Source organism: Notolepis coatsorum, assembly GCF_963971535.1.
Source record: "Notolepis coatsorum genome assembly, chromosome: 18".
Lineage (NCBI taxonomy): Eukaryota > Metazoa > Chordata > Actinopteri > Aulopiformes > Paralepididae > Notolepis > Notolepis coatsorum.
The window spans coordinates 31,033,773-31,177,951 of NC_140182.1; positions in this window are offsets into that span (position 1 = coordinate 31,033,773).

A 144,179-nucleotide genomic window follows, 5' to 3' on the forward strand; every position below is an offset into this window, starting at 1 on the left:
CTCTTTGACAATCAACGGTTTCCCAATACCATCTACAATCCTAGATTGTAAATTGGTGCAAGAAAGGCAAATGAATACAATTACAAGACAATCGAATATTTTGTGCCGCGATGCTTTAGTGAAACTCAGCCTCGGTTTGTCAGGTGTCCTCCTACCCGCTCAGGGACTCAATGCTCAGCCAATCAATGTCGCTGCTCTGAGTGATTGATTGATTGATTGAAAACTTTATTAACAGATTGCAGAATGGGTACAATACAGTACGGCTCAATACAAACAAGGACCTACAAAAGGCCTTTGACACGGTCAATCACTCCATTCTGATTGACAAGCTAAAAGCAATTGGTTTTGATAGTCTATCAGTGAGCTGGATGCAATCCTACCTTGAGGGGAGGGAACAGATGGTGGAGGTAAACGGTACCCTATCCCCCCCCCTCACAGTGAGCTGTGGTGTTCCACAAGGAAGCATACTAGGAACGCTACTGTTCCTAATTTATGCAAATGACATGTCGTCAGCTTGTGACTGCAACTTGTTCCTGTTTGCGGACGACTCAGCCCTGCTGGTCTCTGACAAGAACAAGTTACAGGTTGAAAAAACCCTCAGCTCGGAACTAGGCAAAATCTGCATATGGCTCTTCGGTTCAAATAACAGACTCAGCAAGACCGACGGCTTCTCAGTTACAGTGGGTGACAATATTGTCACAAGGAAAGATGAAATTACCTACCTGGGTTCCATCCTAGAGGCTAATCTCTCCTGTGACAAAATGGCATCCAATGTAATAAAAAAAGTCAACCAACGAACTCGATTCTTGTACCGGATCTCCTCTCTGGTAAACAAGAATACCCTGAAGACTCTGGCAGGAGCACTCATTCAGGGGTACTACGACTATGCTTGCACCTCATGGTACCAAAGCACCTCAAAGGCGCTAAAAACAAAATTACAAACATCTCAAAACAAACTGGTCAGACTACTGCTTGACCTTACTCCTAGAACCCACCTCACCCCTGCCCACTTTGACAACCTAGGATGGCTTAGAGTAGACGACAGAGTACAGCAACTTGCAATGGGCCTGGTCTACAAGATACACTACACGACCAAGGTACCCATGTACATGTCAAAATACTTCCCAAAGGTCAGTGAATACCACGATCACAACACCAGAGGGAGCTCCACAAATCATGTTAAACCCAGATTCGGCTCAAATAAGGGACTAAACACGTTTCGCAATTATGCCACATCAATGTGGAACGCCCTACCCAAAACTGTAAAGGAATGTGGATCACTACCCACTTTCAAAACCTCTCTCAAGGGACACCTACGGGAGACTGCAATTCAACACTGGCCCCTGTAAATATCCTAACCCAACCCCCTCCAATGTACAGTCATTTACCTAGTATGGTTTTGTCAATAGTCCAATGTACAATTTTGTTTGTTTGTACAGTGTCTCCCCCCCCCCCCCCCCCCCCCTCAATGTACAGTTTTACTTGTTTATACAGTGTGCCCCCCCCCCAACCACCTCCAATGTAAATTACCCAGTATGGTTGTCAATATCCCAATGTACCCAACCCCCCCCACCCAACCTCCTCCAATGTACAGTTTCTACGTCAAATGTATATACTCCCTTTTCTTGACTCCTTCTGTATCACAAACAGTACTGTATTTGCAAATCTGGTATGTCATAAATGTATAGATGTAGCAGTACTGACTATCTGTATGTCATGTATGTCATATATGTCCTGATGAATTGAAAATGGGGGACCCTGATGTAAACAAGACGAAAGTCTTTCTCTGGTCTGCATCCCCTTAACAATTGTGTGTATTGAGCTGTACTGTATTGTACCCATTCTGCAATCTGTTAATAAAGTTTTCAATCAATCAATCAATCAATGCAGACCAGAAAAAGATTTTTGTCTTGTTTACATCAGGGTCCCCCATTTTCAATTAATCAATACATTTATGACATACAGATATACAGTACTGTGTAAGAAAAAGAGATATAAAAAAAATATATACACCCGAAGGGGAAGAAACTGTACATTGGAGGGGGTCGGGGGGGGGGGGGGGGGGGGGATTTGGATAATGTGTTTTTTCCTTTATAAAATCACTGAATCTGTCCAAATGCAGTTTGCATTTCGATGATCGCATGCTGTAAGTTCTCACAATTGATGTGACTGTGTGCTTCTTTGAACTCTCTCATGGAGGGGAAGTGAGAGAATGAACCTTTCTGTACATCTCTGGCAAACATCGCCATGTTGCGCTCAAACGCCAAAACATTCTCCAGCATCTGAAAGGCCATGCTTCCTTTTCCCTGGATATTTTTGTTCAGCATGTTAGGCTCTTAAGGATCGGGCAAAAATGGGGCTAGTTTATTACATTTTCCCCCATTGCATACCCAAAGTAATTTGCGATGTATTATACTTTATATACTTTTCACTTTTGAAAGGTAACATTCTGAAGTTTCTTACACAATAAAGAAAGATCACTTTGAGTGCTAATGAAATAGAGTAACAGAGGTTTGAACACACTGAAGTAATCGTTTTGTGTACTCACATTTCTTTTTACTCGTTGCCAGATGCCTGTTTTTAAGTTCCAGCTGAGAGGTGGGAGACCCTGATGTAAACAAGACGAAAGTCTTTCTCTGGTCTGCATCCCCTTAACAATTGTATGTATTGAGCCGTACAGTAATGTACTGTACCCATTCTGCAATCTGTTAATAAACTTTTCAATCAATCAATCAATCAAACAAGGTAGGAGCTGGAAAACATAATGGTTCCATAGTCTGTAGTACAGGTCCAAAGCTTATAAAAATCTCATGGAAAATTTGTTTTTTGTAATGTGTGTACCGGTAAAAATGGCGCAAATTATGAGCGTCTGCTCCGAACGAGAAGGGGGCAGAAGAAGACTAACTGTTCTATGTTTTGACTCGTGCATCTGAATGATTGGAAGTGGACAGCCATTTTGAATAATCACGCTGAATTATTGCGGTACACACATTACAAAACCCTTTGTCAAACACTCATTTTCTGTGGGATTTTTATAAACTTGTACTACATAAGACTTCAGGCTATGGAACCATTATGTATTCCAGCTCCTACCTCTCAGCTGGAACCCAAAAACAGGCATCTGGCAGCAAGTCAACACAAAAGTAAGGAGAACATATTTTATTTCACTGTGTTCAAACCTCTGTTTCTCTAATACATAGCACTCAACGTGATTTTTCTTTATTGTGTAAGAAACTTCAGAATGTTACCTTTCAAAATAGACCATCTCATGCATGTGCCATAAGTATACAGTATAATATTTAGTTTTATGCAAAATGTGTGGTAAGCTTAAGGTTGATGTTAAGGTTATGGGATGTTATCATAACCCAGGAATACACTATTTGAGTTAGTCTAAGTCTCTAAGAGACACATGGTTGTGGTTAGTCTAAAAGAAACATTATGCTTTCAGTTTATGTGAAGAGAGATGTTACGATACCTCCAGCAGAGGGCGCTCTCAATAGTATAGAAGCAGACTGGCTAGCATTCATTATGCACGGAGCTCGACAGGATGCGAGTCTGAAATACTGAGTGTCATCATTGATAGCGAGCCCCAAACGCCAGGTAGGCAATGTTTTAAAATGTCTTACACCTTTTACAAGTGATGGTTTACTGCTTTTCTGCTGTATTGAGCTATAGACTACGTTTTGGTGGTGTTTAGGCTTTGGTGATATTCAAATGGCCATATGAACGGAAACAACGGTTGTTGTCGCTAGCTTGACACAGAATGAACGAATGAAAACTTTATTTAACAGATTGCAGAATGGGTACAATACAGTACAGCTCAATACACACAATTGTAAAGGGGATGCTTGCAGACCAGAGAAAGACGTTTGTCTTTTTTACATCAGGGTCCCCCATTTTCAATTCATAGTGACATTTATGACATACATGACATCATGACATTTATGGCATAGGGACATACATGACATACAGGTATATAGTACTGTTACATTTGTGACATACGATATGCAAATACAGTACTGTTATCCATAGATCCTGACAGAGTACATATGATGGGGAGGAGACTGTACATTAGGAGGGGGTGGGTGGGTGGGTGGGTCACCGTGGGTGGGAGAGAAATATACACGGTGGGGAGAGAAATATACATTTTTTTTTTTTTACCTTTACAGGGGCCAGTTTCTAATCGCAGCCTCTCGTAGGTGCTCTTTAAGAGCGGTTTTGAATGTGGGTAGGGATTCACATTCCTTTACAGCTTTGGGTAGGGCGTTCCACATTGATGTGGCATAATTGCGAAACGTGTTTAGTCCCTTGTTTGAGCCGAATCTGGGTTTAACATGATTTGTTGTGGTCGTGGTATTCACTGACCTTTGGGAAGTATTTTGACATGTACATGGGTACCTTAGTCGTATAGTAGTGTATCTTGTAGACCAGGCCCATTGCAAGTTGCTGTACTCTGTCGTCTACTCTACGCCATCCTAGGTAGTCAAAGTGGGCAGGGGTGAGGTCAAGTAGTAGTCTGACCAGTTTGTTTTGTGATGTTTGTAATCTTGTTTTTAGCGCCTTTGAGGTGCTTTGGTACAATGAGGTGCAAGCATAGTCGTAGTACCCTTGAATGAGTGCTCCTGCCGCCAGAGTATTCAGGGTATTCTTGTTTACCAGAGAGGAGATCCGGTACAATAATCTAGTTCGTTGATTGACTTTTTTTATTACCTTGGATGCCATTTTGTCACAGGTTTTTGTTACGAAGCTTGCGATACAATCTCTCGGAAGATTCAAGCATTTTGATTCCAGCTTCCAATCAAAATTGATAAAGTAAGCGACGATAGACATTTACGATACGTAAATTAACATAAGTACACCAAAAAAATATCATATATAGCTGTGATCAGTACATAACTACCCTAACAGTTACATGTCTGTGGTCAGTGCATAATATGATAGCTATCCTACATGTCTGTGATCAGTACTACATATAACTATCCTACATGTCTGTAATCAGTACATATAACTATCCTACATGTCTGTGATCACTGATCAGTACATAGAACTATCCTACATGTCTGTTATCAGTACATAGAACTATCCTACATGTCTGTGATCAGTACGCTATCCTACATGTCTGTGGTCAGTACATAGAATCCTACATATCTGTGGTCAGTACAAACAACTATCCTACATATCTGTGCTCAGTACACATAATTATCCACACCTGCCTTTTTCACATCTGGAACGGCGCAAAGTTATCTGCTCTTTGGTAAGTCATATTTTAACATGTCATATCCAATGTGTTCAGTTTGCTTAAACCTTGACTAAACCTTCTCAGTTTGTGATTGTTCTGTTCCATTAGTTAGAACAATCATATTTTACGATGCATGGTTTGGAGAGCTACCTTATAAGAGACTCTGAGTTTAGTGTGAAAGTAAGACAAACTAAGTAAACACGCTCTAGCCTAAAGCTAACATTTCCTTTTTTTTCCCGTTTCAAACCTTTATTTCAACTTGTTAGGAAGTGGAGGTTTTCTCATTTAGATTAGATTAGCTGTCATTATACATCACAAGTAACGTTACAGTACAACAAAAATAAGTTTGGTCGATTTAGGCTATTTTCGGTACATTAGGAACCATGACATGTAGGTATCTTTTTCTCTTAACCTGCTGTAATTTAGCCTTTTGTTTTTTGGCAAATAATCCACTGCATCCACCATGATGATTTTGTTTTGGGCATCTTTGTGTCAACGTCTAGAGAAAACCCTAATGGATTGTCCAGACGTCCACACACTTCCCATCACCTGTGGCAACAAGGATGGTCTGCTGGACATAGACAAGCTTGCCAGAGGTGATAATTTTACCACTTCATAACCCTCATGTTGTGTTAGGAATTGGCACCACTGACCATTGTTAGCGGGTCAATGTTGACCCGGGGTCTAACTCAGTCCTGACCACTAAAAAGAAAGGAGTATCACTTAATACTACATCCTAACTAACATTATATGCATTCATAACCATATAATCACATTGTAATTTGATTTTATGGCCCCCGAGACACATCATGTCCCTTATTTTTAAGATGAAAATGAGGTTGTTCAATCATAATATACTAAATGTGAAACCCATAGATAATAATGTTTTCTGACTATAATAGAACAATATTAGAATATAACTTCTGAAAAAAAGTTTAGTATATTTATTATTTTATTTATTTATATTTAGTATTTTTATAGTATAGTTTTACCTTGCCGGGTCGCGTCAGGTCGACAACCTGGCGCAGTGGAGTCAGCATTGCCAAAACCAAAAAGCTGGTTGTGGACTTCAGGAGGGGAAGGAAGACCTGAAATGGGACACCCATGTGGATCAGGTGGTGAAGAAGGCCCAACAATGCCTCTTCCACCTGAGAAGACTTAAAAAGTTTGACATGGGGCATAGCATCCTGCGTGCATTATTATTATTATTATTATTTTTTTTAAATCTTTTTCCCCCTCCTTTTTCCTCAGTTTTTCTCCCATCCCAATGTTAGTCGTTATGCCAATTCCCAATCCCCTTCCTGGTCGCTGCGCACCTACCCCCTACAGTTGGTCTGGGAGAGTGGAGGCTATCACATGCTTCCTCTGACACATGTGTAGCCAATCAACCGCTTCTTTTCACCTGGCAGCGCGGACTCTCACTGAGAGAGTGTAACGTGTGGAAGGATCACACTACCCGCCTTGGATCCTTTCCTCGCTGAGCAGGCGCCCCGACCGAACTGTAGGAGTTGCTGTTTACAACGACCAGGACCCACCCACCGGCTTTCCCACCCTCTAACACTGCCAATTGTGTTAGTACGAGGGCCGACCAAGCCGGAAGCAACGCAGAGAGCTGGGCTCGATACCACTATCTCCTGCGTTGGTGGCGAGCGCCTTGCCCACTGCGCCACCTGGCTGCCGTTCCTGCGTGCATTCTACAGGGGCACCACAGAGTGTCCTTACCGGCTGCATCACAGCTTGGTATGGGAACTGCACTGCTCACAGCCGCAAAGCAATACAGAGAGATGTTAAGACAGCTCAGAAAATCTGCGACTGAGAGCTCCCCTGCCTACAGGACATCTATAACAGCCGGTGCATCAGCAAGGCCCGGAAGATCATTAACACTTTCTGCGCCATGCAAGTATATATGCGTTTACTCGCCAACCGTTCAGCACCAAAAAACGTATATATGCGTTTTTGGATTGTTTTAGCTTTTTTCTGATTTTAATATTCTATTCAATGTCACGGACCTGTATGTTGCCGTTAACACATTGAGTGCCACGCCCCTTCCGGGAAGTGCATCTGGCCTTGCCGTCCATTAACCCCATGTAATCGCTCACCTTGTTTGTAGAGCTAAACCTATATTTTATATTATAGCTATGGGTCTAATAACGCCGTCGATTGTCAGTGAGTTGCTTCCAGTCAACGTGCAAAAAACAGATAATTTTTTCATCCGTACATTTCCGTTTTATACCGTTTTGAATATGAATAGTTTGGGTGCTTCTGAGTAATTCCAGGAAAAAGACACGATAATAGCGTAATTCACTTATCACGTTGTCATTTTTTGCCTGATTATCGAATCTTCCTGAAATCAACGCTAGATTATCATTATTATGTCTCCTCGTGCATACATGAAATGGGCCCTGGAGTGCGATGCTCCCCCCCTCCCCTCCTGCACCCAACGGTAAACAGCCACACACAGCACACACAGATAGCTTCAATCGTGGGAGAAAGAAATATCGGGTCAACGCAAGATTGGATATATAGAGTCCTTACCTTGTCTCTGATGTAATGCAAAAAAAATAATCCAATTATCTGATTGCCATTCCAGTTATCCACAGCGATCCTGTCTCCGACGTTATTGGGCATTGCACATGAGTGTTTAGGACCCGCCCCCACACCGCAGCTCGGTAGAGAAAAGAAACTACACCGTTTCTAATGGAGTGCAATAGCGGCCAAAAGCGTTAGAGGGAGGTATAAGACCGTCTGCCAGCTCAGACACATTCAGAACAGTATGCACAAGGTGCCCCGCTGAGTTATGAATGGCAATAGCGAATAAAATAAATACCATGAGAAATACGTAGAACTACGTTTCCGGCACTCAACCGTCTGGCGACAGAAACGTAGTTCTACGTGAACAGCACCCAAAGGGTTAAAAGGCATACTGGGACCCCGAGGGTGCAGTACCGGCCAGATACTGCTAGGTGGCAGTATCAAGAGTGCAGTAAACCCTGTTCGAGACCGTGTGTTACATTTAAACCCCACCGGGCAGAGATTTCTAATCCAGGGAAGCCTAGAGGTTCGATCACATTGAAACGTGTCCAGGACACTCGATGCATGTGTTGTGCCGGATTATGTCGTGGACCAGATGGACACCAATACTGGAAATCGCGACCACCAATCAAAGGTAAGGACTATCTGACGTCAATTCCAGCTTGATCGTACAATGTTTTCATATCGATCCAGCTGATCAGCGTGTGTGGTGTTCAAAACAAATGCTGTTACTGGCCATCAAAGCATAAAAAAACGACCCCCCCCCCCTTGCATTCATGATGAAACATAATACCTATACATTTGATTTGGAAATAGTAGCGTGTCCAGGCAAGAAACGCCAACACTTATAGTAGAATTCACATAGCGCTCTATAATTCAGCTTTTCAGGAATTATCCCGGATCACTCCTAAACGATACAATAATTCACCATGGGATAACGCACAAACGTATACATGAAAATATGATCTCTTTTTTGCATGTTCGACTGAATAAAGTCACTGTCAAATGACCATAGTATTGTCTCCATAGCTATAATATAGAATATAGATATAGCTCTACAAACAAGGTGATGCACCCCTATCTTTAACTCATTCTTGGCCATTGGAATAAACCTATCGCTAAGCCACGCCCCCTTTGAAAAGTCTGACAAACAAAGTTGACCGTGAATGACTGTTGACGATGGCCGCAGGTACCCCCTTTCCTGACTGTGATGCAAGCCTTGCTTCACAGTCACGAAAGGGGCTAGGCCGCGGGAGATTTACCACAGCAGGTAATAGACCTGTTTTTCATCTAAAAGCAGACAGAGAGGGTTACAATATGCAGTGGAAAAGTACATTCATGAGATACACATTTACCTTAGACCTCCATGGTGATGCAAGCATTAGCTATATATAACGTTAGCTAGCTACTCTCAAGCATTACTTACAGTTGACTTGATTGAAGATTACAAGAACTATGATGATAATCCATGATTACTACTATTGCTGATACATTTTAGTGGAGAGGGGAGCTATATTCAAGTAGCAGCTAGTACGAGCAGTGTTCTCAAACAGTAGCCTATTTCTTTTCTCCCCTTCTCATTTCTGTTGAAACCATAGGGCACCAGGGTACTGTGCACACATCATTGGGCTCATGTACAGTTTAGACATTTCTCGTAGCAGGCCAGCCTAGGGGTGGACGGTATGGTCTAAAATGTATATCACGGTATAATTTGAAGCATAGACTGTAACGGTATATATCACGGTATCATCGTTTTTGATTAAAAAAATTTTTATTTAATTTTATATTTTTTTTATTTTTTTTATAAAATATATATATTATATAATTAGACTTGTACTTGTATTATCTGCGAGACAACGCAACAAGCTCCACTGTCTGTGTGTACTCTAGTGCCTCCAGCTACGGCCAGGATTCTCCGGAGCTGCACCTGGACCTATACTCGAGTAGCCTCGAGCAGAGCTACGGCCAGGATTTACCGGCGCTGCACCTGGACCCTATTTGTATAACGTTACTTAACTGTGCTCAGCAAGCCCTCAGCTCGAATACGCATCGAATCAGTGTTATAAGACATTGATATCAGGAGCTATCTGTAGCTACTGCTAGCCGGATATATAACGTTAATACAACGCCTCAGTGAATTATTTAGTTCAATGGGACATTTCGTTTTGAACGGTGAACTAACTTGCGCTAACGTGAGCTAACAGGTAGCATACACGTCTCTACTAGACTTTGTGGAGCGTTTGTTGATGTCAGGAGCTATCGTAGCTGGCCGACTAGATACCGTTCGGTTAGACAATGCCTCATCATGTATTAAACTAAAAGTGAATAGTTGACTGGGTCATTTTGTAACGGTAGCTAAGCTAACGTTAGCTCAGGGAGACGCCGCCGTCCTCCCATGTCCCATCCCACTAGACTACTAGACCCATGTTTACATGCGTGCGGTAGGGGCTGGCACACCCACTGCGCGAAGCCTCCTAAATAACCTTTTCCAGTTCGCACATATCTATTATCTATGACTAATTCTATCTATTTTTAGGGGCAAATGCGAGTGAAATAGTCGCGCTGTGGTTACATGACGTCATTGCTATTTTAGAGCTGCGCTACCGGTTACACGGTATAGTCAAAATCCATACCGTAGAGCAAATTCATACCGTTTATACCGTATACCGTTTATACCGTCCACCCCTAGGCCAGCCTATAACCTCTGCAGTGGTGGCAAAAGTGATCCCCACCTACACTCCTAACAGGTAGTTTCAAAGCACAATAAAAACACAGATACATTTGGTAATAAAGGCAAAATGGTGCTCATTCACAGATTATTGGAGAAAGAAATATTGCACCGTTATGCAGTTTGATGTGAAAGAATAATAGCCCATTGGTTGTGGCTTGAGCTATCAGGTAATGGTATTCTTGGCTGGAAGTTAGACAGCATGCTCACAACATACCAGATCTGGTTGATGTTTGTCAACCTTATGTTGGGGATCCTCTCTGACACAATTTTGAATGTCTTTATCTTTGATATAGCACGTTCAACATGTGTCCTGTGTGCAGCCACTTTTTTGTCAGGCAGACATCTGTAGAGGGCATCTGCCTTTTTCCTCTGACGAAGGGTGGGATGTTTATTTCAAGTCGAATTTCTTGTAGGTCAGTTTCAATTAAAAATCGTTTATTTACCATAAGCCCATCCCCTTCCTCCAGATAGCCATTCATTAGCTTAATAAAGTTTCTCTGCCTAACTATTTCTTTGTCAGACATAGATCCAGTGAAAAGAGTTGAACAAAATATTACAGAACCTCGTGGATCACATGCTATGAGGGATTTCAATGTGTTTGCAGACTTGTAGGTTGAGTAGCTTTGGAAGTTGGGGTTTGAATTTTTAACTCTGTACAGTCTAATATTGCCATCGTTGTAGGAAATTCCTCTGTACTTTCCTGGTATTTGTGCCATTATTATGTCTCTATGAGGCCATGCGGGTAGTTCCCCTAGAACTGTGAACATGTAGTCCACCCATGCATTGAACAAAGTACCAACACTTCGTTCATAAATCTAAATGCCAAATCTTTTAAATCATGATTTTGTCTCAGTTTCATAAGAACAAGCAAGAGCTGCACACGCAGGGGCATTGTGTTAATTTGCCAATCACTTCTGCTATATGTCAATGGGACTGAAGTTTGCTGTGCTGTTTCACTGCTAGGTATACTAAATACAGTACATAGATTATTGAATTGATCATAAGTGAATCCAGTGGCATATTTGAAATAGGCTGGTACACGGCTGTTCTGCAAGACCTCTGGTGTTAATCTATTTGGTACTTGATTATGTCTCAGTTTTCTGCCAGCGAGGATTTTCGCTGTGATATGATTGGACAAATTCGATTTGGGGCGTGGTTTAGCGACCGGTCTATTCCCCAGCCTGTTTAGCCACGGCCAGCTTTTCATTGCACACTTTCACTGTGCGTCACGTTGTTTGTAGAGATAAATCTATATTTTATATTATAGCTATGGATACAATATCATGGTCATTTGACAGTAAGAACCTCCCGTTCAAGATGCAAAAAAAAAGAAATATTTCCATCCATACGTTCCCGTTTCATACCGTGGTGAATATGAGTGTTATTTCGGAATCATCGGGGGTAATTCCTGGGAGGCCGTTTATAAGCCGCAACGTGTATTATACCAAATCTATTGGCGTTTCGTCCGTACACACGCTACAATAAAAAAATCAAATGCATATGATAGGTATTATGTTTCATCATGAATGCATGAAAGGGGGGGGGGGGTCGTTTCTGATTAATTGATTGCCAATAACGGCATTCGTTATTACCACAACATACGCTGATCAGGGGGATGGCTATGAAAACATTGCACGATCAAGCTGAAATTGACGTTAAATTGTCCTTACCTGTGGCCGGTGGGATTCCAAAAAGAATATTCCAATTATTTGATTGCCATCTGGTAGATCATATGTCCATTTGGCCCACGACATAACCCACCATGTGGGTTATGTTCGGGGGTCCCGAAAACTATTCAATGTGATGAAGCCCTAGGTTCAGGTTAGTAGAAAAGAGCGCCCGGAGCGTTTAGCGTGTGGCACCGGGTCTGGAACAGGGGTTACTGGATTCTCGATACAGCGCTACTAGCAGGATCTGGCCGGTACTGCACCTTCGGAGTCCCAGTATGGCTTTTACAGGCAACATACAGCTCCCTGACATTGAATAGGGTATTAAAATCGAATAAAAGGGAAACGATCTAAAAATGTATATATACGTTTTTGTCCGTTAACCGCTGGCGCAGAATAATGTATATATATACGTGGTTGGCCGCGAAAGTGTTAAAGCGTGGCCTAGCTAGAATGGGATAAGGCTAATCCCTGGCGCTAAATGAGTTAGAGACCCCAGCCATCCCAACAACAGCTTGATCCAACTGCTGCCTTCTGGGAGGCGTTACCACAGCCTCAGAGCCAGGTCCAGCAGGCTCAAGGACTCATACTACCATCAAGCCATCAGAATCATGAACACTATCTAATAATTCAGATTTTATTGTATGTATTTATGTATTTATATTTTAAGTACTTTACGTTGATTTTATTCTACTGTTGCACTTTTTATATTTACCACTCAGCACTGTCGCTTTTTCATACATCATGATTATGCTGGTTTTTATTGTGTATTTATCTGTAATGTATTGTTCTATTGTGTATTTTATTGCCATGCTGTAGGTCGAGGGGACAAGGCCCAATAATCTTGCTCTTTTTTGTGTAAGAAATATGACAAAGATGCAACAATAAAGCTGAATATGAATCAGTCACCTCATGCTGTGTGTCTAGTGGAGAATGAACAGTCACCTCATGCTATGTGTCCAGTGGAGAATGAACAGTCACCTCATGCTATGTGTCCAGTGGAGAATGAACAGTCACCTCATGCTATGTGTCCAGTGGAGAATGAACAGTCACCTCTGTAATTTCACTGTAAGGCAGGGTTCCTCAGAAGGTCTTAAAGTATACATCTACACATAGCCTTAGACTGCCAGTTTACACACCTATCTCAGGGCTGTATGCTAAGCTTTTTCACTAGGGGCACACTTGCCCCTAAATGAGAAATTTAGGGGCAAAGAATATTTTTTAGGGGCACATTTTTAAATAACTATTTTACCATTATAGTAGGGCTGGGCGATATGGCCTCTAAATGATATCGCGATATTTTGACATTTCCTCTAAAGCACTTAAAAATGCTTGATTTAACCCTTTGATGCATACAGTCAGGCCAATATGATGATTATAATAAGTCCCTGCAACATATGTTTGCATTATTAAACCATGAAGATGCTTTAAAAAATAATTTAATGAAAATGTACTAAGAGTAGTCTACTGACACACTAATAAAAAAGATTATTTACATCTAAGACAATTTATATAAAAACTCTTGGGTGCCTTTTACACAGTACTGTGTTTTCTATCCACTTTAGCCAAACACACATATATATATATATATATATATATATATATATATATATATATATATACACACTACTGTGAGAAAATAATAATCACACAGACTTAATGATTTTAGAATATTTCAGATAATGAAATTAAATGTTTATATCATCAACTATCCAGTTAGTATTTATACTGTGTGTAACATTTGGCTACTTTAAATCATTGAATGTAGAGAGAGAGAGAGAGAGAGAGAGAGAGAGAGAGAGAGAGGGGGCGAGAACGAACAAGAGAGCCAGCCCCCCCCTTCGGGTTTTGTTCTAGGTTCGCGTTTTGATCGTCTAAGCTGCCGTAGGTGATGACGTCATACTCGAATGTAAACAGGAAGAGATGGAGATGGAGACACACGGAGATGGAAATTGAATGATATACAGAAATGAATAACCAATAAATATGAAGTTATGTTTAAACTTCTGTTGTCAAGCGTTGTCAATATAACCCACCCCCTTTCCTCACGAATGGAACTAGTCTTGTGGAGTCCGCTTTGACCGTTTTCCAGGGTTAGCAGAGATCGCTAGTTAGCTTAGCATAATCCTAATGGATACCTTGGTTAGCAGCTACCGTTAGCTCATTGCTCGTGTCAATTAAATTGCATGTTATTAAAGGTCCGCGCTGGTCTGTCTAATGAAATTACAACCGCAACATTATATTGCACTGTACAGCCCTGGTTGTAGGCTAATGTTTTACTACAATTTGTATGGATTAATTTAGGAGAGAAATGCGAATGAAGGGTTGAAATCACCACTCGCAAGCTTGCCCCCAGATATTATTTTAAACTCGCACGGACCAAATTAGGGGGCAATTTGCGATCATATCGCACTGTACAGCCCTGTATCTCTTCATTTGAATGTTTCTGTCTCTCTCTGTTCCCCAGATCCACCCCCTGCCCTGCTGCCCGGCAACCAATAGAGACATGGAGGAATTGAGACATCATTCCTGTGACCAGTGTGGGAAGAGCTTCAAGTTAAAGTTAGAACTTAGACAACACCACATGGTACACACAGGAAAGAAACCTTACTGCTGTGACCAGTGTGGGAAGAGCTTCAAGGTAAAGGCACATCTTAAACAACACCACATAGTACACACAGGAGAGAAACCTTACTGCTGTGACCAGTGTGGGGAGAGCTTCAAGAGAAAGTCTGAGCTTAAACAACACCACATGGTACACACAGGAGAGAAACCTTACTGCTGTGACCAGTGTGGTACGAGCTTCCAAACAAAGGGAACTCTTAAAAGACACCACATGGTACACACAGGAGAGAAATCTTACTGCTGTGACCAGTGTGGGAAGAGCTTCAAGAGAAAGGCACATCTTAAAAGTCACTACATGGTACACACAGGAGAGAAACCTTACTGCTGTGACCAGTGTGGGAAGAGCTTCAAGGTAAAGGCACATCTTAAACAACACCACATAGTACACACAGGAGAGAAACCTTACTGCTGTGACCAGTGTGGGGAGAGCTTCAAGAGAAAGTCTGAGCTTAAACAACACCACATGGTACACACAGGAGAGAAACCTTACTGCTGTGACCAGTGTGGTACGAGCTTCCAAACAAATAGAAGTCTTGAAACACACCACATGTTACACACAGGAGAGAAACCTTACTGCTGTGACCAGTGTGGGAAGAGCTTCAAGACAAAGGCAGAGCTTAAAAGTCACCACATGGTACACACAGGAGAGAAACCTTACTGCTGTGACCAGTGTGGGAAGAGCTTCAAGACGATGGGAGAACTTAAACGACACTACAGACGGCGGCGGCCACGATGCAAGATGCCAACCTACTTATCGAGAGCAGTTAGGGGTTATATGTCTAGTTCAAGGACACTTCGACACACTGCCCAGGATGAGCTGGAATCTAACCGGGAACCTTCTGATGACCAGACGACCGCTCTACCTCCTGAGCCACTGTTTATGCAGGTGGTTATATCACTGTAATGATGTGTTTCGATGTAAATCATGATCCGTGGTCCGAGGTATTAAGAATATAAATCGCAATACTAATATTGAAATTAATATCCGAATGATTAGGAGACCATTCCTGAAGTTCAATAAGATATAATTGTTATTATAATATGGATTAGGGCTGAACGATTAATAGATTTTATATCGAAATGGCGATTTGAAACGACACGATTAGCAAATCGCAAAGCCTGCGATTTGGGATATGTTATACAGCAAGATAGATGGATACTTTATTAATCCCCTTGGGGAAATTCAGTGACATACACATACAGCTCATAATCTCATTAAACAATCATTTCACAATCATAAAATTTTTACAGTAATAATGGTACAACATAAATTCAAACAGGCATGTACATTTGTTGACACATGTCGACTACAGTATATCTGAGGCAGCGTATGTATAGTCTGCTGCAGCCAGCCAGCTGAGCCTCGACGGGAGGGACGGAGGAAAGAGTTAGTGTCCTGAAAACAGGAAGGGGCGGGGCAGGCTCTGACTACAATGCTGTCAGCTGGGGGGTGGGACTTGTGACGAGGCAGTCTTCTTGGCTCCCCCCTCCAGCACACATACTAATTAGCTGCCGTCAGGCGCTGAACATACATGTGGGAGGGGAGATGGGGGAGGGGGTGGGGGCCGCATGCCATACTTATCTCCGAGAGGGCCTTCGACTCCAGCAGCTCCCTGGTTCGACCTTCGTCCAGGAATTTGTTTTGGCTGACTGGCTGGCACATTTCTTCCAGCCACATCGATTTAAATTAGATTTTGAGTAGAGTGAATTATAACTATTGATTTGAGTGGAGTGAGTTTTAACAACTCCGTCCAAATGACTGAATGCATTAGTCCAAGTGTCTTAGTCAGTTCATTTTGGTAGGTCCTGTGCGCGGTAAACGGATCCAAAATCTTCTTATTGCAATCCAAAAGCCTCGATACCAAATGTCCACGTCTTCAAGTTGGTAGCCCGATTGAGATGTCCCAAGAGGCAGAGAGGGTTAGCCTTATTCTGCTTTCTTGACGAAAATATGCAATCCACTGATTAGATCCTTTTCGAGTTGATTTGAGTGTAGTCCGACAACCGGCACAGAGCACAGCAGCGATCGACTTCTGGGAGGCAGTTTAGGCAGCGGTAGGAACGGCCTTGAGGAGCCTAGGAAGAGGGAGAAGACTGTGTGTGAAGACGTTACAGCAGGGCTTCAGAGTGTGCCTATTTGGTCATATTTTGCTACCCAAAATAAGTCCCTGCCTTTTTCCCCTGCGCTGTTTCTATGTGCAGTGAAAACTCCAATGCGTCCTAACAAGCTTTGCATCCTCGTCATTCCTGATGCCCACGTCGGGGTAAACTAACGTTAGCCGCGGCGCTAACTAAGCTAAGCTAACTAACCCTGCTCACAGACAGAAAACAGCGGAGTTTCAATAGTAGGGAAAGGGGGGCGGGGCTGAGCCCGTCTCTCTCTCTCCCTCCATCCCTCTCTACTGTACGTTCAATTATCGTTTAAGTAGCAAAATGTTACACTATAAAAACGAACTGGATAGTTGATGATAATAAACATTTTACTTCGTTAGCTGAAATATTCTAAAATCATTAAGTCTACTATAAGCCATTCTTCCTTTATCTGTGTGTGTGTGTGTGTGTGTGTGTGTGTGTGTGTGTGTGGCAAATTGAATCGCAATAGCAATATCTGTCAGATAAATCGCTATTAGATATTTCCCCAAAATCGTGCAGCCCTCATATGGATCCATACAGTTTGTGAAGTAAAAATGCTCTTTCATCAGAAATAGAGTGGGGGAGGAGAGGATAAAGAGCAGAGGATAGAAGAGACCGTAACACAGTAATGTTTTATATCTCTCGCAGACAAAGAGTCATATTACTTGATACATATTTAACATGTAAATTCTGACATGTAAGTTCTCATGATGCATATACTGTGTCTCGTCTATGTCCATATTAGTCCATAAGGTACATCTCCCATTGCTGATTATATATCATAGGCCGTTTACCTATGATATATTAACCTGTTAGAAGCAGATACTGAGCAGAGACAGGAGTCCATTCATGGCTATAGAGTGACTGAGACCATAGTGTTAGATCCTGATCAATCTGGCCAGTATCACGTCTTCTTGTGTTTGGCTCTCCATCCAATTCTTCTGCGTTGTGTCATTTTAATGGTCCTGACGTCTCCTATACTGGCTGATAAAATCCTTATCTCTCCCCGTTAGTACTATCCGCAAACCATAATAATTCTCCACCTCCGTAAGAATTCAACACTTCGACAACGTGAAATACCTTACAAGGAGAAGCGTGGTTTATTTGATAAACAGAAACCTCAGCTCAGATGTTAACAGATTGTATTGTCCTTGAAGAGTCTATTCTAATGATCTTTCGGTGTGTTCAGTTTATCTAATGATCTTTCAGTCCAGTCTATTGTCCCTCTGCTATTCAGTCCAACAATGGTCAGGCCTGTTCGTTAGCCAAGACCATCCTCGTGGTAGCCGAAGCTAATGATGATGTGTCATTCTTCCTTCCCCCCCCTCCTCTCTGTGATGAGAGGAGAGAGTATCTTGGTATCTGTGGGATTCGTTTCTTTGGTCTGATTTTGTCTGGCCCTACCCGGAACCACCGTCAGCTTTATAGGATCTTCGTCATAGCTATGATAACCCACCCCTTTCTGGTTGTCATGTGCCACGCTGTCATGACAACCGCGTTTAACCTTTACACACATTTCAAAACGTTTCATTCACTGTCAAAACCTCCATCGCGCTCTGCCTCTGTGGCCCCTTATCTTTGTTTTGTCTTCGATCGGAATTCAAAACAAACACCCTGCTCAGTGTGGTGCTCACTCGCTCTGAACCAACCTCTGCTAAGCCAAACACATTTCTGCCCTCTCTGACCTGGCACCGTTAGATGCTACCATCTTCCCCCAATCTATACATCACATACATTGAAAAAGCACCCCAAATCCCTCATTCCCCCCTTTGATTCTTAATCAACCTTCAGAATCATAAATCATTATTTGGTTTTTTAATTAATTATGCCAAAAATAGCCTGTGGTTGAAGCAAACCAACCGCATCTCTCGTGCACAAGAAATGAAGACGGCCCGCGGTCAACCCAGTGATCTTGCTGGCTGATGTCTGTTTGCGCCCCCCCTTTGTGCACAAAGGGAACCGAAACAGACCACCAAAACCAACAACATCCAACGACTCATAACAATTAGAGCCCCCCTGTCTGCTCCCAATAATTATATCCTGTTGTTTTACTGTTCTCCCTCTTATCTACCTTCTATATATATATATATCCTTCTATACATATATCTTATATATGAATCCTCCATTTATATCTCATACTCCTAATCAATGAACACAGGACTTCTCGCTGTTGTCTCGTCTCTCGATCTCCTGATTGACTCTGAAAGGAAGTCCCTGTTTGTCCATGATTCACCGCCCGTGCTCTGTTGTTTCAAAACGCTCTCTAAACAGCGTCTCCGCAGGAAAGCCCCCTCCGATGTCCGCCTCGTTCTCCCCTGGGCAACACCGCCTGCGACCGCTGGACTCCGCCCCGTCGGCCGTCTCCGCCCCGTTGGCCGTCTCCGCCCCGTCGGTCATCTTGGTTGAGGCTCATCTCCACCGCCGTCGGCCCTCTCCAGACTCTGAAAGCAGAAACACCACGCCAGCAGTTTTTCTGTACACTCGACCCGGTGTTTTCTATTAGTCTACCGTGGCTTTGGGCCTGCAGCTCGTTCCATGTTATCTCCAGTTCTCTATATATTTTTCCTCTGCAAGCCCCTGCCATGGCCACGCCCTTTCAGACTGTTGGACGGTGTGAGTGTCCTACAGCCCATGGCGCTATTTGTTATCGATTAGTCCCCCACCTTCCCAACACCCATATCTAATCCTACAGGGCTGTTCCCTGTTTGTTGTCTTCCGGCGTGACACCAGCAGCTAAACGATACCCACTCCGCGCTCTATCTGTTCATCCCAGGTTGACCCCCAGCGTGCGCCAGTTCTTCTGGTGACATGTCTTCAAGACTCTGCCTATTTATTAGGTGTGAGAAGGCCCCACTGGAGATCGAACTCCCTCTTATTTCATAATTAAACTTATTTGATTAAACCGCATCTCATCTCTCTGTGCAATTCTTATTTAACCCATTCAATAATTAAACTATTTAATTAACCCGTATATCGATATTATTATTATGATAATAACATACAACAGAGCATCGCTCTAACATACAACAGAGCAGGTTGGTTCCCTGCCCCTAACTCACATACACGTACTCATACTATTATCTAACATACAACAGAGCTGTCCGTTGCTCTACCCTAAACGGGGCTGTCTCCGTCGCCCTGGAGCTGTACGTTGCTCTATACCATACGGGGCTGTCTCCGTCGCCATGGAGCTGTCCCGTCGCTCTATACTACACACGGGGCTGTTTCCGTCGCCCTGGAGCTGTCCCGTCGCTCTATACCACACAGGGCTGTCTACGTCGCCCTGGAGCTGTCCCGTCGCTCTATACCACACAGGGCTGTCTACGTCGCCCTGGAGCTGTCCCGTCGCTCTATACCACACAGGGCTGTCTACGTCGCCCTGGAGCTGTCCCGTCGCTCTATACCACACAGGGCTGTCTACGTCGCCCTGGAGCTGTCCCGTCGCTCTATACCACACTTTGAGTTCCTTTACAAAGTTCTCACATACACCACCGTGTATACACACAAGCAGTTCGTAATTTGAAAAAATTAAACTCCTTAATTAAATTAAACTCTAAATATTCCCCTATGGGTAATGGAAACTCCCCAGCACTACCCCCCCCCCCTTCCGCCACTAGGTGGCGACCTACTCCTCCTCCATTTGCCTGTATTATCCCACTGCCCCCCCTAGATGGCGGCCAAACTCAGTCTAGAGGATTGTAGCTGACGTGTCACTTCCCGGTTCTAATCTCCTCGTGGCTCTGCGGCCATTTTGTCTTCTCAATTTTGTTGACATTTCCTCTCTTTCCTATCCATCTCAGGGGACGCTTTCTCAGACTAATACTCTTGCCTGATCGGACATAATACACACTGGTACAATCTCCTTTCGACTTTCCTTCTGTCTTGACGACAGTCCCGCCATAACAATTTCTCGATCTGGTTCAAGCGTTCCCCCCACTCCTCATCTCGCATTTACACTCTCAAAACCGTCCAGCCTGCCCTGTTTGTTTTTCATTCTCTATAGATAAAACCCATCTTGGTTTTTCAAAACACCATGCTCTGCTCATATTATTACAGCTGGCTTCTCTGTCGCTACTTATTTACGGATGCACTATCTGTTCGTTTTTATTTGGCTTAAAAGATCAAAACAACCGTGTGTGCACAGTGAACTCACATCTTTCTCCTAATCGCTGTTTCTCCTCCAGCGCTGGTTCGCCTCATGACCGCTCGACTCGGCGCTCTCTCCCAGGGCTGGCCGACCTTGCTCGATCATGATTCTCCCACACACGATGACTGTTGTCCACTGTCGCCCCATTATTGAAATGTCTGTCTCCGTTGTTCTTATCTCTTGCAAATCCGGCTGTCATCGGCAACCAACTGTTCCCGTTGTTTTTATCTCTTGCAAATCCGGGTCACGGCACCAACTGTTAGATCCTGATCAATCTGGCCAGTATCACGTCTTCGTCTGTTTGGCTCTCCATCCAATTCCTCTGCGTTGTGTCATTTTAATGGTCCTGACGTCTCCGACACTGGCTGATAAAATCCTTATCTCTCCCCGTTAGTACAATCCGCAAACCATAATAATTCTCCACCTCCGTAAGAATTCGACACTTCGACAACGTGAAATACCTTACAAGGAGAAGCGTGGTTTATTTGATAAACAGAAACCTCAGCTCAGATGTTAACAGATTGTATTGTCCTTGAAGAGTCTATTCTAATGATCTTTCGGTGTGTTCAGTCTATCTAATGATCTTTCAGTCCAGTCTATTGTCCCTCTGCTATTCAGTCCAACAATGGTCAGGCCTGTTCGTTAGCCAAGACCATCCTCGTGGTAGCCGAAGCTAATGATGATGTGTCATTCTTCCTCCCCCCCCCTCCTCTCTGTGATGAGAGGAGAGAATATCTTGGTCTCTTCCCTCCTGTGGGATTCGTTTCTTTGGTCTGATTTTTTGTCTGGCCCTACCCGGAACCACCGTCAGCTTTATAGGATCTTCGTCATAGCTATGATAACCCACCCCTTTCTGGTTGTCATGTGCCGCGCTGTCATGACAACCGCGTTTAACCTTTACACACATTTCAAAACGTTTCATTCACTGTCAAAACCTCCATCGCGCTCTGCCTCTGTGGCCCCTTATCTTTGTTTTGTCTTCGATCGGAATTCAAAACAAACACCCTGCTCAGTGTGGTGCTCACTCGCTCTGAACCAACCTCTGCTAAGCCAAACACATTTCTGCCCTCTCTGACCTGGCACCGTTAGATGCTACCATCTTCCCCCAATCTATACATCACATACATTGAAAAAGCACTCCAAATCCCTCAATAGTGTACAGAATATGTTCATGTAAGGATGTGTGAATAATTTTTTCCTCCTTACAATCACATTGTAGGAGTCATACGGTAGGTCCATATCATATAAACATCAGTAGCTATTCTGTATATTTACTAACTGCAATTACATCTTCTATTATCTATATTTACAAACAGGTAAAATATGACTATTCTTTATATTTACTAACTGAGGTCAAATCTGACTATTCTCTATATTTACTAACTGAAGTTAAATCTGACTTCTCTGTATTTACTAACTGAAGTTAAATCTGATTATTCTCTATATTTACTAACTGAGGTTAAATATGACTATTCTCTATATTTACTAAGTTTCTAGTATATATAGAGGTTGAGTAGTTTCCTGTGATATACAGTATCACATTCACACTCCAAGTGAGTTAGATTATCTTCACAACTGCAAATATACCCTACCTGCAGTATTTTAGCCTGGTATCACCCTCAATACCTGCAGTATTTTAGCCTGGTATTACCCTCAGTACCTGCTGTATTTTAGCCTGGTATGATGGTATCACACTCAGTACCTGCAGTATTTTAGCCTGGTATCACACTCAGTACCTGCTGTATTTTAGCCTGGTATCACACTCAGTACCTGCAGTATTTTAGCCTGGTATCACCCTCAGTACCTGCAGTATTTTAGCCTGGTATCACACTCAGTACCTGCAGTATTTTAGCCTGGTATCACACTCAGTAACTGCAGTAGTTTAGCCTGGTATCATCCTCAGTACCTGCAGTATTTTAGCCTGGTATCACACTCAGTACCTGCAGTATTTTAGCCTGGTATCACCCTCAGTACCTGCAGTATTTTAGCCTGGTATCACACTCAGTACCTGCAGTATTTTAGACTGGTATCACCCTCAGTACCTGCAGTATTTTAGCCTGGTATCCTCTTCAGTACCGGCATCAGTATCTGTGTATCCACATCAGTATGCATGGGATGTATGAATCGGAGATATGAGCCTATAACGTACTGAATCTTCTAAACATGCACTCTTTAACTCTTCACAGTGTGAAAGTGCGGTGAAGACTGAAGCTTCACTTAAAGAGGAAGGATTGGAACATGAAGATCTGCAACGTGAACAATCCATAGATCTAGACTCCACCTCAAAACTAGCATCAGCGTCTGCCTCCTCTGACATAGAGGTGTTTGACTCTTTCAACAGTTTCCTGAAGGCGAAGAACATCAATTATGCACACTGTGCCATTTTTTCTGGCCCAGAGGAGGAGGACAGCGACATTCAGACCGGTGATCAGAACCTGAGGCCACCGATGACACCTTCATGTGAAGTTGAGTCTGACCCTGAATGTGATGGGGACCTAAGTACCTCTGAAACTGAACACAGTTCTGATTACTAAACATCTTCATTAATTTCCAAAAAGCTTCCGAAGATCTCCCTCCAAGTCAGATTGTAAGGATGAAGAAGGCCGTCAGACGTAGCCTATCGCAGAGTCCTCCTTTACCCGAGTCTGACTCTGAGAGTGATGATGGCGATTTTGCAAAGAATGTACGCAAGTGCGAAGAGAGGAGACTTCCAACCACAACCGAAAGCAAGGACACTTCTGATGAGTCCGATTGTATGATAACAAAGGGACAATCTGCTGAATCCAAAACTGCCATTCAGTGCAGGTCACCAACGACTTCAAGTGGCAAACACATAGGCGGCTGGGTGGCGCAGCGGACATTGCACTCGTCACCAACGCAGGAGACACCGGGTTCGACTCCGGCTGTCTGCGTTGCCTCCGGCTTGGGCCAGCCGTCATACTAACTCAATTGGCAAAGTTAGCGGGTGGAAGTCGATGGGTGGTAATCTGGACGTTGTGGATAGCGACTCCTACAGGTCGGTTGGGGACGCCTGCACAGCAGAGACAGGAAATGGCGGGGGTAGTGTGAGCCTCTAGCACGTTACACCTCGCCAATGAGAGTCCGTGCTGGCAGGTGAAAAGATGTGACAGGCTGCCTTCACATGTATCGGAGGGGACATGTGATGCAAGGCTTCTATCCTCCCTACAACCGGCCAGTGGGGGGCATATGTGAGCAACGTTCAAGACAGGGGAGGGGAGAATTGGCACAGCGGAATTGGGATGGGAGAAAAATAGAAAAAGAGTGGATTAAAAAAAAAACTGGCAAACACATGGCGATTTCTTAATCTGACTCGGAACCTGAGCAGTACAGTGAGAATACACATAGGCTGAAGAGGAAACTGACCTACACTGAACCAGATGGAGTTCTTCTAGAAAACGGTTATCAGAGTTCAGAAAAGGCACATCATCCTCAAGAGAAGGTTTGCTATCTTCAAGAGAAGGTTTTTTTTTTCTCTTTTTTTTCTCTTCTCTTTCTCCGATTTTTCTCTGTTTTTCTCCCCGTCCCAATTTAGTCGTTGTGCCAATTCCCCCCCTCCCCTACCTGTTTTGTTGTGCGCATGTTCTCCAACTGGTCGGTACAAGGGAAACCTGAAGTCCTCCGCACGCTTCCTCTGATACGCGTGGCGACAGCCAGTGCCTCTTTTTTCACCTGGCAGCGAGGACTCTCATTGGTGAAGTGTAACGCGTGGGAGGTCACGCTGCCTTCATCAAGTCCTGCCTCCGCTGAGCAAGCGCCCAGACCTGACCTGTAGGCGTTGCTGTCCACAACGCCAGATCCCCACCCGTGACTTCCCTCCCCCTAACCCAGCCAAACAGGTTAGTATAGCATTAGCATTCCTCCCTCCCTCTTGCCGAGAGCAGTCGCATTTTCTTTCCTCTCCCTAGACCTCCAAGGTCACTCCTATCGCCGGCCCTAACTGCCTCCCTGACGGTGTGGATTCTACTCTTTTCAACAGACTTGGCTCCCTACTCGACTACAATGGATCAACTAGTAAGCTGGTCATTTGCAGCAATCGAATTTTCTCTTCACGGAAGCAAAACGCAGCTGATCCGCTGTGTCCAATCGGGACATATCAAGCGGGCTTTGCGATTGACAGTTGGAATAAATGGCGATCAATATGCCTGTATTCTCTTGAAATTGAGGATGTTGAAGATGTGTACATCATCACAATCCTACTGATCGGCTTGGGAGCGATCGCAATCTGGATCTGGATTTGTACAAGAATAATCGGGAAAAGAGACGAACAAAAGGATGATAACCGTGTGGACCGCTGCCTGACAGCTGTGGCCAGACTGGAAGTCTCCCACATGGATCTTATTAAAACCAACATGGAACTTGTTAAACGACTCGCTGTCCATTCATCTGACGAACAGTTGAGAGGTCAAGTCCTGCTGGGGGTCGCGCAGGACATTAAGAGAGCGACGGATCGAATTTGAGTCAAGAGCGGTGCTTTTAGGGGTCATTGTCTCCTACTTGCACCCCCCCCCCCCTCCCCCCCACACTCTCAAGTCTGGTGTGAAACTGTGGAATGCCAAGGTCTGCCTGTCTCGCGGCCTCGAAAAAAGGGAGTCAGACGAGATAACAACTGGAATGCGGCGTCTCCCTTCCCAACACCTCACCTCCCCCCTCCAGATCTGGCCTCGGCACCCCCCCCCCCCCCCACCCCCAACCCCCACCCAGACCTCCTCCCCTCCCGTGTTTACGCCGAGCGCCGTAAGAACTGTTTCTGGACGGCTGCCACGTGTGCGCGCTGTAGGAGTGGATCCTAAGACTGTCTCCCGACCCCCGCCTGTCCATCCCTCCCTCCCTCCCGCCCACCTGGTGCAACAACACTTTGTTTAACTACTCTGTTGTTGATGCAGCCTGACTATCGCATATGGCGTCTCAGGCATTCTGTAGATGACATGTGTCAACAAATGTACATGTCTGTTTGAATTTATGCTGTGGCATTGTTACTGTAAAAATGTAATGATTGTGATTGTTATAATTATTAATGAGACGATGAGCTGTATGCGTGTGTTGCTGGAATTAATAAAGGAATATCTTATAGCATCAGCCCAAGCCAGAGGCAATGCTGACTCCGAGAGTTGAGACCGCAGCCTCTTGCATTGGTGACGAGCGCAATCTCCGCTACGCCACCTGACCGCTCTATCTTCAAGAGAAGGTTTGGCCTCTTCAAGAGAAGGCTTGGCCTCTTCAAGAGAAGGTGTTGCCTCTTCAAAAGAAGGCTTGGCCTCTTCAAAAGAAGGCTTGGCCTCTTCAAAAGAAGGGTTGGCCTCTTCAAGAGAAGGTTTGGCCTCTTCAAAAGAAGGTTTGGCCTCTTCAAGAGAAGGCTTGGCCTCTTCAAGAGAAGGATTGTCTAAGCCCTCCAGAGAAGACCCCTCCACTTCCAGACTTGCTCCATTCACATCAAGGTTGAAAGAAAGTATTCTTTTCAGCGACTGTGCGGTCACCCGTGCAGTCCGCAGATGACATCATGTCATAAATCAATCTGTCTAGACTGTATGACATAATGTTGCGTTTTTTCTCCAACCATATCCAAGAGTAAACATCCTAACCATGTCACAACAGCAGTCATATTGTGTATGCAATATTTTCAGCAATACGTTTGTTTACCAATAGGTTAAATGTTATTAGTGAGATTTTAGTTTTTGAAATGTGAAACTCGGGTAGGCTATTGCAGATTAAGCTTTGATTTTCCTATGTTGGCTTACGGTATGTTCTTTTCGGGAACGTTTTTTGTTGATTGTTGATTTTTTTGTTTATTTGTTTTATCTTGCAAACTAACTTTTTTGTTTCAGGATCGATTTTTGTTGATTTTTGATTGTTGATTTTTTTGTTTGTTATATTTTGAAAACTTTAACTTTTTTGAATTTGTTTTTGAATTAGGGGTAGGTTGCTCTATAAGCCTTCGGCTTCAAACCTATCCTTTTCGTTTGTTTATTTGTAAAGAAATTCGATTTTTTTTTAGTTTATGTTTATTTATTTGTAAACATTTGAAATAAAATAATTCATTCATTCATTCATGATAATATTACCATGGAGGTCGGCCATTTTGAATCGCCGACTGATGATGCTTTGTAGTCATATGAGCACAGGGCATCCAGAGCTCTCAATGAGCGTTGAAATTTCGAAAAACTACAGTACCTTCTAGCCTCAAGCAAACAAATGACTTGTGTATGATTTTTTTTTATTTCTCTTATGTCTAGGGATACTATATCACAAAACTGAACGTTATTGGCATATATTGGAGTGCAGTTGGTGTGTCTACCTTCTGTGAACATTTAGTAACAATCCGCGCCGCAAACGGATTCAAAATGGCGGACCTCTCGCAAAAATAAAAAGCTGACTGTATTTACAGTCGATTTCATTCTCGATTCTTCATGCACGCCTGGTGATACTAAATCCAAATTGAACTCTGCCATTGGAAAGAGTAGATTTGGCCCGATCCATAGATGTGCAAGTTGGCTATAATAAGGTCATTTATAGGCCTCATATTCTATATTCTATAATAATATCTCAAATTGCATGGGTCTGGATGGCAGAATTCAGTACTGTATCTACAAAACCATCTGTTTAATCATCTTCCCTTTATTAATTTCCTTAGAGCTCAGTGGCAGTTTTCATGTCTGGTCATTTTTAACATTCACTGTCAAAGATGCAAAGAAAAATCATAATTCATATTCTCCTTTGTTTCATCACAATTTAAGCAAGCCTAGTAATAGACATAATATTTCTGACACTGGGGATACATTCACTGAGGTCCATAGATACCAAGAACATGCAAATGGCCTTGTAGAAGTGGAGCAATCTTCCATTTACTTAGGTATGTATTTTAGGCGGATTTTCAGAAAATAGGGCTCCGGTCATAAGAGGTAAATTACTGTTATTAATATTGTCAGAACAGTATTGTGTTTGTAGGTGAAGTATTTACCTTGTTTAACACTTTGAGTGCCACTCACGAGATTTCTCGGGTTTTTAATAGTGACGTAGAATGCCACTCACGAGATTTCTCGGATTTTTTTTTTTTTTTTGCGATCTGAAAAATTATTGCATCACCCGAGCCTACCCGAGTATAGCCGAGGGGCGCCGGCGATCACTGTGGAAAAAAGCGCCCCCTGTCGTCTCCCAGATGACATAAGTGATTTTGGAATGGACTCAATGAAAGTGAATGGGGAAAAAAATCCGGTACTCCACATTTTCCAGTTCACTGATCCAGCCGGGGTTACCAGAGTTCATTCTGGAGCCTCAGAGCCCCGCGGATCATGGAGTTCTACTGTATCGCGTTGGATCCATACACGTATCGATTTTTTCGAATGGTGATCAGGAATTGGAATATACCAGTTGGATACCATCTGATGTCAGGTAAGGACTCTATGTTATCAGTGGTAGGATAATCAGAGTAAGTTTGATGAAGTTATAAGCTGTTTTGTGAAATGTCTTCTTTCGGTTTCACTGTAAAAGTCCGTGAGGAAATCAACGGAGCGATCAGTGCGCGGCCGTAATGTGCTTGCGTGCACGTATAATATTGATCATCTAGCATTTATTTGAAAACGATTCATAAAAAGGCCGACGAATATCAACGTTGTGGAATATTCCACTAAAAGATGATTTTCATAGAATGCTCCAGAATGAGCTGTTTTTTATATCAAAACGGGGGCTTTTCTAACTGCTCTGAAACGGAAACGACGCGATAAAAAAACAATCTGCCTTCACAGCACTGACCGGAAAATAGTCTTTGATAATGCGATGGGCAGATTAGACACATAGCCATAATTTAAAACATAGATTAGGCGATATTAACGTTAACATTGGCACCGATGGTGGCATTCAAGCGGTAAAACGTAAAACCAGGCGTGGCGCTCAAAGTGTTATAGGTGCTATAGATTAAATGAATGTTGCAGCAGGCATGTATCCCCTCCCGAGTCCCTACTTCCCATTTCCCCACGTGGAATGCACCTGATTGGATAAATGACATGCTGGTGCTCTAGTGCGACACCTTGTATATCTATGGCTGTGACAACCAGGAAATGCCCAAGAGAAAGCTGTCTGTTATATAATCCATGCACAGAATTTATTTTGACCCCCCCAGGTAATTGTAACAGTTATTCATTTTTATGGTTCATACGTGACAAGGCTTTCATTTTGGGTAAATTAGTTTGTTTGCTTTAAATAAATATTATATTCAATATAGCCCTATTAAATATACATAATACTACAGATATTACCTGAAGAAATACAATCAACAAGTAAACAAGTCAAGAAGAAACACCACAATAAGAGTATTCCACTGTATCGAACTGAGACTCTGTGCACAGAATAAACTATCTTTTTTTCCCTATCCATTGACCTGCTCCTCTGATTTTGTGATGATCACAGAAATAAATAACCTTCTTTGGAATAGCTCATCTCGATCTCAATTTCTGTAAACTAACTGGATTTGGTCAAATAATCTTCCACAACACCTCCAGGAATGTGGGTGAAGAATAGTATTATGCATTAACTATGTTTAAATAAAAAAGGCAGACGGCATAACTTGTTTTGAAAATACTGTATATTTATTTAGTAGGTAGTTGTGTAATAAATACATTTTTTTGCCTATTTTGTATTTTAGTCTTAGTCATGTGTCAAATGCTCTTTTTCGTTTTCATCATTTAGTCACCTTCATTTATTTTTTGTTTAGTCAGTTTTAGTCAACTACAGGTCTGAGCATTTTAGTTTTCGTTTAGTCTCGATTTAGTCTTTTTTGTTTAGTCTCACCACTCAGTTACAGCAGTCAACAACCTCATTCCTGGTCCGTATACTAACAGCACTAGTAGAGTATTCAGCCTGTTTACTAACAGCACTAGAGTCTGTTCAGCCTGTATACTAACAGTAGTCTGTTCAGCCTGTTTACTAACAGTAGAGTCTGTTCAGCCTGTATACTAACAGTAGAGTCTGTTCAGCCTGTTTACTAACAGCACTAGTCTGTTCAGCCTGTTTACTAACAGCACTAGAGTCTGTTCAGCCTGTTTACTAACAGTAGAGTCTGTTCAGCCTGTATACTAACAGTAGAGTCTGTTCAGCCTGTATACTAACAGTAGAGTCTGTTCAGCCTGTATACTAACGGCACTAGAGTCTGTTCAGCCTGTTTACTCACAGCACTAGAGTCTGTTCAGCCTGTATACTAACAGTAGAGTCTGTTCAGCCTGTATACTAACAGCACTAGAGTCTGTTCAGCCTGTTTACTCACATCACTAGTCTGTTCAGCCTGTATACTAACAGTAGAGTCTGTTCAGCCTGTATACTAACGGCACTAGAGTCTGTTCAGCCTGTTTACTCACAGTAGAGTCTGTTCAGCCTGTTGACTCACAGCACTAGAGTCTGTTCAGCCTGTATACTAACAGCACTAACAGTGTTTGATTAGAAACCCATTACAGGGACCTTGGCACCATCAATGACATGGCCTACAAGTTTCAAGTTTTCAAGTTTCTTTAATAGTTGTCATACAGAAGTACAGAATACTTTCATACAAAATGCTTCTTACTGTTACGCTCCAGAGACTGTGCTAGACAAGATAGTATCAAATAACATAGTATAGCATGTAATTTAGAAGAAGAAAATGAGGTCACAGTGTTCGGTATAGACATATGTACAATGTTCTGAGTTACCATATAATATACAATACTATGCAGTGTACTAATGTACAGTACTATATAGTGCAAAGCAGAAATGGGATGAGGTACAATTTAGGTACAATTTACAGTAAGGTGTACGAGTTGTAGTGCAATCCTTCATCAATAAATATAAAGTGTGGGGAGTGGGTGCTACAGTGTGTTTGTTTAAAGTGGGTGTGTGCTATAAAGTGTGTGGAGTGGGTGCTACAGTGTGTTTGTTTAAAGTGCGTGTGGATGTGTGTGCTATGTGCGTTTGGTGGTTGTTGTTGTGTAGTGTTCATTGTTCGTTTAGCAGCCTGATGGCCTGGGGATAGAAGCTTCTACTACACTGTAGTAGATCTTCTCATCTTGAAGAACAAACAGCCCAGATTCCTCCCTGCTCTTAAGTCACTATGTGTGAATAGCTGCTAGTATTTGGTGGTGAAACAAAGTGAGTACTGTAGGTGTGAGCTTCTTGTACAGACCTCTCGTACTGCATCACAGTTGTAGTCGTAGGGTGTTCCCTGGTTCAGAGTCTCGATCTTGTTGAAGTTGTACTTCATGTCTGAGTGGAAGAGAGAGAATAGGTGTATATCAATTGATTAGAAATAACAAACGCAATGTAGAAGAAGGGAGAGAAAGAGAGAGGGTCCAGTACAAAAATAAACAGTTTATGGATACATTTATGATCGGGCAATCAATGAATACAGACCTGTTTGATAAAGAACTACTATTGAAATCACAGAATAGAAAGTCCACTACAAAAACCAGAGAGAGACTGTAGCACGCTGACAGATTGGGTGCTGGAGGTGTAGGGTGTAGATCTCACCGTCGATGATGTTCTCCCAGTGGACTCTGATGTGGCTGTCTCTGTCGTTGCGGGTCTGCTCGTGGTTGAAGCCCAGCGCGTGGAGCAGCTCGTGCTGGACGGTGCTGTGGTACAGGCAGCCCTGACGGCTCAGAGACACCACCTACTTGCCCCCGGTGCGGCCCACCCAGGAGTAGCACCTGGTGACATACGGATGATGATTGACAATATATTATTATTATATATTATCACATGTGAAGGGAGTAGAGTCACACACTAACGTGTCTGGTGTGTGACGTCAACTTATCAGCATGAAAATAACTGCACCAGGATAGCTTAGCAAGTATCTAATCGGATGTTGTCGCTTTTGGGATTTGGTACATACCCATGTATTATCAAAATATAAGGTTAGGCTTATGACCATACGATGCCTGGTCATACGGCTTTATATTAATTCAATGTACATATTAAATAATAGTTTCACAGACACATCGTTACTAGAGAACTAGACAAGTTAACGCTGTACTGGACGGCACTGGCTCAAGTTAAATTAAACCTGTTGCTACATCAGGTACAAACAAGGAGCGTGACTATTCTAAGAGACAAGCTGTTTTCTTCAAAATGGCTTTGTCTCTTTGACAATCAGCGGTTTTCCAATACCATCTACAATCCTAGATTGTAAATTGGTGCAAGAATTACAAGACAATAGAATATTTTGCGCCGAGATGCTTTAGTGAAACTCAGCCTCGGTTTGTCAGGTGTCGTCGTACCCGCTCAGGGACTCGATGCTCAGCCAATCAGTGTCGCTGCTCTGAGTGATTGAATGATTGATTGAAAACTTTATTAACAGATCGCAGAATGGGTACAATACAGTACGGCTCAATACAAACAATTGTTACAACACTTTGAATGCAGACGACGAGAATTGTCGTCTTATCATGCCCCCCGTTGAGTGCCGATGACGCGATTTGTCGTTTGATTTTTTTATTAGCGATCTGAATTCATATTTCATCAACCAAGTCTCCCGTTGGTACAGCAGCCCCTCCAGGAGCTCCGATGGGAAAAAACCGCCCCCTATCGTCTATCCCTGTGTAACTGCAGGTCAGTCGATTATACTGGGAGATCCCTGTGGGATCTGTAGAGGTGGAGCCAACTCCACTGTGCTGGCGAGCCGTCTGATGATGAGGGATCTGATCGCGAGACGGAAAGCAGCCTGGAATATATATTTACAGCAGCCAATAATCAATCAATAAACGCGATCGATATTTGGAATGGCGATCAGGAATTGGAATAATCTTTTTGGAGAACATCTGATCTAAGGTAAGGAGTCTATGATACCAGTCTTGGGGTAATCGGAGCTGTATTCACTGAGATAACAGCATGTCCCGTATGTGTGTGCGTGTGTGTGTGATCTTGAGGAAATGGATAATAGATTTTTCAGCCCGCCTCTATAGCGTGCATAAGTACACACATACTATCGATAATCTAGCGTTTATTTGAAAACTATTCATAAATAGGCCGAAAAATTACAACGTGTCTAGTGTATTCGAGAATATTCCAATAAATGCAGTTTATGGGGGAATCTTTAAATTTTCCAAAAGATTTCGAGAGAACAATAGCTTTTCGAAATGTTATAAAAAGGATATGAACCAATTAAAAAACAATCCGTTTTGACAATGTTGACTGCAAACAAGTCATTGATAAGCGATGGGCAGATTAGACACAAATTTAAAACATAGTTTATGCATGTTTTTAATGCTAACATTGAAGTGGATGATGGCATTCAACGGGGTAAAAAGGTAAACAAGGCCGGCATTGATAGTGGGGGATGCAGACCAGACTTTCATCTTGTTTACATCAGGGTCCCCCATTTTCAATTCATCAATACATTTATGACATACAGATATCAGTGTTTCCCCTATATGCATTCAGCAGTGCCGCTGCACCGCTGCTGAATTAGGACCGCTGCTGCTATGAACTAGACTATTAATTAAAAAAAATTTAAATAATAATAATAATTATTATAATATATATATATATATATATATATATATATATATATATATATATATATATATATATATATATATATATATATATATATATATATATATATATTATATTATTTTTTTATCATTTAATTTGGGCTGTGGGGGGTGCTTAATGTAAAAGACTGACCTGAGGAAAAGGCTGCAGGGAGAAAGCACTGCAGTCTAGTCGATTTTGTGTTTTGAGCACAAAGTTCATCATAGATCTAGCCTCTTTATTTTGCTCTCAAAGTGCACCAGATTGATGCATTTAACTTTAAAATGTAAAAAAATTAATCCGGGGGACCCCCCTAGAGGCACAGCACCGCTGCTGAATTTTGTTTCAGAGGAAACACTGGATATACAGTACTGTGTAAGAATAAGAGATCATAAAAAAATATATACACCCGAAGGGGAAGAAACTGTACATTGGAGGGGGTCGGGTGGGGGGGGGGGGGATTTGGATAATGTGTTTTTTCCTTTATAAAATCACTGAATCTGTCCAAATGCAGTTTGCATTTCGATGATCGCATGCTGTAAGTTCTCACAATTGATGTGGCTGTGTGCTTCTTTGAACTCTCTCATGGAGGGGAAGTGAGAGAATGAACCTTTCTGTACATCTCTGGCAAACATTGTCATGTTGCGCTCAAACGCCAAAACATTCTCCAGCATCTGAAGGCCATGCTTCCTTTTCCCTGGATATTTTTGTTCAGCATGTTAAGCTCTTAAGGATCGGGCAAAAATGGGGCTAGTTTATTACATTTTCCCCCATTGCATACCCAAAGTCATTTGCGCTGTATTATACTTTATACTTTTCTCTTTTGAAAGGTAACATTCTGAAGTTTCTTACACAATAAATAAAGATCACTTTGAGTGCTAATGAAATAGAGTAACAGAGGTTTGAACACACTGAAGTAATCGTTTTGTGTACTCACATTTTCTTTTTACTCGTTGCCAGATGCCTGTTTTTAAGTTCCAGCTGAGAGGTAGGAGCTGGAAAACATAATGGTTCCATAGCCTGTAGTACAGGTCCAAAGCTTATAAAAGTCTCATGGAAAATTTGTTTTTTGTAATGTGTGTACCGGTAAAAATGGTGAAAATTATGAGCGTCTGCTCCGAACGAGAAGGGGGCAGAAGAAGACTAACTTTGTTCTTTGTTTTGACTTGCGCGTCTGAATTAATGGAAGTGGACAGCCATTTTGAACAATCACGCTGAATTATTGCGGTACACACATTACAAAACCCTTTGTTAAACACTCATTTTCTGTGGGATTTTTATAAACTTGTACTACATAAAACTTCAGTTCAGGCTATGGAACCATTATGTATTCCAGCTCCCTCTCAGCTGGAACCCAAAAACAGGCATCTGGCAGCAAGTCAACACAAAAGTAAGGAGAAAATATTTTATTTCACTGTGTTCAAACCTCTGTTTCTCTAATACATTAGCACTCAAAGTGATTTTTCTTTATTGTGTAAGAAACTTCAGAATGTTAGTCTAGTCTAAAAGAAACATTATGCTTTCAGTTTATGTGAAGAGAGATGTTACGTTACCTCCAGCAGAGGGCGCTCTCAAGAGTGTAGAAGCAGACTGGCTAGTATTCATTTATGCACGGATCTCGACAGGATGCGAGTCTGAAACACAATGAGTGTCATCATTGATAGCGAGCCCCAAACACCAGGTAGGCAATGTTTTAAAATGTCTTACACCTTTTACAAGTGATGGTATACTGCTCTTTCTGCTGTATTGAGCTATAGTTTACTATGGACTACGTGTTTTTGGTGTTTAGACTTTGGTGATATTCAAATGGCCATATTAACGGAAACAACGGTTGTTGTCGCTAGCTTGACACAGGTCTACGGAGCTTGCGATACAATCTCTCGGAAGATTCAAGCATTTTGATTCCAGCTTCCAATCAAAATGGATAAAGTAAGCAACGATAGACATTTACGATACGTAAATTAACATAAGTACATAAATGAACTATCCTACATGTCTGTGATCAGTACATAGAACTATCCTACATGATTCATTACATAAAAGTAAAACGATCCTACATATTGGTGCTCAGTACATATAATTATCCACACAGCTGCCTTTTTCACATCTGGAACGACGCAAAGTTATCTGCTCTTTGGTAAGTCATATTATAACATGTCACAGACATATCCAATGTGTTGTTTGCTTAAACCTTGACCAAACCTTCTCAGTTTGTGATTGTTCTGTTCTGAGAACAATCATATTTTACGTTGCATGGTTTGGAGAGCTACCTTAGAAGAGACTCTGAGTTTAGTGTGAAAGTAAGACAAACTAAGTAAACACGCTCTAGCCTGATTGATTGATTGATTGAAAACTTTATTAACAGATTGCAGAATGGGTACAATACAGTACAGCTCAATACACACAATTGTTAAGGGGATGCAGACCAGAGAAAGACTTTCGTCTTGTTTACACCAGGGTCCCCCATTTTCAATTCATCAGGACATATATGACATACATGACATACAGATAGTCAGTACTGCTACATCTATACATTTATGACATACCAGATTTGCAAATACAGTACTGTTTGTGATACAGAAGGAGTCAAGAAAAGGGAGTATATACATTTGATGTAGAAACTGTACATTGGAGGAGGTTGGGTGGGGGGGGTTGGGTACACTGGGATATTGACAACCATACTGGGTAATTTACATTGGAGGTGGGTGGGGGGGGGGGGGGGGGGGGGCACATTGTATAAACAAGCAAAACTGTACATTGAGGGGGGGGGGGGGGGACTCTGTACAAACAAACAAAATTGTACATTGGACTATTGACAAGACCATACTTGTGCAGCTTTCTATTGTGGTGGTGGAGGTTAGGTGCACTTTAGTCTGCGTTTGTAAATAAGTAATGTTTTTTTTGTGTTGTTTTTTATGCTGTGCGTTTATGTGAATGTTGATTAGTGGTAGTTGAGCTATGGTTATAATTATATTGTCATTTCGGATGTATGGAGGCACTGTATGCTTGGTTAAAGTTGTGAATGGAGGTGTATTCATTCACATGTGATCCAGGGACGTAGCGAGGAGTGGGCTGTAATTGGTCGAGATACGTCACGTGGTGTCAGTGAAACAGTAAACAAGAAGTTGCGGGGAATTTGACAGCAGCGAAGGGAAACGAGTGAGGACTGGTGAGTGAATGTGTGTAAGCGATTTGTTTTAAGAATGATAGTATTATTGTGGTAGTTATTGATTGAATGTGTGTTTTGTTTCAAGGTTTGTAACCTGTTGGAGAAAAGAATTAAAACCGTTTTACAACTGAGTGGCATCCTGTCCATCCCTTCACCCCAGCAGCGGGAGTAAAGCTGCACAATACTAGGTAAATGACTGTACATTGGAGGGGGTTGGGTTAGGATATTTACAGGGGCCAGTGTTGCATTGCAGTCTCCCGTAGGTGTCTCTTGAGAGAGGTTTTGAAAGTGGGTAGTGATCCACATTCCTTTACAGCTTTGGGTAGGGCGTTCCACATTGATGTGGCATAATTGCGAAACGTGTTTAGTCCCTTATTTGAGCCGAATCTGGGTTTAACATGATTTGTGGAGCTCCCTCTGGTGTTGTGATCGTGGTATTCACTGACCTTTGGGAAGTATTTTGCCATGTACATGGGTACCTTGGTCGTGTAGTGTATCTTGTAGACCAGGCCCATTGCAAGTTGCTGTACTCTGTCATCTACTCTAAGCCATCCTAGGTTGTCAAAGTGGGCAGGGGTGAGGTGGGTTCTAGGAGTAAGGTCAAGCAGTAGTCTGACCAGTTTGTTTTGAGATGTTTGTAATTTTGTTTTTAGCGCCTTTGAGGTGCTTTGGTACCATGAGGTGCAAGCATAGTCGTAGTACCCCTGAATGAGTGCTCCTGCCAGAGTCTCTTCAGGGTATTCTTGTTTACCAGAGAGGAGATCCGGTACAAGAATCGAGTTCGTTGGTTGACTTTTTTTATTACATTGGATGCCATTTTGTCACAGGAGAGATTAGCCTCTAGGATGGAACCCAGGTAGGTAATTTCATCTTTCCTTGTGACAATATTGTCACCCACTGTAACTGAGAAGCCGTCGGTCTTGCTGAGTTTGTTATTTGAACCGAAGAGAATGGACTCTGTTTTGCCCATGTGTAATGATAGTTTGTTATCAGCGAGCCATATGCAGATTCTGCCTAGTTCAGAGCTGAGGGTTTTTTCAACCTGTAACTTGTTCTTGTCAGAGACCAGCAGGGCTGAGTCGTCCGCAAACAGGAACAAGTTGCAGTCACAAGCTGACGACATGTCATTTGCATAAATTAGGAACAGTAGCGGTCCTAGTATGCTTAGTAAGCTAACATTTCTTTTTTTCCCGTTTCAAACCTTTATTTCAACTTGTTAGGAAGTGGAGGTTTTCTCATTAGATTAGCTGTCATTACATCACAAGTAACGTTACAGTACAACAAAAATAAGTTTGGCAGATTTTCAGTCCATTATAACCATGACATGAAGGTATCTTTTTTCTCTTAACCTGCTGTAATTTAGCTTTTAGTTTTTTGGCAAATAATCCACTGCGTCCACCATGATGATTTTGTTTTGGGCATCTTTGTGTCAACGTCTAGAGAAAACCCTAGTGGATTGTCCACAGTGTCCACACGCTTCCCATCACCCGTGGCAACAAGGATGGTCTGCTGGACATAGACAAGCTTGCCAGAGGTGATCGTTTTACTACTTTATTTACATTATTTAAAGTAATTTTGTTCTTAATTTGTATCATTCCTAAACACCTCATGGATGTCAATCAATCTACATTTCATTATGCACTCAGGGTCCATATAAAAGGCAGGACAATATAATAGATTACATATTCACTATCGATCATTCGATTCTTCTAGGTCGGCTTGAGAATCATGTTGGCATCTTCCTCCCTTCCTCTCCTCCTCTACTCTCATATCCTCTCTCCTCCCCTCCTCCCTCCCTCTCTCCTCCTTTCATCTCATCCTCCCTCCCTCCTCCTCTCATATCCTCCCCATCTCCCCTCCTCCCTTCCTTTCTCCTCTCATCTCGTATCCTCCCCTCCTCCCTTTCTCCTCCCCTCCTCCTTTCCTCTCTCCTCTCATATCATCCCTCCCTCCATCTCTCCTCCCCTCCTCTCTTCCTCTCTCCTCTCATCTCATATCCTCCCTCCTCCTATGAAATATGGCAAGTACAAAATTGCCCCCTTCTCAGCATTTTGGAATTTGTAGGTTCTTCAATCTAGGTCAAGGTCAACTTTATTTAACTCACGCTAAAATTGGAGGTTCTCCCTTCCCTTGGAATGTTTAAATGTATGATTTCAGACCATTGTGTGACTACCTGTAACTGTTTTAGTTGATATTTTAAAATTATTTTTAAACGTTTTTAATTTTTTTACTCTGGTGTTTAAATGTCTGTGAATATTGTTTTTATTATGTTCTGTACAATCGTCGTTTCTGTAAATGAGGGAAACCTCAGATGCTTACGATTTTAAATAAAGGTGGAAATGAGAATTTATATAGCACATTTAAAACCAACCGAAGTTGTACCAAAGTGCTTCACAATATAACACAGAGAAATACTAAAAATACAATATAAAAACTGAGAAATACAAAAGAATATATACAAAATACAGTATACACACAATCAGAAGCTGCAATACATTAAAACAATATAAAAAACTAAGAAATACAAAAGATTACAAATACAGTGTATACACAAATTCAGAAGCTGCAATACATTAAAAACAATCACGACACGACCAGGGATATAATGGCTTACTAAGCCTCAAAACGCAAAAGAAAATAGGTGAGTCTTTAGCTGAGCCTTAAAATTCCCTAGGGTCTGAGCAGACCTAATTTGTAATGGAAGACTGTTCCACAGTTTAGGGGCAGCCACTGCAAAGGCTCGGTCACCTTTTGTTTTTTGCCTAGACCTTGGGACATCCAAAAGTAATTTGTTTGATGACCTCAGTGCTCTAACTGGGGTGCAAGCATGGAGAAGTTCAGCTAGGTACTGAGGGACCATTTAAGGCTTTAAAAACAAACATAGCAATTTTAAAATCAATCCTGAAACGAACAGGGAGCCAGTGCAGGGAAGCAAGCACTGGTCTGATGTGCTCACACCTCTTAGTGCCAGTCAAGAGACGTGCAGCAGCGTTCTGCACTAGCTGCAGGCGTCGTAGGGAGAGCTGGTCGAGACCCACATATAGAGCATTACAGTAGTCCAGCCTTGACGATATGAACGCATGGATGACCCTCTCCAGGTCTTTGGGAGATAGGTAGGGCTTTATCTTTGCCAGGAGCCTAAGTTGAAAAAAGGAGTCTTTAACCACAGACCCAATCTGTTTATTAAATTTCAGATCACTGTCAAAAGTGACACCAAGGCTTTTTATAGAATTTTGTTTTTTGGCATCGAGGGGCCCTAAATCACCAGCCGAGTTTCTCAAGCGGTCCAGAATGCCCAAACACAATTACCTCCGTCTTGCCGTCATTAATATTTAGGAAGTTTAGATCCATCCAAATCTTAATGTCGGCAAGAGCGGCCAGCAGAGGTTCTAGACAGTTATTGCACTCTACTTTCAGAGGAAGGTAAATTTGGTCATCGTCCGCATAGCAATGAAAAGAGACATTATGTTTGCGTAGAATAGAACCTAAGGGCAGCATGTATAAAGAAAATAACAAGGGACCCAGGATGGAACCTTGGGGAACACCACAGGAAAGAGGGGCCACATTTGAGGAGAATTCACCCAGATGGACAGAGAAAGTCCTATCAGTCAGGTACGATAAGGGCAGCACCTCTGATGCCAACACACTGTTCTAGGCGGGATAAAAGGGTCTTATGATCCACCGTATCAAAGGCAGCGGTCAAATCCAGTGTTACCATAATGGCATCACACCCAGAGTCCACAGTTAAAATAAGGTCATTGAACATTTTTAAAAGAGCAGTCTCAGTACTATGACGAGGTCTAAAACCAGACTGAAACTTCTCATAGATGTCATTTGTCTTTAAAAAAGATTGCAGCTGGATGGAGATTACTTTCTCCAGCACTTTGGACAGAAAGGGCAGTTTCGAGATGGGCCTAAAATTTGAGAGAACAGAAGGGTCCAAGTTTTTTTTTTTTTATTATTAGTGGCTGCACTATAGCGTGTTTAAAAGAAGTTGGAAAAATTCCTGAACTAAAACAAGCATGCACCAAAAGAAGAATAAAAGAGCCAACTGAATCAAAATCAAAAACCTCTTTTAAAAGGCGAGAGGGAACACTGTCAGAGAGGCAGTTTGTGGGCCGCAACTCACGAACAACTTCAGACAGTGAGGACAAGGATATGGGTTTAAACTCCTCAAAAGCAGCTGGGCACACAGGTGGAACCGAGGGGTCGGGGGCAGCAAGAGGGGGTGCAGACCGAAGAGACGAGATTGTCAACAAAGAAATAAGAAAAAATCATTACAGAGAGCAGGTCGATGGTACAACAGGGGCAGTATCACAAGGGTTTACAAGAGAGTCAAGAGTATTAAATAGAACCCTGGGTTTGCTAATATTCTTAGAAATAAGATTGGAGATATACTCAGTTTTAGCAGCCTTCATGGCTCTCTGATACTCCATTTTACAGTCTTTTAGAATCCCAAACGAGAAATGCAACTTATCCATCTTCCACTTTCTTTCAGCACGCCTGCATGAGCGTCTGAGCACACGGATAGCATTATTTATCCATGGTTCCGAAGGAGCCCTAGGGTGTTTGCTCCTCAATGGGGCGATAGTCTAGGATGCTGGTGCAAGTGGAGTTAAAAAGTGCAACAAGCTCCTCTACATTTAGGGCATTCTACCCATCCACACTAGAAAGCACAAAGTCATTAAAAGCTGTGTGGAAATTCAGCGCAGTGTCTGTGTTTATAGCACGAAAACGGTGTGCAGGAGGATGAATAGCAACTACAGAGCATGGGACAACAGCAGAAAATAAAACAGGCATATGATCAGAAATACAAGCACTATCACATATTTCTTTTACACAGACACTCAAACCATGAGACAGCACTAGGTCTAATGTGTGTCCTTTTTCGTGGGTTGGACCAGAGACCCACTGAGTGAGATTGAAAGACTCGATTAGAGACAAGAAGCTTTTAACCAGAGGACTGGATTCACAACACGCATGAATGTTCATATCACCAGTGATTAGAAAATGATCGAAAGCCACCATGGTTTCAGACAGAAAGTTCTCAAAGTCCTGGATAAAATTCTTATTGTATTTTGGTGGACGATAGACAGCAGGGGAGGAGAGGCATTTAATTCATAGAGCTGCAGCTCAAAGCTAGAGTAAGTGACAGCTGCAATCTGCCGACAATGAAAAGTGGATTTAAAAACACATGCAAGCCCACCACCTTTGCCGGTGGTCGTGGGGCGCTGATAAATGTACAGTCAGGAGGGAGGAGTTCAGAGAAAGGTATGGACTCATCGACATGTAGCCAGGTCTCCGTTAGAAACATAAAATCCAGTTTACGGGAAGTGAAAAAATCATTCAGAAGAAATGTCTTGTTTGATAGCGATCTGGCATTAATCAGAGCCATATTCAAAGTGATATTTGGCGTCACACTGGTCGCAGCACGTCGTAGCGGGCGCAAATTAGTGTGGATAACACCGTCGCTACAGGCTCTCAGCTGCCCAGGTAGAGGCACCCTCGTTGTTGTAGTTTCTAGTCTAGATGATTTGTGATCATCCCTACTCTATTGCTTGTAGGTCTATTATTTACTATAACCTGTATATTTGAATTTTTATTAATATCAATGTTATATCAGGCTATAGTCCATCCGATTTTCGAAACTCGGAATAGCTGATGTGGAATATCTAGCAGGGGTATAGCGTCAGTCTGCAAAACTGGCTAGATGGCAGGATAAATTGAAAGATAGAGCTGAGAGTCCTTTTATAGCTGGGATGAAGTTGATCAGGTTTGTACAAATCCCTCATTGTCCAAAATGAATCGAAGTGGCCAATGTATCCGTATCCACATGCTGTACAGAAATTCCGCAGCCACTGATCGGCACTGTACGTACGACTAAACAGCTCTGAACTCCGGCGGAGGGTTGGAATTAGACCGGAGAAAATTTGTTTGGCAATAGCTTCATAGTCCTCATGGAGCTTCTTTGATTGCCTGCCTCTAATGTAATTTGTCCCAGCGTGCACAATGATTTTGTGGGCAGATGGATATCTGTTTACAATGTCTGGGATATGTTTGGCTATGTCATTGATTTTTGCACCCGAGAAGGAATATGTGATGCCTTTCGGAATTGTAACATGTCTGACGATGGAGTCACCTACGAGGATCCGTTCTGGAGGTGGAAAAAGGCGGTGTCTGATATGAGCTAGCAGCAGAGGGTTTGTGGCAACTGATGGGCTGCTAGTATCAACAGAGCTAGCATTTGCATCTGTTAAGCTAGGAACACAGGCGACACTGGGGGCCGTGGGGGAGGATGGGGCTTTACAGCATCTGTCCATGTCCTCCTCAGGGACGGGGCTTAACAGCATCTGTCCATGTCCTCCTCAGTGAGAGCCAGGGATGGGGCTTTACAGTATCTGTCCATGTCCTCCTCAGGGACGGGGCTTAACAGCATCTGTCCATGTCCTCCTCAGTGAGAGCCAGGGATGGGGCTTTACAGTATCTGTCCATGTCCTCCTCAGTGAGAGCCAGGGATGGGGCTTTACAGTGTCTGTCCATGTCCTCCTCAGCCCTGGCATAGGCGGTCTTGGTTTGTACTGTACCTTCAGTGTCTGTGAAAGATTGTCCCAGCAAACTCACGAGCAGCGATGAAGCCCTTCTTTTGGGAGCAGAGGGTCATGTAGGCCTCTCGTCCTCCACTGGCAGCATTTCTTCTCCTTCGCCGATTCCCCCAGACGCTTCATCTGCTTTTGTCCTGGGTGTCCTCGCACTCAGTTTGTGTCTGAAAGGAGAGGAGGAGAGGAGAGAAAGAAATAGCATTAAACCAGCCATTAGCTCCTTCTCAATCAATGCAGCAGCTCACATCTATTAGGATAACTGTTTTTCTCAGTCTTTTTTTTTTTATCCACTTTTTCTCCCATTTTTCTATATTTTCTCCCATCCCAATTTCGTATCATCCAATTCAACCCTCTACTGTCACGAACGCTGTTTCCTGCCTCCCACAAGCCGGCTGCAATGTGGACTAAGTCATACATAGCACAAGTCCCCTCCGGTACTTGAGGTAACAGCAGTTGCATCTTTTCACCTGCGCAGCTCGATCTCTCAGTGGCGAGGAGTAACGCGTGGGAGGCTCACGCTGCCCCCGACACTTCCTGATTCTACTGTGCGCAGGCGCACCATCCGACCTGTAGGAGTCGCTGTCCACAACGCCCGATCCTCACCCATCAGTTTCCCACCCCCTAATACGGCCAATGTGTATTAGTATGAACGACCAGCTAAACTGAAAGCAATGTGGAGCGCTGGGCTCGAACAGGCGAGCCCAGCGTCTCCGCATTCGTGGCAAGCGCCTTGCCCACTACGCCACGTAGCCGCCCCTGTTTTTCTCAGTCTTATAAAACGTTTACTCATTGTAGTTAATTTATTGATATGACCGTTTTAAGTTTTAATTGAATATATTTTACATGAAACATGGTGAAATTACCTCCAAGAATGCAGCCTCCTCAGTCACTGCTTTGTAGACCTCCTGTTTCCCTTCCTCTGAGAAAAGGCAGTCCTTTAACACATTCCCCGCCAACACTGTTTATATATGTGTTTGGCCGACAACCGTTGAACGCCAACCACGTATATACGTTATTTAGTCCGTTTCCTTTTTTCGATTTTAATATTCTATTCAATCTCAGACATTAAAGGCATACTGGGACCCAAGGGTGGAGTACCGGCCAGATCCTCCCAGGTGGCAGTATCGAGAGTGCAGTAAACCCTGTTCCAGACCGTGTGTTACGTTTAAACCGCTCCGGGCGCAGTTTTTTAGTACAGGGAAGTCTAGAGGTTCACTCGGTCGCATTGAAGCGCTTTAAATGCCCCCGATGCATGTGTTGTGCTGGATTATGTCATGGACCAGATGGCGATCAAACGATTGGAATATTCTTTTTGGAATAAGCCCGATCTAAGGTAAGGAACATCTGACGTCAATTCCAGCTTGATCCTGCAATGTTTTCATTCCGATCCAGCTGATCAGCGTGTGTAGGGTTCACAACGAATGCCGCTACTGGCAATCAAAGCATCAGAAACTACCCCCCCCCCCTTTCATGCATTCATGATGAAATAAAATTTGTAAATAGTAGCGTGTCCAGGGATGAAACGCCAATGCTTTTAGTAGAATTCACGTTGCACCCTATAACTCAGCCTCCCAGGAATTAGCCCGGATCATTCCGAAACTATACTTATATTCACCACGGGATAACGCGCAAGCGTATTCATGAAAAAGTTTATTCTTTTTTGCATCTTGGACAGAATATTAGGGCTGACCTTCGAATTTTTTTTGGCAATCGAAGCTTCGGGGCCGAGCTTCGATTTTAATTCGAAGCTTTGAATAAAAAAAAAACGTATACATTTTTATATATATATATATATATATTTTTTTTTTATCTTATGTTGTGGGACTTGTACAGCACTTTGGTAAACTTTGTTGTTTTTAAATGTGCTCTATAAATAAAGTGGATTGGATTAATGAATTAAGTATCCCCTTTCGTGACTGTGACGCAGCCAACACGGCTGTGTGATTTAATTCAAGGTGGATCGCTGTTGTCGTTTGAACAACTTCAGATTTCATGGGAACTACCAATCCCCCAAATCAAGAATGTTTAAGATGAATGAAGTAAGATTTTGATTATTTGAAATATGGCCTGTGTAGACTAAACTATGCACAGAATTATGTCAGTCTACAAGGTCCGGATTCTACATGGTCCGGCAATGTAGACCTTGTAGACTCCACTACAGACCAATTATCAGTGAATGTTCATGCATTTTTAAGAAGGGCTACTTCCACAAAAAAACTAAGAACTCACCAAAACATCTCAGTAGCACCTTATCTAAATGTTCTATTTCATATATGGAGATTCATATTTATTTATGTATTGCATTTCTACATTTTATTTCCTATTTTGTTTATTCATCCCAGTATCTTTCTTTCTTATGTGTGGAATTCTACAAGGCATTTACATTCACATTTACATTTAGTCATTTAGCTGACGCTTTTATCCAAAGCGACTTACAAGTTCTGTACGACAGGTCATCAGGAAGGATACAACTCTATCAGCTGAGTAACAATATTCATCAAAGTGTTGCGTGTTACAGTGTAGGTTCGTTTATTAGGACAGTAAGGTTTAAGTGCATGACAGTAAGGTTAGTTAGGGTTAGATTTTTTTTATTTAATTTTTTTTATTTTATTTCAGATAATGGTTGAAAAAGTGCGTCTTTAGTCGACGGCGAAAGATTGGATGGGATTTGGCTATCCTAACTGGGGTGGGTAGTTCATTCCACCATTGTGGGGCAAGGACTGAGAATAGGCGTGTAGGTGGTGTATATGTGTTTGAGGATGATATCCTTCAAACAGGCAATAGTGATGATATAGTTTGGGCAGTGCTGAGCTGGGTTACTTTCCTCCAGTGTATTTGTCCCCCGGCCCCACCCAATGGCCCCATGCACACACACACACACACACACACACACACACACACACACACACACACACACACTGAAGAAAGAAAAAAAATGAAAAAAAAATAATATTCCTTTTTTATTTTTTAACTTCGATTTTTTTTTATATTCGAAGCTTCGAAGTATTTAAGACAGCCCTACAGAATATAGTTACTATCAAATGACCATAGTATTGTATCCATAGCTATAATATAGAATATAGATATAGCTCTACAAACAAGGTGACGCACTCCTATCTTTTAAAGTGTGGCCTAGCTAGAACAGGATGAGGCCAATAGCTGGCAGTCAATGTGTTAAAGCGGGGATCCAGGGAAGAGGCTGTATGAAGGAACTTCTTCTCTGCATCACTGTTGTACCTAATATTTGAGATATGCAGAATTGGATTTTAGATTAGGTAATGGGAACATTTTCATTAAAAAAAATTATATTTTGTCTTGGCAACATTTAATGTTTAGTCTACTTAGAATTGTTTTTAATGTAACAGCAAAATAATTCAGTGTTTTTTATGACAACTGTCTGCTGAAAATATCAATAAAAAATTAACCATAAATAAATACCTCTTAAGGAGATCTGCTTTGATGGCATGCTTGATCTCGTGGATCATGGGTGAGTCTCCGATGGTCTCGTGGATCATGGGTGAGTCTCCGATGATCTCGTGGATCATGGGTGAGTCTCCGATGGTCTCGTGGATCATGGGTGAGTCTCCGATGGTCTCGTGGATCATGGGTGAGTCTCTGATTATCTCGTGGATCATGGGTGAGTCTCCGATGGTCTCGTGGATCATGGGTGAGTCTCTGATGGTCTCGTGGATCATGGGTGAGTCTCCGATGGTCTCGTGGATCATGGGTGAGTACAGTCTCGTGGATCATGGGTGAGTCTCTGATGGAGCGATGAGACAAACGGTTGGATTGCCCTCTTCGGACATCAGTGTTGTGGCATCCTTCATGGCCTTTAATGCCTTCACAGTGTCCTCTGCGTTTGAAACATCAGTTTCATTCAGAGTAGAGAGGTCGGATTCTGTTCTTCTCACCTCAGGAGACAGCAAGGTGGCACATATCGTTCGTTGTTGTTCCAAAAACCTATCCACCATGTCATATCATATGCGCTATTCCACCTTGTGGCAACGTCAGTTTTCAGTTTATGACGGGCCAAGAAGTCTCTGTTTGAGTTGCAGCTGGTGGTTAGCTCTCGTGCTGCGGTGGAAGAATGTGGATATCCTTCGGATTCTGCCCAGAAGCCTGGCGACCGTAGGCACTTTGAGTGCTTACTGTGATGCGAGATTTACTGTATGGGCGAAACATCTTACATGAGAGAATTTTGCGACTTGAGCTGCGACTATCATGTTTGATGCGTTATCTGTAATCAGCACTACAGATTTATCTTTTAGCTGCCATTCCTCCACAACAGAAAGCAGCTCCGCAATATGAGCACCTGTGTGGCTAGGCCTGCCACGATAACAAATTTTGCTGGGCGATTAATTGCCCCCGAAAATATCGCGATAAGCGATATTATTGCGACCGGTTAGAGAATTTTTTTTTAGAAATTTATTTCCCAAAACTTTTATTTTGAAGCCCACCGCTCCGTCTTTTCCGGTTTTAGACTTTTATTTTGAAGCCCACCGACCGGAGCGGAAGTATTGTTGTTATTATCCTAGCTTGCTGATGCTGCTGGTAGATCGACATGCTGCTGGTGGACTGGGGCCAGCTAACGTTAGCTTGCTGATGCTACTAGTAGATCGACATGCTGCTGGTGGACTGGGGCCAGCTAACGTTAGCTTGCTGATGCTACTACTACTTCGACATGCTGCTAATGGGCTGGGGCCAGCTAACGTTAGCTTGCTGATGCTGCTGGTAGATCGACATGCTGCTAGTGGACTGGGGCCAGCTAACGTTAGCTTGCTGATGCTACTAGTAGATCGACATGAGCTAATGATAAAACAAATGTTGAGATTGTTGGTGAACAACGTTAGCTACTAACGTTAAAACGCTAACGTTACACTACAAATAACGCTACTTGGTTAAAAGGAGCAACACTATTGAGAAATGTAGTTAAGCTATGTGGTGTTGCCCCACGGAGCTCCTGTGCTGTGCTCTCTGCTCTGTAGTAAAGCCAGCGGCCCGCCTCCCAACACGGACAGTGACTGACAAGGGGCACTGGTTCCGCCTCATTAAAACAAACGCGCAAATAGCAATTAATCGCGCCCGTCAAAATCATTGCATTAATTTTAATTATCGCGGCAATTAATCGATTTATTGCTTATCGCGGCAGGCCTATGTGTGGCTCTCATGAACGGCTCTCGTTTTGCAGCACAAAATATCCCAGTCCTTGCTGATGTAATGTGCGGTTATTGTTAAATATGAGTCTGTCGTAACGGAGGTCCATGCATCACATGTAGGGGTGTAACGATTCGACCTCACAACGATTCGATTACGATTCTTCAGGCAACGATTCAATGCATCATGAAATCTCTTCATTTGACCACGTCGATTTTCTATCAGTTAATTCCCCCAAATTTTGAATACACAAATGTGGCTGGGGGAACTGATTCACTCAGCATGAATGGACTATAGGTCAATAAAAACTATACACACATTTTTTTTGTGTGATTAATTTCGATTATAATCTATTCTAACATATTCAAATCGATGCAGTTGAATCGTCACATTAGAATCGATGCATTTCGATTAATCGATGCATCGTTACACCCCTAATGGACAGGTAAATTTATTTAGCCAACAAGGCAGTGAAAGTTGTATGTGTACTAATGTAGCCTATTCCTATTTTCCACTGTGGTTGCACTCCTGCCTCACTGAGTATTGTACTCTGCTCACGGGAACATCCCACTCCACTGACACATGCCTTCTCTATTTGAACGACCACATCAAACGAGGTGGGCAAATACTGCGGCATGGTCATGCTGGACCTACAAAAGGCCTTCGACACTGTCAATCACTCCATTCTGATTGACGAGCTAAAAGCCATCCAAAATGTGCCCAAATGTCCGACTTCCAAAACGTGGGCACGGTTTTTATCAGCTGCTGCCGCTGGACACTACTACTTTGTTCCGCCATGTGTCCTGTAGTGTTGGCCTAGCTGTCTCACCCACAATTCAATGCAACGGTGCATTTTTCTTTAACGTTACAACTTTATTGTCCAGCCGAGGCTGGAAAATCAAGTCTCTCTCAATCTCTCTCTTTATTTTTTTTAACACATCAATGTTAGTAGGCTATAATCGATTATGGTCCGTCACTGCATCGATGCCGCATCGTCGTCGTCCGCATCACGATGCATCGTAGAATCGAGAAATTTCGACAGCACTAGAAAACGGTACAATAAATGTACTAAAGAAACCTAATTACAATATACACTGGACACACAATACTGTCTGGCCAACTCTGATTTGCATTGCTAAAGGTTGCAAACAGCCCTCCACCCCAAGACCAATTCCTGACTATTCACACCTGCTCCGCAAAATGAAACAGGCACTTTGAACACCATTTACAATCACTTGGTTTTTAGCAGTGATAGTCCCAGAAACAGTTTCTGTCACCTGAAATGCACAGACGAACATCATCATACTTGTGGCAGAGTAAGACCATGTCCAGACTAAACCGATTTCGGTCGTATCAGGCAAAGTATTTGATCGTTTGCACCTTTCAGCCACACATAACTGCGTTCTGGCAGCCTGAAGACGCTACTTTCTGAGACCGGCTTCCAGAGTGCGCAATTCTGAAGACACCCCCCTTGCATCACCATCTTTCCTGAACCGATGACGCGATAGCCCACCTCTCCCTTACCCTGCGTGTGAAAACATCACAACAACAATGGCATGTACAGAGTAGTTGCGGTCGTGTTACAGAAGCTATTGAGCTTGATCTGACTTTTACAGCTAAATGTACTGCGCCTGTACTACCACCGTCGACAACAGATTGACATCTCCCTTAATCTGCATGCAAAACCCAGCCAACAAAAAAAGAAACATGATACATATATGTCTTATATGTCCAGATATGGCCTGGCTAGAAGTGTTTATTAAACACCGGGAGTTATTATTAAACAAGGAGGCATGTACAGAGTAGTTGCGTTCGTGTTACAGAAGCTATTGAGCTTGATCGGGATGATGCAACTGTGTGTGATGCAATACACGATACTAGCGTCACATAGCTGGCCTTTTTCTGAAAACCCAAGTAGTAGCCAAGCACATACTGTTCCATAGCATACCCCTTCAGTTGATCATGACAAATCCTCTCTTACCTTGACGATTAAAAAGCCTCCATAATTTAGTAAATAGCATCCCCATGGCATGGTGTTGAGCTGTAGCCAGCAAGCTATGCTATGCTATCAACATTAGCTAAATAGCTAACCAACTAAATACAATAGACAGTGGTATCCTGAGGTAACGTTAAATACAGACAACGTTTGCTAGTCGAAAGGACTGGACACGGGTACAAGTTAAACATCAATCAATTACTTTAATACAACACAGGTAGTTTGAGCCGCGGTCTCTCTCTCTCTCCACTCCCGAACGTACGTTGCGCCGCGGTGTGTGTCTGAGATGTCTGTCCGACATCTCAGCCTGGATGACGTCCAACCACCTCAAACTGAACCTAAGCTAAACAGAATTGCTCCACCTGCCGGCCAAATCCTCCCCCCTAACCGACCTTTCAATCACAGTCGAGAATGCAGCTGTGACTGCGTCCCCGACCGCCAAGAACCTTGGTGTTGTCCTCGACGACCAGTTGAACTTCTCTGCTCACATCGCAGCGACGACCAGAACCTGCCGATTCCTCCTGAGCAACGTCAGAAGGATACGCCCCTTCCTGACAAAAGAAGCCACCCAACTCCTCGTCCAATCAACAGTCATCTCCCGCCTCGACTACTGCAATGCACTGCTCGCTGGCCTCCCGGCCACTGCCACTAAGCCTCTTCAACTCATTCAGAACGCAGCGGCCCGCCTGATCTCAAACCTACCGAAGTCGGCCCATGTCACCCCACTTCTTAGGGACCTGCACTGGCTCCCCATTGCTGCACGAATCCGCTTCAAGGCCCTCGACCTAGCATACCGTGCGGCAAAGGGAACCGCTCCCGCCTACCTCCGGTCAATGGTCTCTAACTACACACCCTCAAGACCCCTACGCTCTGCATCTTCTGGCCGCCTCAGACCTACTCCTATCCAAGCTCCGGGAGGGTCATCAAAGAGAAGTCGCCTATTCTCAGTCCTTGCCCCACAATGGTGGAATGAACTACCCACCCCAGTTAGGACAGCCGAATCACGTCCAATCTTTCGCCGTCGACTAAAGACGCACTTCTTCAACCATTATCTGAATAAAAAAAAAAAAAAAAAAAAAAAAATCTAACCCTAACTAACCGTACTGTCATGCACTTGTCCTAATAAACTAACCTACACTGTAGCACTCAACACTTTGATGAACATTGTTGCTCAGCTGATAGAGTTGTGCCCTTCCTGATGGCTTGTCGTACAGAACTTGTAAGTCGCTTTGGATAAAAGCGTCAGCTAAATGACTAAATGTAAATGTAAATGTCTGGAAAACTAGGTCAGCTCAAAAGCACAAAACCGGACGGCACAACAACACTTCCGGTCTGGGGGTTTCAAAATAAAAGAGCAACGTCTAAAACAGGAAAGACATTTATTTTGTAAATTTGTGGCACACACTTATCTTGAAACGTTTTTATTTTTTACGGAAACTTTTTTTTTTTTTTTTTTTAAATGAAAACGAAACGAAAATGAAAAAGATCAAAATCTTTTTAGTCTGGACAAGGCCTAAGTTGGTGTACCCGGAACAGCCACTATTGTAGGCAATGACATTGTATAAGCTAATGCAGTATATTTGTCTTCGAGTACAATTGGTTACAAAATACCAATTGGTTACAAATGTTATTGGAAATTAGAAATTAAAGTAAAAATGCACATATATCCTACACTTAACACATCCACCGCCAAAAACAGCTTACGACGGGTTTCAAGGTCATGCGAATTCCGCCATTCCATGGCGTACGACGTTATTGAGATCATATTTAATTTTTTCGCCATAGTATTCATAATTCCCTCACCCAGCCTCGGCTGAGACAGTGAGACTCGCCACAACCGTGCAACGCTTCAATACCGCCACCTGGTGGATGATCGGGCGAGTTACAACCGGAAATGGATCTCTGGTGATCTCCGTGCATCTTGGAAATGCGTCCGGCAGTCACATATTGTTGCGGGACTCTAGACACACATCAGTGTATATGGATCGCTGCCATAACTCAATAATCGATTTTGGGCGTTTATTTCGCCATACAAACCGGAAATGGATCTAGTCGATCGATGTCAAATAAGTGGGATCTTTTTCCTCCAGTCTCATCGGCGAATGGTAAGAGGACAGTAACGTTACTTTCAGCGTGATTGTTTATTATTATTAATGCAAACTGCTCTGATTAATATATCACCCATACTACATAAAGCATTTACTGACGATCACGGAATTATAAACGACCCCCCCCCCCCCCCTCGTTCATCCACGCATGATGATCCACTCATTTTACCATCAGAAATAGTGTCTAATAAGTGGGAATGAATAAATGTCCACAATTTAATAAGATATAACAGTCCATTTAATAGGGCTGTCTTAAATACTTCGAAGCTTCGTTCGATGGGCATGGGATTCGAATATGAAAATAAAATGTGATTATTAAAAAATATAAATGATATATATATATTTTTTTGCAAAATCAACTCTGCCTCTCTTTGTTAATTACAACAAGCAATGCTGTTTGTTATTTAAGATGAGGTCGGACTCGGCACTGACAGATTTGTGTTCATTGTGCTGCTTTTATAAAGCCTCAAATGACGGCTTACAATATTTCATGAAAGCAAAGTGTTTTGTTTGTCTAAGATTTAAAAAGGTTTAAACTTTACAGCACTGACAAAGTTGAACAAAGTGCTGTACAAGTCCAATTTACAGTTGATTCCATTTTTTTTGCTCAATTCCGCGATTCCGTCCGCGATTCCGTTATCGCGGATTTCATATGGCTCTAGGTTTAGGCCTATAACTAGCGTTCTAGGAATTACTGCAGAAAACGATAAAAACATATTTATATTCTAGACGGTATTTTCGTATGAATCTATGAATGAAAAAGTATAACGTTCCTACATCCTGAACGATAGATAATCGATGTTGAATGGGCCATAGTAATGTCAATTTAGCAATACAATTTAAAAAGTTAGAGCCCTGCAAAGAAGGTGAACATCTCCATAGGCTTAGAGTGGTGGCAGAGAGTGGTATGAGAGGGGCAAACTGCGTGGCAGTTAATGTGTTAAGGCTGTCAAAGTTAACGCACAATTCTATTAACGCCACAATTTCTTTTAACTCACGATTAACTTTAGAACATCAGGTATATTATTGATACTCTCATTGATACTATGTTTGTTTCTGACTCAACGTGTGTGTGTGAGAGAGAGAGAGGGGGGGGTGAGAGAGATGAGGAAGGGGCAAGAGAGAAAGAGAGCTGGGAGAGTGTGTGTGTGTGTGTGAGAGAGAGAGGGGGGGGGGTGTGAATCATCAGCCCTTGTGTGGGTGAATGTAACAAGTTCCTAACGTTTTCTTTCCCCTATTATTTCATGCACACTTTATTCATTGTTTTAAATTATTATTTTCTTTTAAGTTATTTTGTGCATCACTCTGTTTTGAATTTGATGCAAATTTGCAATGCATGAGGGTCATCCTTTTGTGTTAAATGGCTGCATAAAGCAAGCATTTGTTGACTCATGTTGATAAGAGTATTAAAACTTGGAACTTGAAAAATATCTGTTTAAGGTAGAAAAAGAAAATGTGATTAATTTGCGATTAACTATGGACAATCATGCGATTAATCAGATTAAATATTTTAATCGATTGACAGCACTACCTATACTATATATATATAATGTAGGGCTGACCTTCAAAGCGTTTTTTGGCAATCGAAGCTTCGGGGCCGAGCTTCGATTTTAATTCGAAGCTTCGAGAAAAATAAATTTTTTTTTTTTTTTTTATCTTATGTTGTGGGACTTGTACAGCACTTTGGTAAACTTTGTTGTTTTTAAATGTGCTCTATAAATAAAGTGGATTTGATTAATTAATTAAGTAGCCCCTTTCGTGACTGTGACGTGACGCAGCCAACAAGGTTTCACTCGGCTGTGTGATTTAATTCAAGGTGTGGATCGCTGTTGTCGTTTGAACAACTTCAGATTTCATGGGAACTACCAATCCCCCAAATCAAGAATGTTTAAGATGAATGAAGTAAGATTTTGATTATTTGAAATATGGCCTGTGTAGACTAAACTATGCACAGAATTATGTCAGTCTACAAGGTCCGGATTCTACATGGTCCGGCAATGTAGACCTTGTAGACTCCACTACAGACCTATTATCAGTGAATGTTCATGCATTTTTAAGAAGGGCTACTTCCACAAAAAAACTAAGAACTCACCAAAACATCTCAGTAGCACCATATCTAAATGTTCTATTTCATATATGGAGATTCATATTTATTTATGTATTGCATGCATTTCTACATTTTATTTCCTATTTTGTTTATTCATCCCAGTATCTTTCTTTCTTATGTGTGGAATTCTACAAGGCATGTAGGTGTATATGTGTTTGAGGATGATATCCTTCAAACAGGCAATAGTGATGATATAATTTGGGCAGTGCTGAGCTGGGTTACTTTCCTCCAGTGTATTTGTCCCCCGGCCCCACCCAATGGCCCCATGCACACACACACACACACACACACACACACACACACACACACACACACACACACACACACACACACACACACACTAATCGAAGTAATAAAATCTTTCTTTAATTTTTTTTATTACTTCGATTTTTTTTTGTTCGAAGCTTGTGCCATCAAACGAAGCTTCGAAGTATTTAAGACAGCCCTAATATAATGCAATGTGGGGATAATACACAACTGTATAAATGTCTTGTGAAAACTATAAGACTCCACAGGTGAACAGGTGCCATTGGTAAGATTTTGCTACCACTCTCCCACTGTTGTATAAACACAACCAATATAAAGCATGCTCTAATTTACATTTGGGGGATATATTTCACAATAATAACATATGTACATGTTCTAGACATTCTAATGATCACCCAAAAAAATATTACAGGCATTTTACTTACTTTTATGTGAGGAATCCCGTCCAGTGAAAAAGAGAGTTGTTCGTCCTTCAAGGATTTTGAAGTTGTGAAGTTTCCTGCCTCTGTGGGGGGTACTTATACAAATATCCTGGCAAATGGCATTGCAAGACTAAACAATAGGATCTGATGATTTATGTTTAGGTGAAAAAAGAACAGGAAAACAAATTATTTTATATAGGGATGCCCCGATCGATCGGCCACTGATCGTTATCGGCCGATAATCAGTATAAATATGCGATCTGTGAATTCCGATAATGAGTCATATTCGCCGATCGCGGAAACCGATCAAGCGGAGATCTCACTCGCTGTCTGTCTCAGACACACAGGACCTGCAAACTGCCGCTGCTCCTCCTCCCTAGCCCCGCCCGCACCCGTGTACAGTTTGTAAACACAGAGGAGGAGGAGGCTCCTCTGCTCGAGTCTATAGTGCATTCGACCTGAGTAACGTTAGCTACCTAGCTATCGTTACTGTTTAAACAAAATTACCCAGTCAACTATTCACTTTTAGTAGGCATTGTCTAACGGTATTTAGCCAGCTAGCTACTGATAGCTCCTGATATCAACAAATGCTCCAGCAAGTCTATTGGTCCATGTTGATACCTCCATTAGCTTGCGTTAGCTGACGTTAGTTCACTGTTAAACACGAAATGTCCCATTGAACTAAAAAGTTCTGTCTTAACGTCATCTAGCCCAGTGGTTCCCAAAGTCGGGGTCGCGACCCAAAGGTGGGCCGCGAGCAGCCACGGGTGGGCCGCGAGATGATTAAAAAAAAAAAAACTTTTATTTTTTATATTTATTTTTTTTATTTTTTTTTGTCAGGCCACTGAACTTAGAAGCAGGCCAGGACAGTGTTTCTAGTTGTATTCTAAAATTCTATTTTATTGTATTCTAAAATGTGACTACCGGTATATGGTTTTATATTAACTTAATAAATAAACAAAAACGAAAAATCTACTTATTTCAACGAACATTTCAAACTAAATAACAGATTATAATCATAATAATAATAATAACTTTATTTGTATAGCACTTTTCATACAGAGGTTGCAGTTCAAAGTGCTTCACAACAGTAAAAAATACAGGCATAAGCGAGCATAAAAAGATAGACAGGTAGAATCACAGTGTTTCACATTAGGATCTAGCATCCCAATAGGCTCTCCGCTTACAGTTTTCAGTAACACAAATAGTAAAAATAGTTTAAAATGATTCAGTTTAAAAATAGTAAAATAAAAATAAAATAAAATAAAATAAAAATTATAAAATAGAACGGACATAAAAAATACAGGCATGAGCGAGCATTATTATAGCACATATAAATGAATAACTAACTTGAACTAACTTAATAGGATTGAAGTGATATTTGGCTTAAAAAATCGGTCACATGGCAAAAAAAATAAAAAATAAGCCTGACGATGTCCATAGGGCCGCGGCTCTCTGACGCCTTATTTTCTGGGCCCTGGTCTGAAAAGTTTGGGAACCCCTGATCTAGCCGGCTAGCAGTAGCTACAGATAGCTCTTGATATTAATGTCTTATAACATTGATTCAATGCGTATTCGAGCTGAGGGCTTGCTGAATGTGATATGACCAAAGCACAGTAACGTTACCAATAGGGTCCAGCTGCAGCACAGGTGAATCCTTTTTGGAGCTGGAGGCTACTAGAGTACACACAGACAGTGGAGCTGTTTGCAGATAGCGAGCATTTTGACTTGTTGCGTGGTGGCGATGTCTCGCAGATAATACAAGTACAAGTCTAATTATATAATATATATATATTTTATAAAAAAACAAAATTTATATAACATTTTTAATTTCTTTTTAATCAAAAACGATCTGTATCGGCCGATATGGCTCACGACGATCGGTGATCGGTATCAGTGGCAAAAAACGTGATCGGGGCATCCCTAATTTTATACCCTTTTTTTGTGTGGATAAAATACAAATGTTGCACATTTGCAACTCAGCGTTCACATCAGCCTCGGTGATGACCAGGGCACTGCTCATTTCGGCGGGGGTGGTGGGTGTTGTTTTTAACCTCAAAACCTGTCAAATCTGTTCAGCTCGTCCGGTAAGGAGGCAGCGGTGTTAGCTGTGCTGCTGGAGACCCCTTTCAGGTCTGTTACTGTGTGTAGTGCCTTCCATACACTTTGAGTCATTGCTGCCAGATTCAGATATAGATTACTTTATTAAGCCATTTGTGTAAGACACATTGGTAATTGTTGCAGCGTTACAGTTTATGCGTTTTTTTCCTTTCTTTTTTCACAGTAAACGACAAACACCAACACAGACACAGGACAAAAAACAGTGCAGTGGGGGATTAATCAATTAAATACATATATATAAAGTGTAGAGTGCAGAGTTCCAGTAAGGAGTGCAGTCAGTGTCATTGTGCCAGTGTCACCTGGGGGCAGAAGGGGTGAGGGGGGGACGGGGGACCGAGGGGGGGGGGGCCTGAGGCATTGATCAGCCTGGCGGCTGAGGGGAAGAAGCTCAGTCTGTGACGAGCTTTCACAGCCTTTGGGATCCTTAGCCTTCTCCCAGAGGGGAGCAGGGCGAAGAGGCTGTGACCGGGGTGGGAGGGGTCGGCCATAATCTTCCTCGCCCTCTTCAGCGCCCTGGAGTCGTGCAGGGACCTGAGGGAGGGCAGGGGACAGCCGATCACCCTCTTCGCGAAGCGAATCACCCGCTGCAGCTTGGCGAGATCTTTTGCCGCTGCAGCGGGGAACCAGGAGATGATGGAGTGGGTGAGGATGGACTCAATGATGGCTGTAACTGAGGGGTACAATTCCCTGACTGTATTACTAGATATGATACTTACTACCACTACCTTTGTACTTAATATTCGGCCACCCAGTACACGGCATAAATATATTATCATGAACACTCTCACGTAGATGAAACGGATCCAACACAAATGTACGAATTAGAAACAGGTCTTTATTTCCTACACAGCGATGGTGTGTAGAATAAGCACTTAATCACTTAATTACATTTATGAATTGAAATAGTATGCACTTTTATGGCAAGGAGTATTCGTCGGTATATCAATAGATAATGTCCAATCTCTGAAGGCGCAGGTGGTAAATATACGACCCGGAATAGTTAAGGAATAACAGCAATGATACTTTAATGATTATAGGCTGGATACACTAGAGGGGGTTAATCCGGTCGCTTGTAAGCCGACAGGAGTAGGAGGGGGGGGGGGGTAGAATCCAGCTGCCTCGTCCGGCCAAGGGTATCCCAGGTGAACCCACTGTAGTGCCGTTCAATGCGCTGGCGATCCTTGGACCACAGATGAAAGCAGGTGGACTCTTTGTGGGCCGGCTCTCTCCGGTCCACGGGGGAGAGATGTGGAGAGACCTCGTCTTGCAGAGCGTCTCCTCACCTTGCGTCCTCTCCAGGGGGGGGGGTTCCAACACACGGTAGTGTCGGGGGTCTTTATCCATAGAATAATCAAAGTATCCAAAGCATAATCCGTGCCTGGGAAGGCGGGCTGTCGTCGGTAGAATAATCCGGTATACAGGTCCACTCGCTCGTCGGCTCTGGGGCTCCTCGGGTGCAGCTTCACATAGGGTCAACCACCCTGGGTAAGCAGCCAGTTCTCTGCCCGAAACGATGGGGTACTGACTACGGTAGTATTCTCACCGCACGAAGCACTATATATTAACAGACTATTATTAGCTTAATAGACTACGTCCAACTCGACGATATAGTGTCAAATATGACTATTCAAATATTAATATACACGATGTCTCAATACCGATGGTAGGCCGAACTTGGCCTTACTCCCACACGTGGCATCGCGGGGAGGCTTTACGTCTGTGACTCTATTGGAGGGTAAGAAACTGGACTGAAAAGAAAGTCCTACTTTAGTAGCGCAGTATATATACGCACTATGAACAAATAGTCCCATTAGTGGTGCGGTAGCCAAATTCCTACGCGGAACTAGGACTTGTTCGTACATGTCGAGCGGTACGTTTGAACTGGGTCTGAGGGGTATGGCAGCCTGGCACCAAGGTCTCGACCAATAGTAGAATGGAGACTATTATGGGATGTTCAGTAGGCTAGAATGGATATTCAATGCATATTGTACAAGGAATATACAAGGGATATCAGGGAATATTAGAGAATATACAAATACAATTAAATATATATATATAAATAAATATATATATTCGGTTTAATCTGGCCCTTCACAACAGCCACCCCCTGAATAGGTCCCAGACCTAATCAGTTAAACAGAGACAGATTAATCGCGTTGTCTATTTACACATAAGGGTTTGCTGTAGGGGTCAGTCAACTTCACAAAGTCATAGGGTTGTAGGGTCATGGTCATCATCGATTGTGTCTGGGAGTCGAGGCAGTTCTATGAGCCTTGCCACGGGACGGGTGTAAGTGCGACCCTGGACGAGCACTTCAGCTGCTCGGACCTTGCCGTCGGCACCGGTGATCACTTTGCTTACGCGGCCGGCCGGCCACATAGCTCTGGGCAGTGATTGATCAATAATCATGACGACTGTTCCTTCTGTCAAATTGTCTCTCTCCTTTACCCACTTCTGGCGGGTCTGTAGAGACGGTAGGTAGTGCAGTAGGAAACTGTTCCAAAACTTGTCGGCTAATACTTGGCTGTACCTCCACATTCGTCGGCCGTTCGCTTCGTCAGGCCGGTACATTGTCTGGGGTAATGTGGGATCTAGCCGCCCCATCAGGAGTGTGTTGGGGGTAACTGGGTCGATATCCGCCACATCACTGGAGACATATCCGAGGGGCTTCGAGTTAAGTACTCCCTCAATCTCCGTGAGGACTGTCATTAGGACTTCTTCCGCCACAGTCTGGGCCCCAAGTACTGCGTACAGGGCTGTCTTTATGGAGCGCACTTCTCGTTCCCAAGTGCCACCGAAGTGGGGTGCGTTTGGGGGGTTGAATTGGAAATCAACCTGTGCTGGAGCGAGGTGGGTCTTAAGTTCTGGGCCCATAGCTTGGAAGCTCTCTCTCAGCTCTCTTTCGCCGCCTTTAAAGTTTGTCCCATGATCGGACAATAGGGTAGACGGTCTTCCTTTCCGTGATATGAATCTACGGAAGGCCATAAGGAATGAGTCTGTGCTCATGGTCGGGAGAAGCTCGATGTGTATCGCTCTGGTGGTCATGCATTTGAATACAATACCCCACCGCTTCTCGGTTCCTCTTCCTTTCTTTATGTGCAGCGGGCCAAAGCAGTCCATACCCGTTGAGTGGAATGGCTTGTCACCGATTCGGAGGCGACATGGAGGAAGGTCAGCCATCCTTGGTATGCTGGGCTGCGCGCGCCACTTGCGGCAGTCTAGACATGTTCGTTGGAAGCGTCGTACCGCCTCTCTTCCTTGTAGGATCCAGTAACGACGTCTGATTTCCGCGAAGACTCTTTCTGCTCCTGCGTGATGTACATCCTCATCGTATTTCTTTATAATCAGCTCTGTGACCTTGTGTCGGCTGTTCAATACGATCGGGTATTTAATGTCATCCGGTAGATTGGGGGCTCTGCGTAGGCGACCACCCACTCTGATGAGGGTGTGAGCGTCGCTCTCGGGGGCCAGGTGAATTAATCTGCTGTCGGATGGGACGGGCTTTCCTCCCTGTAGACAGGCCAATTCATCGGGGAACGAGTCTCTCTGGGCTCGCTGCAGTAGAAGCAATTCTGCTTCCTCGTAGTTAGCCGCTGACATATCAGCGGGGGACTTGCACTCCGGGTGGTACCGCAGGAATGTTCTTTGTTGTGCACTCTCTATGGACGTGCAATCGTTTATGTTAGGGTCGGTGGAGGCTACGGTGCTCAATCCACAGAACACAGACTTCTTAATTTCCACCTCCTCTGGACTTGCTTCCCTCGGGATAGGCATGGGCCACTGTCCTTCCGGGAGTCTTAGGAATGCGGGGCCGTCACTGTAGACATTGCGACGGGTGAGGTCATCCAGGGGCATCCCCCGGGTGATGACGTCAGCTGGGTTCTGTTTTGTATCAACGTAGCGCCACTCTGTTTCTCCGGTTAACTCTTCGGTTAAGTCTTGAATCTCGGTGACTCTGACTCCCACGAAGACTTTGTACTTGCATGAGTCCGATTTGATCCAGGCGAGTACCGTCGTGGAATCTGACCACAGGATTGTTCTAGACACCGGTATGGTGAGCTCACGTTGGATGAGCGTGGCTAGGTGCGCTCCGGCTAGGGCTGCGCAGAGCTCTAGACGTGGGATAGATTGTTGCTTGCGTGGGGCTATTCTCGAGCGGGCGAGGACAAATGCTGTGTAGATCTCTCCCCCTTGGTCTTGGGCCCGCAAGTAGGCTACTGATCCGTATGCGACCTCTGAGGCGTCACTGAAGACGTGTAAGTCCATTTTACATGTCTCTGGCCTCACCGTGGGTTGGAAGTAGCTTCGGCGCATATTAACGCCTGGGAGTGAGTGGAGCTCCATCTCCCACTCTCTCCAGGTGGATGCAAGATGTGCGGGAATGGGGTCGTCCCAGCCCTGGTCCTTGTCCCACAATGCTCGTACAATCATTTTTGCCCTGGTGGTGTACGGTAGAATACATCCTAGCGGGTCATATTGTCGGGCGAGTGTTGTGTACACACTCCGTCTGGTGGTCGGCGCCGCCGCCGGCCTTCCCTGCTCCGTAGTCAGGGGCTTGTGTCTGTAGTGAAGCGAATCTGTTTTGAATCGCCACACCAATCCCAGGGTCATCTCCTGGGCTTCTCCCGGGATTGTAGCCATCCAGGTCTCGCTGCTGGCTGCCTTGTCCTCGGAGGAGAGGCTGCGCAGTACTTGCGGATCGCTGCTGGCCCACTGCCTGAGATCAAAGCCGCCTTTGATCAATGAGGCGCGGAGTTTAATCAGGAGAGCCTCGGCTTCTTCCTGGGTTGAAAGGCTTTGTAGACAGTTGTCTACGTAGAAGCTGTTCTTTACGCTGTGTCGGACCTCTTCGTCCGCTGCTGGGTCCTCTGCTACATGTTTCTGTAGTGCAAATGTCGCACAGCAGGGGCTGCACGTCGTTCCGAAGGGGAGGACTTCCCATTGGTAGATGGCTGGGTGCTCATCTCCTGGCTTCTCTCTCCATAGGAACCGTAACAGGGGCTTGTCCGCCTCTACTAATCTCACCTGCAGGAACATTCCTTTAATGTCCCCGCTGATGGCCACCTTTTCCTGGCGGAAGCGGAGTAGAACGCCGAGTAGGGAGGGGCCGAGTGTGGGACCGGGCAGTAACTCTTTATTCAGATTTTGGGATCCGATCTGGTAGCTGCAGTTAAATACTATGCGGTCTTTACCGTTGTGATGGACCTTGTGGTGGGGCACGTACCACGATTCAGTGGTCTGGTCAGCCTCTTTAATGTCCATCTTTGTGACGTGTCCCGCTGTGATGAGCTTCTCAATCTCAGCGCGGTATACACTCTCTTGGGCGGGGTTCTTGGCTAAGCGCCGCTCCGTGTTCAGCAGGTACCGTTCTATGGCGTCTGTCTTGGCGTGGAAAGTAGGCATTCCTTCTCGCCGCAGGAGTGGCGTGGCGTATCTCAACACGCCGTTGACCGGGACTCTCTTGGTCCCTGTCTCGAGGAGGTGAATGGCGTAAATGTCATCTTTAGAGCGAATGTCTTTCTTTCCATTCTTAAAGGGCATTTGTTCCAAGCTCCTATACCGCTCTACGTGTTGCAGGAGTGCGGTTTCTCCCTCTGTGACTCGGGAGTGGAGACATCTAGTGGCTGTACTTCGGTTGAGAGATTTGGCGAGCGGGCCTTGGAGAGTCCATCCCAAACGGGTCTCGACTGCTGCAGGACAGCCTCGGGGTCCGGTATGAACCCGGTCTATCGGGACAATGAGGTCTGCATGGTCGGAGCCTATCAACAGGGTCGGCATAGCATTGTCTATGAGCGGGATCGGTAACTTGCGCAGATGGGCATATTTCTCCATCAGCTTGGCGACGGGGTATGTGTACCGCGACAGTCCTATTTCTTGGCTGGTGAAAGCGTCTGCAATCTGGTACCGTCGCTCAGGCTGGCCGCTTGCTGCGATAGAGAATGAGACATTCTCGCCCTTTATCGTCTTCAAATCTCGTCTTATTGTCCGAATTGTCATTTGGGTTTCGCTTCCCCGCAGCCCCAGCTGGGCCGCAGCGGAGGCGAGCAGCAGGGTCTTCTCTGACCCGTCATCGAGGACGGCGTAAGTGTCCAGGACCCTATTCTGGTAGCTTAGTGTCACACGCACTACCTTCAGGAGTACTCGGGCTCCACTGCTGCTGGCGGGATCGATGTACATGACGCTCGCTTTGCGGCTGGATGGTGCAGGTGAAGGGCGCCGTCTGTTACTGTCGTGAAGTATGTCCAGATGGGCTCCATCGCACTTGGTGCACCTTTTCTTTAAGCGGCATTCGGCTGCCATGTGTGAGCGCGCACAGCGAAAACAGCGCTTGTTGGACTTTATCCATTGACCTGCTTCCTCCGCGTTCAGCTTGGGGAAGGAGTCACATTGCGCTAGCCAGTGTTCTTTCTCACAGTAGGGGCACACTATCTTCCACTTCTCCGTTCTGGAGGGGGTACTGTGGCTCCTGCTGCTCGGTACTGACTCCGATTGGTGCATCACAGTCACCGATCTTCTTCCATCATTTAGTCGTCTGGTTCCTTCTCTGGAGCCAGGGGTGCTCCGTCCGAATGTATCTAGCCGTAGGCTGCTGACTTCTCTCGCCAGGAAGTCTGCTAGATCGAGGAGGTTCGGTTCGGGGCCATTCGGGTCTCTGTGGTCCCTCTGCCGCCTAAAGCGCTCCTGACGAGCGGGCGGCAGCTTCTCCAGGATCCTTTCCACATTTGAGTTGGCGTAAAGTTCATACTTCCCCTTCTCTCTTTGCGCTCCCAACATCCCTACCAGGGACTGCACTCTGATGGACAGGTCGTCCAGTGCTCGATTGTCTATTGCTGGGGGTAAGCGGTCGATGTGTCGGATCTCCTGGATCACGTAATCCCATATGCGCCCATACCTCTGGTCCAATGCTACCAGCGCTGCTGTGTATGGGGTGGTGGAAGTCGCGTAGGCGAGCGCTATATTATGTGCGCGGGGCACCTTTAAGTGCTGCAGTAGGATGGCGTATTTGTGGCGTTCATCCAATACATCCACCAACATGGTCTCCAGACACATGCGGAGTTCTGTATACTGGGCCCGGTTCTCTTGGGTGAAGTCGGGTACCATAGGCGTGCCAATGTATGACGCTGACTGTGGATACATCGGCGAGCGTTGGGGGAGAGGCCTCCTAGGCGAGTCTCCTCCCGCTCCTTGGTATGGGCTGGTACCGGCAGTGTACCATGGCCCGCTTGTCCAGGTGCTGTTCCTCGGTGCGGGTCGTGCGTCGTGCTCACCCGTGTATAGAGTCGGGGGTCTGTAGCGCAGCTCCGCGGGAGTATAGCCTGGGCTGTACCGGACCTCCTGGTCCGGTAGAGTACTGTGCTGTCTTCGGGCGCGGTTCTCCTCCTCTTCCTCTTCGTCTTCAGTTAGGTCATCCAGTGCTTGTAGTCTCTGGTTTAGCCTCTCCACAGGATATGCTGCTCCTTCCCGGTTGCTAGGTCTCGCTTGGACCGGTGGGGGGAGGTGGTCTGTGGGGGGTATAGACCTCGTCTGTTGGTCAAGTTCAGGGTTGTTTACTCGGCTAGGGGATGCCGCCCTGGAGGTGTGTCTAGACGAGTTCCTGGAGCCTCTGGCGGAGGGAGAGGGTGTTGTCCGTCTGATCAGCTGTTCTATTAGTTGCGCTTGCTGTCTGTCGCGCTCTGCGTCCCGTAGAGCACCAGCAGCTGCTCGCTGGCTGTCTGCTCGGTCCCGGGCCACATTCTCTTCCATCTGAATGCGTCTTATTTCCAGGCGTATGTGCTCTTCTTCGCTCCGTTGCTGTAGCTGCAATCGATCGCGTTCACCCTGGAGTCTATCGCGTTCAGTAGAGGCTTTCAGGCTGACGAGGAATGCCTGCTGTAGGGTCCTCTCTGCCTCGCTGGGAGAAGGCGGTTGTATAGGGGAGCCTTCCCTCGGGGTACTCCTTGCGGAGCCTTGGAGCTCTATCTCCACGGTGCTCTCCCCGTCTTCTTCCGTGCCGAGTTCTCTCTCGGTAGCGTTGTATTCCTCCCGGGACTCATCGGGGACTACTTCTTCAGTACTGGCGGGGTGTGAAGTCATGTCTGGTTCCCACTGGTCCCCACCGTGAACTTGGTCAGTTACATTAGAGCCCGTAGGGGCCTCTATGGTCGGGGTAGTCTGGGCGTTGGGGTTAGACATACTTTTACTTTCTAGTTTTACCGCGTTTACTGTTAGTAGAAGACTAGGTTGTTGACTGACAGCGTAAGCCTCTAAGTACTGAGGGAGCCGTCGTTCGCGCTGCGGGCGTTGGTTAGGAGGATCGTTTCGTGGAGTGTTCATCATAGGCCATTTCAATATTAATAACACTATATTAATATTACACTAATTACCCTCCGGCTCGAAGGACCAATTGTAACTGAGGGGTACAATTCCCTGACTGTATTACTAGATATGATACTTACTACCACTACCTTTGTACTTAATATTCGGCCACCCAGTACACGGCATAAATATATTATCATGAACACTCTCACGTAGATGAAACGGATCCAACACAAATGTACGAATTAGAAACAGGTCTTTATTTCCTACACAGCGATGGTGTGTAGAATAAGCACTTAATCACTTAATTACATTTATGAATTGAAATAGTATGCACTTTTATGGCAAGGAGTATTCGTCGGTATATCAATAGATAATGTCCAATCTCTGAAGGCGCAGGTGGTAAATATACGACCCGGAATAGTTAAGGAATAACAGCAATGATACTTTAATGATTATAGGCTGGATACACTAGAGGGGGTTAATCCGGTCGCTTGTAAGCCGACAGGAGTAGGAGGGGGGGGGGGGGGGTAGAATCCAGCTGCCTCGTCCGGCCAAGGGTATCCCAGGTGAACCCACTGTAGTGCCGTTCAATGCGCCGGCGATCCTTGGACCACAGATGAAAGCAGGTGGACTCTTTGTGGGCCGGCTCTCTCCGGTCCACGGGGGAGAGATGTGGAGAGACCTCGTCTTGCAGAGCGTCTCCTCACCTTGCGTCCTCTCCAGGGGGGGGGGTTCCAACACACGGTAGTGTCGGGGGTCTTTATCCATAGAATAATCAAAGTATCCAAAGCATAATCCGTGCCTGGGAAGGCGGGCTGTCGTCGGTAGAATAATCCGGTATACAGGTCCACTCGCTCGTCGGCTCTGGGGCTCCTCGGGTGCAGCTTCACATAGGGTCAACCACCCTGGGTAAGCAGCCAGTTCTCTGCCCGAAACGATGGGGTACTGACTACGGTAGTATTCTCACCGCACGAAGCACTATATATTAACAGACTATTATTAGCTTAATAGACTACGTCCAACTCGACGATATAGTGCCAAATATGACTATTCAAATATTAATATACACGATGTCTCAATACCGATGGTAGGCCGAACTTGGCCTTACTCCCACACGTGGCATCGCGGGGAGGCTTTACGTCTGTGACTCTATTGGAGGGTAAGAAACTGGACTGAAAAGAAAGTCCTACTTTAGTAGCGCAGTATATATACGCACTATGAACAAATAGTCCCATTAGTGGTGCGGTAGCCAAATTCCTACGCGGAACTAGGACTTGTTCGTACATGTCGAGCGGTACGTTTGAACTGGGTCTGAGGGGTATGGCAGCCTGGCACCAAGGTCTCGACCAATAGTAGAATGGAGACTATTATGGGATGTTCAGTAGGCTAGAATGGATATTCAATGCATATTGTACAAGGAATATACAAGGGATATCAGGGAATATTAGAGAATATACAAATACAATTAAATATATATATATAAATAAATATATATATTCGGTTTAATCTGGCCCTTCACAACAATGGCCGTGTAGAATTGGGCCATCATGGTCCTCGGCAGTTTGTATTTCTGCCTAATTGTTCTTCAATCTTGACTCTGTAATCCTTTTTAGCTGCTGTGATCTCACTGCAGAGGTTGTACCTTGTTCTCTTCTCCTCCTCTCTGTCCCCGGATGTGTGTGCTGTGACCCTCTCTGCTAGAGCCACCTCTCCTCCTCTCTGCTAGAGCCACCTCTCCTCCTCTCTGCTAGAGCCACCTCTCCTCCTCTCTGCTAGAGCCATCTCTCCTCCTCTCTGCTAGAGCCACCTCTCCTCCTCTCTGCTAGAGACATCTCTCCTCCTCTCTGCTAGAGCCACCTCTCCTCTTCTCTGCTAGAGCCACCTCTCCTCCTCTCTGTTAGAGCCACCTCTCCTCCTCTCTGCTAGAGCCACCTCTCCTCCTCTCTGCTAGAGACATCTCTCCTCCTCTCTGTTAGAGCCACCTCTCCTCCTCTCTGTTAGAGCCACCTCTCCTCCTCTGCTAGAGCCACCTCTCTTCTCTGCTAGAGCCACCTCTCCTCCTCTGCTAGAGCCACCTCTCCTCTCTGCTAGAGCCACCTCTCCTCCTCTCTGCTAGAGCCACCTCTCCTCTCTGCTAGAGCCACCTCTCCTCCACTCTGTTAGAGCCATCTCTCCTCCTCTGCTAGAGCCACCTCTCCTCCTCTCTGCTAGAGACATCTCTCCTCCTCTCTGTTAGAGCCACCTCTCCTCCTCTCTGTTAGAGCCACCTCTCCTCCTCTCTGCTAGAGCCACCTCTCCTCTCTGCTAGAGCCACCTCTCCTCCTCTCTGCTAGAGCCACCTCTCCTCCTCTCTGTTATAGCCACCTCTCCTCCTCTCTGCTAGAGCCACCTCTCCTCCTCTCTGCTAGAGCCACCTCTCCTCCTCTCTGCTAGAGCTTCCTCTCCTCCTCTCTGCTAGAGCCACCTCTCCTCTCTGCTAGAGCCATCTCTCCTCCTCTCTGTTAGAGCCACCTCTCCTCTCTGTTAGAGCCACCTCTCCTCCTCTCTGTTAGAGCCACCTCTCCTCTCTGCTAGAGCCACCTCTCCTCCTCTCTGTTAGAGCCACCTCTCCTCCTCTCTGCTAGAGCCACCTCTCCTCCTCTCTGCTAGAGCCACCTCTCCTCCTCTCTGTTAGAGCCACCTCTCCTCCTCTGCTAGAGCCACCTCTCCTCCTCTCTGCTAGAGCCACCTCTCCTCCTCTGCTAGAGCCACCTCTCCTCCTCTCTGCTAGAGCCACCTCTCCTCTCTGCTAGAGCCACCTCTCCTCCTCTCTGCTAGAGCCACCTCTCCTCCTCTCTGCTAGAGCCACCTCTCCTCCTCTGCTAGAGCCACCTCTCCTCTCTGCTAGAGCCACCTCTCCTCCTCTGCTAGAGCTTCCTCTCCTCCTCTCTGCTAGAGCCACCTCTCCTCCTCTCTGCTAGAGCCACCTCTCCTCCTCTCTGCTAGAGCCACCTCTCCTCTCTGCTAGAGCCACCTCTCCTCTCTGCTAGAGCCACCTCTCCTCCTCTCTGTTAGAGCCACCTCTCCTCCTCCTCTGCTAGAGCCACCTCTCCTCCTCCTCTGCTAGAGCCACCTCTCCTCCTCTCTGCTAGAGCCATCTCTCCTCCTCTCTGCTAGAGCCACCTCTCCTCCTCTCTGTTAGAGCCACCTCTCCTCCTCTCTGTTAGAGCCACCTCTCCTCCTCTCTGCTAGAGCCACCTCTCCTCCTCTCTGCTAGAGCCACCTCTCCTCCTCTCTGCTAGAGCCATCTCTCCTCCTCTCTGCTAGAGCCACCTCTCCTCCTCTCTGCTAGAGCCACCTCTCCTCCTCTCTGCTAGAGCCATCTCTCCTCCTCTCTGCTAGAGACATCTCTCCTCCTCTCTGTCCCCGGATGTGTGTGCTGTGTCCCTCTCTGCTAGAGCCACACGCACGGAACTGTTAATCCATGGCTTCTGGTTTAGAAACACACAGATTTGTTTCCTCGGCACAAGCCGGTCCTCGATGCATTTCTGTATGAAACCATCTTACTTACTTATGTGTCCAATGGAGAATGAACAGTCACCTCATGCTATGTGTCCAGTGGAGAATGAACAGACGCCTCTTTAATTTCACTGTAAGGCAGGGTTCATCAGAAGGTCTTAAAGTATACATCTATACATAGCCTTCGACGGCCAGTTTATAAACCTCTAGCGTCTATAAACCTCTATAAACCTATAAATCTCTTCATTTGAATGTTTCTGTCTCCCTCTGTTCCCCAGATCAACCCCCTGCCCTGCTGCCCAGCAACCAATAGAGACATGGAGGAATTGAGACGTCATTCCTGTGACCAGTGTGGGAAGAGCTTCAAGTTAAAGTCACATCTTAAAATACACCACATGGTACACACAGGAGAGAAACCTTACTGCTGTGACCAGTGTGGGAAGAGCTTCAAGAGAAAGTTAGAACTTAAGCAACACCACATAGTACACACAGGAGAGAAACCTTACTGCTGTGGCCAGTGTGGGAAGAGCTTCAAGAGAAAGTTAGAACTTAAGCAACACCACATAGTACACACAGGAGAGAAACCTTACTGCTGTGGCCAGTGTGGGAAGAGCTTCAAGACTAAGCTAAATCTTAAAAGACACCACATGGTACACACAGGAGAGAAACCTTACTGCTGTGACCAGTGTGGTACGAGCTTCCAAACAAATAAAAATCTTGAAAGACACCACATGTTACACACAGGAGAGAAACCTTACTGCTGTGACCAGTGTGGGAAGAGCTTCAAGACAAAGGCACATCTTGAAACACACCACATGTTACACACAGGAGCGAAACCTTACTGCTGTGACCAGTGTGGGAAGAGCTTCAAGACAAAGGCAGAGCTTAAAAGTCACCACATGGTACACACAGGAGAGAAACCTTACTGCTGTGGCCAGTGTGGGAAGTGCTTCAAGACAAAGTTAGAACTTAAGCAACACCACATGGTACACACAGGAGAGAAACCTTACTGCTGTGGCCAGTGTGGGAAGAGCTTCCAAACAAAGCTAAATATTGAAAGACACCACATGTTACACACAGGAGAGAAACCTTACTGCTGTGACCAGTGTGGGAAGAGCTTCAAGAGAAAGGCACATCTTGAAACACACCACATGTTACACACAGGAGCGAAACCTTACTGCTGTGACCAGTGTGGGAAGAGCTTCAAGACAAAGGCAGAGCTTAAAAGTCACCACATGGTACACACAGGAGAGAAACCTTACTGCTGTGACCAGTGTGGGAAGAGCTTCAAGTTAAAGTCACATCTTAAAATGCACCACATGGTACACACAGGAGAGAAACCTTACTCCTGTGACCAGTGTGGTACGAGTTTCAAAACCAATAGAAGTCTTAAAAGACACCACATGTTACACACAGGAGAGAAACCTTACTGCTGTGACCAGTGTGGGAAGAGCTTCAAGACGATGGGAGAACTTAAACAACACCACAGACGGCGGAGGACACCATGCAAGGTGCCAACCTACTTATCGAGAGCAGTTAGGGGCTATGTGTCTAGCTCAAGGACACTTCGACACACTGCCCAGGACGAGCTGGAATCTAACCGGGAACCTTCTGATTACCAGACGACCGCTCTACCTCCTGAGCCACTGTTTATGCAGGTGGTTATATCACTGTAATGATGTGTTTCGATGTAAATCATGATCCGTGGTCCGAGGTATTAAGAATATAAATCGGAATACTAATATTGAAATTAATATCCGAATGATTAGGAGACCATGATGATGATGAATGATTAAGTTCAATAAGATTGTTTATTATAATATGGATTAGGGCTGAACGATTAATAGATTTTATATCGAAATGGTGATTTGAAACTACGCGATTAGCAAATCGCAAAGCCTGCGATTTGGGATATGTTATACAGCAAGATAGATACTTTATTAATCCCCTTGGGGAAATTCAGTGACATACACATACAGCTCATAATCTCATTAAACAATCATTTCACAATCATTACATTTTTGCAGTAATAATGGTACAACATAAATTCAAACAGGCATGTACATTTGTTGACACATGTCGACTACAGTATATCTGAGACAGCGTATGTATAGTCTGCTGCAGCCAGCCGGCTGAGCCTCGACGGGAGGGAGGGAGGAAAGAGTTGGTGTCCTGAAAACAGGAAGGGGCGGGGCAGGCTCTGACTACAATGCTGTCAGCTGGGGGTGGGACTTGGTGACGAGGCAGTCTTCTTGGCTCCCCCCCTCCAGCATGCATACTAATTAGCTGCCGTCAGGCGCTGAACATACATGTGGGAGGGGAGATGGGGGAGGGGTTGGGGGTGAGGGCCGCATGCCATACTTGTATCCGAGAGGGCCTTCGACTCCAGCAGCTCCCTGGTTTGACCTTCATCCAGGGATTTGTTTTGGCTGACTGGCTGGCACATTTCTTCCAGCCACATCGATTTAAATTAGATTTTGAGTAGAGTGAATTATAACTATTGATTTGAGTGGAGTGAGTTTTAACAACTCCGTCCAAATGACTGAATGCATTAGTCCAAGTGTCTTAGTCAGTTAATTTTGGTAGGTCCTGTGCGCGGTAAACGGATCCAAAATCTTCTTATTGCAATCCAAAAGCTTCGATACCAAATGTCCACGTCTTCAAGTTGGTAGCCTGATTGAGATGTCCCAAGAGGCAGAGAGGGTTAGCCTTATTCTGCTTTCTTGACGAAAATATGCAATCCACTGATTAGATCCTTTTCGAGTTGATTTGAGTGTAGTCCGACAACCGGCACAGAGCATAGCAGCGATCGACTTCTGGGAGGCAGTTTAGGCAGCGGTAGGAACGGCCTTGAGGAGCCTAGGGAGAGGGAGAGAAAATGCGACTGCTCCCTGGGAAGGTCTGGGAAGGACCTTCAAGTCTGATTCAAGGTGTTTTCTTGCGTGCCAGTCATGCTTACTAATCAGAAGTGCTGTGCTCTCATTGCTCACCAATCAGAAGTAGCCCAAGGTAGCTACGTATACGCCCAACAACAACAGCTCGTGAAACGCCTGTGTGTGAAGACGTTACAGCAGGGCTCCATAGTGTGCCTTTTTGGTCATATTTTGCGACCCAAAATAAGTCCCTGCTTTCCCCCCTGCGCTGTTTCTATGTGCAGTGAAAACTCCAATGCGTCTAACAAGCTTTGCATCCTCGTCATTCCTGATGCCCACGTCGGGGTAAACTAACGTTAGCCACTGCGCTAACTAAGCTAAGCTAACTAACCCTGCTCACAGACAGAAAACAGCGGAGTTTCAATAGTAGGGAAAGGGGGGCAGGGCCGAGCCCGTCTCTCTCTCCCTCACTCTCTACTGTACGTTCAATTATCGTTTAAGTAGCAAAATGTTACACTATAAAAACGAACTGGATAGTTGATGATAATAAACATTTTACTTCGTTAGCTGAAATATTCTAAAATCATTAAGTCTACTATAAGCCATTCTTCCTTTATCTGTGTGTGTGTGTGTGTGGCAAATTGAATCGCAATAGCAATATCTGTCAGATAAATCGCTATTAGATATTTCCCCAAAATCGTGCAGCCCTCATATGGATCTATATGAATTGAAAATGGGGGACCCTGATGGAAACAAGACAAACGTCTTTCTCAGGTCTGCATCCCCTTAACAATTGTATGTATTGAGCCGTACTGTATTGTACCCATTCTGCAATCTGTTAAATAAAGTTTTCATTCATTCATTCATTCATGGATCCATACAGTTTGTGAAGTAAAAATGCTCTTTCATCAGTAATAGAGTGGGGGAGGAGAGGATAAAGAGCAGAGGATAGAAGAGACCGTAACACAGTAATGTTTTATATCTCTCACAGACAAAGAGTCATATTACTTGATACATATTTAACATGTAAATTCTGACATGTAAGTTCTCATGATGCATATACTGTGTCTCGTCTATGTCCATATTAGTCCATAAGGTACATCTCCCATTGCTGATTATATATCATAGGCCGTTTACCTATGATATATTAACCTGTCAGAAGCAGATACTGAGCAGAGACAGGAGTCCATTCATGGCTATAGAGTGACTGAGAACATAGTGTACAGAATATGTTCATGTAAGGATGTGTGAATAATTTGTCCTCCTTACAATCACATTGTAGGAGTCATACGGTAGGTCCATATCATATAAACATCAGTAGCTATTCTGTATATTTACTAACTGCAATTACATCTTCTATTATCTATATTTACAAACAGGTAAAATATGACTATTCTTTATATTTACTAACTGAGGTCAAATCTGACTTGTCTATATTTACTAACTGAACTTAAATCTGACTTCTCTATATTTACTAACTGAAATTAAATCTGACTATTCTCTATATTTACTAACTGAAATTAAATATGACTTCTCTATATTTACTAACTGAGGTTAAATCTGACTATTCTCTATATTTACCAACTGAGGTTAAATCTGACTTCTCTATATATATACTAACTGAAATTAAATCGAACTATTAACTACACTGTATTTACTAACTGAAGTTAAATCTGACTTCTCTATATTTATTAACTGAAGTTAAATCTGCCTAGTCTATATTTACTAACCGAAGTTAAATCTGACTTCTCTGTATTTACTAACTGAAGTTAAATATGACTATTCTCTATATTTACTAAGTTTCTAGTATATATAGAGGTTGAGTAGTTTCCTGTGATATACAGTATCACATTCACACTCCAAGTGAGTTAGATTATCTTCACAACTGCAAATATACCCTACCTACAGTATTTTCGCCTGGTATCACCCTCAGTACCTGCAGTATTTTAGCCTGGTATCGCCCTCAGTACCTGCAGTATTTTAGCCTGCTATCACACTCAGTAGCTGCAGTATTTTAGCCTGGTATCACACTCAGTACCTGTAATAGTTTAGCCTGGTATCACCCTCAGTACCTGCAGTATTTTAACCTGGTATCACCCCCAGTACCTGCAGTATTTTAGCCTGGTATCACACTCAGTACCTGCAGTAGTTTAGCCTGGTATCACCCCCAGTACCTGCAGTATTTTAGCCTGGTATCCTCTTCAGTACCGGCATCAGTATCTGTGTATCCACATCAGTATGCATGGGATGTATGAATCAGAGATATGAGCCTATAACGTACTGAATCTTCTAAACATGCACTCTTTAACTCTTCACAGTGTGAAAGTGCGTTGAAGACTGAAGCTTCACTTAAAGAGGAAGGATTGGAACATGAAGATCTGCAACGTGAACAATCCATAGATCTAGACTCCACCTCAAAACTAGCAGCGGCGTCTGCCTCCTCTGACATAGAGGTGTTTGACTCTTTCAACAGTTTCCTAAAGGCGAAGAACATCAATTATGCACACTGTGCCATTTTTTCTGGCCCAGAGGAGGAGGATAGTGACATTCAGACCGCCGATCACAATCCGAGGCCACAGATGACACCTTCATGTGAAGTTGAGTCTGACCCTGAATGTGATGGGGACCTAAGTACCTCTGAAACTGAACACAGTTCTGATTACTAAACATCTTCATTAATTTCCAAAAAGCTTCCGAAGATCTCCCTCCAAGTCAGATTGTAAGGATGAAGAAGGCCGTCTGACGTAGCCTATCGCAGAGTCCTCCTTTACCCGAGTCTGACTCTGAGAGTGATGATGGCGATTTTGCAAAGAATGTACGCAAGTGCGAAGAGAGGAGACTTCCAACCACAACCGAAAGCAAGGACACTTATGATGAGTCCGATTTTATGATAACAAACAGGCAATCTGCTGAATCCAAAACTGCCATTCAGTGCAGGTCACCAACGACTTCAAGTGGCAAACACATAGGCGGCTGGGTGGCGCAGTGGACATTGCGCTCGTCACCAATGCAAGAGACACCGCGTTCGACTCCGGCTGTCGGCGTTGCCTCCGGCTTGGGCCAGCAGTCATACTAACTCAATTGGCAGAGTTAGCGGGTGAAAGTCGATGGGTGGTAATCTGGACGTTGTGGACAGCGACTCCTACAGGTCGGTTGGGGACGCCTGCACAGCAGAGACAGGAAATGGCGGGGGTAGTGTGAGCCTCCCACACGTTACACCTTGCCAATGAGAGTCCGTGCTGGCAGGTGAAAAGATGTGACAGGCTGCCTCCACATGTATCGGAGGGGACATGTGATGCAAGGCTTCTATCCTCCCTACAACCGGCCAGTGGGGGGCATATGTGAGCAACGTTCAAGACGGGAGGGGAGAATTGGCACAGCGGAATTGGGATGGGAGAAAAATTTTAAAAGAGGAGAAAAAGTGGATAAAAAAAAGTGACAAACACATGGCGACTTCTTAATCTGACTCAGAACCTGAGCAGTACAGTGAGAATACACATAGGCTGAAGAGGAAACTGACCTACACCAGATGGAGTTCTTCTAGAAAACGGTTCTCAGAGTTCAGAAAAGGCACATCATCCTCAAGAGAAGGTTTGCTATCTTCAAGAGAAGGTTTTTTATTTTTTTTTATCCTATCTTTCTCCGATTTTTCTCGTTTTTCTCCCCGTCCCAATTTAGTCGTTGTGCCAATTCCCCCCCTCCCCTACCTGTTTTGTTGTGCGCATGTTCTCCAACTGGTCGGTACAAGGGAAACCTGAAGTCCTCCGCACGCTACCTCCGATACGCGCGGCGACAGCCAGTGCCTCTTTTTTCACCTGGCAGCGAGGACTCTCATTTGTGAAGTGTAACGCGTGGGAGGTCACGATGCCTTCATCAAGTCCTGCCTCCGCTGAGCAAGCGCCCAGACCTGACATGTAAGCGTCGCTGTCCACAACGCCAGATCCCCACCCGTGACTTCCCTCCCCCTAACCCAGCCAAACGGGTTAGTATAGCGATCAGCCCAAGCCAGAGGCAATGCTGACTCCGAGAGTCGAGACTGCAGCCTCTTGCATTGGTGACGAGCGCAATCTCCGCTACGCCACCTGACCGCCCTATCTTCAAGAGAAGGTTTGGCCTCTTCAAGAGAAGGTTTGGCCTCTTCAAGAGAAGGCTTGGCCTCTTCAAAAGAAGGGTTGGCCTCTTCAAGAGAAGGTTTGGCCTCTTCAAGAGAAGGTTTGGCCTCTTCAAGAGAAGGTTTGGCCTCTTCAAGAGAAGGGTTGTCCTCTTCAAGAGAAGGTTTGGCCTCTTCAAGAGAAGGGTTGGCCTCTTCAAGAGAAGGTTTGGCCTCTTCAAGAGAAGGTTTGGCCTCTTCAAGAGAAGGTTTGGCCTCTTCAAAAGAAGGCTTGGCCTCTTCAAGAGAAGGATTGTCTAAGCCCTCCAGAGAAGACCCCTCCACTTCCAGACTTGCTCCATTCACATCAAGGTTGAAAGAAAGTATTCTTTTCAGTTACTGTGCGGTCGCCCGTGCGGTCCGCAGATGACATCGCGTCATAAATCAATCTGTCTAGACTGTATGACATAATGTTGCGTATTTTTTTCTCAAACCGTATCCAAGAGTAAACATCCTAACCATGTCACAACAGCAGTCATATTGTGTATATTTTCAGCAATATGTTTGTTTACCAATAGGTTAAATGTTATTAGTGAGATTTTAGTTTTTGAAATGTGAAACTCGGGTAGGCTATTGCAGATTAAGCTTTGATTTTCCTATGTTGGCTTACGGTATGTTCTTTTCGGGAAAGTTTTTTGTTGATTGTAGTTTATTGATTTTTTTGTTTATTTGTTTTGTTTTATCTTGCAAACTAACTTTTTTTGTTCTTTTCAGGATCGGTTTTTGTTGATTTTTTATTGTTGATTTTTTTGTTTGTTATATTTTGAAAACTTTAACTTTTTTGAATTAGGGGTAGGTTGCTCTATAAGCCTTCGGCTTCAAACCTATCCTTTTCGTTTGTTTATTTGTAAAGAAATTTGAAAAATTATTTGTTTGTTTATTTGTATTTGTAAACATTTGAAATAAAATAATTCATTCATTCATGATAATATTACCATGGAGGTCGGCCATTTTGAATCGCCGACTGATGATGCTTTGTAGTCATATGAGCACAGGGCATCCAGAGCTCTCAATGAGCGTTGAAATTTCGAAAAACTACAGTACCTTCTAGCCTCAAGCAAGCAAATGACTTGTGTATGATTTTTTTTTATTTCTCTTATGTCTAGGGATACTATATCACAACTGAACGTTATTGGCATATATTGGAGCGCAGTTGGTGTGTCTACCTTCTGTGAACATTTATTAACAATCCGCGCTGCAAATGGATTCAAAATGGCGGACCTCTCGCAAAAATAAAAAGCTGACTGTATTTACAGTCTATTTCATTCTCTGTTCTTCATGCACGCCTGGTGATACTAAATCCAAATTGAACTCTGCCATTGGAAATAGTAGATTTGGCCCGATCCATAGATGTGCAAGTTGGCTATAATAAGGTAATTTATAGGCCTCATATTCTATATTCTATAATAATATTTCAAATTGCATGGGTCTGGATGGCATAATTCAGTACTGTATCTACAAAACCATCTGTTTAATCATCTTCCCTTTATTAATTTCCTTAGAGCTCATTGGCAGTTTTCATGTCTGGTCATTTTTAACATTTAACATTCACTGTCAAAGATGCAAAGAAAAATCATAATTCATATTCTTTTGTTTCATCACAATTTAAGCTAGTAAGAGACACAATATTTCTGACACTGGGGATACATTCACTGAGGTCCATAGATACCAAGAACATGCAAATGACCTTGTAGAAGTGGAGCAATCTTCCATTTACTTAGGTATGTATTTTAGGCGGATTTTCAGAAAATAGGGCTCCGGGCATAAGAGGTTAATTACTGTTATTAATATTGTCAGAACAGTATTATGTTTGTAGGTGAAGTATTTACCTTGTTTAAAGGTGCTATAGATCAAATGAATGTTGCAGCAGGCATGTATCCCCCTTCCGAGTCCCTACTTCCCATTTCCCCACGTGGAATGCACCTGATTGGATAAATGACATGCTGGTGCTCGAGTGCGACACCTTGTGGCCGAATGTTATCTATAGCACCAGCCAGCTGTGACAACCAGGAAATGCCCAAGCTGTCTGTTATATAATCCATCCACAGAATGTATTCCCCCCCCCAGGTAATCTCTTAGTTACAACACAATTGTAACAGTTATGCTTTAAATAAATATATTAAATATAGCCCTATTAAATATACATAATACTACAGATATTACCTGAAGAAATACAATCAACAAGTCAAGAAGAAACATCACAATAAGAGTATTCCACTGTATCGAACTGAGACGCTGTCCACAATAAACTATATTTTTTTCGCTATCCATTGACCGCCCTATTCCCCGTACCTGGTTCAACTAAGTCGATCAAGAGTCACATTATCCAGATTCAGTTAACCCGATGTTTGAAGCCGGGATTTTCCTGTTCCTCGAAGGTGGATTCAGTCTCGTTAACTCAAACCAGACTTGAGACCCAGGATAAGTGCGCGCGGCCGCTCCAGTTGAAAAGCCAGCACGTATCGATAGCAGAGATCCTGATTCTCTAGCGGCATTGATTGATTAATTGATTTAAAACTTTATTAACATATTGCAGTACGGCTCAATCGCCTCGCCGACAAGTTAAATGCGTTATCTATAGGCTAATTTTAAGTCCCTCATTACCTCAATCAATCAGATTATATTCCTTTAAACTTGCCTGCTGGATTGAATAATCAAATGAGATCTTGCTAGCGAAAATAATTAGTTAAACTGTTATACAGAATAACGATACGGCTCTCTTACCCATTGATTGATGTATGGTCGATCTTTTACTTATCTCCACTGTGGTGTAACGGGTTCTTCTTTTGACTTTCACGCAGACGACCGGGGTTCGAAACCTAGTCTTTTCCTTCTCTTTGCAATGTAGGAATAATTCAATTTGGTGCACGTTGAGAGCTATATAAAGAATGACATCCTCAATGCATGTAGATTTATAATATTTTAACTTAAAACTAGGCTACTTCTGCGTATAATCATTAATATTATATTCCAAAAAATTATATTGGAAACACAGGGTTTCGAACACTGGTCGCCGGGTTGCCAGGATTGAGCACTACCGCTGCGCCACTGTGCCATATGGGATAAATTCATTGTTTATACATTAATGAACGAGAGACCCGTGTTTAGAATATTCTTTATTTTGAATGAAGTTTCATCTCTTTATTCTCATTCATTAATGTGACGTCAACGGCTCATTCAATTTCTCAAATCCGTCAAACAGCGCATCTCATCAGACATCTTAATCCCAGTTACAATATCACACAAAATCCACAATCCACGCATAGACACTTCAATTTTATGCTTGAATGAAACAAAATCCAGGCGCTCCTGTCCTTCCTCGCTCCTCATCCACAGCGGAGAATATGAAAGGAATCAGAGCCAAACGAGCGATAGGTTTCAATCATTAAGGATGTCCCCGCGGGATTCACATTTGCAATGCTGCGCGTTGTTAAAATAACCACATAATGTGTACATCGCACCGAGCGAGCGCCACGGTATATAACGTGCATTATTTAGGACAAAGTGAATTTAGTATCAGCATTTTGGGTCTATTTTACATTTCAAAAGCCCCCTCTGGAAGAATGGAGCACAAAAACGTAATTCAGAATGGTATAATGCAGATCGTAGACTGTGGGAATAATTTCAGGAAACGGGCTGTCATTTCTTTGCGGGGGCGTGGCGATGGTTCATCCGGCTAACTTGAACTTAAACCCTGCTCTCGACCAGGCTCAAACTTTTTGATCTGTTGTCATGGTGATTTAGACAATCCAGCTTCGGGGAACAGGAAGGTCCGGCTTAAGTCAGACTTGACCGAAAGTTATCCGGCTAACTCAGTTATCCAGGTACGGGGAACGGGGCCTGCTCCTCTGATTTTGTGATGATCACAGAAATAAACAACCTTCTTTGGAATAGCTCATCTCGATCTCAATTTCTGTAAACTAACTGGATTTGGTCAAATAATCTTCCACAACACCTCCAGGAATGTGGGAGAAGAATAGTATTATGCATTAACAATATGTTTAAATAAAAAAGGCAGACGGCATAACTTGTTTTGAAAATACTGTATATTTATTTAGTAATTAGTTGTGTAATAAATAAAAAAAAAATTGGCAATTTTGTATTTTAGTCATGTGTCAAATGCTCTTTTTCGTTTTCATCATTTAGTCACCTTCATTTATTTTTTGTTTAGTCAGTTTTAGTCAACTACAGGTCTGAGCATTTTAGTTTTCGTTTAGTCTCGATTTAGTCTTTTTTGTTTAGTCTCACCACTCAGTTACAGCAGTCAACGACCTCATTCCTGGTCCGTATACTAACAGCACTAGTAGAGTGTTCAGCCTGTTTACTAACAGCACTAGAGTCTGTTCAGCCTGTTTACTAACAGTAGAGTCTGTTCAGCCTGTTTACTAACAGTAGAGTCTGTTCAGCCTGTTTACTAACAGCACTAGAGTCTGTTCAGCCTGTTTACTAACAGCACTAGAGTCTGTTCAGCCTGTTTACTAACAGTAGAGTCTGTTCAGCCTGTATACTAACACTAGAGTCTGTTCAGCCTGTTTACTAACAGTAGAGTCTGTTCAGCCTGTTTACTAACAGCACTAGAGTCTGTTCAGCCTGTTTACTAACAGCACTAGTCTGTTCAGCCTGTTTACTAACAGTAGAGTCTGTTCAGCCTGTTTACTAACAGTAGAGTCTGTTCAGCCTGTTTACTAACGGCACTAGAGTCTGTTCAGCCTCTTTACTCACAGTAGAGTCTGTTCAGCCTGTTTACTAACGGCACTAGAGTCTGTTCAGCCTGTTTACTCACAGTAGAGTCTGTTCAGCCTGTTTACTCACAGTAGAGTCTGTTCAGCCTGTTTACTCACAGTAGAGTCTGTTCAGCCTGTTTACTAACAGTAGAGTCTGTTCAGCCTGTTTACTAACAGCACTAGAGTCTGTTCAGTGTTTGATTAGAAACCCATTACAGGGACCTTGGCACCATCGATGACATGGCCTACACTGTAGTAGATCTTCTCATCTTGAAGAACAAACAGCCCAGATTCCTCCCTGCTCTTAAGTCACTACGTGTGAATAGCTGCTAGTATTTGGTGGTGAAACAAAGTGAGTACTGTAGGCGTGAGCTGGTCTTGTACAGACCTCTCGTACTGCATCACAGATCTGTAGTCGTAGGGGGTTCCCTGGTTCAGAGTCTCGATCTTGTTGAAGTTGTACTTCATGAGTGGAAGAGAGAGAATAGGTGTATATCAATTGATTAGATATAACAAACGCAATGTAGAAGAAGGGAGAGAAACAGAGAGGGTCCAGTACAAAAATAAACAGCTTATGGATCAATTTATGATCGGGCCATCAATTAATACAGACCTGTTTGATAAAGAACTACTATTGAAATCACAGAATAGAAAGTCCACTACAAAAACCAGAGAGAGAGACTGTAGCACGCTGACAGATTGGGTGCTGGAGGTGTAGGGTGTAGATCTCACCGTCGATGATGTTCTCCCAGTGGACTCTGATGTGGCTGTCTCTGTCGTTGCGGGTCTGCTCGTGGTTGAAGCCCAGCGCGTGGAGCAGCTCGTGCTGGACGGTGCTGTGGTACAGGCAGCCCTGACGGCTCAGAGACACCACCTACTTGCCCCCGGTGCGGCCCACCCAGGAGTAGCACCTGGTGACATACGGATGATGATTGACAATATATTATTATTATATATTATCACATGTGAAGGGAGTAGAGTCACACACTAACGTGTCTGGCTGTGTGACGTCAACTTGTCAGCATGAAAATAACTGCACCAGGATAGCTTAGTTTTACAAGTATCTAATCAGACGTTGTCGCTTTTGGGATTTGGTACATACCCATGTATTATCAAAATATAAGGTTAGACTTATGACCATACGATGCCTGGTCATACGGCTTTATATTAATTCAATGTACATTGTAGCTAAGGGGCTACACAACCCTGACTGTATTAAAGATTGTTTAGATTAAACCACTACTAAAGAATATTAATAGCCAGACAGTACAGTTAGACAAAATGGCGGACACTCAATTGACTGCGCGGGGACAGGGATACAAATTAAACAAGCATTTTAATGTTAATAGCAAACATACATATTAGTTATCCGGTTCTCCTTTAATACTAGAATGTCAGTGCAACAAAGTCAACGGTAACGAATGGTTCCTAGACTACGGATACTCGACCGGTGGAGCTCTGAAGGGAGTGAGACGAAACGAGGCGATACAGGGAAAAGCAAGAAGGTGGCTGGAGACGGTTGGTTCTCTCTAGACTCTAGAGCTCCTGCTCCAGAGAAACTGTAGACTGGTCGGATAATCCTGTCGTCGCTGGAAGAAGGGGTCTCGTACGGAACCGGTCCTTGTATTCCTAGCGCCCGATGGCAGGGTTAATAGCTATTAATCCAAAAGCCCGTTGGCATAGATGGTAGCTAGTTAGCTTCGTTTGTACTTGAAACTAACCCGCAGACGGTCTCCAATGAGTAGTTATATCCACACGTCGCTGGGTTTAACTATACGTCTCTCCACGTTACTTCGCTTACACAAGTCACTATACTGTGCCAATAATGGCTCGACAATATTATATCCACACATCGCTGGGTTTAACTATACGTCTCTCCACGTTACTTCGCTTACACAAGTCACTATACTGTGCCAATAATGGCTCGACAATATTATAGTGGTATCTAATTAGCCATTAGCTCTCTATAACGATACACTGCTATTGGTCTGTGTACAACTGTCCCAGACGTCTTTCACTCTCGCTCTGCTAGTTTTCCTGTTATGCTACTGCTGCTGCTGCTGCTTGCACCGTCTACACAATATACTCTATCTGGTTCCCTGTTGGGCTCAGCCTGTTCACCTGTACAGAATCAATGCGCTTGCTCTGGGCTTGTCTGAACATGTCTAGAAAACATGTCTAGGGGGCGCGCGCTGGCGCCTACAGCGTCAAGAATGGGACACAATAAGCGAAATGAAGAATACTGTTAGGCAAACAGATGACGTAAAGATATATATCTTATATATATATAAACAATATATAAGTTATACAAAATAATAAACGCAGACTTTCAGTGTTAATCTGGACCTTCAGAACATACATATTAAATAATGTACACAGACACATCGTTACTAGAGAACTAGACAAGTTAACGATGTACTGGACGGCACTGGCTCAAGTTAAATTAAACGTGTTGCTACATCAGGTACAAACAAGGAGCGTGACAATTCTAAGAGACAAGCCGCTTTCTTCAAAATGGCTTTGTCTCTTTGACAATCAACGGTTTTCCAATACCATCTACAATCCTAGATTGTAAATTGGTGCAAGAAAGGCAAATGAATACAATTACAAGACAATAGAATATTTTGCGCCGAGATGCTTTAGAGAAACTCAGCCTCGGTTTGTCAGGTGTCGTCGTACCCGCTCAGGGACTCGATGCTCAGCCAATCAGTGTCGCTGCTCTGAGTGATTGATTGATTGATTGAAAACTTTATTAACAGATCGCAGAATGGGTACAATACAGTACGGCTCAATACAAACAATTGTTACAACACTTTGAATGCAGACGACGAGAATTGTCGTCTTATCATGCCCCCCGTTGAGTGCCGATGACGCGATTTGTCATTTGATTTTTTTATTAGCGATCTGAATTCATATTTCATCAACCAAGTCTCCCGTTGGTACAGCAGCCCCTCCAGGAGCTCCGATGGGAAAAAACCGCCCCCTATCGTCTATCCCTGTGTAACTGCAGGTCAGTCGATTATACTGGGAGATCCCTGTGGGATCTGTAGAGGTGGAGCCAACTGGCTCCACTGTGCTGGCGAGCCGTCTGATGATGAGGGATCTGATCGCGAGACGGAAAGCAGCCTGGAATATATATTTACAGCAGCCAATAATCAATCAATAAACGCGATCGATATTTGGAATGGCGATCAGGAATTGGAATAATCTTTTTGGAGAATCTGATCTTAGGTAAGGAGTCTATGATACCAGTCTTGGGGTAATCGGAGCATAGATTTTTCAGCCCGCCTCTATAGCATGCATAAGTACACACATACTATCGATAATCTAGCGTTTATTTGAAAACTATTCATAAATAGGCCGACAAATGACAACGTGTCTAGTGTATTCGAGAATATTCCAATAAATTCAGTTTATGGGGGAATCTTTCAATTTTCCAAACGATTTCGAGAGAACGATAGCTTTTCGAAATGTTATAAAAAGGATATGAACCAATTAAAAAACAATCCGTTTCGACAATGTTGACTGCAAACAAGCCATTGATAAGCGATGGGCAGATTAGACACAAATTTAAAACATAGTTTATGCGTTTTTAACGCTAACATTGAAGTGGATGATGGCATTCAACGGGGTAAAAAGGTAAACAAGGCCGGCATTGATAGTGGGGGATGCAGACCAGACTTTCATTTTGTTTACATCAGGGTCCCCCATTTTCAATTCATCAATACATTTATGACATACAGATATCAGTGTTTCCCCTATATGCATTCAGCAGTGCCGCTGTGCCGCTGCTGAATTAGGACCGCCGCTGCTATGAACTAGACTATTAATTAAAAAAAATTTAAATAATAATAATTATTATTATAATATATATATATATATATTATTATTTTTTTATCATTTAATTTGGGCTGTGGGGGGTGCTTAATGTAAAAGACTGACCTGAGGAAAAGGCTGCAGGGAGAAAGCACTGCAGTCTAGTCGATTTTGTGTTTTGAGCACAAAGTTCATCATAGATCTAGCCTCTTTATTTTGCTCTCAAAGTGCACCAGATTGATGCATTTAACTTTAAAATGTAAAAAAATTAAAAATAAATCCTGGGGACCCCCCTAGAGGCACAGCACCGCTGCTGAATTTTGTTTCAGAGGAAACACTGGATATACAGTACTGTGTAAGAAAAAGAGATAATAAAAAAATATATACACCCGAAGGGGAAGAAACTGTACATTGGAGGGGGTCGGGTGGGGGGGGGGATTTGGATAATGTGTTTTTTCCTTTATAAAATCACTGAATCTGTCCAAATGCAGTTTGCATTTCGATGATCGCATGCTGTAAGTTCTCACAATTGATGTGGCTGTGTGCTTCTTTGAACTCTCTCATGGAGGGGAAGTGAGAGAATGAACCTTTCTGTACATCTCTGGCAAACATTGTCATGTTGCGCTCAAATGCCAAAACATTCTCCAGCATCTGAAGGCCATGCTTCCTTTTCCCTGGATATTTTTGTTCAGCATGTTAAGCTCTTAAGGATCGGGCAAAAATGGGGCTAGTTTATTACATTTTCCCCCATTGCATACCCAAAATGTGCGCTGTATTATACTTATACTTTTCTCTTTTGAAAGGTAACATTCTGAAGTTTCTTACACAATAAAGAAAGATCACTTTGAGTGCTAATGAAATAGAGTAACAGAGGTTTGAACACACTGAAGTAATCGTTTTGTGTACTCACATTTTCTTTTTACTCGTTGCCAGATGCCTGTTTTTAAGTTCCAGCTGAGAGGTAGGAGCTGGAAAACATAATGGTTCCATAGCCTGTAGTACAGGTCCAAAGCTTATAAAAGTCTCATGGAAAATTTGTTTTTTGTAATGTGTGTACCGGTAAAAATGGCGCAAATGATGATCGTCTGCTCCGAACGAGAAGGGGGCAGAAGAAGACTAACTTTGTTCTTTGTTTTGACTTGCGCGTCTGAATTAATGGAAGTGGACAGCCATTTTGAACAATCACGCTGAATTATTGCGGTACACACATTACAAAACCCTTTGTTAAACACTCATTTTCTGTGGGATTTTTATAAACTTGTACTACATAAGACTTCAGTTCAGGCTATGGAACTGTGACGGGTGGCATTAATGAGAAAGGAGGAGGGGCCTCAATGAGCCAGGTTCCGTTATAGGGGGATACCTGCGGGAGGAACGTTAGTTGGAATTGTTTGTTGCGGCCGGTGCAGTGAGGTAGGTGCACACCTCACTCCGGAATGCAGGAACAAGCATTACACGCTAAGGTAGGCAGTGGTAGTATTATGGTATAGGAATAGCAGGTTTTAAGGTGCTCGGCAATATGTGTGACATGGAGTGTTTGTTCCAGATCACTTGCCTGGTTCCCAGCGCGATTGAAAGTAGTCGGTAGGATTATAGGACCACCGACGAACCAGGTATTTTAAATGTAGTACTTTGTTTTAGCATGTAATGTTGTTTAATAATTATGCGTGTTATTGTTTTAATAATAAAGTGTTTTAATACTGTTGTGTTTGTTTCCCGGCAGAGCACCAGTGGTCCAGCTGCTCTTGTCGTGAAACACTTTTAGTATATTGTTTGGTAGTTATAATATAATGTCTAATCCGCCCGGGCCAATGGGCCGGTAGACGGGCAAAAATAATTGGGTCTTGCCCTTGGGCCGGATTAGTTTTCTTTACATGTATGTTTATTTGTGTGTCCGTTTCCCCCCCACCATAACACCAACCCATGTACAAGGTACCTCTCTCAGACGTGAACACGGGCAGGCTTAGTGTGCCATTATCATATGGATGCCGTGGTTATGCACAGTTTGCACAAGTTGAATCACAGAGTGGTAGGATATCTGTTTACTTCATTGTGAGAAGTTTGACATCCCTTTTTATACAGTTCTTGACGTGGTATTTATTGATGTGTGATAAAGTTTCCTTCATTGTGTGAAGTGCTATTTATTAACAATCGATATCGTATGAAGTGCTATTTATTGACAATTGATCGTATGAAATGCTATTTATTGACAATTGATATTACTCTCCTTCATTGTGTGAAGTGTCACCAGGTTGCTGTGAATAAAACCCTGCCCGGTCAAGACTGATTGGGGTTCCTGAGCATGAGGTTGAAGTGGGCTTATAGTAATGTTGTCCACTCCTTTTTATGTAATAAATATTATGGTTAAATTAACCTACACTCTTGTGTCTTTCTTAAAGCTAGGAACTTAGCGGGTGTAACATTTGGCGTAGTCAGTAGTCCTAGCTAAGTAAGCATTTATCTTTTCATGGGGGAAGCGGATTACATGTTTTTTTTCCTTATTTTTGAGCACGTGAAACGGCAAGAGCAGCGGTGGGCCAGGGCCACGCAGCAGAGAGGATCCAGGGCCATTGTGGTCTTCTCATCAGTTCTCATAGGCCATGGAGCCAGACGCGATGGCGCAGCGCATACAGGAGTTGGAGCAGGAGTTGCAGAGACTGCATCCAGACGTTCAACCAGGAGCTTCGAGCAGCACTGGGGACAATGTGGAGCCAGCTGCAGAGGCTCAAGGGGGAACACGGTTGGTGTACATCCAGCAGAGTGAAAAGGTACCCAAATTCTCGGGCAATCTGGATAACGCAGACTCTCCTACCCTGGAAGAATGGATTGAACTGATTGAGAACCATATCCAGTTAAAATCGTCTGAAAAAGAAAAAGCTAATTGTGTGTATAACCATTTAGAAGGGGCGGCCCGGGTAGAGGTTAAATATCTTCCCAAACAAGAGAGAGAGACTGTTGGTGGAATAATTCAGATATTGATAGAAGTGTATGGATGTTCACACTCTCTAATCTCTCTTCAGCGCAGGTTTTTTAACCGCAAACAACGTGAGGGGGAGTCATTGTTGGACTATTCCCATGCCCTTATGTCCCAAATGGATCAGATTGTTCAAACAGACGCACAGGCTAAGCCTAAGTCCCAAAGAGACCTGCGTGACCAATTTTGTGAGGGGGTCAAGGACCATGGTTTGAGTATAAGATTACGAGACAAAATTTGTGTGAACCCTAATTGGAAAATTAGGGATGTACGGAGGGAGGCTGTTGAGTGGACAGCGCAGTGTGTCATTTAAAAAGGATAATCACTCCCCTCCATTTTCGAATGAAGTCCAGGCACAAGTGTCCTGCGAGCCAATTGAAAATAAATCAAGTTATTCTGAACTGAAAGCCCTCATTGAGGCTCAACAGAGACAATTGGATGTGCTAATGAAAGCATTGCAGCCCTTCAAACAGGAAGGTGGGGCTCAACCTCCATCTAGATTTAGAAGAGCTCCTGCTCCTGATGGAAAGCCTATCTGTTTTCGGTGTGATCAAAGGGGCCATATAGCACGTTACTGCACTGCAGCTCTCCCAAAAACATCCCAGCCCAAAAAGGGACCAGGCCAAGCAGATGGACGAGAGCCTACTACTACCGAGCAAAGTCATATAAACCCTGAGACTAAGCTTAATTCAGGACGAAATCCATCTGTTATGTCGACACTTGTGAGTGAATGTCCAGTAGTGGAGGTTAAGATGGGGGAAATTGTGGTTCCATCATTATTGGATACTGGGTCCATGGTCACAACGATGACTGAGAGTTTTTTTAAAGAACATTTTGGTCACCTCACCGATGCTCAGTTACGTGAGTGTGCATGGTTAGATCTTCGGGCAGGAAATGGTCTAGAGCTGCCATACCTGGGTTATTTGGAGTTGGACATCACGATTTTGGGAAAATGTATCACGGGCAGGGGTGTCCTGGTAGTAAGAGATGCAGATGACCCTCAAATGCAGCATAAAAAAAGGTTAACCCCGGGAGTACTGGGTATGAATGTAATCAAAGGGTTTTATCAGGAGTTGTTTGTACAGTCTGGCTCCAGTCTTTTTGAGGATCCTAGAGTGACAGAGGCCCCGGAATGGAGACGAGCCCTTAGACACTGCCAAGTGGAGGAGACCATGGCCAATTCCCCTGAGCCCTTCAGAGTCAGAGTGAGAGGTAAGCGGCCATTTTGTGTAGCTGCCGGTACATTAATAATGGTCCCTGTAACATGTCCTAAGGTCCATTCACAGCAGCACATGGAATTATTGGTGGAGCCATTACGGCCAGGTGAGGGGGTACTTCCAGAAGGGCTGTTGGTTTCACCTGCCCTAGTGACAGCTGAAGCAGGGATAACATATGTACCAATCACTAATGTGGGCTACTCTGATGTTTGGCTAACCCCACGCAGGGTCATCGCTACGGTGAGCATGGTAACTATAGTATCAGAACCAGCTCCTCAGGTTGGGTTTCGCAGGGATGTGATTAACAATGAGTGCACAGCATCTGTGTCCCTTCCAGGAACTGAAGCTGGGGGGGGGGGCTGACTGGGTTTTGCCTAATTCTTTTGAGGGATTAGATGCATCTGAGCAACAACAAGCAGCAGCTTTGATTAATAAATATAACAGTCTGTTTGCAAAAAGTGAAGCTGATTTGGGCTGTACCAATCTGATTCAGCATGAGATCCCCCTGCTAGATGATGCTCCTGTACGGCAGCCGTACCGTCGCATCATCCCGTCTCAATATGATATGGTGAGGGCCCACATAAAACAACTGCTGGACAGCCAGATCATCAGAGAGAGTTGTAGCCCTTATGCATCACCCATTGTCATGGTACAGAAGAAAGACGGCGGAAACCGAATGTGTGTAGACTATCGTCGCCTCAATGCTAAGACTAGGAAAGATGCGTTCCCTTTGCCACGGATTGAGGAGTCATTAGATGGACTGGTGGGAGCTAAATGGTTTTCAACTCTGGACTTAGCCAGTGGCTACAACCAAGTGGAGGTTGTGGAAAAGGATAGGGCAAAGACGGCATTCTGTACTCCATTCGGTCTATTCGAATTTAATAGGATGCCATTTGGATTGTGCAATGCTCCTAGCACTTTTCAACGCCTTATGGAGCGCATGTTCGGAGATTGCCGTTATCAGTCTGTTTTACTGTACCTTGATGATGTGATTGTGTTCTCTTCCTCTGTTCAGCAGCACATAAGAGAGGCTGGAGGAAGTTTTCTCTCGGCTACAGAAGCAGGGGCTCAAGGTAAAGGGTTCTAAATGCCATTTCTTTCAGAGGCAAGTGAAATATCTGGGCCATGTAGTTTCGGCTGAGGGAGTGGCAACAGACCCGGACAAGGTAGCAATTGTGAAGGAGTGGCGGACTCCCACTAATCTGGCCGAGCTCAAATCTTTTCTGGGGTTTGCTAGTTACTATCTGCGCTTTATAGCTGGGTTTGCAAAGATGGCTGCTCCTTTAAATCATGCAGCAGCACAATTGTCCCCAGGCATAAAAAAGGGTAAGACTCCCAGGAAGCCACTGGCCCCGGTCTGGACACCAGAGTGTGAAGAGAATTTTGGCCAGATAAAGACGGCGCTGATCTCTGCACCAGTGTTGGCCTATGCAGATTTTCATAGGCCATTTGTGTTACAGATTGATGCTAGTCATGCGGGGTTGGGGGCAGTACTTTGCCAGGAACATGGAGGGAAGCTCAGGCCTGTCGCTTATGCTAGTAGGGCACTTAAACCTACAGAAAAGAACATGCAGAACTATAGCTCTATGAAACTAGAGTTTCTTGCTCTTAAGTGGGCAGTGTCGGAGAAATTCAGAGGGTATCTGTTAGGGGGTTCCTGCACTGTATATACAGATAACAACCCACTTACCCACCTAGACACAGCTAAACTTGGTGCAGTAGAGCAACGATGGGCAGGCGAGCTGGCTCCATTTAACCTTACTTTAAAATATCGTCCTGGGACTAGGAATGGTAATGCGGATGCCTTGTCTCGCCGGTACAGGGAGCCCAGTACGACTGAGGCCTCGGAGGAGGAAGATGTTTGGGAGGAAGGGCTCTTTGGCATCCAGTCTGACATTTCTGTGCTTCCAGGTTGTTCCAAGGAGAGCCGTGTTGCAAGAACAAGATCCAGTTATTGGACCACTGTTGGCCTGTTGGAGAAAAGCCAGGCCACCCGATGCAAAGGAGAGGGAGAGGTTTGGCCAGGGTACCAAGGAGCTTGCACGCCAATGGGGGCGCCTGAGAGAGGAAGGGACAGTGCTGTATCGACAGTGTAAATCTCCTGATGGTGGTAAGGAGATCTATCAGCTTGTACTACCACAGTGTTTACATAAAGATGTGCTCACTCAGCTGCATGATAATCATGGGCATCAGGGGGTGGAGCGGACGTTGCAGCTTGCGCGTTCACGGTGTTACTGGCCAAATATGTACAGGGATGTCGAGAAATGGTGTCTGCAGTGTGGGAGATGTGTGTTGGCTAAAGCTGTACAGCCAAAAATTAAACCAGTTATGCGCAGTCTACAGGCCTCTAGGCCACATGAAATCCTGGCTATAGATTTCACCATGTTGGAACTAGCTTCAAATGGAAGAGAAAATGTGCTGGTCTTAACAGATGTGTTTTCCAAATACACCCAGGCCATTCCCACTAAGGATCAGCGGGCCAGTACAGTAGCTGATGTTCTGGTTAAACAGTGGTTTAATTTGTTTGGTCCTCCTGAACGTATCCATTCAGATCAAGGAAGAAACTTTGAGAGTGGGTTGGTCAGGCAGTTATGCAAGGTCTACAAGATTCGCAAGTCTCGTACTACCCCTTACCACCCTCAGGGAAATGGTCAGTGTGAAAGATATAATCGCACATTACATGATTTGTTGCGCACACTGCCCCCAGACCAGAAGAGATATTGGCCGCGGCACCTTCCTCAGTTAACCTATGCCTATAACACCACCGTGCATCAGTCCACTGGCATGACTCCCTACTTTTTAATGTTTGGCCGGGAGCCCCGACTCCCTGTGGATTTTTTGCTAGGGGAGGGGTTAGAGGAGGCAGAGCAGGGTCTAGAGGACTGGGTAAAGGAGCACCAGGAGTCACTGGAGGGAGCGTATAGCCATGTACGACAGCGCCTGGCTACAAGGAGGGAGTACAGAGATAAGAAACAGGAAGAGCACGTGAGAGATCCATTTATAGGGGAGGGAGACCTTGTATATGTCCGTAACCATGGGGTGAAGGGTCGTAACAAGATTCAGGATGTCTGGGAACCGACCCCTTACCGGGTGGTACAGTGCCCTGCAGAACGTGGTGTAGTCTACTCCATCACCCCTGCAGTTCAGGATGGTCCGGTACGGCATGTCCACCGGACTGAGATGAGAGGTATGCCCATAGGTGGGTTGAGGCCTGATACAGGCCATGATTTGGGGGAAGAGCAGGAGGAGCAGGGGGATGGAGGAGACAATGGGGTGGAGGATACAGATGTTACATTGACAGAAGGACGGCCGTTGGAGTCGTATAGTGAGGGGTCAATGTCAGAATCCGAGCTTGGTCCAGAGGATGATGTGTTGGAAGGAGGGGATGGTGACTTGGAGACAGATTTCCCAGTGGGGTTGGAAGGCCTCAGGAAGTCTAATAGGAGTACTGCAGGCAAACACGATAATCCGTTTAGACTCCCTAAATCTGCAGTTTAAGGTTTTCCCCAAGTAGTAGATTGTATTGGTATATCGTCGGGACGCCGATACATTTGGAGGGGGTGTATGTGACGGGTGGCATTAATGAGAAAGGAGGAGGGGCCTCAATGAGCCAGGTTCCGTTATAGGGGGATACCTGCGGGAGGAACGTTAGTTGGAATTGTTTGTTGCGGCCGGTGCAGTGAGGTAGGTGCACACCTCAATCCGGAATGCAGGAACAAGCATTACACGCTAAGGTAGGCAGTGGTAGTTGTTAAGTTCACTTCTACTGCGGCCATTACGGTAATCTGGATAAAGGTGAATGGGCACTGTTGTTGCGCGTCACTGGTTTTGGACTGGAGGAAGGCTGTGGCCACTACGCTGTGGAGCGTGAAATAAACATGAATGAAAGATAACGGTTGTCTTATTTGCGAATTAACATGGTAGCAGAGGATGTCGGCCTCTAACGTTAATAACTACAGGCAGCCGCCTGGACTGGACGAAAAGACGTCTTTTGAGAAGTGGAAGAATGAAGTGGAGATGTGGAGTCGGGTGACGGATTTAGCCAAGAAGAAACAAGCGTTGGCTGTTGCTCTATCGTTGACGGGTAGAGCGAGGGATACTGCGTTGGAAATACCTGTCGATGATCTGAATAAGGATGATGGAATGGTAACTTTGATTCTGGAACTTGACAGGGTGTTTTTGAGAGAAGAGAAGGACCGGGCTTACGAAGCCTATTCGGAGTTTGATCAGATTTCGCGAGGAGACGGCGTCTCTATGGTGGACTATATTGTTGATTTTGAACAGAAGTACAACCGGATCAAGAAGTTCGATATGGTTCTACCTGACGCTGTTTTGGCATTCAAACTACTCGATACAGCGGGCCTCGACATCAAAGACAAACAACTGGCGTTGACTGCCTGTGGTAAGCACACCTTTGTTGATATGAAGTCAGGACTAAAACGTATATTTGGAGAAAAAACGGAGAAAAGGGTAGGAGGCATTACTGTGAAGCAAGATGCAGCTTTTTACACGGATCAGAGACGAGAGCAGCAGAGGCGGGAGCAGCCGCGATTTCAAAGTGGACAAGTTAGAGGACCATTCGCAGGCACTAATCCGCTTGATAAATTTGGAAGACGAACGAAGTGTGGGATTTGTCAGAGCACATTCCACTGGGTGAAAGATTGCCCAAACAAGAAAGAATATGTAAAAGTGACGGAAGAAAATGAAGAGCCAGATGAGTGTAATATAACACTTATTTCTAAGGAATCAGATGCAGCAATATTCATGGTTGAGGCTCTGGGAACGGCCGTCATTGATACGGCATGTACACGGACTGTATGTGGTGAAAAATGGCTGGATAACTATGTTGGGGGACTAAATGAGAAACAAGTCAAAAGGTTGGTTAGCACAGAGAGTAGCAAACCTTTTAAGTTTGGTGATGGGCGAGTTGTGCATTCTACAAAAAAGGTCAAGATACCAGCCAAGATAGGAGAAACAAAATGTTATATTGAAACAGAGGTAGTCTCATCTGACATTCCTTTACTGCTCAGTAAAACTTCGCTAAAGAGAGCAGGAGCTGTGTTGAACCTGGAAAACGATACAGCTATAATGTTTCAGAAACCAGTAGCTCTAGAGTTGACTTCATCTGGACACTACTGTCTGAACATACTGGATAAGGAGTCCCCGAGTGAAGCATATGAGAATGTGGTCCTGGCCATCACAGATAATATGACCAGTGTGGAAAAACACAAAGCTTTACTTAAACTTCACAAGCAATTTGGACATGCATCAGTTGATAGGCTAAAGAAGCTGCTGACAAATGCTGGAAACACGGATGATGAATGCACTGCTATTCTAGGGGAAATAGTAGGAAAATGTGAGATATGTCTCAAGTACAGCAAGGCTAAGCCCAAGCCTGCTGTTGGTCTGCCCATGGCCTCCAGGTACAACGAGACTGTGGCAGTTGATCTACATGAGCTAGAACCAAATGTGTGGTACCTACACATTATCGATCACTTCACTCGCTTTAGTGCAGGTAGCATCGTGACCTCAAAGAAGCCAAGTGTGATAGTGAACAATTTTGTGCATTCCTGGATCAGTGTCCATGGTCCACCTGAGCGTCTCTTCACTGACAACGGTGGAGAGTTCAATAATGAGGAAATAAGAGACATGGCGGAGAACTTCAACATCGAGATCAAGACGACTGCTGGCTACAGTCCATGGAGCAATGGTTTGCTGGAACGCCACAACCAATCCCTTACAGAGATACTACTGAAGGTAAAACTTGACAGAGGACTTGACTGGAAAACGGCTCTTGATTGGGCACTCATGGCAAAGAACACAATGCAGAACGTGCATGGCTACAGTCCACATCAGCTGGTGTTTGGACAGAACCCGAACCTTCCCTCTGTGTTTGTTGACCAGCCACCTGCTTTGGAGGGAACTACAATGAGCGCATGGGTGGGAAAGCACATAACAGCATTACATACAGCAAGGAAAGCTTTTACGGAGGCAGAATGCTCAGAGAGAATCAGACGAGCTCTTCGAAAACAGCTTCGTCCAACAGATGAGAAGTATGAAACGGGAGACAAAGTGTTCTACAAAAGGACAGACTGTGTTGAATGGAAAGGCCCTGGGGTTGTGATAGGACAAGATGGGGTGGTGATTTTTGTACGTCATGGTGGGACATATGTCAGGGTTCATCAATCTAGGCTGCGAAAAGTGCACCCTGGGGAAAGTAATACTGTGGGCAATGTCGATGTATCTGTTAGTGATAATAATGTGCCTGTTACTGACAATGATATGAATAGTAACAGTGAGGACATGCCCGTTACTGATGGTGACATGAATAATGACGCAGCAGGTGTAGCAAACCAGGATATAGATAACCCTAATGCGATCAATCAAGACGATTATCACCAGACCGGCATAGAGGTGAAAACCGGTATAAAGGTAAAAGCCGGTCAGACAATCAGCTTTGTGGATAATGTAACAGGTGTTTCTCACACAGCTAAAGTGATGGGACGAGCAGGAAAGGCTACAGGAAAAAACAGCAACTGGTACAACCTACAGTACTTAGAACCTTTTGACATCACCGGTACTATGGGGTCAGTTGATCTTACTAAAGTAGACAATTTTCAGGTTAAGCCACTAGATGGTGTAGAACTAGATGGTGTAGAACTATGCTCTGATATGCAGGAAAATGATGTATTAGTAACAGAGGGTGTACCATTTGATAAGGCTAAACAAGATGAAATCAGTAACTGGAGGAAAAATGAGGTGTTTGAGGAGGTGAAAAATGTGGGTCAAAGACAGGTGTCAACGAGATGGGTGTGTACGCTTAAAGAAACCCCAGATGGTATCATACCTAAAGCACGGCTAGTGGCTAGGGGTTTTGAAGAATTTAACACTCAAGATCTACAGAAGGACTCGCCTACATGCTCATCAGAGTCCCTTAGATTACTCATATCAGTTCTGTGTCAGAAAAAATGGACATTGAACTCTATGGACATAAAGTCAGCTTTTCTTCAAGGAATGGAGCTGTCTCGGGATATACACATCCGTCCTCCTCCTGAGGCTAAAAGTGACGGCACACTGTGGAAGCTGAAGAAGTGTGTCTATGGACTCGCTGATGCTTCTCTCTACTGGTAAAACAGAGTAAAAGCAACGATGATCAAAACGGGCCACTATGTCAAAAGTTGATCCTGCTGTATTCTACTGGCTTGATGAAAACTGTATTGTGACTGGTGTTCTTGCCTGTCATGTGGATGATTTCATCTGGGGTGGCTCACACACATTTGCCACAACGACCATTCCCCACCTCAAAACAGTTTTCCAGGTGGGACGTGAGGAACAAGACAACTTTCGCTATGTGGGGATGGAACTCTCCACAGTAGGTGGAGAAGTGCTTGTGCAACAGGAGATCTACATAAAGAACCTTCAGCCCATTCTCATAGACCCATCAAGAGCGTTGCACCGTGATGCTCTTCTCACAGAGTGTGAGACTGACAACCTAAGGTCAAAAATAGGACAACTCTTGTGGGTGGCTAGACAGAGTAGGCCAGATATCATGTTCGATACATGTGTCCTTGCAACCAATCTAAAACATGCTACTGTGCAAACTGTGCTGAAGGGTCTGCAATTAGGTAAAATTAGACCTAAAATAATCCCCCTTTAAGTTCACCAACCAGTTAATATGTGGGAGTTAAGTTATTATTTACCACATAATGTTACACTGTCTGCCTATTGATGGCATCTCAGGTTATATGACGGTGCTGCCATCTAGTGGGCCAGAGGTGGTTTTAGTGTTCCCTCGTATCTGCGTCACTTCCTCTAGGATACGTGTTGTTGACGTTGAACTTGACCGGACACGCAAGAGAGCGGACGTACACACAGCGTTGCTCTCGTTAACGTTATAGTTTGACGGTGACCAAGTATGTAAAGTGGCTTACCAAGCGGACATTATACCACCAAGAGAGAGTGAGTTTTAGTACCCAGCTAATTTGATGTTTAGTAAACGTCTGGGATTAGCATATTTACAGCGGACTATAGTATTCCCCATCTATCGTTACCAGTTAGCCGAAGCTAGCTAGCTCGGCGCTAATACCTAAAGTAGCTTCGGCTCATGCTTCGATAGCTGTTCTATACTGGACATATCAGTCGATATATAACACAGACCAGAGAACATTTAGATAGGGTCTGTGTCGCTGTAAAAGGAGTAAAGGACACAACTAGTCCTAAGAAGTAGCCATAGCAGCAGTAGCCTGTGGTACAGAGGGGACCAGCGTGTCTGCAGCAGCTGTCGGCGTGCGCCGTGCGCCGTGCAGCACCACGGAGCGGAGCGAGACACTCGGACCACCACAGCGGAGCATCTGGTCTGCAGGAGCAGACTGGTGGCGCCTATTGGACCGGGCAGCGTCTTCCCGCCCTCATCAACACGCAGCGGTCTACTACTCCTCATCACCTCCATCTCTCTCATCCTGCAGAGGGAATTGTTCCTCTGTCACAGTGGTAACCGCGGCAACGTTTGGCCAGAACACTTTATTAGAACTATTTGGGCGCCCATCTAAATTTAGTAATAGTATTTAATTTAGGCATTGTGTAACGTGATAACAATATTTTGTATGTATCTTTTTTCCCCTTTTTTGCTTATATAAAAGCATTATGATTCAAACAGTTTCCTCGCTCTTTCTAGTTTAGGTGACTCCATTTTAAGTTATTCACTCAGTTGTGTATTTGGTACAATTAGTTTAAGAGTTAAGGCATCCTACCACACCCCCTAAGGAGATAATTATATACAGTCCTCTAAGCTCCCGCACAATTTGGTCACTTCGAGCCGGAGTTAAACCAGATAGGATGTCACAAAAGAGCGAGGTAGGTTCAAAGGGGCCCCCCCCCCCCTTCCCTGAAGGGAAGACACGTGCTCCTAGGGAGCGTAGATTACCCTCCCGACTAGATGACTGTGTCCTGGGTACACCCAGTAGCCCTAGTTCGGAGAGCAATCAGCATGTGCTAAACACATCAGCTGACCGGACAGTAGGGGACTTTACAACCCAGACGGCAGGCACACCCCAGCTAGTAGAGGGTGCTGCTGCCACATCACAGTTAGATCAGACGGCAGGCACACCCCAGCTAGTAGAGGGTGCTGCTGCCACACCGCAGTTAGATCAGACTCTGAGAACAGAGTCAGACCTGACTGACACCCCCCAGCGGCCTGAAGAGAAGCAGAGACACCAGGTGGCAGTCTCGTGTAGTAAAGACATAACTACCTTCTCGCCACTGGATACCGCCAACCAAGATGAGTATGATGAGCAAGATGAGCCTGAAGAAGAAGAGGAGAGTGACTCCGCTGAAAACGACTCGCAACCTGGAGAGGATATCAATCCCCCAGACAGAGTGGAGCCACGCGGCAGGCAGGACTTCAATCACTTCCAACCGGGAGAGTTCTTCCTAGACACTCGCAGAACTAGTAGGCCCCCCAGCAGAGCACAAAGCAGGGGGAGCGTTACCAGCCAAACAGAATTCATATTCCAATGCATGCAACAACAACGCGAAGATGCGCTCGACAGAGAGAGAAGAGCCGCGGAAGCACTGGAGCGGGAGCGCGATAGAGCGGCAGCCCAGGCCTTGGAGTACACCCGGCTCGCTACCGCCCAACTGCAATCGGCCTCTGCCTCCAGGCAATCATCAAGAGCATCCACTAGGAATAACTCACCCCAGCGCCGCCAGCCTGAAAGGGAGGAGCACCCGGCTACGTATCCCCGACCCCGAAGAAGGGACAAGGCCGACTCCGAAGACCTGGAAAGGCGACTGGCTCGTCTGCAGGAGGAATATACGGCACCAAGAGAGGTGCCACCCCGCTCTCAATGTGAGCGGCTACCCGCCACACACAGAGCAACCTCCAGATCCCATCAACATTGGCCCGTAACTGCACCGGCCCCTAGGTACGACCCGCTCCCACAGCGCCCACCAGGGAGCGCCATCCCATTCTTCAAAGACAATTCTAGAAGTCAGTACCATGACATGAGGATGTGTCTGGAGTTCCTCCTGGGCGCCGCCAACCACAGCGAGCAACAGAAGTTCCTCGAGCTGTCTATGCACTGTACGCTGCCTGCGGCCAAGCTCATATGCACTGCCAACGCATACTCCCCCACCCCCTATACTTCGTCTCTCCAGGCCCTGGACGAGCGCTGGGGACGCCCGTGGGACCACATATTGGAGGAGATCCACGAGCTGGGAGAAATGGCAGACATAAAGGACGACCACGCCCTGGACGCATACTCCTTGAAGGTACAGGCTCTGGTGATGGAGCTCTCAGAGTTCCTGAAGTCGGAGATGAGGCACATCCGCCTCCCCAAGCGGGAAGAGCCGAGAGGCAATGGACGCAGTGGACGAGACAAGTCAGACCGAACGGGGCGGCCCGTTAGGGTGCTGACCACCGTACATGAAACCACATCAAAGGAGCACCAAGGGCCCCCGAAAGGCCAACAAGGCTTCTCCTCCCAGAAGAAAGGAGAGAAGAAGACTCCGCCGCCATGCCAGTGCTGCACAGAGGTCCACTGGCTAGACAACTGTCCCGTGTTCAAGGAGAAGACTACAGAGGAAAAGAAACAGTGGATAATAGAGAATAAGCGGTGCTGGAAGTGCGCCCGTGAGCACAGAGCAAAGGACTGCACCCTCAAGGGACCCTGCAGACAGAGCGGGTGCGGGAAGATCCACCTCACGGCCCTCCACGACCTCAACAATAGAGACGACAAGGCTAAGCCTTATGTGGCGGAAGTCCGTGATGAGCTCTCTAGAGAGCTACGCAACTACTACGTGGGCCCCGTGAGAGGCAGCACTCCCCGCGTGCTGTTGAAGATTGTGCCGGTGGTCCTGCGGAACCGCGACAAGACTCTGGAGACCTACGCGGTTATTGACGATGGCTTGGAGCGCACGCTGCTGATGCGTGAGGCTGCCCAGGAAATGACTCTGGGTCTCCTCTGGCGTTTCAAGTCTGACACCCTGTGTTACCGGCAAAAGAAAATCGAAACTCGCCATTACGTAACCAGGAGGTCGATCTACAGTACTCTGGCGAGTCAATATGACCCGTTGGGTTACATCAACCCCTACACGACTCGTGCCAAGGCTCTGGTCAGCGAGCTGTGGACTGAGGCGAAGGGATGGGATGACCCCCTACCAGAGACACTCGGGGCGAAGTGGAAGAAGTGGGAAGAAGAGCTCCCCACCCTCCAACAGATCGAGTTTCCCAGGAGCTACTTTCCCTCGAGCGTCAGTCTGACCGGCAGCCAGCTCTCCCTTCATGTATTCTGTGACGCGTCTGAGAAGGCATATGGTGCAGTAGCGTACCTGCGCGCGGTGGAGCCCGACGACACAGTCCACGTCTCCTTCATTCTTGCACGCTCAAGAGTTGCACCCAAGAAGCAGCAATCCATTCCCCGGCTGGAGCTCTGCGCAGCTCTAAGTGGAGCCCAGTTGGGAAAGATGCTGAAGGAAGAGCTGCACCTCCCCCTTCACGCGGTGTCGATGTGGTCTGACTCCACAACAGTCATCCAGTGGATCCAGTCGACTTCGTGCAGATATAAAGTATTCGTAGGAACAAGGGTGACAGAGATCCAAGAGCTTGTGGGGATCAGCTGCTGGCGATACGTTTCGACAGATGTCAACCCGGCGGACGTGATCACCAGAGGTGCGACCCTCAAGGAATTGGCACGTCCCAACCTCTACCACCGTGGACCCGACTACCTACGCAAGCCAGAAGAAGACTGGCCTTCTCCTCCGAACTTGGAGAACGCAGAGGTGGAGGTGGAACTTAAGAAGTCCATCTTCTGCGGCCTCACTGGACTCCAAGACCCTTCAAATACTGACGGTCCCAAGGTTGAGGATTGCCAGAACCTAGAAGAGCTCCAAGTACGTACCTTCCACCACCGGAACCCCGGTCCCGGAGACCCGACCCCTCTCAGCGCTGACGACTACGCCGCAGCTGAGATCATGTTGCTGCAGAGGGTGCAGCGGGAGGTCTTCCAGATCGAGATGGCGTGCTTGGGACGGAAGATGGAGCTACCAAGAGACAGCAAGCTGAGGCTACTGGCCCCCGAACTGGACGAGAAAGACCTCATACGTGTCGGAGGCCGCCTACGACGGGCTCAGGGCCTCACTGAGGACAGCAAACACCCCATCCTACTCCCCTCGAAGCATCCGGTGACTAACTTGGTGATTCGTCACTATGACACCAAATTGTATCACCCTGGAGCGGAGCGGCTCTTCGCGGAGCTCAGGAGAAGGTTCTGGATACTTCGCGGCCGGGAGGCTGTGCGGCGTTACCAACGGTCATGCACAGACTGCCAGAAGCTCAGAGCCCAACCCATCATGCCACGAATGGCTGACCTCCCATCCTGCCGCCTCCGTCTCCAAGAAGCGCCCTTCCACAACACAGGCATGGACTGCTTCGGGCCCTTCACCATCAAGGCGGAGATCGGGAGAGCAACTGCTAAGAGATGGGGAATCATCTTCAAGTGCCTCACCACGAGAGCCGTCCATCTCGAGGTGCTGGCTGAAATGACAACAGACAGCTTCCTCCAGTCATTCCGTCGATTTACTGGAAGGAGAGGGCGACCCCATACCTTATGGTCTGATCACGGGACGAATTTCAAGGGAGGAGAAGCTGAACTCATCAAGAGTTACCACCAGATGAGTGAGGAGTTGAGGGACGAGCTGGCCTCCCAACAGGTCACCTTCTCCTACAACCCTCCAAATGCACCCCACTTCGGTGGAACGTGGGAGAGAGAGGTCAAGTCAGTAAAGGCTGCTCTAGCAGCCGCGCTCAGAGGACAGGTTCCGAAGGCAGAGGTCTTCAACACCGTGCTGGTGGAGATTGAAGCCATTCTGAATTCCAAGCCACTGGGGTACGTCAGTAGCGACGCGGCCGATCTCGACCCCATAACACCCAACAGCCTTTTGATGGGGCGGCGAGACGCGGCCCTTCCCTTTGCGGTCTACGCCTCCACCGAGATCATCGGCAGAAGACAATGGAGGTATAGTCAGGCTCTAGCCGACCAATTCTGGAAGAGGTTCACCACCGAATATCTCCCATCGCTGCAAGGCCGCCGCAAGTGGATCACTGAAAGAGGCAACCTAGGACCAGGTACCCCAGTCATGATCATGGATCAGGCGCTTCCCCGAGCCCGCTGGCTCACCGGAGGGGTGAAGAGTGTGGTAAAAGGGCAAGACGGAAGAGTCCGCTCTGCTATCGTGGAGGTCGGAGGAAGAACATACCACAGACCAGTGGCTCGACTGATCCGACTACCCCCGTACTCTGACTCTGACCAGCCTGAGTGACTACTAGACATTCAGCAGACCTCAGTACTGATTAGCGCCGCAAATCAGGGGGCGGCTGTGCTGAAGGGTCTGCAATTAGGTAAAATTAGACCTAAAATAATCCCCCTTTAAGTTCACCAACCAGTTAATATGTGGGAGTTTAAGTTATTATTTACCACATAATGTTACACTGTCTGCCTATTGATGGCATCTCAGGTTATATGACGGTGCTGCCATCTAGTGGGCCAGAGGTGGTTTTAGTGTTCCCTCGTATCTGCGTCACTTCCTCTAGGATACGTGTTGTTGACGTTGAACTTGACCGGACACGCAAGAGAGCGGACGTACACACAGCGTTGCTCTCGTTAACGTTATAGTTTGACGGTGACCAAGTATGTAAAGTGGCTTACCAAGCGGACATTATACCACCAAGAGAGAGTGAGTTTTAGTACCCAGCTAATTTGATGTTTAGTAAACGTCTGGGATTAGCATATTTACAGCGGACTATAGTATTCCCCATCTATCGTTACCAGTTAGCCGAAGCTAGCTAGCTCGGCGCTAATACCTAAAGTAGCTTCGGCTCATGCTTCGATAGCTGTTCTATACTGGACATATCAGTCGATATATAACACAGACCAGAGAACATTTAGATAGGGTCTGTGTCGCTGTAAAAGGAGTAAAGGACACAACTAGTCCTAAGAAGTAGCCATAGCAGCAGTAGCCTGTGGTACAGAGGGGACCAGCGTGTCTGCAGCAGCTGTCGGCGTGCACCGTGCGCCGTGCAGCACCACGGAGCGGAGCGAGACACTCGGACCACCACAGCGGAGCATCTGGTCTGCAGGAGCAGACTGGTGGCGCCTATTGGACCGGGCAGCGTCTTCCCGCCCTCATCAACACGCAGCGGTCTACTACTCCTCATCACCTCCATCTCTCTCATCCTGCAGAGGGAATTGTTCCTCTGTCACAGTGGTAACCGCGGCAACGTTTGGCCAGAACACTTTATTAGAACTATTTGGGCGCCCATCTAAATTTAGTAATAGTATTTAATTTAGGCATTGTGTAACGTGATAACAATATTTTGTATGTATCTTTTTTCCCCTTTTTTGCTTATATAAAAGCATTATGATTCAAACAGTTTCCTCGCTCTTTCTAGTTTAGGTGACTCCATTTTAAGTTATTCACTCAGTTGTGTATTTGGTACAATTAGTTTAAGAGTTAAGGCATCCTACCACACCCCCTAAGGAGATAATTATATACAGTCCTCTAAGCTCCCGCACACAAACTATGCATGAAGCAAATAAGGTAGTACGAAAACTGCAATCAGAACATGTCACCCTGAAGTTTCACAACTTGGGAAAGGAGGACTGTTTGAAGCTTGTTGTTTTCAGCGACGCATCCATGGGAAACCTCCCAGATGGGGGAACACAAGGAGGGCATCTCATCGTTCTGATGGGTGAGAAAGGACGATTCTCTCCAATCTGCTGGAAATCAAAAAGGATCAGAAGAGTGGTTCGGAGCACGCTGGCAGGAGAGACACTAGCCCTGGCTGATGGTATTGATAATGCCATATTTTTGTCCTCTCTCTACTCTGAACTTACTACAGGTATGGTCAAACAGCGCACCCTACCTGTGATGTGTGTTACAGACAACTTCTCCCTTGTGGAGGCTATCAAGTCCACCAAGTCAGTGACTGAGAAACGACTGAGACTGGAAATAAGTGGAATCAAAGAACTTATCCAGGACAAAAGGATCCAACGGATTCTGTGGTCTACTACGAAGGACCAGCTGGCAAACTGTCTGACCAAAAAGGGAGCATCTTCCCTTGTGCTGCTTAAAGCACTGAAGAATGGACAGTGGAAGCTAGATTACTGAATAACTGGTTATGATGACTGAGTTTATTTTTTTTTTTATTTTCTTGAAATATCCTTGCAGTGTATTATTTGTTAAAAAAAAAGAGTGAGATCTTGTATTATTTGTTTAAAAAAAGAGAGTGAGATCTGATCTTGTATTATTTGTTTAAAAAAAGAGAGTGAGATTGTTAAATTCACTTCTACTGTAATCTGGATAAAGGGAATGGGCACTGTTGTTGCGCGTCACTGGTTTTGGACTGGAGGAAGGCTGTGGCCACTACGCTGTGGAGCGTGAAATAAACATGAATGAAAGATAACTGTTGTCTTATTTGCGAATTAACAGTAGTATTATGGTATAGGAATAGCAGGTTTTAAGGTGCTCGGCAATAATGTGTGACATGGAGTGTTTGTTCCAGATCACTTGCCTGGTTCCCAGCGGGATTGAAAGTAGTCGGTAGGATTATAGGACCACCGACGAACCAGGTATTTTAAATGTAGTACTTTGTTTTAGCATGTAATGTGGTTTAATAATTATGCGTGTTATTGTTTTAATAATAAAGTGTTTTAATACTGTTGTGTTTGTTTCCCGGCAGAGCACCAGTGGTCCAGCTGCTCTTGTCGTGAAACACTTTTAGTATATTGTTTGGTAGTTATAATATAATGTCTAATCCGCCCGGGCCAATGGGCCGGTAGACGGGCAAAAAGAATTGGGTCTTGCCCTTGGGCCGGATTAGTTTTCTTTACATGTATGTTTATTTGTGTGTCCGTTTCCCCCCCACCATAACACCAACCCATGTACAAGGTACCTCTCTCAGACGTGAACACGGGCAGGCTTAGTGTGCCATTATCATATGGATGCCGTGGTTATGCACAGTTTGCACAAGTTGAATCACAGAGTGGTAGGATATCTGTTTACTTCATTGTGAGAAGTTTGACATCCCTTTTTATACAGTTCTTGACGTGGTATTTATTGATGTGTGATAAAGTTTCCTTCATTGTGTGAAGTGCTATTTATTAACAATCGATATCGTATGAAGTGCTATTTATTGACAATTGATCGTATGAAATGCTATTTATTGACAATTGATATTACTCTCCTTCATTGTGTGAAGTGTCACCAGGTTGCTGTGAATAAAACCCTGCCCGGTCAAGACTGATTGGGGTTCCTGAGCATGAGGTTGAAGTGGGCTTATAGTAATGTTGTCCACTCCTTTTTATGTAATAAATATTATGGTTAAATTAACCTACACTCTTGTGTCTTTCTTAAAGCTAGGAACTTAGCGGGTGTAACAGAACCATTATGTATTCCAGCTCCTACCTCTCAGCTGGAACCCAAAAACAAGCATCTGGCAGCAAGTCAACACAAAAGTAAGGAGAAAATAATTTATTTCACTGTGTTCAAACCTCTGTTTCTCTATTACATTAGCACTCAAAGTGGTTTTTCTTTATTGTGTAAGAAACTTCAGAATGTTACCTTTTAAAATAGACCATCTCATGCATGTGCCATAAGTATACAGTATAATATTTAGTTTTATGCAAAATGTGGGGTAAGCTTAAGGTTGATGTTAAGGTTATGGGATGTTAGCATAACCCAGGAATACACTATTTGAGTTAGTCTAAGAGACACAGCTGTGGTTAGTCTAAAAGAAACATTATGCTTTCAGTTTATGTGAAGAGAGATGTTACGATACCTCCAGCAGAGGGCGCTCTCAAGAGTGTAGAAGCAGACTGGCTAGTATTCATTTATGCACGGATCTCGACAGGATGCGAGTCTGAAACACAATGAGTGTCATCATTGATAGCGAGCCCCAAACGCCAGGTAGGCAATGTTTTAAAATGTCTTACACCTTTTACAAGTGATGGTATACTGCTCTTTCTGCTGTATTGAGCTATAGTTTACTATGGACTACGTGTTTTTGGTGTTTAGGCTTTGGTGATATTCAAATGGCCATATTAACGGAAACAACGGTTGTTGTCGCTAGCTTGACACAGGTCTACGGAGCTTGCGATACAATCTCTCGGAAGATTCAAGCATTTTGATTCCAGCTTCCAATCAAAATGGATAAAGTAAGCAACGATAGACATTTACGATACGTAAATTAACATAAGTACATATAAATGAACTATCCTACATGTCTGTGATCAGTACATAGAACTATCCTACATACATAAAACGATCCTACATATTGGTGCTCAGTACATATAATTATCCACACCTGCCTTTTTCACATCTGGAACGACGCAAAGTTATCTGCTCTTTGGTAAGTCATATTATAACATGTCACAGACATATCCAATGTGTTGTTTGCTTAAACCTTGACTAAACCTTCTCAGTTTGTGATTGTTCTGTTCTGAGAACAATCATATTTTACGTTGCATGGTTTGGAGAGCTACCTTAGAAGAGACTCTGAGTTTAGTGTGAAAGTAAGACAAACTAAGTAAACACGCTCTAGCCTAAAGCTAAAATTTCATTTTTTTCCGTTTCAAACCTTTATTTCAACTTGTTAGGAAGTGGAGGTTTTCTCATTTAGATTAGATTAGCTGTCATTATACATCACAAGTAACGTTACAGTACAACAAAAATAAATTTGGCAGATTTTCAGTCCATTATAACCATGACATGAAGGTATCTTTTTTCTCTTAACCTGCTGTAATTTAGCTTTTAGTTTTTTGGCAAATAATCCACTGCGTCCACCATGATGATTTTGTTTTGGGCATCTTTGTGTCAACGTCTAGAGAAAACCCTAGTGGATTGTCCAGACGTCCACACGCTTCCCATCACCCATCATCCCACCCACCATCATCATTACACATGGGCAAAACAGAGTCCATTCTCTTCGGTTCAAATAACAAACTCAGCAAGACCGACGGCTTCTCAGTTACAGTGGGTGACAATATTGTCACGAGGAAAGAAGATATTACCTACCTGGGTTTCATCCTAGAGGCAAATCTTTCCTGTGACAAAATGGCATCCAATGTAATAAAAAAAGTCAACCAACGAACTCGATTCTTGTACCGGATCTCCTCACTGGTAAACAAGAATTGATTGATTGATTGAAAAGTTTATTAACAGATTGCAGAATGGGTACAGTACAGTACAGCTCAATACATACAATTGTTAAGGGGATGCAGACCAGAGAAAGACTTTCGTCTTGTTTACATCAGGGTCCCCCATTTTCAATTCATCATAACATATGACATACATGACATACAGATAGACAGTACTGCTACATCTATACATTTATGACATATCAGATTTGCAAATACAGTACTGTTTGTGATACAAAAGTGTCCAGAAAAGGAGTGTATATACATTTGGCGTAGAAACTGTACATTGGAGGAGGTTGGATGGGTGGGGTGGGGTTGGGTGGGTTGGGTGAGGGCTGTACATTGGAGGTGGGGGGGGGGGGGGTTGGGTAGGGGACACACACACATTTTACACTGTACATTGGAATACTGACAAAGCCTTACTTGGTCATTTACTGTACAACTAGGTTAGGACATTTGTAGGGGCCAGTTTCGAATTGCAGTTTCACGTAGGTGTTTTTTGAGAGTGTTTTTGAAATTGGTTAGTGATTCACATTCCTTTACAGCTTTAGGTAGGGCGTTCCACATTGATGTGGCATAATTGCGAAACGTGTTTAGTCCCTTGTTTGAGCCGAATCTGGGTTTTACATGATTTGTGGAGCTCCCTCTGGTGTTGTGATCGTGGTATTCACTGACCTTTGGGAAGTATTTTGACAATACCCTGACAATACCCTGAAGACTCTGGCAGGAGCACTCATTCAAGGGTACTACGACTATGCTTGCACCTCATGGTACCAAAGCACCTCAAAGGCGCTAAAAACAAAATTACAAACATCTCAAAACAAACTAGTCAGACTACTGCTTGACCTTACTCCTAGAACCCACCTCACCCCTGCCCACTTTGACAACTTAGGATGGCTTAGAGTAGACGACAGAGTACAGCAACTTGCAATGGGCCTGGTCTACAAGATACACTACACGACCAAGGTACCCATGTACATGTCAAAATACTTCCCAAAGGTCAGTGAATACCACGATCACAACACCAGAGGGAGCTCCACAAATCATGTTAAACCCAGATTCGGCTCAAACAAGGGACTAAACACGTTTCGCAATTATGCCACATCAATGTGGAACGCCCTACCCAAAGCTGTAAAGGAATGTGAATCACTACCCACTTTCAAAAAACACTCTCAAAAAACACCTACGGGAGACTGCAATTCGAAACTGGCCCCTGCAAATGTCCTAACACAACCCCCTCCAATGTACAGTAAATTACCAAGTATGGTCTTGTGAATATTCCAATGTACAGTTTTGTTTGTACAGTTGTACAGTGTCCCCCACCCACCCCTCCTACCCAACCCCCCCCCCCAGGGACCCTGATGTAAACAAGACGAAAGTCTTTCTCTGGTCTGCATCCCCTTAACAATTGTATGTATTGAGCTGTACTGTACTGTACCCATTCTGCAATCTGTTAATAAAGTTTTCAATCAATCAAACCCATGGCAACAACAAGGATGGTCTGCTGGACATAGACAAGCTTGCCAGAGGTGATCGTTTTACTACTTTATTTACATTCTTTAAAGTAATTTTGTTCTTAATTTGTATCATTCCTAAACACCTCATGGATGTCAATCAATTACATTTCATTATGCACTCAGGGTCCATATAAAAGGCAGGACAATATAATAGATTACATATTCACTATCGATCATTCGATTCTTCTAGGTCGGCTTGAGAATCATGTTGGCATCTTCCTCCCTTCCTCTCCTCCTCTACTCTCATATCCTCTCTCCTCCCCTCCTCCCTCCCTCTCTCCTCCTTTCATCATATCCTCCCTCCCTCCTCCTCTCATATCCTCCCTTCCTCCCATCTCCCCTCCTCCCTTCCTTTCTCCTCTCCTCTCGTATCCTCCCCTCCTCCCTTTCTCCTCCCCTCCTCATTTCCTCTCTCCTCTCATATCATCCCTCCCTCCATCTCTCCTCCCCTCCTCTCTTCCTCTCTCCTCTCATCTCATATCCTCCCTCCTCCTATGAAATATGGCAAGTACAAAATTGCCCCCTTCTCAGCATTTTGGAATTTGTAGGTTCTTCTAGGTCAACTTTATTTAACTCACGCTAAAATTGGAGGTTCTCCCTTCCCTTGGAATGTTTAAATGTATGATTTCAGACCATTGTGTGACTACCTGTAACTGTTTTAGTTGATATTTTAAAATTATTTTTAAACGTTTTTAATTTTTTTACTCTGGTGTTTAAATGTCTGTGAATATTGTTTTTATTATGTCCTGTACAATCGTCGTTTCTGTAAATGAGGGAAACCTCAGATGCTTACGATTTTAAATAAAGGTGGAAATGAGAATTTATATAGCACATTTAAAACCAACCGAAGTTGTACCAAAGTGCTTCACAATATAACACAGATAAATACTAAAAATACAATATAAAAACTGAGAAATACAAAAAAATATATACAAAATACAGTATACACACAATCAGAAGCTGCAATACATTAAAACAATATAAAAAACTAAGAAATACAAAAGATTACAAATACAGTGTATACACAAATTCAGAAGCTGCAATACATTAAAAACAATCACGACACGACCAGGGAGATATGGTTTACTAAGCCTCAAAACGCCAAAGAAAATAGGCTGAGCCTTAAAATTCCCTAGGGTCTGAGCAGACCTAATTTGTAATGGAAGACTGTTCCACAATTTAGGGGCAGCCACTGCAAAGGCTCTGTCACCTTTTGTTTTTTGCCTAGACCTTGGGACATCCAAAAGTAATTTGTTTGATGACCTCAGTGCTCTAACTGGGGTGCAAGCATGGAGAAGTTCAGCTAGGTACTGAGGGACAATTTAAGGCTTTAAAAACAAACATAGCAATTTTAAAATCAATCCTGAAACGAACAGGGAGCTAGTGCAGGGAAGCAAGCACTGGTCTGATGTGCTCACACCTCTTAGTGCCAGTCAAGAGACGTGCAGCAGCGTTCTGCACTAGCTGCAGGCGTCGTAGGGAGAGCTGGTCGAGACCCACATATAGAGCATTACAGTAGTCCAGCCTTGATGATATGAACGCATGGATGACCCTCTCCAGGTCTTTGGGAGATAGGTAGGGCTTTATCTTTGCCAGGAGCCTAAGTTGAAAAAAGGAGTCTTTAACCACATACCCAATCTGTTTATTAAATTTCAGATCACTGTCAAAAGTGACACCAAGGCTTTTTATCGAATTTTGTTTTTTGGCATCGAGGGGCCCTAAATCACCAGCCGAGTTTCTCAAGCGGTCCAGAATGCCCAAACACAATTACCTCCGTCTTGCCGTCATTAAGATTTAGGAAGTTTAGATCCATCCAAATCTTAATGTCGGCAAGAGCGGCCAGCAGAGGTTCTAGACAGTTATTGCACTCTACTTTCAGAGGAAGGTAAATTTGGTCATCGTCCGCATAGCAATGAAAAGAGACATTATGTTTGAGTAGAATAGAACCTAAGGGCAGCATGTATAAAGAAAATAACAAGGGACCCAGGATGGAACCTTGGGGAACACCACAGGAAAGAGGGGCCACATTTGAGGAGAATTCACCCTGATGGACAGAGAAGGTCCTATCAGTCGGGTACGACTGAATTAACATAAGGGCAGCACCTCTGATGCCAACACACTGTTCTAGGCGGGATAAAAGGGTCTTATGATCCACCGTATCAAAGGCAGCGGTCAAATCCAGTGTTACCATAATGGCATCACACCCAGAGTCCACAGTTAAAATAAGGTCATTGAACATTTTTAAAAGAGCAGTCTCAGTACTATGACGAGGTCTAAAACCCGACTGAAACTTCTCATAGATGTCATTTGTCTTTCAAAAAGATTGCAGCTGGATGGAGATTACTTTCTCCAGCACTTTGGACAGAAAGGGCAGTTTCGAGATGAATGAATGAATGAATGAAAACTTTATTTAACAGATTACAGAATGGGTACAATACAGTACGGCTCAATACATACAATTGTTAAGGGGATGCAGACCTGAGAAAGACGTTTGTCTTGTTTCCATCAGGGTCCCCCATTTTCAATTCATATAGACATTTATGACATACACAACATACATGACATTTATGGCATAGGGACATATAGGTATTTAGTACTGATACATTTGTGACATAGGCGGTATTCAAATATACAGTACTGTTACCCCTAGATCCTGACAGAGTATATACATATGATGGGGAGGGGACTGTACATTAGGAGGGGGTGGGTGGGTGGGAGGGAAATATACATACGGCGGGGAGGGAATATATACATGCGGTGGGGAGGAGACTGTCTATTAGGAGGTGGTGGGGGTTTTGGGCATTTACGGTGGCCAGTTTCGAATTGCAGCCTCCCGTAGGTGCTCTTTAAGGGCGGTTTTGAATGTGGGCAGGGATTCACATTCCTTTACAGCTTTGGGTAGGGCGTTCCACATTGTTGTGGCATAATTGCGAAACGTGTTTAGTCCCTTGTTTGAGCCGAATCTGGGTTTAACATGATTTGTTGAGCTTCCTCTGGTGTAGTGGTTGTGGTATTCACTGACCTTTGGGAAGTATTTTGACATGTACATGGGCACCCCGGTCGTATAGTGTATCTTGTAGACCAGGCCCATTGCAAGTTGCTGTACTCTGTCGTCTACTCTAAGCCATCCTAGGTTGGCAAAGTGGGCAGGGGTGAGGTGGGTTCTGGGGTTCAGGTCAAGTAGTAGTCTGACCAGTTTGTTTTGTGATGTTTGTAATTTTGTTTTAAGCGCCTTTGAGGTGCTTTGGTACCATGAGGTGCACGCATAGTCATAGTACCCTTGAATGAGTGCTCCTGCCAGAGTCTTCAGGGTATTCTTGTTTACCAGAGAGGAGATCCGGTACAAGAATCTAGTTGGGCCTAAAATTTGAGAGAACAGAAGGGTCCAAGTTTTTGATTAGTGGCTGCACTATAGCGTGTTTAAAAGAAGTTGGAAAAATTCCTGAACTAAAACAAGCATGCACCAAAACAAGAATAAAAGAGCCAACTGAATCAAAATCAAAAACCTCTTTTAAGAGGGGGAACACTGTCAGAGAGGCAGTTTGTGGGCCGCAACTCACGAACAACATCAGACAGTGAGGACAAGGATATGGGTTTAAACTCCTCAAAAGCAGCTGGGCACACAGGTGGAACCGAGGGGTCGGGGGCAGCAAGAGGGGGTGCAGACCGAAGAGACGAGATTGTCAACAAAGAAATAAAAAAAATCATTACAGAGAGCAGGCGATGGTACAACAGGGGCAGTATCACAAGGGTTTACAAGAGAGTCAAGAGTATTAAATAGAACCCTGGGTTTGCTAATATTCTTAGAAATAAGATTGGAGATATACTCAGTTTTAGCAGCCTTCATGGCTCTCTGATACTCCATTTTTATACTTATCCATCTTCCACTTTCTTTCAGCGCGCCTGCATGAGCGTCTGAGCACACGGATAGCATTATTTATCCATGGTTCCGAAGGAGCCCTAGGGTGTTTGCTCCTCAATGGGGCGATAGTCTAGGATGCTGGTGCAAGTGGAGTTAAAAAGTGCAACAAGCTCCTCTACATTTAGGGCATTCTACCCATCCACACTAGAAAGCATAAAGTCATTAAAAGCTGTGTGGAAATTCAGCGCAGTGTCTGTGTTTATAGCAGGAAAACGGTGTGCAGGAGGATGAATAGCAACAACAGAGCATGGGACAACAGCAGAAAATAAAACAGGCATATGATCAGAAATACAAGCACTATCACATATTTCTTTTACACAGACACTCAAACCATGAGACAGCACTAGGTCTAACGTGTGTCCTTTTTCGTGGGTTGGACCAAAGACCCACTGAGTGAGATTGAAAGACTCAATTAGAGACAAGAAGCTTTTAACCAGAGGACTGGATTCACAACACACATGAATGTTCATATCACCAGTGATTAGAAAATGATTGAAAGCCACCATGGTTTCAGACAGAAAGTTCTCAAAGTCCTCGATAAAATTCTTATTGTATTTTGGTGGACGATGGACAACCGCACACAGCAGGGGAGGAGAGGAATTTAATTCAAAGAGCTGCAGCTCAAAGCTAGAGTAAGTGACAGCTGCAATCTGCCGACAATGAAAAGTGGATTTAAAAACACATGCAAGCCCACCACCTTTGCCGGTGGTCGTGGGGCGCTGATAAATGTACAGTCAGGAGGGAGGAGTTCAGAGAAAGGTATGGACTCATCGACATGTAGCCAGGTCTCAGTTAGAAACATAAAATCCAGTTTACGGGAAGTGAAAAAATCATTCAGAAGAAATGTCTTGTTTGATAGCGATCTGGCATTAATCAGAGCCATATTCAAAGTGATATTTGGCGTCACACTGGTCGCAGCACGTCGTAGCGGGCGCAAGTTAGTGTGGATAACACCGTCGCTACGGGCTCTCAGCTGCCCAGGTAGAGGCACCGTCGTTGTTGTAGTCTGCAACGTTTCTAGGCTAGATGATTTGTGATCATCCCTACTCTATTGCTTGTAGGTCTATTATTTACTATAACCTGTATATTTGAATTTTTATTAATATCAATGTTATAATGGCACAGGCTATAGTCCATCCGATTTTCGAAACTCGGAATAGCTGATGTGGAATATCTAGCAGGGGTATAGCGTCAGTCTGCAAGACTGGCTCGATGGCAGGATAAATTGAAAGATAGAGCTGAGAGTCCTTTTATAGCTGGGATGAAGTTGATCAGGTTTGTACAAATCCCTCATTGTCCAAAATGAATCGAAGTGGCCAATGTATCCGTATCCACATGCTGTACAGAAATTCCGCAGCCACTGATCGGCACTGTACGTACGACTAAACAGCTCTGAACTCCGGCGGAGGGTTGGAATTAGACCGGAGAAAATTTGTTTGGCAATAGCTTCATAGTCCTCATGGAGCTTCTTTGATTGCCTGCCTCTAATGTCATTTGTCCCAGCGTGCACAATGATTTTGTGGGCAGATGGATATCTGTTTACAATGTCTGGGATATGTTTGGCTATGTCATTGATTTTTGCACCCGAGAAGGAATATGTGATGCCTTTCGGAATTGTAACATGTCTGACGATGGAGTCACCTACGAGGATCCGTTCTGGAGGTGGAAAAAGGCGGTGTCTGATATGAGCTAGCAGCAGAGGGTTTGTGTCAACTGATGGGCTGCTAGTATCAACAGAGCTAGCATTTGCATCTGTTAAGCTAGGAACACAGGCGACACTGGGGGCCGTGGGGGAGGCGGAGGACAGCCGAGAGCGTTTACAGGCAGGAGAGGGGGATCGGGGGTTTGAAACGTTGGTGTGGGGGGGTGAAGGACTTGGAGCAGAGCGTTTAGCATTTAGGCGTGCAGCTCTACATCCACGCTCAAGCTGCTGTATAGGGGTGCAGGGCTTGCTACTGTCGGCTATCGCTAGCGTAGGAAAGTCAGCCAGTGGAGCAACGACATTAGAGCGGAGCGCCCATTCTGAAAAAACTGAGGCGTCGGAGCGTTCAGACAGGGGACCGTACCGGTTGGAGAGTTGAGGGGAGTCCATAGGATCAAACAGAGGAAGCGAGAGCTTCCTTTTACCTCTCACGACGGTCGCCCAGGATGAGCGAGCAGGCGAGGGGGCAGCGTCAGACGGCTCCAAACGTTCCAACCGAGACAGGATTTCAGTTTGACGGCCAAGGAGATCCACAATGAGTAGTTCTATGGACTTCAACTCGGCCCTTGCTTTTGCGATATCCGAAGTGGGGTCCGGCATTTCCCTCTGAGCCAGAGTCCTCCCAAACAAAGCAAGTCAACAAACTGTAAGTAAAAACAGCCTCCGAAATGTTTTGATGATTGCTTGTGTGTATCCAGAATGGGATCACGCTGATAAAATAGGTTAAAAGCACTTGATACAACAGGCTAAAAACACTTGATACAGAGTATCAAAAAACATGACCGTAGCAGGAGACACTGGCGGCAGCCATCTTGGAAAATCACTGTAATCTTCTGTACTAAGAACACTAGTTGATCCACATGTTCCGGTTTGAGAGAGCTTCTTTTTGCAGTGACCACATCGCCTGCAGTGGAGAAAACCCTCTCTGCAGACACGCTCGTGCCTGGGATACACGAGTATCGTTTTGTCGGCCTGGAGAGGAGAGGAAATGTGACCTCATGGACACACCACCAGTCCAGAGGACTCTCAGTGAGAGCCAGGGACGGGGCTTTACAGCATCTGTCCATGTCCTCCTCAGTGAGAGCCAGGGACGGGGCTTTACAGCATCTGTCCATGTCCTCCTCAGTGAGAGCCAGGGACGGGGCTTTACAGCATCTGTCCATGTCCTGCTCAGGGATGGGGCTTTACAGCATCTGTCCATGTCCTCCTCAGTGAGGGCCAGGGACAAGGCTTTACAGCATCTGTCCATGTCCTCCTCAGGGATGGGGCTTTACAGCATCTGTCCATGTCCTCAGTGAGAGCCAGGTATGGGGCTTTACGGCATCTGTCCATGTCCTCCTCAGGGATGGGGCTTTACAGCATCTGTCCATGTCCTCCTCAGTGAGAGCCAGGGATGGGGCTTTACAGTATCTGTCCATGTCCTCCTCGGTGAGAGCCAGGGATGGGGCTTTACAGTATCTGTCCATGTCCTCCTCAGTGAGAGCCAGGGACGGGGCTTTACAGTATCTGTCCATGTCCTCCTCAGTGAGAGCCAGGGACAGGGCTTTACAGTGTCTGTCCATGTCCTCCTCAGCCCTGGCATAGGCGGTCTTGGTTTGTACTGTACCTTCAGTGTCTGTGAAAGATTGTCCCAGCAAACTCACGAGCAGCGATGAAGCCCTTCTTTTGGGAGCAGAGGGTCATGTAGGCCTCTCGTCCTCCACTGGCAGCATTTCTTCTCCTTGCCGATTCCCCCAGACGCTTCATCTGCTTTTGTCCTGGGTGTCCTCGCACTCACAGTTTGTGTCTGAAAGGAGAGGAGGAGAGGAGAGAAAGAAATAGCATTAAACCAGCCATTAGCTCCTTCTCAATCAATGCAGCAGCTCACATCTATTAGGATAACTGTTTTTCTCAGTCTTATAAAACTTTTACTCATTGTAGTTAATTTATTGATATGACCGTTTTAAGTTTTAATTGAATACATTTTACATGAAACATGGTGAAATTACCTCCAAGAATGCAGCCTCCTCAGTCACTGCTTTGTAGACCTGTTTCCCTTCCTCTGAGAAAAGGCAGTCCTTTAACACATTCCCCGCCAACAACGTTTATATACGTGTTTGGCCGACAACCGTTGAACGCCAACCACGTATATACGTTATTTAGTCCGTTTTCCTTTTTTTCTATTTTAATATTCTATTCAATCTCAGCCATTAAAGGCATACTGGGACCCGAGGGTGGAGTACCGGCCAGATACTCCCAGGTGGCAGTATCGAGAGTGCAGTAAACCCTGTTCCAGACCGTGTGTTACGTTTAAACCGCTCCGGGCGCAGTTTTTTAGTACAGGGAAGTCTAGAGGTTCACTCGGTCGCATTGAAGCGCGTCAAATGCCCCCGATGCATGTGTTGTGCTGGATTATGTCATGGACCAGATGGCGATCAAACAATTGGAATATTCTTTTTGGAATAAGCCCGATCTAAGGTAAGGAACATCTGACGTCAATTCCAGCTTGATCCTGCAATGTTTTCATTCCGATCCAGCTGATCAGCGTGTGTAGAGTTCACAACGAATGCCGCTACTGGCAATCAAAGCATCAGAAACTACCCCCCCCCCCCCTTTCATGCATTCATGATGAAATTAAATTTGTAAATAGTAGCGTGTCCAGGGATGAAACGCCAATGCTTTTAGTAGAATTCACGTTGCACCCTATAACTCAGCCTCCCAGGAATTAGCCCGGATCATTCCGAAACTATACTTATATTCACCACGGGATAACGCGCAAGCGTATTCATGAAAAAGTTTATTCTTTTTTGCATCTTGGACAGAATATAGTTACTATCAAATGACCATAGTATTGTATCCATAGCTATAATATAGAATATAGATATAGCTCTACGAACAAGGTGACGCACTCCTATCTTTTAAAGTGTGGCCTAGCTAGAACAGGATGAGGCCAATAGCTGGCAGTCAATGTGTTAAAACGGGGATCCAGGGAAGAGGCTGTATGAAGGAACTTCTTCTCTGCATCACTGTTGTACCTAATATTTGAGATATGCAGAATTGGATTTTAGATTAGGTAATGGGAACATTTTCATTAAACATTTTTATATTTTGTCTTAGATAATGGCAACATTTAATGTTTAGTCTACTTAGAATTGTTTTTAATGTAACAGCAAAATAATTCAGTGTTTTTTTATGACAACTGTCTGCTGAAAATATCAATAAAAAATTAACCATAAATAAATACCTCTTAAGGAGATCTGCTTTGATGGCATGCTTGATCTCGTGGATCATGGGTGAGTCTCCGATGATCTCGTGGATCATGGGTGAGTCTCCGATGGTCTCGTGGATCATGGGTGAGTCTCCGATGGTCTCGTGGATCATGGGTGAGTCTCCGATGGTCTCGTGGATCATGGGTGAGTACGGTCTCGTGGATCATGGGTGAGTCTCTGGAGCGATGAGACAAACGGTTGGATTGCCCTCTTCGGACATCAGTGTTGTGGCATCCTTCATGGCCTTTAATGCCTTCAGTGTCCTCTGCGTTTGAAACATCAGTTTCATTCAGAGTAGAGGTCGGATTCTGTTCTTCTCACCTCAGGAGACAGCAAGGTGGCACATATCATTCGTTGTTGTTCCAAAAACCTATCCACCATGTCATATCATATGCGCTATTCCACCTTGTGGCAACGTCAGTTTTCAGTTTATGACAGGCCAAGAAGTCTCTGTTTGAGTTGCAGCTGGTGGTTAGCTGTCGTGCTGCGGTGGAAGAATATGGATATCCTTCGGATTCTGCCCAGAAGCCTGGCGACCGTAGGCACTTTGAGTGCTTACTGTGATGCAAGATTTACTGTATGGTCGAAACATCTTACATGAGAGAATTTTGCGACTTGAGCTGCGACTATCATGTTCGATGCGTTATCTGTAATCGGCACTACAGATTTATCTTTTAGCTGCCATTCCTCCACAACAGAAAGCAGCTCCGCAATATGAGCACCTGTGTGGCTCTCATGAACGGCTCTCGTTTTGCAGCACAAAATATCCCAGTCCTTGCTGATGTAATGTGCGGTTATTGTTAAATATGAGTCTGTCGTAACGGAGGTCAATGCATCACATGTAGGGGTGTAACGATTCGACCTCACAACGATTCGATTACGATTCTTCAGGCAACGATTCAATGCATCATGAAATCTCTTCATTTGACCACGTCGATTTTCTATCAGTTAATTCCCCCCAAAACTTTGAATACACAAATGTGGCTGGGGGAACTGATTCACTCAGCATGAATGGACTATAGGTCAATAAAAACAATACACAAATTTTTTTTGTGTGATTAATTTCGATTATAATCTATTCTAACATATTCAAATCGATGCAGTTGAATCGTCACATTAGAATCAATGCATTTCGATTAATCGATGCATCGTTACACCCCTAATGGACAGGTACATTTATTTAGCCAACAAGGCAGTGAAAGTTGTATGTGTACTGGATGTGTACTAATGTAGCCTATTCCTATTTTCCACTGTGGTTGCACTCCTGCCTCACTGAGTATTGTACTCTGTTCACGGGACCATCCCACTCCACTGACACATGCCTTCTCTATTTGAACGACCACATCAAACAAGAGGTGGGCAAATACTGCGGCATGGTCATGCTGGACCTACAAAAGTCCTTCGACACTGTCAATCACTCCATTCTGATTGACGAGCTAAAAGCCATCCAAAATGTGCCCAAATGTCCGACTTCCAAAACGTGGGCGCGGTTTTTATCAGCTGCTGCCGCTGGACACTACTACTTTGTTCCGCCATGTGTCCTGTAGTGTTGGCCTAGCTGTCTCACCCACAATTCAATGCAACGGTGCATTTTTTAACGTTACACTTTATTGTCCAGCCGAGGCTGGAAAATCAAGTCTCTCTCAATCTCTCTCTCTTTATTTTTTTTAACGCATCAATGTTAGTAGGCTATAATCGATTATGGTCCGTCACTGCATCGATGCCGCATCGTCGTCGTCCGCATCACGATGCATCGTAGAATCGAGAAATTTCGACAGCACTAGAAAACGGTACAATAAATGTACTAAAGAAACCTAATTACAATATACACTGGTCACACAATACTGTCTGGCCAACTCTGATTTGCATTGCTAAAGGATGCAAACAGCCCTCCACCCCAAGACCAATTCCTGACAATTCACACCTGCTCCGCAAAATGAAACGGGCACTTTGAACACCATTTACAATCACTTGGTTTTTAGCAGTGATAGTCCCAGAAACAGTTTCTGTCACCTGAAATGCACAGATGAACATCATCATACTTGTGGCAGAGTAAGACCATGTACAGACTAAACCGATTTCGGTCGTATCAGGCAAAGTATTTGATCGTTTGCACCTTTCAGCCACACAGAACTGCGTTCTGGCAGCCTGAAGACGCTACTTTCTGAGACCGGCTTCCAGAGTGCGCAATTCTGAAGACACCCCCCTTCCATCACCATCTTTCCTGAACCGATGACGCGATAGCCCACCTCTCCCTTACCCTGCGTGTGAAAACATCACAATGGCATGTACAGAGTAGTTGCGGTCGTTACAGAAGCTATTGAGCTTGATCTGACTTTTACAGCTAAATGTACTGCGCCTGTACCGTCGACAACAGATTGACATCTCCCTTAATCTGCATGCAAAACCCAGCCAACAAAAAAAGAAACATGATACATATGTCTTATATGTCCAGATATGGCCTGGCTAGAAGTGTTTATTAAACACCGGGAGTTATTATTAAACAAGGAGGCATGTACAGAGTAGTTGCGTTCGTGTTACAGAAGCTATTGAGCTTGATCGGGATGATGCAACTGTGTGTGATGCAATACACGATACTAGCGTCACATAGCTGGCCTTTTTCTGAAAAGTAGTAGCCAAGCACATACTGTTCCATAGCATACCCCTTCAGTTGATCATGACAAATCCTCTCTTACCTTGACGATTAAAAAGCCTCCATAATTTAGTAAATAGCATCCCCATGGCATGGTGTTGAACTGTAGCCAGCAAGCTATGCTATGCTATCAACATTAGCTAAATAGCTAACCAACTAAATACAATAGACAGTGGTATCCTGAGGTAACGTTAAATACAGACAACGTTTGCTAGTCGAAAGGACTGGACACAGGTACAAGTTAAACATCAATCAATTACTTTAATACAACACAGGTAGTTTGAGCCGTGGTCTCTCTCTCTCTCTCTCTCTCTCTCTACTCCCGAACGTACTGTGGTGGCAGACTGCCATATAATGCACATCCTACATAAAATAGATTACACCTTTATGGATACAGGTCATTAGTATATCATCCCATGTCACATATATATTTATATCCTCTGAGCAAACTGACAGAGTGGACCAAGAGGGGTGAAAAGGATATTTCTGAATATGCCTTTGTTCATGAACTCGGCCTGTGGCCTCAGATAAACTTACACAGAGGAGCTTGCAGAAGTCCAAAAAACGGTTTTCACTGGTTTTGGAAAAACAATAGGCCAGCCAGAAAAGTTCAATAAGTGCGCAGTTTTTAATAGGAAATTGGCCATGATACAGAATTATTAGACACACCTACACTCTCACCGAACTTTGGCCAATTAGAAATTGACCTGCCTTTATTGCAACCTGCCAAGGACTGAAAAACTATAAAGATGCTTCGAGACTTTAACCGGTTAGGATTTTTTGGTAGTTTACTCTTGTGTTGTAATAAACAAATCTCCTCCTATTCATCTGAATCTGCCCATCGTCTCTCTCTCTCTCTCTCTCTTCAGCCCTGATTAAGTGTGTATTGTACCGATCATAGAAATTAATGACTAGTGTGGAGAAATCATCTTCTCTACTATATTTGGCGCCCAACGTGGGGCTTCGTCCATTTGTCTCAAATTTTGCTTACACTCCTTGCGATCCTGCTTCATTGATTGTTGACCAATGAGGGAACGCTGTGGTTCGCTTACCAGGGTCTCCATCTGTGGGTTCAAACGCTAGGTCCGACACGACCACACCCAAAACGACCCACTCATCAATGAAAATGTTGGCACGGCTGTACAATGGAGCTTGGCTAGATACAATTTAGAAGGGTAGTGTAAACAAGCAGTTAAATATGGGAATTTCTAATTGTAATTTTTTTTGTAGGTGTATTTGTAGGTGTATATGTGTTTGAGGATGATATCCTTCAAACGGGCAATAGTGATGATATAATTTGGGCAGTGCTGAGCTGGGTTACTTTCCTCCAGTGTATTTGTCCCCCGGCCCCAGCCAATGGCCCCATGCACACACACACACACACACACACACCTACACACCTACACACCTACACACCTACACACACACACACACACACACACACACACACACTAATCGAAGTAATACAATTTTTTTTATTAATTTTTGTACTTCGATTTTTTTTTGTTTGAAGCTTGTGCCATCGAACGAAGCTTCGAAGTATTTAAGACAGCCCTAATATAATGCAATGTGGGGAAAATACACAACTGTATAAATGTCTTGTGAAAACTATAAGACTCCACAGGTGAACAGGTGCCATTGGTAAGATTTCGCTACCACTCTCCCACTGTTGTATAAACACAACCAATATAAAGCATGCTCTAATTTACATTTGGGGGATATATTTCACAATAATAACATATGTACATGTTCTAGACATTCTAATGATCACCCAAAAAAATATTACAGGCATTTTACTTACTTTTATGTGAGGAATCCCGTCCAGTGAAAAAGAGAGTTGTTCGTCCTTCAAGGATTTTGAAGTTGTGAAGTTTCCTGCCTCTGTGGGGGGTACTTATACAAATATCCTGGCCAATGGCATTGCAAGACTAAACAATAGGATCTGATGATTTATGTTTAGGTGAAAAAAGAACAGGAAAACGAATTATTTTATATAGGGATGCCCCGATCAATCGGCCACCGATCGTTATCGGCCGATAATCGGTATAAATATGCGATCTGTGAATTCCGATAATGAGTCATATTCGCCGATCGCGGAAACCGATCAAGCGGAGATCTCACTCGCTGTCTGTCTCAGACACACAGGACCTGCAAACTGCCGCTGCTCCTCCTCCCTAGCCCCGCCCGCACCCATGTACAGTTTGTAAACACAGAGGAGGAGGAGGCTCCTCTGCTCGAGTCTATAGTGCATTCGACCTGAGCTAACCTTAGCTACCTAGCTATCGTTACTGTTTAAACAAAATTACCCAGTCAACTATTCACTTTTAGTAGGCATTGTCTAACGGTATTTAGCCGGCTAGCTACTGATAGCTCCTGATATCAACAAATGCTCCAGCAAGTCTATTGGTCCATGTTGATACCTCCGTTAGCTTGCGTTAGCTGACGTTAGTTCACTGTTAAACACGAAATGTCCCATTGAACTAAAAAGTTCTGTCTTAACGTCATCTAGCCGGCTAGCAGTAGCTACAGATAGCTCTTGATATCAATGTCTTATAACATTGATTCAATGCGTATTCGAGCTGATGGCTTGCTGAATGTGATATGACTAAAGCACAGTAATGTTACCAATAGGGTCCAGCTGCAGCACAGGAGAATCCTTTTTGGAGCTGGAGGCTACTAGAGTACACACAGACAGTGGAGCTGTTTGCAGATAGCGAGCATTTTGACTTGTTGCGTGGTGGCGATGTCTCGCAGATAATACAAGTACAAGTCTAATTATATAATATATATATTTTATTAAAAAAAATATATAATATTTTTTATTTCTTTTTAATCAAAAACGATCGGTATCGGATCGGTATCGGCCGATATGGCTCACGACGATCGGTGATCCGTATCGGTGGCAAAAAACGTAATCGGGGCATCCCTAATTTTATACCCTTTTTTTTGTGTGGATAAAATACAAATGTTGCACATTTGCAACTCAGCGTTCACATCAGCCTCGGTGATGACCAGGGCACTGCTCATTTCAGCGGGGGTGGTGGGTGTTGTTTTTAACCTCAAAACCTGTCAAATCTGTTCAGCTCGTCCGGTAAGGAGGCAGCGGTGTTAGCTGTGCTGCTGGAGACCCCTTTCAGGTCTGTTACTGTGTGTAGTGCCTTCCATACACTTTGAGTCATTGCTGCCAGATTCAGATTCCTTTATTAAGCCATTTGTGTAAAACACATTGGTAATTGTTGCAGCGTTACAGTTTATGCGTTTTTTTCTTTCTTTTTTCACAGTAAACGACAAACACCAACACAGACACAGGACAAAAAACAGTGCAGTGGGGGATTAATCAATTAAATACATATATATAAAGTGCAGAGTTCCAGTAAGGACTAGTGCAGTGCAGTCAGTGTCATTGTGCCAGTGTCACCTGGGGGCAGAGGGGGGTGAGGGGGGGGGGGCGGGGGACCGAGGGGGGGGACGGGGGGCCTGAGGCATTGATCAGCCTGGCGGCTGAGGGGAAGAAGCTCAGTCTGTGACGAGCTTTCACAGCCTTTGGGATCCTTAGCCTTCTCCCAGAGGGGAGCAGGGTGAAGAGGCTGTGACCGGGGTGGGAGGGGTCGGCCATGATCTTCCTCGCCCTCTTCAGCGCCCTGGAGTCGTGCAGGGACCTGAGGGAGGGCAGGGGACAGCCGATCACCCTCTCCGCGGAGCGAATCACCCGCTGCAGCTTGGCGAGATCTTTTGCCGCTGCAGCGGGGAACCAGGAGATGATGGAGTGGGTGAGGATGGACTCAATGATGGCCGTGTAGAATTGGGCCATCATGGTCCTCGGCAGTTTGTATTTCTGCCTAATTGTTCTTCAATCTTGACTCTGTAATCCTTTTTAGCTGCTGTGATTTCACTGCAGAGGTTGTACCTTGTTCTCTTCTCCTCTCTGTCCCCGGATGTGTGTGCTGTGACCCTCTCTGCTAGAGCCACCTCTCCTCCTCTCTATTAGAGCCACCTCTCCTCCTCTCTGCTAGAGCCACCTCTCCTCTCTGTTAGAGCCACCTCTCCTCTCTGCTAGAGCCACCTCTCCTCCTCTCTGCTAGAGCCACCTCTCCTCCTCTCTGCTAGAGCCACCTCTCCTCCTCTCTGCTAGAGCCACCTCTCCTCTCTGCTAGAGCCACCTCTCCTCTCTGTTAGAGCCACCTCTCCTCTCTGCTAGAGCCACCTCTCCTCCTCTCTGCTAGAGCCATCTCTCCTCCTCTCTGCTAGAGCCACCTCTCCTCTCTGCTAGAGCCACCTCTCCTCCTCTCTGTTAGAGCCACCTCTCCTCCTCTCTGCTAGAGCCACCTCTCCTCCTCTCTGTTAGAGCCACCTCTCCTCCTCTCTGCTAGAGCCACCTCTCCTCCTCTCTGCTAGAGCCATCTCTCCTCCTCTGTTAGAGCCACCTCTCCTCCTCTCTGCTAGAGCCACCTCTCCTCTCTGTTAGAGCCACCTCTCCTCTCTGCTAGAGCCACCTCTCCTCCTCTCTGCTAGAGCCACCTCTACTCTCTGCTAGAGCCACTTCTCCTCCTCTCTGCTAGAGCCACCTCTCCTCCTCTCTGCTAGAGCCACCTCTCCTCCTCTCTGTTAGAGCCACCTCTCCTTAGGGCTGGGCGATATGACGATATTATATAAATATCGGGTACAGTTCATTAACAATACACTTTTTCAACGTATCGTGGATATCGTGATGTTTTGCCCAATAGGATTGTGTCGCGTCAATCTGGTCCACACGTTACTCGTTCATATCATATCTCAGCCTGTGTTGAGATATGCCCATTCCGCGGTCTGTTAATAAAGTTTTCAATCAGACAGATGTATGGAAAGGCTTTTATTATAACATTCGTTGAGGTAAAATCATTATGGCTCATTTAGTCATCCTGTGATGCACTAGTCTCCTACTAGTCGGTTGCGGGGAGCTAATGTAAGTAGCTTTGTTGATGTCAGCACACCGGACATTCATGAAGTCAAAAACTAATGGCGCTTGCCGATTGGTGCTAAGAACAGCAGGGCGGGTGCAAGCGGTGTGACGTAATTGGCAGACTCTACTGTCAATCAAGATTATTCTGTTGTCCGTCAGAATGAATGAAAACTTTATTAACATATTGCAGAATGGGTACAATACAGTACAGGAGGATGAAGACCAGAAAAAGACTTTCGGCTTTTTTACATAAGGGTCCTCCATTTTCAATTCATCAAAACATTTAGAGACATACAAATATACAGTAGTTTCATAAAAATGCTAAAATGCTATTTATTGATTGATTGATTGATTTAAAACTTTATTAACATATTGCAGAATGGGTACAGTACAGCTCAATACATACAATTGTTAAGGGGATGCAGACCAGAGAAAGACTTTTGTCTTGTTTACATCAGGGTCCCCCATTTTCAATTCATCATATTTCATATCTAAATCATATAATATCTCATTGCTAAATATATGCAATATATTATAATCTAATAATCTAAATCTAATATATAATATAAAAATGCTAAATGCATGGGTATTTTATTTTGTCTTTAATGTTAGCTTGCAAACTCAAATACTGTCTTGGTAAGCCTCATAATGAATCGTTTGGGGTAAAAAAGAAAAACATCGTGATGTGTATCGTGTATCGCCGAAAGGTCAGAAAATATCGTGATATCATATTTAGGCCATATCGCCCAGCCCTACCTCTCCTCCTCTCTGTTAGAGCCACCTCTCCTCTCTGCTAGAGCCATCTCTCCTCCTCTCTGTTAGAGCCATCTCTCCTCCTCTCTGCTAGAGCCACCTCTCCTCTCTGCTAGAGCCATCTCTCCTCCTCTCTGTTAGAGCCACCTCTCCTCTCTGTTAGAGCCATCTCTCCTCCTCTCTGTTAGAGCCACCTCTCCTCCTCTCTGCTAGAGCCATCTCTCCTCCTCTGTTAGAGCCACCTCTCCTCTCTGCTAGAGCCACCTCTCCTCTCTGTTAGAGCCACCTCTCCTCTCTGCTAGAGCCACCTCTCCTCCTCTCTGCTAGAGCCACCTCTCCTCTCTGTTAGAGCCACCTCTCCTCTCTGTTAGAGCCACCTATCCTCTCTGCTAGAGCCACCTCTCCTCTCTGCTAGAGCCACCTCTCCTCCTCTCTGCTAGAGCCACCTCTCCTCTCTGTTAGAGCCACCTCTCCTCCTCTCTGCTAGAGCCACCTCTCCTCCTCTCTGCTAGAGCCACCTCTCCTCTCTGCTAGAGCCACCTCTCCTCTCTGCTAGAGCCACCTCTCCTCCTCTCTGTTAGAGCCACCTCTCCTCCTCTCTGCTAGAGCCACCTCTCCTCCTCTCTGTTAGAGCCACCTCTCCTCCTCTCTGTTAGAGCCACCTCTCCTCCTCTCTGCTAGAGCCACCTCTCCTCCTCTCTGTTAGAGCCACCTCTCCTCCTCTCTGCTAGAGCCACCTCTCCTCTCTGCTAGAGCCATCTCTCCTCTCTGTTAGAGCCACCTCTCCTCCTCTCTGCTAGAGCCACCTCTCCTCCTCTCTGTTAGAGCCACCTCTCCTCCTCTCTGTTAGAGCCACCTCTCCTCCTCTCTGCTAGAGCCATCTCTCCTCCTCTGTTAGAGCCACCTCTCCTCCTCTCTGTTAGAGCCACCTCTCCTCCTCTCTGTTAGAGCCACCACTCCTCTCTGTTAGAGCCACCTCTCCTCCTCTCTGCTAGAGCCACCTCTCCTCCTCTCTGTTAGAGCCACCTCTCCTCTCCGTTAGAGCCACCTCTCCTCCTCTCTGCTAGAGCCACCTCTCCTCTCTGTTAGAGCCACCTCTCCTCTCTGCTAGAGCCACCTCTCCTCTCTGTTAGAGCCACCTCTCCTCCTCTCTGCTAGAGCCATCTCTCCTCCTCTGTTAGAGCCACCTCTCCTCCTCTCTGCTAGAGCCACCTCTCCTCCTCTCTGCTAGAGCCACCTCTCCTCTCTGTTAGAGCCACCTCTCCTTCTCTCTGCTAGAGCCACCTCTCCTCTCTGTTAGAGCCATCTCTCCTCCTCTCTGTTAGAGCCACCTCTCCTCTCTGCTAGAGCCATCTCTCCTCCTCTCTGTTAGAGCCACCTCTCCTCCTCTCTGCTAGAGCCACCTCTCCTCCTCTCTGCTAGAGCCATCTCTCCTCCTCTCTGCTAGAGCCACCTCTCCTCCTCTCTGTTAGAGCCACCTCTCCTCCTCTCTGTTAGAGCCACCTCTCCTCCTCTCTGCTAGAGCCACCCCTCCTCTCTGCTAGAGCCACCTCTACTCTCTGCTAGAGCCACCTCTCCTCCTCTCTGATAGAGCCACCTCTCCTCCTCTCTGCTAGAGCCACCTCTCCTCCTCTCTGTTAGAGCCACCTCTCCTCTCTGCTAGAGCCATCTCTCCTCTCTGCTAGAGCCACCTCTCCTCCTCTCTGCTAGAGCCACCTCTCCTCCTCTCTGTTAGAGCCACCTCTCCTCCTCTCTGTTAGAGCCACCTCTCCTCCTCTCTGCTAGAGCCACCTCTCCTCTCTGTTAGAGCCACCTCTACTCTCTGCTAGAGCCACCTCTCCTCCTCTCTGCTAGAGCCACCTCTCCTCCTCTCTGCTAGAGCCACCTCTCCTCCTCTGTTAGAGCCACCTCTCCTCCTCTCTGTTAGAGCCACCTCTCCTCTCTGCTAGAGCCATCTCTCCTCCTCTCTGTTAGAGCCATCTCTCCTCCTCTCTGCTAGAGCCACCTCTCCTCCTCTCTGTTAGAGCCACCTCTCCTCTCTGCTAGAGCCACCTCTCCTCTCTGCTAGAGCCACCTCTCCTCTCTGTTAGAGCCATCTCTCCTCTCTGTTAGAGCCACCTCTCCTCTCTGCTAGAGCCACCTCTCCTCTCTGCTAGAGCCACCTCTCCTCTCTGCTAGAGCCACCTCTCCCCCTCTCTGCTAGAGCCACCTCTCCTCTCTGCTAGAGCCACCTCTCCTCTCTGCTAGAGCCACCTCTCCTCTCTGCTAGACCCACCTCTACTCTCTGCTAGAGCCACCTCTCCTCCTCTCTGCTAGAGCCACCTCTCCTCCTCTCTGTTAGAGCCACCTCTCCTCCTCTCTGCTAGAGCCACCTCTCCTCTCTGCTAGAGCCACCTCTCCTCCTCTGCTAGAGCCACCTCTCCTCCTCTCTGCTAGAGCCACCTCTCCTCCTCTCTGTTAGAGCCACCTCTCCTCCTCTCTGCTAGAGCCACCTCTCCTCCTCTCTGCTAGAGCCACCTCTCCTCCTCTCTGCTAGAGCCACCTCTCCTCCTCTCTGCTAGAGCCACCTCTCCTCCTCTCTGCTAGAGCCACCTCTACTCTCTGCTAGAGCCACCTCTCCTCCTCTCTGCTAGAGCCACCTCTCCTCTCTGCTAGAGACATCTCTCCTCTCTGCTAGACCCACCTCTCCTCCTCTCTGTTAGAGCCACCTCTCCTCCTCTCTGCTAGAGCCACCTCTCCTCCTCTCTGTTAGAGCCACCTCTCCTCCTCTCTGCTAGAGCCACCTCTCCTCTCTGCTAGAGCCACCTCTCCTCTCTGCTAGAGCCATCTCTCCTCCTCTCTGTTAGAGCCACCTCTCCTCCTCTCTGCTAGAGCCACCTCTCCTCCTCTCTGCTAGAGCCACCTCTCCTCCTCTCTGCTAGAGCCACCTCTCCTCCTCTCTGTTAGAGCCACCTCTCTTCCTCTGCTAGAGCCACCTCTCCTCTCTGCTAGAGCCACCTCTCCTCTCTGTTAGAGCCACCTCTCCTCCTCTCTGTTAGAGCCACCTCTCCTCCTCTGTTAGAGCCACCTCTCCTCCTCTGCTAGAGCCACCTCTCCTCTCTGCTAGAGCCACCTCTCTTCTCTGTTAGAGCCACCTCTCCTCCTCTCTGTTAGAGCCACCCCTCCTCTCTGCTAGAGCCACCTCTCCTCCTCTCTGCTAGAGCCACATATCCTCCTCTCTGCTAGAGCCACCTCTCCTCCTCTCTGCTAGAGCCACCTCTCCTCCTCTCTGCTAGAGCCACCTCTCCTCCTCTCTGTCCCCGGATGTGTGTGCTGTGTCCCTCTCTGCTAGAGCCACACGCACGGAACTGTTAATCCATGGCTTCTGGTTTAGAAACACACAGATTTGTTTCCTCTGCACAAGGTCCTCGATGCATTTCTGTATGAAACCATCTTACTTACTTATGTGTCCAATGGAGAATGAACAGTCACCTCATGCTATGTGTCCAGTGGAGAATAAACAGTCACCTCATGCTATGTGTCCAGTGGAGAATCAACAGACGCCTCTTTAATTTCACTGTAAGGCAGGGTTCATCAGAAGGTCTTAAAGTATACATCTATACATAGCCTTAGACGGCCAGTTTATAAACCTCTAGCGTCTATAAACCTCTATAAACCTATAAATCTCTTCATTTGAATGTTTCTGTCTCTCTCTGTTCCCCAGATCCACCCCCTGCCCTGCTGCCCGGCAACCAATAGAGACATGGAGGAATTGAGACGTCATTCCTGTGACCAGTGTTGGAAGAGCTTCAAGACAAAGGCACATCTTAAAAGTCACCACATGGTACACACAGGAGAGAAACCTTACTGCTGTGGCCAGTGTGGGAAGAGCTTCAAGACAATGGCAGAGCTTAAAAGACACCACATGGTACACACAGGAGAGAAACCTTACTGCTGTGACCAGTGTGGGAAGAGCTTCAAGACAAAGGCAGTGCTTAAAAGACACCACGTGGTACACACAGGAGAGAAACCTTACTGCTGTGACCAGTGTGGGAAGAGCTTCAAGACAAAGGCAGAGCTTAATAGTCACCACATGGTACACACAGGAGAGAAACCTTACTGCTGTGACCAGTGTGGGAAGAGCTTCAAGACAAAGGCAGAGCTTAAAAGTCACCACATGGTACACACAGGAGAGAAACCTTACTGCTGTGACCAGTGTGATATGAGCTTCAAGACAAAGGCACATCTTAAAAGTCACCACATGGTACACACAGGAGAGAAACCTTACTGCTGTGGCCAGTGTGGGAAGAGCTTCAAGACAAAGCCTGAGCTTAAAAGACACCACATGGTACACACAGGAGAGAAACCTTACTGCTGTGGCCAGTGTGGGAAGAGCTTCAAGACAAAGGCACATCTTAAAAGTCACCACATGGTACACACAGCAGAGAAACATTACTGCTGTGGCCAGTGTGGGAAGAGCTTCAAGACAAAGCCTGACCTTAAAAGACACCACATGGTACACACAGGAGAGAAACCTTACTGCTGTGACCAGTGTGGGAAGAGCTTCAAGATGATGGGAGATCTTAATAAACACTACAGACGGCGGAGGACACCATGCAAGATGCCAACCTACTTATCGAGAGCAGTTAGGGGTTATATGTCTAGCTCAAGGACACTTCGACACACTGCCCAGGACGAGCTGGAATCTAACCGGGAACCTTCTGATTACCAGACGACCGCTCTACCTCCTGAGCCACTGTTTATGCAGGTGGTTATATCACTGTAATGATGTGTTTCGATGTAAATCATGATCCGTGGTCCGAGGTATTAAGAATATAAATCGGAATACTAATATTGAAATTAATATCCGAATGATTAGGAGACCATTCCTGAAGTTCAATAAGATTGTTTATTATAATATGGATTAGGGCTGAACGATTAATAGATTTTATATCGAAATGGCGATTTGAAACGACGCGATTAGCAAATCGCAAAGCCTGCGATTTGGGATATGTTATACAGCAAGATAGATAGATACTTTATTAATCCCCTTGGGGAAATTCAGTGACATACACATACAGCTCATAATCTCATTAAACAATCATTTCACAATCATTACATTTTTACAGTAATAATGGTACAACATAAATTCAAACAGGCATGTACATTTGTTGACACATGTCGACTACAGTATATCTGAGACAGCGTATGTATAGTCTGCTGCAGCCAGCCGGCTGAGCCTCGACGGGAGGGAGGGAGGGAGGAAAGAGTTGGTGTCCTGAAAACAGGGCGGGGCAGGCTCTGACTACAATGCTGTCAGCTGGGGGGTGGGACTTGGTGACGAGGCAGTCTTCTTGGCTCCCCCCCTCCAGCACGCTTACTAATTAGCTGCCGTCAGGCGCTGAACATACACGTGGGAGGGGGGTTGGGGGTGGGGGCCGCATGCCATAATTATATCCGAGAGGGCCTGCGACTCCAGCAGCTCCCTGGTTCGACCTTCGTCCAGGAATTTGTTTTGGCTGACTGGCTGCCACATTTCTTCCAGCCACATCGATTTAAATTAGATTTTGTGTAGAGTGAATTATAACTATTGATTTGAGTGGAGTGAGTTTTAACAACTCCGTCCAAATGACTGAATGCATTAGTCCAAGTGTCTTAGTCAGTTAATTTTGGTAGGTCCTGTGCGCGGTAAACTGATCCAAAATCTTCTTATTGCAATCCAAAAGCTTCGATACCAAATGTCCACGTCTTCAAGTTGGTAGCCTGATTGAGATGTCCCAAGAGGCAGAGAGGGTTAGACTTATTCTGCTTTCTTGACGAAAATATGCAATCCACTGATTAGATCCATTTCGAGTTGATTTGAGTGTAGTCCGACAACCGGCACAAAGCACAGAGCACAGCAGCGATCGACTTCTGGGAGGCAGTTTAGGCAGCGGTAGGAACGGCCTTGAGGAGCCTAGGGAGAGGGAGAGAAAATGCGACTGCTGTCTGGGAAGGACCTTCAAGTCTGATTCAAGGTTTTTTTCTTGCGTGCCAGTCATGCTTACCAATCAGAAGTAGCCCAAGGTAGCTACATATACGCCCAACAACAACAGCTCATGAAACGCCCGTGTGTGAAGACGTTACAGCAGGGCTTCAGAGTGTGCCTATTTGGTCATATTTTGCGACCCAAAATAAGTCCCTGCTTTTCTCCCCGCGCTGATTCTATGTGCAGTGAAAACTCCAATGCGTCTAACAAGCTTTGCTAGTAGGGAAAGGGGGGCAGGGGCGGGCGGGGCTGAGCCTGTCTCTCTCTCTCCCTCCCTCTCTCTACTGTACGTTCAATTCATGTTTAAGTAGCAAAACGTTACACTATAAAAACAAACTGGATAGTTGATGATAATAAACATTTTACTTCATTAGCTGAAATATTCTAAAATCATTAAGTCTACTATAAGCCATTCTTGCTTTATCTGTGTGTGTGTGTGTGTGTGGCAAATTGAATCGCAATAGCAATATCTGTCAGATAAATCGCTATTAGATATTTCCCCAAAATCGTGCAGCCCTCATATGGATCCATATAGTTTGTGAAGTAAAAATGCTCTTTCATCAGTAATAGAGTGGGGGAGGAGAGGATAAAGAGCAGAGGATAGAAGAGACCGTAACACAGTAATGTTTTATATCTCTCACAGACAAAGAGTCATATTATTTGATACATATTTAACATGTAAATTCTGACATGTAAGTTCTCATGATGCATATACTGTGTCTTGTCTATGTCCATATTAGTCCATAAGGTACATCTCCCATTGCTGATTATATATCATAGGCCGTTTACCTGTGATATATTAACCTGTCGGAAGCAGATACTGAGCAGAGACAGGAGTCCATTCATGGCTATAGAGTGACTGAGAACATAGTGTACAGAATATGTTCACGTAAGGATGTGTGAATAATTTGTCCTCCTTACAATCACATTGTAGGAGTCATACGGTAGGTCCATATCATATAAACATCAGTAGCTATTCTCTATATTTACTAACTGCAATTACATCTTCTATTATCTATATTTACAAACAGGTAAAATATGACTATTATATTTACTAACTGAGGTCAAATCTGACTATTCTCTATATTTACTAACTGAACTTAAATCTGACTTCTCTATATTTACTAACTGAAATTAAATCGGACTATTCTCTATATTTACTAACTGAAATTAAATATGACTTCTCTATATTTACTAACTGAGGTTAAATCTGACTTCTCTATATATACTAACTGAAATTAAATCGAACTATTAACTATACTGTATTTACTAACTGAAGTTAAATCTGACTATTCTCTATATTTATTAACTGAAGTTAAATCTGCCTATTCTCTATATTTACTAACTGAAGTTAAATCTGACTTCTCTGTATTTACTAACTGAAGTTAAATCTGACTATTCTCTATATTTATTAACTGAAGTTAAATCTGACTTCTCTGTATTTACTAACTGAAGTTAAATCTGACTATTCTCTATTTACTAACTGAGGTTAAATATGACTATTTTCTAGTATATATAGAGGTTGAGTAGTTTCCTGTGATATACAGTATCACATTCACACTCCAAGTGAGTTAGATTATCTTCACAACTGCAAATATACCCTACCTGCAGTATTTTAGCCTGGTATCACCCTCAGTACCTGCTGTATTTTAGCCTGGTATCACACTCGGTAGCTGCAGTATTTTAGCCTGGTATGATGGTATCACACTCAGTACCTGCAGTAATTTAGCCTGGTATCACACTCGGTACCTGCAGTATTTTAGCCTGGTATCCTCTTCAGTACCGGCATCAGTATCTGTATCCACATCAGTATGCATGGGATGTATGAATCAGAGATATGAGCCTATAACGTACTGAATCTTCTAAACATGCACTCTTTAACTCTTCAGTGTGAAAGTGCGGTGAAGACTGAAGCTTCACTTAAAGAGGAAGGATTGGAACATGAAGATATGCAACGTGAAGAATCCATAGATCTAGACTCCACCTCGAAACTAGCAGCGGTGTCTGCCTCCTCTGACATAGAGGTGTTTGACTCTTTCAACAGTTTCCTGAAGGCGAAGAACATCAATTATGCACACTGTGCCATTTTTTCTGGCCCAGAGGAGGAGGACAGCGACATTCAGACCGGGGATCAGAACCCGAGGCCACCGATGACACCTTCATGTGAAGTTGAGTCTGACCCTGAATGTGATGATTGTGATGGGGACCTAAGTACCTCTGAAACTGAACACAGTTCTGATTACTAAACATCTTCATTAATTTCCAAAAAGCTTCCGAAGATCTCCCTCCAAGTCAGATTGTAAAGATGAAGAAGGCCGTTAGACGTAGCCTATCGCAGAGTCCTCCTTTACCCGAGTCTGACTCTGAGAGTGATGATGGCGATTTTGCAAAGAATGTACGCAAGTGCGAAGAGAGGAGACTTCCAACCACAACCGAAAGCAAGGACACTTCTGATGAGTCCGATTGTATGATAACAAAGGGACAATCAGGGCGGCTAGGTGGTGTAGTGGGCAAGGCGCTTGCCACCAATGCAGGAGACGCTGGGTTCGAGCCCAGCTCTCGGCATTGCTACCAGCTTGGCTGGTCGTTCATACTAACACAATTGGCAGTGTTAGGGGTGGGAAAGCTGGTGGGTGGGTCCTGGTCGTTGTAAACAGCGACTCCTACAGTTCGGTCGGGGCGCCTGCTCAGCGAGGAAAGGATCTAAGGGGGCTAGTGTGATCCTTCCACACGTTACACCCTCTCAGTGAGAGTCCGCGCTGCCAGGTGAAAAGAAGCGGTTGATTGGCTACACGTGTGTCGGAGGAAGCACGTGATAGCCTCCACTCTCCCAGACCGACTGTGGGGGGTAGGTGCGCAGCGACCAGGAAGGGGATTGGGAATTGGCATAACGACTAACATTGGGATGGAAGAAAAAAGGAGGGGGAAAAAGATAAAAAAAAAAAAAAGACAATCTGCTGAATCCAAAACTGCCATTCAGTGCAGGTCACCAACGACTTCAAGTGGCAAACACATAGGCGGCTGGGTGGCGCAGCGGACATTGCGCTCGTCACCAATGCAAGAGACACCGGGTTCGACTCCGGCTGTCGGCGTTGCCTCCGGCTTGGGCCAGCCGTCATACTAACTCAATTGGCAGAGTTAGCGGGTGGAAGTCGATGGGTGGTAATCTGGATGTTGTGGACAGCGACTCCTACAGGTTGGTTGGGGACGCCTGCACAGCAGAGACAGGAAATGGCGGGGCTAGTGTGAGCCTCCCACACGTTACACCTTGCCAATGAGAGTCCGCGCTGGCAGGTGAAAAGATGTGACAGGCTGCCTCCACATGTATCCGAGGGGACATGTGATGCAAGGCTTCTATCCTCCCTACAACCGGCCAGTGGGGGGCATATGTGAGCAATGTTCAGACAGGGGAGGGGAGAATTGGCACAGCGGAATTGGGATGGGAGAAAAATTGAAAAAGAGGAGAAAAAGGGGATAAAAAAAAGTGGTAAACACATGGCGACTTCTTAATCTGACTCGGAACCTGAGTAGTACAGTGAGAATACACATAGGCTAAAGAGGAAACTGACCTACACTGCACCAGATGGAGTTCTTCTAGAAAACGGTTCTAAGTTCAGAAAAGGCACATCATCCTCAAGAGAAGGTTTGCTATCTTCAAGAGAATGTGTTTTTTTTTTTTTTTTTTTTTTTTTTTCTGTTTTTCTCCCCGTCCCAATTTAGTCGTTGTGCCAATTCCCCCCCTCCCCTACCTGTTTTGTTGTGCGCATGTTCTCCAACTGGTCGGTACAAGGGAAACCTGAAGTCCTCCGCACGCTTCCTCCGATACGCGCGGCGACAGCCAGTGCCTCTTTTTTCACCTGGCAGCGAGGACTCTCATTGGTGAAGTGTAACGCGTGGGAGGTCACGCTGCCTTCATCAAGTCCTGCCTCCGCTGAGCAAGCGCCCAGACCTGACCTGTAGGCATCGCTGTCCACAACGCCAGATCCCCACAATGCCAGATCCCCACCCGTGACTTCCCTCCCCCTAACCCTGCCAAACGGGTTAGTATAGCGATCAGCCCAAGCCAGAGGCAATGCTGACTCCGAGAGTCGAGACCGCAACCTCTTGCATTGGTGACGAGCGCAATCTCCGCTACGCCACCTGACCGCCCTATCTTCAAGAGAAGGCTTGGCCTCTTCAAGAGAAGGCTTGGCCTCTTCAAAAGAAGGCTTGGCCTCTTCAAAAGAAGGCTTGGCCTCTTCAAAAGAAGGCTTGGCCTCTTCAAAAGAAGGTTTGGCCTCTTCAAGAGAAGGCTTGGCCTCTTCAAGAGCCCTCCAGAGAAGACCCCTCCACTTCCAGACTTGCTCCATTCACATCAAGGTTGAAAGAAAGTATTCTTTTCAGCGACTGTGCGGTCACCCGTGCGGTCCGCAGATGACATCACGTCATAAATCAATCTGTCTAGACTGTATGACATAATGTTGCGTTTTCTTTTCTCCAACCGTATCCAAGAGTAAACATCCTAACCATGTCACAACAGCAGTCATATTGTGTATATTTTCAGCAATACGTTTGTTTACCAATAGGTTAAATGTTATTAGTGAGATTTTAGTTTTTGAAATGTGAAACTCGGGTAGGCTATTGCAGATTAAGCTTTGGTTTTCCTATGTTGGCTTACGGTATGTTCTTTTCGGGAACGTTTTTTGTTGATTGTTGATTGTTGATTTTTTTTGTTTATATTTTGAAAACTTTAACTTTTTTGAATTTGTTTTTGAATTAGGGATAGGTTGCTCTATAAGCCTTCGGCTTCAAACCTATCCTTTTTGTTTGTTTATCTGTAAAGAAATTCGAAAAATTATTTGTTTTTATTTATTTGTATTTGTAAACATTTGAAATAAAATAATTCATTCATTCATTCATGATAATATTACCGTGGAGGTCGGCCATTTTGAATCACCGACTGATGATGCTTTGTAGTCATGAGCACAGGGCATCCAGAGCTCTCAATGAGCGTTGAAATTTCGAAAAAATTCTGTACCTTCTAGCCTCAAGCAAGCAAATGACTTGTGTATGAATTTTTTTTTCTTTTATGTCTAGGGATACTATATCACAAAACTGAACGTTATTGGCATATATTGGAGCGCAGTTGGTGTGTCTACTTTCTGTGAACATTTAGTAACAATCCGCGCTGCAAACGGATTCAAAATGGCCGACCTCTCACAAAAATAAAAAGCGGACTGTATTTACAGTCGATTTCATTCTCGGTTCTTCATGCACGCCTGGTGATACTAAATCCAAATTGAACTCTGCCTTTGGAAAGAGTAGATTTGGCCCGATCCATAGATGTGCAAGTTGGCTATAATAAGGTGATTTATAGGCCTCATATTCTATAATAATATTTCTAATTGCATGGGTCTGGATGGCAGAATTCAGTACTGTATCTACAAAACCATCTGTTTAATCATCTTCCCTTTATTAATTTCCTTAGAGCTCAGTGGCCGTTTTCATGTCTGGTCATTTTTAACATTCACTGAAAAATCATAATTCATATTCTCCTTTGTTTCATCACAATTTAAGCAAGCCTAGTAATAGACACAATATTTCTGACACTGGGGATACATTCACTGAGGTCCATAGATACCAAGAACATGCAAATGGCCTTGTAGAAGTGGAGCAATCTTCCATTTACTTAGGTATGTATTTTAGGCTGATTTTCAGAAAATAGGGCTCCAGGCATAAGAGGTTAATTACTGTTATTAATACTGTCAGAACAGTATTATGTTTGTAGGTGAAGTATTTACCTTGTTTAAAGGTGCTATAGATAAAATGAATGTTGCAGTAGGCATATATCTCCTCCCTACTTCCCATTTCCCCACGTGGAATGCACCTGATTGGATAAATGACATGCTGGTGCTCGAGTGCGACACCTTGTGGCCGAATGTTATCTATAGCACCAGCCAGCTGTGACAACCAGGAAATGCCCAAGAGAAAGCTGTCTGTTATAATCCATGCACAGAATTTATTCCCCCCCCCCCCAGGTAATCTCTTAGTTACAACACAATTGTAACAGTTATGCATTTTTATGGTTCATACGTGACGAGGCTTTCATTTTGGGTAAATGAGTTTGTTTGCTTTAAATAAATATTATATTAAATATAGCCCTATTAAATATACATAATACTACAGATATTACCTGAAGAAATACAATCAACAAGTCAAGAAGAAACATCACAATAAGAGTATTCCACTGTATAGAACTGAGACTCTGTGCACAGAATAAACTATCTTGTTTTCCCTATCCATTGACCTGCTCCTCTGATTTTGTGATCACAGAAATAAACAACCTTCTTTGGAATAGCTCATCTCGATCTCAATTTCTGTAAACTAACTGGATTTGGTCAAATAATCTTCCACAACACCTCCAGGAATGTGGGAGGAGAATAGTATTATGCATTAACAATATGTTTAAATAAAAAAGGCAGACGGCATAACTTGTTTTGAAAATACTGTATATTTATTTAGTAAGTAGTTGTGTAATAAATAATTTTTTTTGCCTATTTTGTATTTTAGTCATGTGTCAAATGCTCTTTTTCGTTTTCATCATTTAGTCACCTTCATTTATTTTTTGTTTAGTCAGTTTTAGTCAACTACAGGCCTGAGCATTTTAGTTTTCGTTTAGTCTCGATTTAGTCTTTTTTGTTTAGTCTCGCCACTCAGTTACAGCAGTCAACGACCTCATTCCTGGTCCGTATACTAACAGCACTAGTAGAGTGTTCAGCCTGTATACTAACACTAGAGTCTGTTCAGCCTGTATACTAACAGTAGAGTCTGTTCAGCCTGTATACTAACAGTAGAGTCTGTTCAGCCTGTATACTAACAGCACTAGAGTCTGTTCAGCCTGTTTACTAACAGTAGAGTCTGTTCAGCCTGTATACTAACGGTAGAGTCTGTCCAGCCTGTTTACTCACATCACTAGTCTGTTCAGCCTGTATACTAACAGTAGAGTCTGTTCAGCCTGTTTACTCACAGCACTAGAGTCTGTTCAGCCTGTATACTAACAGCAGTTTGTTCAGTGTTTGATTAGAAACCCATTACAGGGACCTTGGCACCATCGATGACATGGCCTACACTGTAGTAGATCTTCTCATCTTGAAGAACAAACAGCCCAGATTCCTCCCTGCTCTTAAGTCACTGTGTGAATAGCTGCTAGTATTTGGTGGTGAAACAAAGTGAGTACTGTAGGCGTGAGCTGGTCTTGTACAGACCTCTCGTACTGCATCACAGTTGTAGTCGTAGGGGGTTCCCTGGTTCAGAGTCTCGATCTTGTTGAAGTTGTACTTCATGAGTGGAAGAGCGAGAATATGTGTATATCAATTGATTAGAAATAACAAACGCAATGTAGAAGAAGGGAGAGAAAGAGAGAGGGTCCAGTACAAAAATAAACAGTTTATGGATCAATTTATGATCGGGCCATCAATGAATACAGACCTGTTTGATAAAGAACTACTATTGAAATCACAGAATAGAAAGTCCACTACAAAAACCAGAGAGAGGGACTGTAGCACGCTGACAGATTGGGTGCTGGAGGTGTAGGGTGTAGATCTCACCGTCGATGATGTTCTCCCAGTGGACTCTGATGTGGCTGTCTCTGTCGTTGCGGGTCTGCTCGTGGTTAAAGCCCAGCGCGTGGAGCAGCTTGTGCTGGACGGTGCTGTGGTACAGGCAGCCCTGACCGATCAGAGACACCACCTACTTGCCCCCGGTGCGGCCCACCCAGGAGTAGCACCTGGTGACATACGGATGATGATTGACAATATATTATTATTATATATTATCACATGTGAAGGGAGTAGAGTCACACACTAACGTGTCTGGCTGTGTGACGTCAACTTGTCAGCATGAAAATAACTGCACCAGGATAGCTTAGCTTAGCAAGTATCTAATCGGACGTTGTCGCTTTTGGGATTTGGTACATACCCATGTATTATCAAAATATAAGGTTAGACTTATGACCATACGATGCCTGGTCATACAGCTTTATATTAATTCAATGTCCATATTAAATAATAGTTTCACAGACACATCGTTACTAGATAACTAGACAAGTTAACGCTGTACTGGACGGGACTGGCTCAAGTTAAATTAAACCTGTTGCTACATCAGGTACAAACAAGGAGTGTGACGATTCTAAGAGACAAGCTGTTTTCTTCAAAATGGCTTTGTCTCTTTGACAATCAACGGTTTCCCAATACCATCTACAATCCTAGATTGTAAATTGGTGCAAGAAAGGCAAATTAATACAATTACAAGACAATAGAATATTTTGTGCCGAGATGCTTTAGGGAAACTCAGCCTCGGTTTGTCAGGTGTCCTCCTACCCGCTCGCTTATTGCTTATTCCCAGAGGAAGAGTGCTGCCGAGTGCTTCCGTGTTTTCCCTGATTGGCTGCGACACGCCCTGCGGCAGGCGCGGCAGCCGCAGAGCGGAGCGGCAGAGCTTGCGGCATTATGTAGCCGTAATCCCTGATGATTTTCATTTGACGCTTAGCTCAACTGGCAGCGCTGCGGTCCTGCGGTCCGTTGGTTTTTTTAACGTGCATTCTTTCGCCGGTTAAGTTTAGGCGTTAAGGTTAAGGTTAGGCATTGTTTCGGAGTTGGTTAAGGTTAGAAGGGTTAAGTTTAGGCGCTGTTAAGGAGCTGGTTAAGGTTAGAGTTTGTCTTAGAGAATGGCAATATTCTTTCGGAGTTGGTTATGGTTAAGGCAGTGGCGGCTGGCCACCGGGGGCGCTAAGGCGCCGACCCACCTGTTAAATGAGAGAAGAAAAAAAAACGTTTTTGTTTTTTGTTTTATAGCCCTATAAATAATATAAACATGTTTAAAATGAATAATATTTACTCATTTTAAGTATGTTTGTGTTTCCAATGCACAATATAACGTTAATATATAAAATAAAAAATACTCGTTTTCCTGAACAGGAAGTGACTCACTCCTGCCGCATTTCTCCTGCCGCATTTCTCCTAGCCGTATTTCTCGGCCCGGGCTAGACGCAATAGCGCTCTGAGTGCGCGTCACTGTTTGATCGCTGTATCCGTCGCAGCCAATCAGTGCGTAATGCGCTGTGCGTTGAAATATGATGTTTATGATGGAAGCCGGGCGCGATTTGAAGCGGTCTAAGCAGCAGCGTCTATCATTTTTTCCCGTAGCAGCATTTTTTTCCTTAGCCGCATTTCGCTTGGCCAACACCATTTTCTAGCTTCTAGGTTGGCAGACTGTGTTGTTGTGATGCAGCTATTTGTCTTAGAGCGTGAAGGCAAGTTCTTTCGACGGTTAACTAAGCTTAGGCACTCTTTCAAAGTTGGTTAAGGTTAGAGTTTGTCTTAGAGCAGGGCGATAGAACGCCAGGTAGTTTGCAGGCTGTTTGACGAGGAAATGGGCAAAGACACAGCTCTTCACAGTACTTGTTGCCAGGGGTGCAGTCGTAATATGGGCGAAGGCACGCGCATACATGTTCCCTCTGTTGCGCACAAAACAGATGATACACCGTCTCATCCTTCCAGTGAAGTCGGGAGATCAAGCAACCCCCCACCACACCTACAGGGCAGCGTTTCCATTAGCCGGTAATTACCGGTATTTGACTGGCAAAATCTGTTGAAGTCCGACAAATTTAATCTCTCCGGTCATAGTGTCCGGTGAAAATAGTTCCCTCTGGGCACAGTTTGATTATTTGAATTGTATTTGGATGGGCTGGAGTTGGGTGGCCTATGCGATGAACGAAACAATCATTGCGTTTGTTGTCGTTGCTTCGCCAAGCAGCCGGTCTGGTAATGACGACGCTGTGTCAGTGAGAGCTTGCTGCTGGATTTGCGGAAGGCATGCAGCTGCAGACCCACAGAACCCACCAGCTTTGCTGGCACAGTGCGGTCCCCAGACCTGGAAAGCTGCTCTGCGGGTCTGCAGCTGGATGCTTCTTGCAAACTAACTGCGGCCGGCTCGCGCTGATATATCAGCTGCCAGCTCGCTGACACAGGATGTCATTGACCGGCTGCTTGGTGAAGCAACGACAAATGTAATGATTGTTTCGTTCATCGCATAGGCTATTTAATTTTAGCCTATTTTAATACAATTCAAATAATCAAATTGTGCTTAGAGGGAATTATTTTCACCGGACATTATGAGCAGCAGCACCAAGTCGTTGGGATGTGGAGATATACATCACGGCGCAAACCCACGATAATGTTGCCGTCTCTCTGCCAAATTTCTCAGTTCTTCGCTTGATATAATTAATACAAATGTCCAATATAACGGAATTCGTTAGCTCATAAAAATGTGATTATAACAGACTGCTGTTTATTAAGGTCGGGCAGACTGCCCACCGACACCTCAAGTCGGCAGCAGCACGCAGTCTCGAGGGACTTATTTTATTTGGAATATATTAATGACTGTATATACGCAAAAGTAGTCTAGTTTTAAGTTAAAATATTATAAATGCCTTGATGATGTCATTCTTTATATAGGCCTATCAATTGTTTTTAAGCTCAATAAACTCTGACCGGAATTTATCCCATTTGTCCGGTAGATTGAAATCTACCGGACACTCAGACCTGCAAAAAAAAATTCTAACGGAAACCCTGCTACAGGGCTTGTATTTGGTTGTCGGTATCCTATTATTATGCAAAGTCTAGGTGATAAGTGGCGCGACGAGTCATTTTATCACCTAGACTTTGCATAATAATAGGATGCGCGCACTTCGGCCTCAGTGACGAAGGCCAAACGCCGTTTGACCGTGTTTGCCCAGCACTGCACCCCTGCTTGTTGCCGTTGTTGGTTAACAACAAGCTATATGGATGCAGTGTGGACAACTGGACATGCATGGACAATGGACATCAACACAGTCTGGACAGTGGAGTTGAGTGGATATACTTTATCAAGCCCTTCTGCCCTGCTGGACCACTGTGCGTTTCAACTTAACAAGGTATAGTTGCGATCTCTCTCTCTTTCTCTCGCTCTCTCTCTCGCTCTCTCTCTTTCTCTCTCTCGCTCTCTCTCTCTCGCTCTCTCTCTCGCTCGCTCTCTCTCGCTCTCTCGCTCTCTCTCTCTCTCTCTCTCTCTCTCTAATTTCGCCGCGTGTGGGGCATAACCACTCAGACAATGAATGGTAACTTGTTTAAAATGACGAGATATACATATGTGTTTATTATTGAATAGATCTGAGAGAGAGAGAGCTGTGCGTGTTTGTGTTGGGCTATTGGAAACGTGGTTGCATTTGACTGACTGTGATCATATATTGATCGATGGCAATGGTGATAATATTCGCCAATGCGTGCCTTGTACATGTTTGCAAAATGTTTGGTATAGCGCCCCTAGTGGAGAAGAATCCACGAGCCGCCACTGGGTTAAGGTTAAGGTTAGGCATGGTTAAGGTTAAGGTTAGGCATTGTTTCGGAGTTGGTTATGGTTAGAAGGGTTAAGTCTAGGCGCTGTTAAGGAGCTGGTTAAGGTTAGAGTTTGTCTTAGAGAATGGCAATAGACAGCCTATTTCCGCGCTGCAGCGCGAGGCAATAGACAGCCTATTTCCGCGCTGCAGCTCTCTCGCGCTGCCGTGGTCACATGGGCGTCATGGCCAATCAGAGAAAACGCGGAAGCACGCGACGCACTCTTCCGCTGGGCTACACTCGATGCTCAGCCAATCAGTATCGCTGCTCTGAGTGATTGATTGATTGATTGAAAACTTTATTAACAGATTGCAGAATGGGTACAATACAGTACGGCTCAATACAAACAATTGTTAAGAGGATGCAGACCAGAAAAATACTTTCGTCTTGTTTACATATGGGTCCCCCATTTTCAGTTCATCAATACATTTATGACATACAGATATACAGTACTGTGTAAGAAAGAGAGATAATAAAAAATATATACATCCGAAGGGGAAGAAACTGTACATTGGGGGGGGGGGGGGGGGGGATTTTGACACTTGGACACCCATCACTCTTTATCAGCTATGTCGGCCAGTTAATTTCAAGGTTGGGTTGACTTACAAGTTCAAGTTTCAAGTTTGTTTATTAATTGTGACAATAAAATACATGTACTTTACGGTCAAATGCTTGGTTCTGTATGAACCCCTGAGAGTGTGCTTCATACAGTAAAAAAAGTAAGTAAAAGAGGAATATACAATACAATATACAATCTAA